At 33.2% G+C, this 143,275-nt stretch overlaps 14 protein-coding genes, 2 long non-coding RNA genes, 2 other non-coding genes and 1 pseudogene across 22 annotated transcripts; 12 read left to right on the top strand and 7 right to left on the bottom strand.

Annotated features, from left to right (window-relative positions):
- Positions 1-732: 732 nt before the first annotated feature.
- LOC126686488 (uncharacterized WD repeat-containing protein C3H5.08c-like) lies at positions 733-5,003 on the top strand. Of its 2 annotated transcripts, none has more exons than XM_050380547.2 (8): positions 733-1,099; positions 1,287-2,522; positions 2,607-2,697; positions 2,843-2,976; positions 3,087-3,138; positions 3,938-4,020; positions 4,135-4,228; positions 4,307-5,003. In XM_050380547.2, exons 2-8 carry the CDS (start codon positions 1,356-1,358, stop codon positions 4,813-4,815), a joined length of 2,130 nt encoding a protein of 709 aa, XP_050236504.1. In that variant the 5' UTR covers positions 733-1,099; positions 1,287-1,355; the 3' UTR covers positions 4,816-5,003. The 2 variants fall into 2 exon arrangements, with proteins under 2 accessions (XP_050236504.1, XP_050236503.1); XM_050380546.2 differs by having other exon boundaries at positions 734-1,099; positions 2,843-3,000.
- An 847-nt stretch (positions 5,004-5,850) lies between these two features.
- Positions 5,851-7,942, top strand: LOC126686491 (pyridoxine/pyridoxamine 5'-phosphate oxidase 2). The gene is made up of 7 exons (XM_050380550.2): positions 5,851-6,017; positions 6,100-6,149; positions 6,245-6,302; positions 6,560-6,592; positions 6,703-6,798; positions 7,437-7,604; positions 7,676-7,942. The coding sequence occupies exons 1-7, from the start codon at positions 5,916-5,918 to the stop codon at positions 7,775-7,777; spliced, it is 609 nt and encodes a 202-aa protein (XP_050236507.1). The 5' UTR covers positions 5,851-5,915; the 3' UTR covers positions 7,778-7,942.
- A 2,391-nt stretch (positions 7,943-10,333) lies between these two features.
- On the bottom strand, positions 10,334-13,511 carry LOC126686490 (laccase-6). Its single transcript, XM_050380549.2, has 6 exons — positions 13,299-13,511; positions 13,031-13,182; positions 12,705-12,949; positions 12,033-12,161; positions 10,725-11,666; positions 10,334-10,640 (listed from the first exon to the last, which is right to left on the bottom strand). The coding sequence occupies exons 1-6, from the start codon at positions 13,416-13,418 to the stop codon at positions 10,510-10,512; spliced, it is 1,719 nt and encodes a 572-aa protein (XP_050236506.1). The 5' UTR covers positions 13,419-13,511; the 3' UTR covers positions 10,334-10,509.
- Positions 13,512-41,018: 27,507 nt separating this feature from the next.
- Positions 41,019-41,089, top strand: TRNAG-CCC (transfer RNA glycine (anticodon CCC)). Its single transcript has one exon. It is a non-coding gene; the product is annotated as a tRNA-Gly (tRNA).
- Positions 41,090-41,224: 135 nt separating this feature from the next.
- On the bottom strand, positions 41,225-45,459 carry LOC126685883 (probable alkaline/neutral invertase F). Its single transcript, XM_050379869.2, has 4 exons — positions 44,523-45,459; positions 42,910-43,347; positions 41,857-42,415; positions 41,225-41,765 (listed from the first exon to the last, which is right to left on the bottom strand). The coding sequence occupies exons 1-4, from the start codon at positions 45,372-45,374 to the stop codon at positions 41,473-41,475; spliced, it is 2,142 nt and encodes a 713-aa protein (XP_050235826.1). The 5' UTR covers positions 45,375-45,459; the 3' UTR covers positions 41,225-41,472.
- Positions 45,460-48,839: 3,380 nt separating this feature from the next.
- Positions 48,840-52,948, top strand: LOC126653671 (protein KINESIN LIGHT CHAIN-RELATED 1-like). The gene is made up of 3 exons (XM_050347610.2): positions 48,840-49,783; positions 51,130-52,038; positions 52,566-52,948. Exons 1-3 carry the CDS (start codon positions 49,203-49,205, stop codon positions 52,795-52,797), a joined length of 1,722 nt encoding a protein of 573 aa, XP_050203567.1. The 5' UTR covers positions 48,840-49,202; the 3' UTR covers positions 52,798-52,948.
- Positions 52,949-55,796: 2,848 nt separating this feature from the next.
- LOC126653780 (glutathione S-transferase T3-like) lies at positions 55,797-57,111 on the top strand. Its single transcript, XM_050347714.2, has 2 exons — positions 55,797-56,401; positions 56,500-57,111. Exons 1-2 carry the CDS (start codon positions 55,967-55,969, stop codon positions 57,049-57,051), a joined length of 987 nt encoding a protein of 328 aa, XP_050203671.1. The 5' UTR covers positions 55,797-55,966; the 3' UTR covers positions 57,052-57,111.
- Positions 57,112-58,236: 1,125 nt separating this feature from the next.
- Positions 58,237-60,829, bottom strand: LOC126688383 (uncharacterized; annotated as a pseudogene).
- Positions 60,830-61,929: 1,100 nt separating this feature from the next.
- Positions 61,930-64,509, top strand: LOC126688111 (uncharacterized). 4 transcript variants are annotated; one of them, XM_050382691.2, is made up of 3 exons: positions 61,930-62,173; positions 62,575-63,550; positions 63,792-64,509. In XM_050382691.2, exons 2-3 carry the CDS (start codon positions 62,592-62,594, stop codon positions 64,270-64,272), a joined length of 1,440 nt encoding a protein of 479 aa, XP_050238648.1. In that variant the 5' UTR covers positions 61,930-62,173; positions 62,575-62,591; the 3' UTR covers positions 64,273-64,509. The 4 variants fall into 4 exon arrangements, with proteins under 4 accessions (XP_050238648.1, XP_050238647.1, XP_050238649.1 ...); XM_050382690.2 differs by having other exon boundaries at positions 61,931-62,173; positions 62,572-63,550; XM_050382692.2 differs by lacking the exon at positions 61,930-62,173 and adding an exon at positions 62,180-62,324 and having other exon boundaries at positions 62,572-63,550.
- Positions 64,510-64,998: 489 nt separating this feature from the next.
- Positions 64,999-66,748, top strand: LOC126686188 (uncharacterized). The gene is made up of 3 exons (XM_050380235.2): positions 64,999-65,135; positions 65,583-65,665; positions 66,544-66,748. Exons 1-3 carry the CDS (start codon positions 65,057-65,059, stop codon positions 66,571-66,573), a joined length of 192 nt encoding a protein of 63 aa, XP_050236192.1. The 5' UTR covers positions 64,999-65,056; the 3' UTR covers positions 66,574-66,748.
- Positions 66,749-67,605: 857 nt separating this feature from the next.
- LOC126685724 (uncharacterized protein At4g00950) lies at positions 67,606-69,124 on the bottom strand. Its single transcript, XM_050379655.2, has 2 exons — positions 68,346-69,124; positions 67,606-68,006 (listed from the first exon to the last, which is right to left on the bottom strand). The coding sequence occupies exons 1-2, from the start codon at positions 68,985-68,987 to the stop codon at positions 67,929-67,931; spliced, it is 720 nt and encodes a 239-aa protein (XP_050235612.1). The 5' UTR covers positions 68,988-69,124; the 3' UTR covers positions 67,606-67,928.
- Positions 69,125-73,749: 4,625 nt separating this feature from the next.
- On the top strand, positions 73,750-77,864 carry LOC126688364 (uncharacterized). The gene is made up of 2 exons (XM_050383029.2): positions 73,750-74,056; positions 76,731-77,864. The coding sequence occupies exon 2, from the start codon at positions 76,756-76,758 to the stop codon at positions 77,470-77,472; it is 717 nt and encodes a 238-aa protein (XP_050238986.1). The 5' UTR covers positions 73,750-74,056; positions 76,731-76,755; the 3' UTR covers positions 77,473-77,864.
- Positions 77,865-77,877: 13 nt separating this feature from the next.
- On the top strand, positions 77,878-79,107 carry LOC126688363 (uncharacterized). Its single transcript, XM_050383028.2, has 2 exons — positions 77,878-78,329; positions 78,408-79,107. The coding sequence occupies exons 1-2, from the start codon at positions 77,932-77,934 to the stop codon at positions 78,916-78,918; spliced, it is 909 nt and encodes a 302-aa protein (XP_050238985.1). The 5' UTR covers positions 77,878-77,931; the 3' UTR covers positions 78,919-79,107.
- On the top strand, positions 78,958-83,553 carry LOC126687801 (protein MAIN-LIKE 2-like). The gene is made up of 6 exons (XM_050382355.2): positions 78,958-79,014; positions 79,420-79,472; positions 81,511-81,617; positions 81,705-82,118; positions 82,489-83,033; positions 83,119-83,553. Exons 1-6 carry the CDS (start codon positions 78,958-78,960, stop codon positions 83,551-83,553), a joined length of 1,611 nt encoding a protein of 536 aa, XP_050238312.2.
- Positions 83,554-89,280: 5,727 nt separating this feature from the next.
- On the bottom strand, positions 89,281-92,208 carry LOC126688237 (uncharacterized). The gene is made up of 3 exons (XR_008791003.1): positions 91,966-92,208; positions 91,795-91,875; positions 89,281-89,581 (listed from the first exon to the last, which is right to left on the bottom strand). It is a non-coding gene; the product is annotated as an uncharacterized LOC126688237 (long non-coding RNA).
- Positions 92,209-95,023: 2,815 nt separating this feature from the next.
- Positions 95,024-99,289, bottom strand: LOC126686939 (auxin response factor 18-like). The gene is made up of 14 exons (XM_050381244.2): positions 98,687-99,289; positions 98,500-98,609; positions 98,301-98,396; positions 98,143-98,199; positions 97,818-97,970; positions 97,652-97,736; positions 97,443-97,533; positions 97,178-97,342; positions 96,960-97,073; positions 96,802-96,874; positions 96,562-96,709; positions 95,831-96,471; positions 95,554-95,741; positions 95,024-95,464 (listed from the first exon to the last, which is right to left on the bottom strand). The coding sequence occupies exons 1-14, from the start codon at positions 98,706-98,708 to the stop codon at positions 95,317-95,319; spliced, it is 2,091 nt and encodes a 696-aa protein (XP_050237201.1). The 5' UTR covers positions 98,709-99,289; the 3' UTR covers positions 95,024-95,316.
- Positions 99,290-106,041: 6,752 nt separating this feature from the next.
- On the top strand, positions 106,042-106,155 carry LOC126654216 (small nucleolar RNA snoR103). The gene has a single exon (XR_007632472.1). It is a non-coding gene; the product is annotated as a small nucleolar RNA snoR103 (small nucleolar RNA).
- A 14,724-nt stretch (positions 106,156-120,879) lies between these two features.
- Positions 120,880-123,499, top strand: LOC126686341 (uncharacterized). Its single transcript, XR_008791042.1, has 3 exons — positions 120,880-121,144; positions 122,686-122,761; positions 123,258-123,499. It is a non-coding gene; the product is annotated as an uncharacterized LOC126686341 (long non-coding RNA).
- Positions 123,500-133,634: 10,135 nt separating this feature from the next.
- On the bottom strand, positions 133,635-138,006 carry LOC126686855 (exportin-2). Its single transcript, XM_050381123.2, has 2 exons — positions 134,960-138,006; positions 133,635-134,095 (listed from the first exon to the last, which is right to left on the bottom strand). The coding sequence occupies exon 1, from the start codon at positions 137,867-137,869 to the stop codon at positions 134,960-134,962; it is 2,910 nt and encodes a 969-aa protein (XP_050237080.1). The 5' UTR covers positions 137,870-138,006; the 3' UTR covers positions 133,635-134,095.
- Between the last annotated feature and the right edge of the window lie 5,269 nt (positions 138,007-143,275).

Below are 143,275 nucleotides of genomic sequence, written 5' to 3'. Positions count from 1 at the left end.
TTATGTATAATAAATAAATTTTCTAATAGAATATAAATAATTAAATATATAAATAAAATATTTATGTATTTTTTTTTAAAAAATTAATAAAAATAGTGAGTAAAAGAATAATAAAAAAAAGGTAATGAGAATGAAAGAATGACCCGCATCACGCCGCGCGGGTCATTAAAGCAAGTGCACCAGCAAAAGCTGGTGCACATGTAGATAGATATATGCTGACGTCATCAAGAAGGTAAAAATTGTAAACTTTTATCTAATTTATGTATTGCATGAAAAGTGATAAAAAAAAAATGTACCGCATGAAAACCTTTACCTGTTTTAGTATTTTTTTGTAATTATTTCTTTTTTCAATCCTCAATAAAGTAATCGATATTGATCCAATAACCCATCTCGACGAAATTTGTTTAGCTAAATTCAGTCTATCACGTCATCTGTGAATTAAGCCAATTATTTTATAACATATCATTAAAATAGTGGTGTTATCGTAATATCACTATTAAAAAGTATAGAAAATAACAACCAAAATTACGATAGTACTACTATTTGGTAAACTAACGCTACCTGAGAATATCTTCATTTTGACACTCTCCTTACAAATGGAGAAAGTAAAAATGGAGAGAGTAAATCGCCACTTTGACACCCCATTTACAAATGGAGAAAGTAAATCGCCACTTAAGTTCATAAATATCTAAGAAACTACTTATAGTAAATCGCCACTTAAGTTCATAAATATCTAAGAAACTACTTATAGTAGCAACAATCCAGTATCTTCATTTTCCTTATTTCTTAAAAAGAAATAAAAAAATCCTTTATCTTCTTCAAAAGGCACAGAATTTGAGTAAGGTTATCGAATTCTCGTTTTTTGAACTTAACCTAGTATATTTTTATTTTTATTCACTCTCTGTGACTCAGTCAATAGATTTTGTTTTGTTCTTTTTTTATTCCAATTTATTGACTTTCTTTTAAAGTCAGCATTCTTTGGACACAAAATTGAGCTCATAGAGCTAAATATGAGATACATTAAAATGGAAAATGAAGAACCGGGGATTTGTTAAATGAATTTAACGGACTTTTCCATCAAGAAAGCAAACCGCTTCAGGTATATAGTTTCTTTAGTTTTTTTCTTGATATTCTCCTATATAGTTGTTCTTTTTAGTGATTTATAGTGCAGCATGTGGTAGATTGTGTTATTAGTGACTGGGTATTTATTAGATTTGGGATCTGTGGATTTGTTTGTCTTAATTTTATAGTGATATACTGTTTGAATAATGGGTTGGTTATTTTAGGGTTTTCGAGAGATGATTGGATGCATATGATTTGATGGGTTGAATTGAGTTGCTTGGTCAAGAACAACTATGGGGAGTTTGAGTGGAGAAGAGGATGAATTCTTTGAAGCACGTGAGGGAATTGCCTCCATGTCCCGTTCGAGCTCTGACTGCCCTGAAAATTTGGATTCTGATGATTCTGGTTTTGATGTTGTTGATTCGGTCTCGGTTAGTTTTAATCATGAGGTTTGGATTAAGGACTTGGGAAGCATTCATAAAAGGCGGAATAATTTTTTCAAATGGATGGGTTTGAATGCGGCAAATGTGAGTGATGATCGTGGTAATTTATTTTCACGGGATACGGAAATTGAGACGAATAGAATGACGAAAGTCACGAAACATAGTGGTGCTGTTTTAAGATCGTCAAGTTTTGCTGATAGATTTTCATCCAGTCATTCTTCTATGTCTTGTTGGTCTAATGATACTTTAGAGTTGTTACATAGAGCGATGGAAGATAATTTTGGTTGTAGAATTAGGAATTTGGATGATGGAACAGAGTTCATTGTTGATGAACTTGGAGAGGATGGAATTTTGCAGAGAATTCGTGAAGTGGGTTCGAACCGGTTACTTACTGTTGCGGAGTTTGAGAGATGTCTTGGACTATCCCCTCTGGTTCAGCAAGTAATGCGTAGGGATGATGTAAATAAATCCAATATGAAAGCAGCAAGTAAGAGGGAAAAGTTGGGATGGTTGAGAAGATTAGGTGCTGTTGCTTGCCTAATTGATAGGGAAGTGGAAGCTGGAGGTAGCAAATGCAATAGAGCTAAAATGGTTAGGGCTCGGTCATATAAGAAGCGGTCCAAGGACTTTTCAGCTCTCTATGTGGGACAAGATATTCCAGCTCATAAAGGTTCAATTTTGACAATGAAGTTCAGTCCTGATGGTCAATACCTTGCAAGTGCTGGTGAAGATGGAATCGTGCGTGTATGGCAGGTGTTGGAGTTAGAACGATCAGATGAGCTTGGTGAACTTGATATTGATCCTTCACTTGTATATTTGGCTACTAATAATTTTTCTGAATTAGTTCCTCTTCATGTTGATAGTGACAAAAAACGTAAATTCTTGAATCTGAGGACAATATCAAACTCGGCTTGTGTTGTAATCCCTCCAAAAGTATTTGGACTATCAAAGAAGCCATTACATGAATTTTGTGGGCACAGTGGAGAGGTATTAGATCTCTCATGGTCAATGAAAAAGGTAAGTGATTGCTCAAAAGCTGTTTAGTTGTTTTGTGGTGCTGGCATTGGATTTTAATTCTGATAAATGTTTTATCATGTGCAGCGTCTTTTGTCATCTTCTACTGATAAGACTGTCCGCTTGTGGCAAGTGGGGTATGATCAATGCCTTCACATCTTCTCCCACAATAATTATGGTGCGTTTTTTTGCTTATTGGTTGATCCATTATGTTTATATATAGTATTGACCGGTCGTATGGCTATGAACATGCCAGTGTTGGTGGATCTGTTTTGAAGATTTTTCTGTGTCCTCTTAACGGATGTCTTGGTACTATGATACAGTTACATGCGTCCAGTTTAACCCCATGGATGATGATTACTTTGTCAGTGGTTCCATAGATGGGAAAGTACGCATCTGGGAAATCACTTGCTGTCAAGTTATTGGCTGGACTGATATAATTGAAATTGTTACAGCTGTATGTTATCGTCCTGATGGAAAGGTTTGGGTTGACTCTTCTGTTAGTTTTGTAATTTAATTGCTTGCCAGAAATTTTAAGAGATTCAAGTGAACCTCTTTCTCATGCAGGGTCTGGTTGTTGGCTCCATGACTGGAAATTGTCTTTTTTATGATGCTTTGGGTATGTTTCATGACTTATATTATTATTACACCAGCAAATAGAATATGTAGATTGGCATGTTCTTTGCGTATTCTGTTTGATACACTTATTGCAGTATTGTGGTCCCTTGCTGCTGTTGTGTGCTACTGCTAGTAACAAAATAGAGTGTTGTAGTATAATGTTTTTGCCTTTTTTTTAACAATCTACGAAACTGTAAAGCTTCTGCCAGCCCCTCATTGCTTCAGCTTGCTGGTTGACCTTTTCCTACCTAAAAAGAGATGCTAAAATGTGTACAATCAATTTAGACAACATGTTTTCTGATTTTCATTTGATGTATGCCAAAGATTTCAGTAGTAATAGAGGAGTAAATTATGTGTGAAATTGCAGGCAGCTGAACTCAATATTATTAGGTTATTTGTATATAATATACCAACCTTTCGCCTTGTAGCGATTTAAGCACAATGTTTAAAACTTGGCATAAAATAGCCCAACCTTTCACTTTTTGGCATTTTACAGGCCGAAGTCATTATCAGATGTCGTTTCGGTCATTAAAAACTGCCAAACGACATTGTCTGGTAATGAAAAAATGCCTTGGTGCTATAAAATGCCTAAGAAGGAAAGATTAGACAATTTTCTGCCAAGTTTAAAAATTGTGCGTAAATCGCTACAAACGTGAAAGGTTGAGATTTTATATGCAAATAATTCTTATTATTATTTCTAAAATGAATAAGTGCACAGTTCAAAGTTAATTTGAATGTTATATGATGATGCAGGAGGTTTGAATTCGCGAACACTAACTGGTATCTTTTGCATGGATCAGAGAATCATCGTCTACATCTGTATGCTGAAATATGCTTACAGGGCAAGAAGAAGTCACCATTCAAGAGGATAACCGGCTTCCAGGTGATACTCTCTCTCACCTGTTTATCATCCTTTTTATTTTTCTTGTCCAAGTTCATCAGCTCCATTTTCTCCCACATAGATGTCATAAATGTTCCCTTTCTGCTTGTTGTGTAGTTTTCACCTAGTGATCCAACCAAATTAATGGTTTCTTCTGCTGATTCACAAGTTCGTATCCTTAATGGAGTGGATGTAGTACGCAAATATCGAGGTGCATACTCTTGATCTTACCTTTATGCCTTTCTTCTCTCTTATTACATTCTTACTTTCCTCTTTTGTTTGTGATCAGGCCTTCGTAATGCCGGAACTCAGAAATCTGCATCATTTACATCTGATGGGACACACATTATTTCAGCCAGTGAGGACTCTAATGTCTATGTCTGGAACTATATAAAGCAGGATGGGACCGTGCCTCAGGTAAAGAACAATCGGGCTTGTGAACATTTTTTCTCAAACAATGCATCAGTTGCTATTCCCTGGCGTAGTGATGAAAGGGTGTTGCTACATTCTGAATCGGGCGAGAATTTGCAATGCAAACTGTCATTTCCTTCACCTGATCATTCCTCGATGAGGTTTTTCTCCGAGGCATTGCCCAAGGGATCTGCAACTTGGCCTGAAGAAAAGCTTGCTTCAAGCTCAGCCAGCTTACCAATTCGTAAATCTCGATACAAGTTTTTGAAGACATCCATCCAGAGAATGTCTGAATCTCCTCATGCATTAGGTTTAGTGATTGTAACAGGCGGATGGGATGGACGGATCCGATGGTTCCAGAACTTTGGATTACCAGTTCGTGTTTAGGTATCCCAACTCTGAAAATTAAGCATTCAGAAGCTTGGCCAGATTGGTCTTTCCTCTCCCCTATGTAAACAGAGAAGAAGATCACACTTATACTAGATTTTGTATATCACTGTATTTGTAATTATACATTTTTTTGAACTCAATTGTAATATATATTCTGGAAAGAAATCTCTCATTTTTTTCTTAAATCATCTGATTTTATTCTCTTAATACTGGATATGAATGATACATGATGCCGATGTTCAACTTACTGTAAAACGATTAAGAAAACACTTAAATGAAATGGTTTAATTATCAATTTTTTTTTTAATATTTTCATGTATGATCTAAGTTTTAAAGTTATCAGTTATCAGTTTTCAATTTCAATTTTAGTTATTTGTTTAAATTAGAGTGGAAAAGTTTCAAATATATTTTTAGTGTTTGGAATTCTCGATAGTAAAAAAATGAATTGAAACCATATGAATGACATATTTGACTTTTTTTTGACACTAATTTAAATAAATATTTATAATTGAAACTTCAAATGAAAAAAATAGAATAAAATTGACGATTCTGAAAGTTTACACTACAAAACAAAAAAGGTCGAAAAAATGAACTATTTTTAAAGGTTTAATCACCAAAAAAACCCTCACCTTTTAGCCCCTTTTCAGTTGCACCCTGACGTTGCAATTTTGTCAGTTGCACCCTAATTCGCACCTTTGGATTTCAATTCCACCCTCAAAATCAAATTGGACTTGTTTCACTTGGAAAAAATTCATAAAAACTCTTATAAAGTACTCGTTTGAACTCTTTTCTACATAAAAAGTTAAAAATGGATGACTTATTTTAACTTTTTTCAAATGAAAAAGAGATCAATTTAGTACTTGAGGGTGGAAATGAAAACCAAAGGTGCGAATTAGGGTGCAACTGACAAAATTGCAACGTCAGGGTGCATTTGAAAAGGGGCTAAAAGGTGGAGGTTTTTTTTGGTGATTAAGCCATTTTTAAATGATTAAGCCTTAGCGAAAACAACCCCAAACTTATCGACTTCTACAAATATGGCCCAAGAACAGAAAGGATTAAATTGAAAAGAAAACTTGAAGCAGCAGAATGAAAAAAATATGGCAGCATCAGTAACAGTAACAGCAGCTCCATGGAAGCAGCTTCTAATAAACGCATTGGCGTCAAATTCACACCTCAAGCACTCTTCCTACTTCCAATTGGTTCGTCTCTTCTCTCAGCATTTTCATTCATAAACACACCGCTCCAACACTCGTTTGCCGGAATTGTTTTCCATTTTTTCAGGCTACAATTGGATCTGACGGTAGACCTTCGAATCGCACCGTCGTTTTCAGGTTCTATTCCCTCTATAATTGTATATATCACGGTTTAGGTTTGAAATTCGTCTCGAAAAATGAAACATATTTGATTGTGGCATTGTTGCCTGCAGAGGATTTGTAGAGAACAGCGATAAAATCCAGATCAACACTGATTCAAGAACTCGCAAGGTTTAACTTGTTTTATTTTATCAATTAATGTTCTTAATCTGTTTTTGTGAACTACAAGTCGTTCTATAACCACTGCATCTCCAATGAGAAGTGCTGCAAAATAAAATTTTCTATTTACCGAAATTAGACTTGTTTGATAGATTTATAATTGCAAATGCATGAAGAATTGTACAAGTATTATAATAGATTTGTAAATAGATAATAATCAAATGCCGCATTCGCTTTTTTTAGTTTCTTTGTTTGGCTTTACGGTGCAGATTGAAGAACTTAAGCAATGTTCGTTTTCTGAGGTAGTAGACCTGCGCCTTTTCTGTTTTACTTTTTCATTCCTTATCTAGTATATCACATTCATTTTTTCACTCAAAGATTGGTTCGTTTTATTTTCACTGTCTTTTTCTAGATATGTTGGTATTTTACCGACTCATGGGAGCAGTTTCGAATCAATGGAAGAGTTGATGTTATTGATGGATCACATTTTGATCCAGTGAAGCTTCAGGTATTCTTGATTCTATTTTTGGCACAATGATCCAAATCATGTTTAATTGATACAATTTCTGCGAGTAGCTTAATTTTTCCAATTTAATCCTTTCAGTTAATAATAAAGATGGTAATTTTGTCATCTATGAGTGAGATTTTAAAGCCATAGTTTTAATAGATCTTATTTGCAAGTAAACTTTAGTTTTATAATACTTGTGGTTAGATGAGCAACTGAAATTATGTACAAGAAAACCATGTCTGTGTAAGAGAATGAGAGAATTGAAATAGTTTATGAAAAGATGACATTCTTGAGATGATAGATTTGTCAAACTTCATGGCTAATGGGGATCATTACCTTGGTTTGGTTATTGCTTTTGAACATAGCATAAATAAATAATAACGGTAAAAGGATCTTCATATTCCTGCTAAATGGGTACTTCATAATGAGCTAATGTCAAGACTAACATCTGGAAGATACTTTAAGTTAGAGACTTTGAAACACATTATTGTATAAGATATTTCTTGTCTATAATACTATGGAAACGTACCTTCACTTATGAGCCTAATACTTCCCGCCAATTCCTTCATTATTCAGCAATTACATATCTTGAACTACCTTGGCTCTAAAGAATTTGAATTCTGTGGACATTGATGCAGCTTAGAGAGAAATCTTGGTTTGCCAGTTCTGTAAGATCAAGACTTCAGTACCTGGGTCCTAATCCAGGTCTTCCTTGCTTAAGTGAGCAAACTTCCGATGAACTTTTTCTGGATCCTTCTGCAGGTCCAGTTGCTGCTTTTTGCCTCCTAGTCTTAGATCCGCAGCAGGTTTGATGGCTTCTTTGATCTTGAAATTGCGGTGTTGCTTCTGGTTTCTCTATTAACTCCTCAATTCACAGGTTGATTACTTGAATTTGAAGAGTAGTCAGAGAACAATGTATACCTTTGGGCAAAATGTCAATGGAGAAAATTGTTGGAATTCAGAGAGGATCAATCCATAAACTCTGCATGCAGATACGAGTTGTTGTTTCGAAACTATCAATTGTTATATACAGATACGAGTTGTTGTTTTGAAACTATTAATTGTTATATGCAGTTGATTATAAATTAATTCTCATTGGTCCCTCTGAATAAGTTGTAAATTCATAGTTTCTAACTTTCTAAAATAGGACGCCAGAAATAGCTTAATCATTTAAACTTTTCCTTATAATTTAATGTTGTTCAGAAACTCTGAAATCAACTTTGTTGATAAAAACATGATTTTGGTCTTATACGTAGTTAAAATGTCTGATTACTAGAGGTATTTCAAATTTTTGTGTGCACTCTCCAATGCTTACTGTTTTATTGGACTTCTGCTGCAATATGGAGTTTATCTGTTGCACTCAGAAATTTGGTCAAAATTGTTGTATATATGGTAAAATACTATTTTCTTATCTATATTGTGCCGTTGTACTTTACAATATGTATCCTCCAGACAATATTGTACTTTTCGAAGTTTATTGTACTACATTAGAGTACTGGATTCTGTGGTACATAGGTTGTCATTCTTTTCATGTAATTTTAATGAGAATGATAGTACTAACTTCATTTTCATTAAAAATTATTCTTGTACGAAAGTACAAGTGTATTAGGACATATTGTTTTTATTTCAATATTTCAAGTGTATTACTTTAGGCAGTTGAAGATTGCTTCTGTTTATTAAAGAAAGTGCTAGAACGGTACAAATTTGCCAGATTTGTTCTGTGGAATCTGACAATCCGGAGTTCAATTCAAAAGGACGCATCTAGTGGAAAGGAATTTCATTTAAGGTACTTCTCAATCCCCATGACGTTCTCCATTAATGCTTAATTTTCTCCCGGAATGCTTTTATGTTTTTGCAATATGCTATTTATTATATTTCTCTGTTATTATCAACTTAGGAGATGGCCTTTGATTGTTAGAATTATGGGAAATTGATCTGTTTCATTTGAAAAAAATGGTCTATCTTGAGAGTTTTCAGTCAGACGGTTTGACTAGGACAATGTGTGCATCACACAAGTTATGTATGCAAGCAACTCCAACTCATCCATGTTTTCAACTTGTGAGACATTCTTGATCTTTATTACTACGTAGAAACTCGGTTATTAGGCTATTAGTTTAATTGCAATAAGTTCATAACCAGTAACTAAAGTTCTACCAACACTTATGTACAGACTTTAAAGGCCTAGGGTTTCTTAAAATTGTACAGAACACAAAGTTTTCCGAATTACAGAAGATTAATATAACCTGCTTTTCTGGCCAATAATAAGTCAGAAGTGGACATGTTAATCACAAAAGAATCTATTAGATTGTGATACTCTGCTTGGAGAGACGCAATTTTGGACTTAGGGCGGATGCTTTTCTATCTACTTTAGAGACGGTCTTAAAATATTTCTTTGGCTTGTTATCAAGATAAGATTCTACAACATGATTAATAAAATAATCAAGGAAGGTATTAAGTTTTTTTTTGTCCAAGTCAATGTACTTTAAACAACTAATTAGCTTAATGTATTGAAATTTATTTTTCTTTACGTTTGATGAGACTATGTAGGGCTTACCTGGTATATCTAACTAACATTTAAGAAAGGGAAAAATATGGACTGTTCATAGTTCGATATATGACTATATCCATGATCATGATTCATGATGATGGTGGTGACTGGCAATGATCATACTGGTGGCTGGTTGGGATTGGTTTAGTCTGGGGTACATAGTCTGTTATCAATTGGTGGATGAACTAAACTTTAAATAATAAGGTTGAATTAGCTATTCGTAGTAGGCTCATATCTTATCTCAATATTTTATGGGTTAGTTTATCTTATCAATATAATACCATTTTAAGTAACTTGTCTCGTTATAAATGATTAAGAGTCAAAAGTCAAAAACTGTTGTTTCTTAGATATTTATATAATTAGTGGTTTGAATGCTGTATTAATACAATATTATAGCTTGCATTCACATCTCTGATGCAAAAACATTTGAGACATTTTATAAGCATGGCATCTAGTCACAACCTAGTTAATTTGTTTGAGAAGAAATACTTATATAGACTACATCCACCGCGTCATCTGTATATAATTGAATTAATATTTTTTTTATATTTTTTTAGTGATGATGTGTTATATTATCAGTATGTGATCAATGATGTGTTGGACAAAGTCTATATAAGAATTTTTCAGTTGGATATAGTTTTTTTTTTCTTTCTTGAAATTAGCATATTTGAAATATTTGCTTTTAGTATGTTACCCGCATTCCTTTTTGGATGCGGAAAGAGAATTGCTAAGATAATTATTCCGCATACGCTCTTCTGCCTTTCTAGACAAAATCTTCTTTAAAAAGTACGTATTTTGAGCCTGCTTTTAGGTTTGGATGGTCTGAAGTCTGCCAGTTATTAGGTTTGCATAAGCTGCTTTTGTTACATGCTTGTCGACAATATGATTATTAGTTCAGACATTGTTACATTTATGTCTTAGGCAGGAAGGTACAACACCCATTCTAATGCATATGAAAACTGTTTTGATGTGCTAAAAGACATGGTATATGAGACTTTTTTTTAGTTTTATTAATCCAATTTTTTTCTTTTCTACACCCACAATTTGCTGATTTAAAAGAAAATGATCACAATACACACTTTTGCCAAAAGAATTCTTGACTCAAAAGTTCTTTTTTGAACACTTCTTGACCCAAACTTCACAACCATTTTATTGGAAAGTCTCTAGCACCTTGGCAGATCTGCAGGAGGATGGGGCAAGGTCTCTAGATGTCCTTTTCCATTTTTCACTATAAGCACTGTACCTAATCCCCATGATTGATGCACATCGAAGTGACAGTGCATGAACCAAACACCTACAGTGATATATATATTCATACAGTTAGTATTATAAACTTAATATCATGTTTCTAATTTATGATTAAATTGTTTAAACTTACCTGGATTGTCAGCTACAAAGCGAATTGCTGCCCATCCCCCAACTGGAACTCCAATTGTGTTCATATATGGTGGATCCACAAGATTGAAATTTGCTGTTTGTGGATTATAGTTACCGGTGCCATAACCGACGACATAGAAACTATAGCCATGGAGATGAATCGGGTGATTCTCAGTTGTCACTGTTCCGGTGTCCTGCAGGATGATCTGCACCCTGGTTCCAAACTCAAGGACCTTAGACCTAGTTCCATTCATCGAGTTTGTATCATTTGGCGCATTATTAGGTGCCCCATTTACAAAGTCATAGAATCTAAGGGGTGCGGCAGGAAAATCATCAGTGAAGTATCCCTCAATTCCTTTGTAATAGGCTTCCAAAACTGAAACTGTTGGCTTAATGAAACTCACATTGTTCATAGAAGCTGCCATGGTACCATTGTTTTGACCTTGACAATTCTGTTGTGGCTTCTTAGACCTACACTTATTTACGTTTAGTCCAATGGCGATAAAGAGATTACTGTCTATCTCCTTCGGAACATTAGATGTATTTAAGCCTTTTAGTCCATCCATAATCGTCTTAACGGCTAAATTATCGTTAAAGATGGGTAATTTAGCGGGTAATGATATGCTATTAGGGATAGCACCTAAGTATTGAAAGTAGGCTATGGACGATATGTTTTGGAATGAAACACCTTGAGCTGACATATAAGGTCCCATAGCCATGGAATATTTTCCTATTGGCTGATCAGCCGTGACGAGGACGTTCATGGTCTGTCCAGGTCCAAGCATTACACGGGTCGTGGTGAATGGTTTTACGTACTCAGCGTCGGCTTCTACTACTGTTAATTTGTGATTAGCAATTGCAAAGAAGTTTTCCATGTTTAACCCTGCGTTTATCAGCCTTAACATGTAGGTCTTTCCAGGGACCACGTCAATCTTATATGCATCTGAAACAACAATATTCATAAATATTTGATCCATTATAATAAATTAAAGTACAAAACCTAATATAAGAAAGTTAGTGCATATTCAATAAGTGTCGACTGAATTATAAAGACTGTTTAACAGAACTTGATTAGTTTATATTCTTAGTTTAGGGATTAGCAAGTCAGAGAGAAAAATGACAAAAAAATTGGTAAAAATGAATGATACTATATTATTAGATTGAACCCACTATTTTTTTTCCCTTTGTAAAGACTTTTTGCTAGCTGTTGAATATAAAATTGTTTTTCTTTTGAATGACATAATCATATATCTGCATGCAAATATGTAATAATTATAGAAAATCAAAATGAAAAGTAAGACATTGGTACCATTAGCAGAGCAGTTGTAGTTAGGGCCAGGATGACCATTTATAGTATAGGCATCTGAAGGTGGAGGAGCTCCTCCACTTGCGGTCACTTGCCTCTCAAGTTGAACTATATCTTGGAGCCAATATTCCCCTAATCATGCCCGAAAATTGCAGTCAATATGCAAATATTTGTGTAAATTTAATATTAGCTATCAAAACATTAATTGAATGACGGCTTAATGGTTCCAAAAATCAATTTTTTTGTAAATTAATTTAATTTTTTTTTGCAATCGATATAATTATCTAAATTTTCAGTTGAATTTAGTTGGCAATATTTATTTGTCATAACTGTAAAATGTAACTCATAATCTAAAAACCGTAAAATTAAATTTTAAATCTTTCAGTAGTTGAAGTTAAGAAAAAACAAGTTAAAGCTCAAAATGAACATAAAACGAAAAAGTGTATTTTATTAAGGTGAAAAAATTAGATTGATTGAAAAACATTGGATGAACTTTCAACGAAATTATCAATTGGATAGATTTACAAACTTTGAAATCTTTAGATAGATTTATAAAATATCGAAAAGATTTAGCTTTTTGACACCATTAGACCTTCAATGATTAGGTATCTGGCCTCATATCATCGATATTACGAATTTTAAATATAAAAAGAGCCACATATATTAATAACTCACCTAAAACTACAATATGCTCTTGGTAAGGGTAAGGAAATGGATAGGGTACGCCATATTTAGGGTAAACAACAAGAGCACCATAAACAGTGCCTCTAAGCCAAGAAACATGAGCATGCCAAAAGAATGTGCCTTTTTGCTTCACTAATGTGAACTCGTAAGTGAAGGTTTGGCCTGGTTGAATCGGACATTGAGTTATATACGACGGTCCATCGAACCAACATGATAGTATCTGCCGAACACCGTGCCTTAAAAAAAATAAACAACATTAAAAACTCGTAAAAATACAAAAGAAAGTCACAAAAATATATTAATATTAGTTCTTGTACCAGTGAATGGTGGCATTATAAGGCGACTCGTTCGTGACTTTGACGATTATCCGATCGCCTTCTTGAGCATAAACGACGGGTCCAGGGTACATATTATTCACCGCCACAATTTCTCTGGTGTTGCACAGTTTTTTAACCGCCATTGTGTGTATCTAATTGTAATCAAATCGTAAACTTATTTTCAAACAACATTATGCAAATATAGTATGATAATAGAGTGTAAATAAACATGCATGCATGTGAAAAAATTGATAAGATATTTAGAGACCTTGAAGTCGTAGAATCTGGTGGATCTGCCTGCAGGCCAAGGTGGTCTAGCGTGAGCAATGTAAGCATAGGACATTAAGCTTAAGCATATGATAAATGAAGTGGCTATAGGGTTACTCATGTTTGTCTTTGAGAAAACAGAGTTTGATGAGCTGCTCAAGTTGAAAGGCTATTGAAAGATTAGTGTATATATATATATATATATATAAATAATGGGGTTGGTTTTCCAATTAATAGCAAGAGAGTGAAGTGAAGGTATATATACATATATATTACTACTACGTCTTTTTCATTTTGAAAGTCTCGTTTTCATTTTTATGTCTTTTTTAAAAAGTTTTTTAGCATTTTTAGTACCCTTTTAGTTTTTATTTTATTTTTATGTTCTATTTATTTTAATGGTTAAATATAAATTTGCAGGACTATTGATAACTAAATAAAATTTCAGATCAGCCTCTTCGGATCATATAAATGCACGGCGGGCTCATACAAAGAATTTAGTTGAAATGTGCTAAATTTCATCTAATATATGAATGTTATTAATAGATGTGCATGATTATTAAAAAAATTGTTCTTTACTATTGGAGTAGTGAAAATTTTATTCTACATAATTTCTGTAGTGAAAATTATCATCAGCTCAGATGGTATAAGCACTGAATAGTAAACTGTCAAGGTCGTAGGTTCAAATCTTCCCATAACCGCTCCTCCCTCAACAATCATATTAAAAAAATGAGGATAAATATGAACAAAATGTATGAATTATATCTTTTTAAACTGTGTGTAAATTAACACTAAAACGTTTAAAATAAAACGAAAAAATATTAATCAAACGGTGTAATCCATTTATAAATTATTTTTATATAGAATTCATTTATAAATGAATTTCAATTGTGAATTGAAATTGTTCCAAAAGGGGCTTCAGTGACATAGTATGTTTAGAGATAATTCTTGATCCTCACCTAATAACTTCATTTTGTATATAAAATAGATATGTTTGACAGGTGGTTTGATGATTGTGTAACATGGAGTGGTGATAATAAGATGTTGGGGGCGTGATTATTAAATTGTAAGATTTATGTTGATTTTGATTGGCAGTAAGGTAGTCTTTCAAACTACAAATTTCCAGTGAAATAATGTCACTTGGCTGCGAAAATAGGTACACTAGCCCTGCTTACTTCTGAACATTGCTACAAATTAACTGAGATTTTGATGATTGTACTTGAATTTGAATTATATAATATGATATTTTTCTAATGAACATATAGTATATAGTCCAAAAGAAGTAAAGAAGCTAGATTTTTTGTCAATCACTTTATAGTTAATCACAAATAATTAAAGAAGAATTACACAGTAAAAGGTAGGGTAAGATATTGATAAGCAATGTTGGTGCACGCCTCCTATTAACCCCACACCTTCATTTCTACTTACATGCTATTCCCACATTTTCTTCAACATTAATTTTATGTGACTAAAGTTATCTTTAAATATATGATTAAAGTCATATTTTAGTCATATTTTCACTTTGTGGAAACTTTATAAATGAACTCTTGGAAGAAAGATCAAACTCGTTTTAACTATTTACTTTACCGTCCAACTTAAAAGAAATTGAATCTTAAACTCCCACGGTGAATTATAACATTTTTATATCAGTAGCCAACGTACTTTGGTATACAAATAATAGTTCAAAAACAGAAAATGTATTAAATGCAACACTCTTTCAGGAGAGGCGGTATCACATAAAGCCTGGGATAGACTCCGGTCTGGGCTTTTATTGGAGTTTTCCGAAAAATTCCAAAAAAGGTAAATTTATAGTGAAATTAAGATTAGAGAGAAGCTGAAATTGGACTGTCGGGAGATCAGAGATGAACTATAGTCAAATGGGATTTAGCCCTGAATGAAAAAAAGTTCTAGTTCCGCCACTGCCCTCAGTATCATATATGATTGGATAATTAACGTTAATTGTGAAAATAATACAAAATGATATAACATCAAATGGTATTAACTAACGAGATCTATTCATCAAAAAAAAAAACTAACGAGATCGGATCCAAGATTATAATTAAGAACATTAATTTAAACAGGTCAAAATTGGTTTACTAATCAAGAAACATTATTTTAATGACCCTACTTATTGATTCTAGGAAACTATATGATTGTGTCGAATGTCAATGTAACTTCAAATTCAAGTTTCCAGCCTGCAATCTGCATGCAGAGTAAGTGTGATTTACAGTGTTACCCGACTTAATTTTCTCTTCTCAAACTTCAACTTTTTTTTTGATGTTTATAATTTTTGTCTCAGATTCTTGGTTGCTACATTTTCTTTATGCATAACTTTATATATATGCATACATATATTGTTCCAAAATTCATAATAATTATGAGTTTATGTAGTGTGGCCTAATATAAGTACACACATAAAATAATTTAATTCTCAAACTGAAAATGAATGATATTATTCATCAAAAAAATATATATTGATATATGAAGAGTAATAATATTTAATACAAATCAATTAATTTTAAGTAAAATGGTTTGAATCTCATTATCAGTCACTTGATCAAATACTTCCAAAATCTATAAATTTTTGGCCTAATGGCTAGAAAAATTCAGACCTTTTCAACTTTCTGTAAATATTACAAATTTTTTTTAACTTGATAATTTTTCATCTGATTTTAAAAATTGACAGCAATTTTTATATAAATTTTCTTAGTCACCATTTAAAAGATTAAAAATATACATGTTAAATTGAACAACTATTAAAATTGGTTTAAGTTACAGTCAATTCTATTAAATCGGGCTAAAAGTACTGAATTTAAAAGCAGCTTATTTTGCATAACTGCGAAAGGGTTTGAGTTTTCTGAAACATCAGGACTAATTCTCTTTTATATAAAATTATAACGTGATGATTATTTTGATTTTGTGGAGAATATGAAAAATCTAAAGTTAGAGTAGTAAATAAAATTAAGATCGTCGCGTTTATCTCATTTTAAAAAAAGATCATCGCATCTGAAGAAAGTATTGAAAATATGAATAAATCACACGTTAAAAAGTTAGAGAAACTCGAATAATTTACAAATAAATATTATTGATAATATCTAAAGTAAGTTTTTTAATTTTTAAACAATAAATTTTAATCTAATTAACCCAAAAGTAGGCTTATAGAGTTTCATCACTTGATCAATAATTCATTTTGTAAAGATCCATTACTCTAAATATATAATTAACAAACATATAACTCTATATTAGTTTGCTTCCTTTACTTGTTTTCTTTCTATTTAAATGTTTTTTTATTGAGGTTCATCTATCAGTGTCCAAGTCTCATTCATAATCTATGTTATTTTCCTAATTATTATAATGTACACATAAGAAAGCTGTTCACCTTTTCTCATTTATAATGTATAATAGATGATGATCAAGATTTGACCTTAATTTATTTAAACTAAAAGTAGCTAAACTAATCCTTCAGAAACTTCAAGCACTTGTCTCTAAATTTTCTATTATTCATGTAGAGGCCGGCCACAATTTCTATATCTACATGACAATATAATCTGTAGATTAAAAAACCTTATATCAAATGATCTTATGATAATTTATATATTGAATAATGTATGGTTTGCATCATTTGTTATATGGAATTATCCTTATGAGGTAGCGGAATGTAAGAATAAATCTATAAATCAGTTGATTAGTAAAAATAATGTCAGATTAAAACTTTTAAAATTGATTGATTCAACGATATACTTACGCATCCAATAATCATTGATTCACAAAAAAATACCAAATTCAGATATAAAAGAAAAAATGCTCTTTATTAAAATTTATTAATAAAAAATTGTCTGTCTAAAGTTTAAAACTTACATATATACAAGAAAATAGTGATACTGTAAAACGATGTATATCATAAGCGAAGCTTATTAGTTATTAGCAATATTATTTTTAATTAATTGGTAGGAGTAATTGATTATAAATTGGTGATAATGTAACAACCCACATTTACTTTTTTACCACCCTTTCTAAATCTTTACATTTTATACCAGCTTTCTTTTCTTATATACTACTTTTTAAAAAAACTTTATTTTTTATATTAATTCACATTTTCCATCATTTTCTTTCATCATTTTTAATTTTTTTTCACCATTATATTCATGCATTTAATATGTATCACATATTTCAATTTCAATTTTTTTTTTGATTTTTTTGATTTTTTTTAATTTTTTTGGATTTTGACTTTTTTTTACTGCTGATATTTTTCGTCAGTTTTAATATCAACATGAAATCAACACGAAATCAACATATGTAATAAATTAACTAATTTAAATTTTTCAATCTTTTTTGCACTAATTCTTATTTTTTTAACATTTTTTCAATTTGATTTCAATTTTTTTATTTTATTTCACATATAATGTGTTCTTTTTCATTAATGTTAAATCAAATTAATATCAACATAATATCAACACAATATCAACATAAGATCAACATTGTAACATTACAATAATTTAACATCATTATTGTCTTCTTCGCCGATGATAAAATCAACAAAATATCAACCGAAAATCAACACAATATCAACACTGTAACATTACAATAATTTAACATCACTATATGTCTTCTCCTTGATGCTACCATATCATTTTCTAGTCTCAATTTAATTTTTTTTAGTTGATTTCACAGACAATATTATCTTATTTTTTCAATGTTAAAATATAAAAAAATTAGTTGATATCGACATAATATCAACATAAAGTCAACATAAAATCAACAATACTGTAACATTATAGTAATTCAACAATCAATCATCATCAAGAAATCGTTCTACAGAATAAAAAAACGCAGAAACACAAAAAAATGCAGAAATAACAGAATTTTATTCCATAAAATCACAAAATTATTCTACATAACATGAAATGAGTATTAGATTCTTTAAAGATACTCTTTATACATGTTTAATGGTGAAAAAACAGTAATAAATAAACAAATTACAGATATGAAAATAAAAAAAGAATAAAAAATTTCAGATCTGAAATCAAAACAATAAAAGAAAGCTAACGGCGAGACGAAGGCCGAACGGCGGAGGCGGCGGAGGCGGAGTGATGCAAAGAACAAAAGGTGTGTTGAGAGAGAAAAGAGAGAGAAATCTGAGGAGAGAGAAAATAATTTTGTTTATGAAGGTTTGTACTATTAGGGTTCTATTTATATGAATGGTATAAAAGTAATAAATTCTTCTTTGTATGGTAGTTTTAAAATATCAAATATGAATTAGTATAAAAGTAAATTCAATTTGAATGTTTGTTATTTGAATAAAAATCCCTTTGAAAAATGTGTTTAAGTTTAACCATGACCTAATAACTAAAACTAGTTAAATAGATGGTTAAAATTTTATACTTATAAACTTATTTATATATATTCTCTTAAATAATGTGAGATTATCTTTAACATAAGTCATGACCTCTAGCCCATTTTTATCATATTATGCCCACAAAATGTATATAATTCGCACACTTTTAATTTAAAAAGATTATAAAAATATCACTATTCAAATTTTCAATTTCATTTTTTTATAAATTTGAAATCCATATCCAGCCAGCATCATTCTCTTCAAGATAGAGAAAATGTAGCCTTAAATTTACGGCTGCTTCATCATTAAATTTTGGTTAAGGACTTTTTTTTTGTTCAAAGATAGATCTCTAATCTATGTCAATTATCTAATCTATGTCAATTTTAGATATATATTATGTTAAATGAGTTTTAAGTTAACTGCGCGGAACTCGAAATTGAGATCTCAGAAATGCACTTAGAGGATTCAGCCACTTGGGCTACACCTCCCTGGCAGTTAAAGATTAGGAGAAGGGTAATATTTTTTTTTTTTGACAATTGGAGAAGGGTAATATAAAATGGCCTAATCACTTGAAAAGATCACACTTTAAATTTTTTTCCGTTTATACTCTGATCATGAGAAAAAATCATTTGTATCCAGTTTTGTGTTTTTATGTTTCGTCCCTACCCAAAAGTATTAAAATAATTTCTTTTCATTAGAAAAAAAAGTTTAAGATAATCCTTCAATTTATATTTATATACTAATTAGACGTTGATGTTATTAACTGTACAAAAATACCTTCAAATATAGCTTAATAATTAATTATTTTTTTAAAAAAAAATTAAAAAAATTAAAAAAATCTTTCCGGAACCAACTAAAAACCGCCGTTGCTCCTTCTCCGATGAGAAGGAGCGGCGGCCGCTCCATCTCCGTTTGGAGAAGGAGCAACTGCTTCTTCTCCACAGATGGAGCGGCCGCCGATCCTTCTCCTATGAGAAGGAGTGGCGGCTCCGAATAGAATTTTTTTGAAATTAATAAAAAATTATTAAAATTTATTATTATCTTTAATTTTTTTTAAAAGATGGTATTTTTATATTATTAATAACATCAACGTCTAATTAGTATATAAATATAAATTGAAGAATTATTTAAAAAAAAATTCAATTGAAAATAGGTAACTTTAGTATTTTTGGATAGGGACGAAACATAAAAATTCAAATTTGGGTACAAATGGCTTTTATAAGATCAGGATATAAACAGCAAAAAAAATTAAGGTGGGTTTTTTTTAGAGAAAATTAGGAAAAATACTCTCTTTTTAAAAATAATATGATTTCCTATCTCAACAAGGAAAAAATAGAGAAAATACCTCACTATTTTAATATATTTACTATTTTACTCTAACACCTATTTATATTATAATTATACCTATTTATTATTATTATTTTACTCTAATTATATTATTAGAAATTTATAAGTGACAGCTGTCATTTCTTTTCTTTTTTCTCTCTCTTTTTCTCTTTCCTCTCAATTAGCTTTCTTCTTCTCTGTTCTTTATTTTTCGCCATTTTTTTCTTCATTTTCTTCTTCTTCTTCTTTATCTTTATTTCTTCTTCATTTTTATTCTCTTCTTCTTCATCGTTAATTCATCGCTCCGTCGTCGTTCCGCCATCATCCCGCCGTCGCTCCGCCGTTTTTCATATTTGATTTTAGCGATTTTCCTCAACTCGTGATGATTAATACGATTTCTTTTAACTTTCAGATCTAAATAAATTACTTTTGAATTTTTCCAATTCTAAATCTAAAAATCTGTATTAAAAACGATTTTCTGCACAAAAAAACGATTTTTGCAAAAAAACAGCTTCTGATTATCATATGAGTATCATCACTGCATTATCATGTAAGTATCATAACACTGCAGAGAAAATTGATTTTTTACTAAAAAAACAGTGTCTGATTATCATATGAATAACATTGTATTAACATACCGTTATCATAACATTATATGATTATGATAAGTTTATGATAATACAAATGTACGATAATGATAATAGTACAATAATGTTTTTATGATAATATAATGATAAGCTTATATAGTATGATGATATGATACTTACATGGAAAAAAATTTACAGAAATAGTGTCATATGATAATGTTTTATCATATGATAACGAGATGATAATATTTATGGTACATATATGATAATATCTATGATAATGTATGATAAAATAGTTTCTGATTATCACGTCGTTATCATAACACTGGAGTATGATAATTAGATGATAATGAATTATGATAAGTTTATGATAACTGGATGATAACGTACGTGAAAATAGAATTACAAAAAGATTCATGACACCAGTATGATAACCAGATGATAATAAAATAATAAAGTTATGATAATAGTATGATAATATGATACCTATATGTAAACAAATCACATAAAAATTATGATAATGTAAAGATAATAGTATGATAATATGATACCTGTATGAAAAAATAATTACAAAAACATTATGATAACGAGATGATAATGTGAAGATAATAGTATGATAATATGATACATGTATAAAAAAAACAATTACAAAAAAATTATGATAATAAGATGATAAGGTGACGATAATAGTATGATAACATGACCTTATTATACTTCATTATAATACTATTTTCTTCACATTATCATCTCGTTATCATATTTTTTATGTAATATTTTTCATATAGGTATCATATTATCATAATTTTATTATTATGTCGTTGTCATAACATTATCATTTAGGTACAATAATACATTATCATCTCGGTATCATATGATTATATTATGATTACGAGATGATAATACAGTGATAACAACATGATAATCAATTTTTTTGTAGAATATCTTTCTTTATGCAGTGTTATGATAACATTATGATAATACAGTGATACTCATATGATAATCAGAGACTTTTTTTTATAAAAAATCATTTTTTTCTGCAGTGTTATGATAATCATATGATAATCAGATGCTGTTTTTTTGCAGAAAATCGTTTTTTGTGCAGAAAATTGTTTTTTTCATCATAATATTGTTTCTTCATGCAGATTTTTAGATCTAAAATTAAAAAAAAATCAAGAGTAGTTTATTTATATCTGAATGTTAAAAAATCGCAGTAATCACCATGAATTAAAGAAAAGTTCGCTAAAATAAAAAATGAAAGAACAGTGGAGCGACGGTGGAGCGACGGTGGAGCGACGAAGAAAGGGCGGCGGGGCGATGAAGGAACGATGGAGAAGAAAGAAAAAAAATGAAGAAAAGAAGAAATAAAAAAGAAGAAAAAAATTGACGAAGAACAGAGGAGGAGGAGGAGGAGGAGGAGGAGGAGGAGGAGGAGGAGGAGGAGGAGGAGGAGGAGCAGAAGAAGAAGAAGAAGAAGAAGAAGAAGAAGAAGAAGGAGAGAGAAAAAAAAAGAAAAAAATATGAAAATATGACAGCTGTCATATGATAAGAGTAAAAATATATACTTAGAGTAAAAAATCAATAAAAAGTAGGTATAATCATAATATAAACATGCTTTAGAGTAAAAAAATAAAAGCATTAGAATGATGAGGTATTTTCTCTATCTTTTCCTTATTGAGGTAGAAAATCAAATTATTTTAGAAAATAGAGTATTATCCTAATCTTCTCTTTTTTTTAAGTAATAAAGCCTTTAAAATAAAGCTCAAGTTTGTGTTTATGTAGGTATCAGCTCAGACAGGCATCATCACTACATACTTATTAATTAGTCAGTTATTCTTATATCCCCTAATTAGACACCCGGGTTTGTAGATAGTATTTTTTTTGGTGACGAGGACTCACTCTACCGAGCCGAAACTCAATATCATTGTCAAATCCCGGGATGTGGACCGCCCGCAAGCCCACATATAGATGGATGTGGACCGCCAGTAGCCCAACTTCAACCAATCCATATTAAGAAAGGGCGTAGCAGGGGATCGAATCCACGATCTTTGGCGTCCAGATGGCTGAGACTTAGACCATTAGACCAAACCCGTGCGGGCTAGTTTGTAGATAGTATTGCTTGAGATAATTGGCAGAATCATTTTTTAAAAAAAGATTGTTAAGGTATTTAGTCGCTCAATATTCAGATCATCTTCGAATAATTTATCTATCGTGTTTATCTTCGACCTATAAGCTCAATGTAATCCATTTATTATATTTTTCACAAGTATACGAAATATATAGGATTTATATGTACACACATTTTTTCATGAAAAAGTTATAATGGACTATGCAATGTACTTTATATGTTGGATTACGGGCGAACATTTTACCATCAAAACATACACGACCGAAAACCAAAGATATCTGAAAAATCGGTCGGTTCAGTTAAAACCGACAATGACAAGAATACATAAAAAAAATCAAATGTTCAATTATGTAAAGTAAAAACCAAAACCAAATTTTAAAAAAATACAAACCAAAACTAAACAGACCTAAATTTTACCCAAATTAAACCGACCAAAAGTCATTGGTTTGGTTGGTTAAACTGATCAGCCAGACATTTTGATCACCCCTACTACAATCAGACAAAGGAACACAAACACTTTTAATTTTGTCAGTTTCAAATAATTGTAGTCTGTTTAGGAGACACGTAATTAGATCTCCCCTCATGGACTTCCGAGTGAAGAAAAATGCCCCGAGAATGCGAACACACAAAAGAAATCAGAGTTAATTTACCAGAAATCCAGCTTCATAATCCTGTGCGGAGCTTTCAAGGAGGCCACTGGTTTCAAAATTACAAAAAATATTAGTAACCGTAAAAATTGCAATTTGCTTAGCACAAAGACAACTTTTGTAACAAACTTTAGTAACCTAAATCTTTGTCAGAAAGATGCCACTCTATTTATGTTACTATCACTTATCAGCACCAAAGCAATAGTTTAATGCCTTAATTCTACCTTAGCTTTTCAAAAAACCTCATCTCACCCGTCACCATGGGATGCTTTACCTTCAGACTAAGAAAACGAGCAAAAGCTGAGGTTCCGAATAGGATTCTCAAGGAGAAGCGAGCAAGGCTTTACATTATCAAACGATGTGTGCTCATGCTCATCTGCTGGAAGGACCATAGAGATGAGTGAATCATTATTTCTAATCTTTGATTCCTTTATATGAAATCTCGCTTTTCACCTGAAACTGCCAAGTAACTTTACATGTATATGTAGCCGTTTATATTGTTTAAATGAACTTCTTTACCTTTTCCATTCTGGTTGCTTCTCATATCTCATCGAGGACGTGCTTTGAGTATTTACTGTCCGGATTTCACACAATCGACACTGCAGCATTTCCAGCGATTCTTACATTAGGCGACTATTGTGCAAGGTGAAGCATTCCACGGGACTAGAAAACCTGGTCTCCAGAGAAAAAAGCCGACTAGCACATATGCCCTACGGCATCATGAATACGCATCTATATATCAAGAGAGCAGTGGAGATCTTAGTCTACCATGTTAGTAGCAATCTCCATAGCACAAAACCCTAAACTAGACGAACAATAAAATCAAACACACATTAACAAATATCATCATTTTCTCCTGTCTATGCAGCTTGAAGTACATTGAGCTGCAGAATAACAGAGAACAACTTCAATGATCAAATTAGTAAATCTGAAACAAGAAGAAAGCTCCCTGCTAATGAAACGAGAAGCCGTCACGCCAGTGTTAGTATTGTTCAGGAAGAATACAAACTATTACAATGTTCTCCAAACTTCAGTTCAAACTACATATTTTAAGAGTTAGAAGTACGGTTCTGCTGGAGATGGAAGAAATAAGTTCGCTTCTTAAACGAAATGATCCCACAATTAAACCTACCCTTAACCTCTACTCACCTGCACGAAATTGCTGTCAGCTTGCCGGACAGACATAGCTAAAAATTCAAGACATACACAAAACATCGACACCTTCCAGTTTGAGAAAGGAAGCACTGTAAAGATTAAGGCACCTCATTGCCCAGTAATGAGTTCTTTGATGATAATAATGATATGCTAAGGAAATACGCACTTTCTTGTTCACTTCACAAGTATGTAATAACAAGGCTAAATGATAACATGTAGCTGGAGTTGAGGCTTTGAAAACAGTTATAACAGTTAAATATCCAATACTAGCTATGTAGCACGGAAAACCGAGACACTTGGACACAGATACAACGTAACGATGTAATTTAAACATTTTCTATGTAAAAAATAAAGTTTTGTGTTCAAAACGCCAAAGGGCACTACTAAACAGTTAAACAGTTTATCTTCTATATTTGCACATCCAACAATCACTCTGATATATTGAAGAAACAATAAATAACCAGTTAATTTTAACACAAAATTCTGAGTATTTTTTTTTACAATGGAAAGTAGCTGCACAGCCAATGAGCAAATTAACATCAAATAACTCCAAAAACAAATTCACCCCAAATTTCTTAAAAACAAAATATAAAACCATTACAGCGGCGGACTAATGGGCAACGGTGGCGGAGGAGGCTGCTGTGGTGGTGTGGAAGGGGGCGGAATTGTCGCGGACGGTGGGATTGGTGAGCATAAGAGGACGATCCTTAGCCTCTTCATCGTCATCTTCAGGATCGGCGGTGTTAAGGTTGATGCAGGAGCAGCGTTCCAAGGAGGCGAAAAAAGCGGAGGCGACGCTGCTGCCGACCCAATTGGCCGCCCGATCTAGCTTATCGCATGACATGAAGCTGCAGTTACTGTTGTTATTGTTTGCCATCTCCGATTATGAGTAGTAATTTTGTTTCTTTTGGTTTTGAATTTGATGCAGATATTTTTTTTGTTTTTAGGAAATGATCGTGCAACTGTAAGCAGTAGCCTTTAATATTTTTCGTAAAATTATAAAGTTTAACATGTACTAACATTTTTCTTAATAATATAATAAAATTTCTTCTAAAAAAAGAAAAATATATAAAATTGAAGTTTATTTAATTTAATTCTTTTTTAAAATTTAAAGGAGCAGACAAAGGATCAATACTAAACTTGTGCAGAGCTAGCTAATTCAAGTTTAGCTATTTTTATTAATTAAAAATTAATTTGTAGTTAATTTGTTAACTTATCCTATAAATAATTTTTAAATCCCTGTTTGTTTGTTCGTTTTTAACTAAAGATAGATTTTGTTTTTTAAGAATTCAGCAAACTTCATTAATCGAATACGAAACAATTATATTTGTAAGAAATTTAAGAAAATTTAAAAACTAAACCCGATAAACTGACATGATACAGATAACATGCTGCCTAGTTCGCAGATCTACTTACGAAAATAAAAAATAAATTATCTAAATATTTCGCCAATAAAGTGTCGTCTTCGCTCAAACTTCACCATCACCCACAAACTGATTTATGAAATCAGAAAGTACAGATGTGACATCGGATACAATTAACACATGAAAATCCTTCATAAAAAAAGACAATATCCTTTCACATAAAAAGGACAACAAACCTTTCATATACTCCCTCCGTCCCATTCTAATTGAACACTATTTCCTTTTTGAGTGTCCCATTCTGATTGACACTTTCTATTTATAAAGTATTTTTCACACTAATTTTTTCTTTATACCCTCTTCAATTAATGCATTTAGAAAGCATATTTTTGAAAAGTTGTGATGCATTTAATGTAATATAAGGATATTGTTGGAATATGCCTAGAATTCTAATTCCTATTTGTATTATGACTCTATTAATGAAGTGTTTGGGAGAAGGATAACTTTATTATCATTGGCTAACTAAGAAGTATAAATCCAATTAGGATTAATATTCCTAATGCCATATAGACTATTTATTCACTATATATACACTACCTTATTCACCTTTTAGAAGACACCAAAAACCGAACACACAATGTAGCCATTGATGTGAATAAGGGGAAAAGAGGGTGTGTGTGATGTGAGGAATATAAGTTAATTCTTACCCTTTTGGGTACTTCTTGTAGAGAGAGAAACACTTTGTGGGTTTTTCTTCTAAGGGCATATTTACTAGAGATGTTCTCTATTTGCTGATTCTCCACCAATTTTGTACTCCTTTTGATAGTTAGTGGATGGCTCGAATCTTTCGCCCGTGGATGTACGCTTTAAAGCAGAACCACGTAAATCTCTTGTGTTATTTATTATTTTGCTATATTGTTATTTGTTGATCAAATCCATTATTAAATACCTACCAATGATTTCGATTCCGCTGCGCATACCAATCCGGTCACGAACCGGTCACGACAATTGGTACCAAAGATTCAACAATCGGTATCAATGTTACAACAATTGGTATCAGAGCCAATTTGGTTTTCAGATTTAATTTTGGATTATGATTATTATGGCAAAGTATTATTTGGAGGATTTCGCAAGACGAAATTACTTGACACAAGAAGATTATTTGGAGATAGAGAAGTCACCAAATTTGGAAGTGCCGAAAGTCGTCAATTGAAGACAGACTTGAGTATTAAAATTCTTAAGGAGATTTTTGTGATGTAGATCAATATGCTACTTTAAACTACAAAGAAAAAAGTATGACTTTTCTAAACACACAACTATTTGAGGATTTTATAGAGCCTTTGTAAGATGAATGATTGGGGTAATCTCTTTATACTCTCATAAAATTCTATTAGTAATATAAAAATTGGTTTTAAGAGTTTGTTGAATGAAGAGTTCGTTTGGGCATAATCAGATTTTGATAAAATCATGATATCGCAAAAGAGATTTTGTTTTGAATAAGTAGCAATCTTAGACACAAGATGGATTACAACGTTTGTAATTTGGAATGGTGTTACTATTGGATCACTCATAAGTCAATTTGTTTGGAGATAATTAGATGAGGACTGAATGCTAGCGGTTACAGGCGAATCAGGTTAGAGAACCGGTCTACGCTTAAAATTGCAGCATAAATGTTTTTTTTATCCGAAATTTATGCAGATTCAGGTTGTTCATATCACATTTGTGCCAATTTTGATTGGTTTTCCGACTACAACTAGTTGATAGTGGAGTGTAGTTATGGGTAACGGTCAATACATGCAGAATTTTGGGATATTGGTTCAGTTAAGGGCAAGATGCATAATGAGACGGTTAGAGCAATAATGAATGTTCAACATGATTTCTATATGCACATGTCTGGTATCTCAATATATAAAACTACGAGTTTTATGGGTTATTTGGCGATGAAGTGAGATTGGATGCTGCACTTGTGATGTATGCTCATTGGGTTGGTCGACTTATGAAGATTAAGGGATATGCTACGACCTCAACATTTGTTTTTTGATTTAATCATTATATGCTACTAATGACTTTTGTTTCTGGTATCAGTTTTAAGACCAACAAAATTCGAAGCTTCGTGAAATTTTGATTGATACACCCGAAGATAGTAAATCTTCAAGTCATTTTGGTTTCAGCAAGTTCAAGACGTTCTTGAAGCTTGTATGGTCCTCCTCAAAGAACCTCTTTTGGAATAAGTTCAGTTTTGACTTAAATGGAGAAGGTGGAGCACAACAGTAATCACAGTTTATTGGAGAATTCAAGTCAAGGTTGTAATACCCCAAAATATTTAATTATCTAATTGGACCACGTGTCCAGTTTTGAGTCGCCAGAGTGGCGATATCGGAAAGCCTTCCGATAAAAGTAAGATAAATAAGTTTTAGTAGATCGGTATTAAAAGAGATTATAGCAAAGAATTTAACATTATATTTCAATTCTAGAGTGGAATTGGAATTAGAAAGGAAGTATGATAAGAAAGTTGCAAAATAAAGTACAGGGACTGAAGTGGTAATTTAGCTACTATGACTTAAAATGGAAATTATTTCGCCAAGGTCCGCGAAACGTTTTATAGTATATGTGGTAAAAGTTTCGGGTCAATCGGAGACCTTTTAAAATTTGGACGCGGATACGTTTTGGGCTAAATTGTAACTTTTGAAAAGTTCTAGGGCCAAAACGTAAATTAGCCAAGTAAGTCTCGAGAATAGCAATTCAAAGAGTAATGACGGAAAATAATAATTTCGGGCCAAGTATTATTTGATTGGATATAAATAATACGTATAAAAGAATAATTTAACCGTTTAGTTAAATTAGAAAGTTTAAAAGGGAATTGGTTTATGTTAAAGAAATGGAGGATCAAAATGGTACATTAGCCAAGATATATATATGTTTCTTAAGAAGGAAAGAAAGAAGGATCAGATGATCCAGAGAAAGAGAGAAGGAAGATGACGATGGATTCGATCCGTCGCGATTTCGCCGTTTCTCGTCCAAATCGAGTGATTCTCGCGCCGATGGATTAAGAATTCAATTCTCTATCATCTTTAAGCTTCAAATTGAGGTAAGCTTGACGTTTTGATTTGGGGTTTTGAGCGGTTTTACCGTTTTAATGATTTTGAGTTTGAATTCGACGTTTTAAGTTTAAATCTTGAGTTTTGATGTTATCAAACGTTGCGGGATCGAGTTAGGACGTTTAAGCACGTCGAAAATGGCCCGGGGAATGAACCCCGGAGCTGCACATCGGCAGCCGTTTGCTGCACGAACGTGCAGTACACGTTCGTGTAGCAGACTGCACGAACGTGCAGTACACGTTCGTGTAGCAGACTGCACGAACGTGTAGCACACGTTCGTGTAGGACACTACACGAACGTGGAGTACACGATCGTGCAGCGTACTGCACGAACGTGCAGTACACTGCTGCACGAACGTGCAGTCCTTCGCCAAAGGGGGATTTTCGAATCGGGCCTTCTGGACCCTGACGCGACGCGGAAACTTGATTTCAGACAGTTTCAAGTCGCATAAACAATCACGATTCGATTGAATATCAAAACATAAATTAGGACGTTTAAAAGAGAGGTGTGATTAAGAGAAAGTTGAGAGTCGTATTTGAGATACGATCGTGATAACCTAAGTTTATAACTTAGGGTTTTGATACTAAACCTGCGTTTACGGATTTAACGTATAGGTCACCCGAATAAGTAACTGGCGTATCGGTGAAATACCGGATCGACGGGCCAGAATAGCTAAGGGATAGAACGACGCATGGAGCTTACGCTTGCGGGATTATAATAGCGCAATTTTGGATAGCGGTCACTGTGAGTGGCAACTTACTTTCGCGTATTATCATTATTAAAGTTATTTTCATATATCATGAATATGATTATCAATACGTCGCATTTATATGATTAGCTTATATAAAATGGTATGTTTGATGAATGTGATTATATGAATGCCATTATATTCATTGTTTGAATATGAGTATCTAGCATGCGATCCGAAGAAATCAACTACCTATTGGGTGTCAATAGGCTGTGTGATCACCAGTATTTGAGTCAGTCTAGCGCGTCTAGATTGTCTATGAGAATATGAGATGCGCACATGATATGAATGCGATACGCGTGAGAACTCGGTTACGGTGTAACCTGAGCCCCGTATCTAGTGGGTTGGACCCACCAGTGAGTTGGACTCACACTTGGAGATTAAGAGATTGGTCGCGGCTGACGTGGTTGAGTGTGAACACTCCCGGGTCGGACCATTTGGATCAGTTTGATTTGAATATTCCGAGTAAGATAAATTAAGAGTTTAAGATTAGGATTTCGGTCGGATCTGCTATTTATGAATATTATGTTATTTTCATAATATTGGAATAATTATGCATATGTTTGAGTATGCGATGTGTATTTTTATAATACCGATAATAAGTTGCATACTCACTCAGTATTTTCCCAAATACTGACCCCTCACTCTGATGTTTGCAGGTAGACAGAGTCGGATCAGACAAACCATCTCTATTGTGCCAGAAGTCATTGGACTTGCACAGGCATGAGTTCCTAGAGCTGCAGTAGTCAGTAGATGTCAGTATTAGATAGACATCTGGATTACAAATAGTTAGTTTTGAATGTAAACTGTAATATGATATTTTAATATCTACAATTATATTATGTAAAAGAGTTTTCTAAAAAGATTTATATATGATATTATAATTTTAAGTGCGAAAAATTAATAGTGGTTTTAGGCTTGCTACGGGTTTCGGAGCTACCACTCCCATTCCCTAGCGCCGGTCTCGGCTCAATAATTTGGGTCGTGACAATTGTGGTATCAGAGCAGTTGGTCCAGTTACCTCTGCTAAAATGTGTTTGTCGGTTGAGTAACCTAGGAACTACTGCAGCTATAGAGTTGGGGTTTGTCTGATCCAAGTCGTTAGTGTGATTTGATTTGAGATAAGTATGATAAGTTGATTTGTGAAATACTTACTTGTTTCTTGTGACACGTATATACGAGATATATACGTATATATTGTTTTGATGAGACGTGCATATATGATATGCATTTGAAATGAAGATTCTGGGAGATGTATTGCCTCCTCTGAATAGAAAATAATTATTATGATTGCGATTTGATGTTATACATACATGCGTGCTTAGCACCAGATAGCATGAGCGATGTTATTGGATTCGATCGATCGAAATTTCAGAAAGAGTGAGAAGAAGGAATGCAAAGTTGTAGAAGTTGAGGAACTTTCCAGAAGCAGAGTTTAAAGGTCTAGAGAACTTACAAAACTCGAAGTTTATAACTTTTAAAAGTTATTTGTTTCAACGATTCTAAAAGCATAATTGTGCCTAGACCCGTAATAGTCATTGATAATTGCCACGACATTGATAGAAATGCATCACTACATACATCAATACATGCATTAATAAGACATGCATCATATGCATTATGTTCAGACGAAGAGGTGAGATGTGGCAACTCTTTGGGGATGAGAGACGTCATCACCCTAGTGCACAATTTTGCTAAGATTTAAATGAAATTTTTAAATGAGTCGTTTTATTTGAAAGAGTTTTGTTTTTAATGTGAGTATACCTAGACCAGAACTCTGAGACGGAAGTGAGATGCTCGCGAGCAAGCTGTTATCTAGGCTATGAGGCGAATGAATACGTATAGTTATGAGAACATATGATTTATGCCTCTAGTTAATGAACTTAGCCTTGATTAGACAGACTAGTATATGACTAGGATAATAGATATGTGTTCGGATAGTAAAACATATATGATTAACAATGTGTGACATGTATGCTATGTTTTAATACTCTTGATGTTTGATTAAATCTGTGTGAGCGGAATGCTCGCAAGACTTAAATTACAATGTGTAGTCAAGAAAATCTAGGGGACGCTGATTTTCTTGAATCCTGACCACGTAAATGCTTATAGCTATGATGATATATGTGTGTAACATATACAACGCGAGTATATGTTTTAGTAAATTGCTAAGTCTACAATGAGTTAGAATACTCAGAAGACTAGCAATAAACAACGTAATCATAAAAGGTAAAAAGGAAGGAGATATTCCTAAAGTCCAACGTACGTGGACAGCGATTAGACGTGATGATTAGTAGAGATTATATTTTAAGGAATTTATCAGTATTCCTTTATATAATCGCTATACAAGGAACGAAGAGTTGCACGAACGCGTGCTGTTGTACAGCAAGTATATGAGGCGCAAGAAGAAGATCGAGGTGACAAAGGTGAATGCAACCTAGTCCAATTGGCCTGCAAAGGCCAGAAATGTGATGAAGGTCAACGGGAACCCAACACGATAAAGTGGGAATGTACAGGCATCGGGAGTGCCGCAGTACCCAACGTCATTATAAATCAGTTAGCCGTAAAAACAACCGATATAAGGAATTGTGTGCCAATGATAGGACGATGGATATAAAGATAGTATCGACGTGAAGAAATGGACACCTATAGAGATTTAATGTTAGTCTACTTAAGATAAGACTAAAAGAGTTTATCGGATCAAGTGGTATGCTAGATTCTCTAAGAAAAGTAAAGTAAGATGCTCATATATATCAAGCAGATAAAGGACAAACTGTATTGTCGAATTAGGGTCTTGATGAAAGATTCCACCCATGATTAATTTTGACAAGTGATTAAGAGCAGTGATAGACCAGATAATATGAATTAAGTTTATAACCCGATTAGGAAAATTCTTTGGACTATTAGTTCTGGTAAGGATAATCGGGAAAGATCAAGGTACTTAAATCAAGAGACAAATAACAAGAACTGTAATCGGTGGATTGAGAATTGAAACTTCCACCTTAAGATTTCGGTTATGAAGTGGAATAGTAAGTTGTGAAAAGTACAAATGTAATGGATGTATGTGAAGTGTTAGCCTTAAACTTCAAGCTAAATCAATTAAAGAGTGGTGTGATCAGTATAGAAGATTGATTATGATCCTTAAAGAATTGAGATGTGTAGATACGATCAAACTTGTTTGATATATTTCCAGAAGAAGATCCTAGGGAAGAGGACTTCAGGGAAAAAGAATTATTAGGCAAGTCCGATGTCGAGGAGTATCGGCGTGACCATTGCTAGTTCAGTATACGGGAATATCGCAGTTTGAGGAAAAATGCAGAGATAGCCAATGATCAGGCATAGATGACCTTGAATCAGGTTAGGAAGCCAATACGCTCCGCATCATAAAGAATGCTACCAGTGGGACAGTATTCCACGGAATTCCTGTGTACGGTCTAGGGATTATCAAAGGTACATGACGTATATGATAAAGTATAAAGACGCAAAAGTAGATTATGAATAATAAGAAATTAATTAAAGTAAGCAGAGTTAAGGAAAGTACGGATAACCTGCGAATGTCGCAAGGAACTTGATAAGAGTTATTGAGAAATGAAAAAGAGAAAGTTACGTGGAAAGATGACGAGAGGATCAGATGGATTGAATTCTATGTAGTCGTCAACGCATAGAAACAAAAAGGGATAAAGATGATAGAGTCATAAGAATGGATCCACTGACAGTTAAGACGTCAGTAAAGGTACAACAGTACAATATATAAGTAATTAAGAACGCACTACGTCGATAATTCAGGCAAAAGATTTGCGACCCATTATTTAGTTGGTGATCGACGTTTAGGGTGCTGAAATGAGAAATATCAGGAATACGAGATGCGATAGAGGTGATACCCGCATATGATTGGCTTTACAGACGACCACGATGATAGTACAAATACGATAAAATGATATATATACGATTGAAACGCACTACATCGAAAAGTTTAGACGAGGAAAGCCACAACTCTCTATTAGTGATCGATGTTGTGGATATTAAAAGTAAGTGATAAGCGATATATAAGATACGATGAAGAGGAAAGCAAGGAATACAATAGAAGATGATTAAGAAACACGATTAGAGCGTGAATAAGGAACACAAAAAGGAATACCATAGGATCATAGCATTTAGACTATTTATCCTATTGGTTAACTAAGAACAAGGAATCAAAGAAAGATTACAAAGGAGTACATCTACGATATGGACAAAAATGGAAATAACAAGCGGAATACCAAGATAGTGGATAGTAATGAGAAGTAAGCTTAACGCTACATGATAGTATAAAGGAAAAGATTTGGAAGGTGTTGCGAAGACTGAATGTAAGAATTGACATAGATTTCGCATTAAGGATTAAGAAGTGTTAAAAGAGTATGTTAATTGGGCCTGATATTAGTTGTGCTGACAGAATAAATGTCAGTGTGGGAATACATTCCATAAGGAATTCCATAAGTATTAGTGAACGTTAGTACATTGGATACTGAAGTAATCCAATGTAAACAACGCTTAAGATTATCGACGATAATTAGAGATGTGACGATTGGAGATGCGGCAATAAAGAATGATATGTAAGACGACGACAAGAATAAGTCGTGAATAAGAGTACTCATAAGGAGTGTGATGACAAGGAACTAGGAGGAAAGGAATAAAAAGTTATTATAGAAATCTAAAGACATTACCTCAATAACTCCAAGTATAAGTTATCTACGGGTTTATAGACCAACGTAGAACGAGTTGTTAAGGATATGAAAGAATAACGATACATCAAAAGACGTATCGAAGTAGTATAGATAACACTTGTAGCTATTGATAAGGATATACTACGAAAGTGACTTACAACTTGAAAGTAAGGCAATTACTTAGAACAAGTAATTCAAGTAATGTAAATTTAAGAAACTCTGCTAACAATAAGTGAGTAAAGAAAACCGTCAAGGGATGACGATAACAAGTGACTTCTAGAGACACTATGGATTAGAAATACGATATCAAGAAAGGTCTGACATTTATAGTTAATGTCATTGCACCAGAGGTACAAGGATTGGAATAACGATTCCACATACCAACAAATACCGTAAGACAAGTATGGTGTAACCATTAAGGAGAATGGACTAGATATTATTAAGATAAGCTATCATTGAACATCAGTAAAGAACTGAAAGTTCAATTACGACTATAAGAGTTTATAATAACAAATGTCAAACACATGAATTGTGTTGTAAAATAAAGAGAAGAGATCGAAGATAGATTGTCAATAATAATTGACATCAAAGTGCAAGAAGTACAGAAAATAGAATAACGATTCCTTGCGCTAACTGGTGTCGTAAGACGAACACGATATTCCTACTATGAATAAGAATTCTAGATATAAATGAGATTAAGGTAAGAAGAGTATATGAAAATTCGAGGACGAATTTTTATAAGGGGGGAAGAATGTAATACCCCAAAATATTTAATTATCTAATTGGACCACGTGTCCAGTTTTGAGTCGCCAGAGTGGCGATATCGGAAAGCCTTCCGATAAAAGTAAGATAAATAAGTTTTAGTAGATCGGTATTAAAAGAGATTATAGCAAAGAATTTAACATTATATTTCAATTCTAGAGTGGAATTGGAATTAGAAAGGAAGTATGATAAGAAAGTTGCAAAATAAAGTACAGGGACTGAAGTGGTAATTTAGCCACTATGACTTAAAATGGAAATTATTTCGCCAAGGTCCGCGAAACGTTTTATAGTATATGTGGTAAAAGTTTCGGGTCAATCGGAGACCTTTTAAAATTTGGACGCGGATACGTTTTGGGCTAAATTGTAACTTTTGAAAAGTTCTAGGGCCAAAACGTAAATTAGCCAAGTAAGTCTCGAGAATAGCAATTCAAAGAGTAATGACGGAAAATAATAATTTCGGGCCAAGTATTATTTAATTGGATATAAATAATACGTATAAAAGAATAATTTAACCGTTTAGTTAAATTAGAAAGTTTAAAAGGGAATTGGTTTATGTTAAAGAAATGGAGGATCAAAATGGTACATTAGCCAAGATATATATATGTTTCTTAAGAAGGAAAGAAAGAAGGATCAGATGATCCAGAGAAAGAGAGAAGGAAGATGACGATGGATTCGATCCGTCGCGATTTCGCCGTTTCTCGTCCAAATCGAGTGATTCTCGCGCCGATGGATTAAGAATTCAATTCTCTATCATCTTTAAGCTTCAAATTGAGGTAAGCTTGACGTTTTGATTTGGGGTTTTGAGCGGTTTTACCGTTTTAATGATTTTGAGTTTGAATTCGACGTTTTAAGTTTAAATCTTGAGTTTTGATGTTATCAAACGTTGCGGGATCGAGTTAGGACGTTTAAGCACGTCGAAAATGGCCCGGGGAATGAACCCCGGAGCTGCACATCGGCAGCCGTTTGCTGCACGAACGTGCAGTACACGTTCGTGTAGCAGACTGCACGAACGTGCAGTACACGTTCGTGTAGCAGACTGCACGAACGTGTAGCACACGTTCGTGTAGGACACTACACGAACGTGGAGTACACGATCGTGCAGCGTACTGCACGAACGTGCAGTACACTGCTGCACGAACGTGCAGTCCTTCGCCAAAGGGGGATTTTCGAATCGGGCCTTCTGGACCCTGACGCGACGCGGAAACTTGATTTCAGACAGTTTCAAGTCGCATAAACAATCACGATTCGATTGAATATCAAAACATAAATTAGGACGTTTAAAAGAGAGGTGTGATTAAGAGAAAGTTGAGAGTCGTATTTGAGATACGATCGTGATAACCTAAGTTTATAACTTAGGGTTTTGATACTAAACCTGCGTTTACGGATTTAACGTATAGGTCACCCGAATAAGTAACTGGCGTATCGGTGAAATACCGGATCGACGGGCCAGAATAGCTAAGGGATAGAACGACGCATGGAGCTTACGCTTGCGGGATTATAATAGCGCAATTTTGGATAGCGGTCACTGTGAGTGGCAACTTACTTTCGCGTATTATCATTATTAAAGTTATTTTCATATATCATGAATATGATTATCAATACGTCGCATTTATATGATTAGCTTATATAAAATGGTATGTTTGATGAATGTGATTATATGAATGCCATTATATTCATTGTTTGAATATGAGTATCTAGCATGCGATCCGAAGAAATCAACTACCTATTGGGTGTCAATAGGCTGTGTGATCACCAGTATTTGAGTCAGTCTAGCGCGTCTAGATTGTCTATGAGAATATGAGATGCGCACATGATATGAATGCGATACGCGTGAGAACTCGGTTACGGTGTAACCTGAGCCCCGTATCTAGTGGGTTGGACCCACCAGTGAGTTGGACTCACACTTGGAGATTAAGAGATTGGTCGCGGCTGACGTGGTTGAGTGTGAACACTCCCGGGTCGGACCATTTGGATCAGTTTGATTTGAATATTCCGAGTAAGATAAATTAAGAGTTTAAGATTAGGATTTCGGTCGGATCTGCTATTTATGAATATTATGTTATTTTCATAATATTGGAATAATTATGCATATGTTTGAGTATGCGATGTGTATTTTTATAATACCGATAATAAGTTGCATACTCACTCAGTATTTTCCCAAATACTGACCCCTCACTCTGATGTTTGCAGGTAGACAGAGTCGGATCAGACAAACCATCTCTATTGTGCCAGAAGTCATTGGACTTGCACAGGCATGAGTTCCTAGAGCTGCAGTAGTCAGTAGATGTCAGTATTAGATAGACATCTGGATTACAAATAGTTAGTTTTGAATGTAAACTGTAATATGATATTTTAATATCTACAATTATATTATGTAAAAGAGTTTTCTAAAAAGATTTATATATGATATTATAATTTTAAGTGCGAAAAATTAATAGTGGTTTTAGGCTTGCTACGGGTTTCGGAGCTACCACTCCCATTCCCTAGCGCCGGTCTCGGCTCAATAATTTGGGTCGTGACAAAGGTGGAGATTGTTGGAATATGCCTAGAATTCTAATTCCTATTTGTATTATGACTCTATTAATGAAGTGTTTGGGAGAAGGATAATTTTATTATCATTGGCTAACTAAGAAGTATAAATCCAATTAGGATTAATATTCCTAATGCCATATAGACTATTTATTCACTATATATACACTACCTTATTCACCTTTTAGAAGACACCAAAAACCGAACATACAATGTAGCCATTGATGTGAATAAGGGGAAAAGAGGGTGTGTGTGATGTGAGGAATATAAGTTAATTCTTACCCTTTTGGGTACTTCTTGTAGAGAGAGAAACACTTTGTGGGTTTTTCTTCTAAGGGCATATTTACTAGAGATGTTCTCTATTTGGTGATTCTCCACCAATTTTGTACTCCTTTTGATGATTAGTGGATGGCTCGAATCTTTCGCCCGTGGATGTACGCTTTAAAGCAGAACCACGTAAATCTCTTGTGTTATTTATTATTTTGCTATATTATTATTTGTTGATCAAATCCATTATTAAATACCTACCAATGGTTTCGATTCCGCTGCGCATACCAATCCGGTCACGAACCGGTCACGACAATTGGTACCAAAAATTCAACAATCGGTATCAATGTTACAACAGATATAAAAGTAATGTTACTAAAATTTCTTAAATAATGTGCAATTGAAATTTTCTCAATTAGAATGGGACAGAAGGAGTAGAAAGGATAAAACAAAATTCTTAAAACAAACAAACAAAATACAATATTAAAAAAACAAAAAAAAACTATTATAGCCCATAAACGATTTGATCTTTGTTGTTAAAAAAATCTACAATCTATCTTCGATTCTTGATTTATGAAAATTTGAATTGGATTTACGCTTAATCGATAAATGTTAATCCATAAAAATTAAAAAAAATTGGCTACTTATTATATTATATGAAATTAAAATAATATAAAAGAAAAGATAGCTACCGTCAACGATAATAACGGTAGCCGAAGAAGAATTGAGAATAGAGCTATGGACGACTAGAATTTTTTTAGAGAAAAAAAAGAGAAAAGAGGCTAGGATTTATTTATCACCACTAAAGATAAATATTCGACCAAGCGAAAGAGAAAATTAGCTTTAACCAGTTGAGCTAGTCTATGTACCTCTCTTGGTAATCAATAAATATTCATTAAGATGAAATTTAAAACAAATACAGGAATAGAATATTCATAAAAGTCCAAATACTAGTTCTGATGACCAGACAAAAATAAGCATTACGCGTTAATAAGTGTGCAGACTAGTTTGTAAATCGCCTTACAAACATAAAAAAAATATTATAGTACTTTTTCGCTAAACAACATAGTTTTCCGCTAACACATCACCATTATATCGCTCTTTCTGGGATCCTAATATCCAACATATCGTCCACAACATCCGATTCGAGAATCAAATTATCCCACCCCTTAAGCCGGTTGAGAGCCTCCCTAATTCCCATCAATTCCGTTCTCCTCGGTTCTACCACACCGGCAAAATTAACTTTTCTCGCCTGCACGATAATGCTTTGCCTGAAAGTTAATGTCTTTGTCGCTCTAACTCCTTTATACTAAGCCACAGATCTTTCTAAATGTCAATATTACGATCATTGCCTACACTAATACGGGCTTCCCGTCTTTAAACTTCTCGGGCAATATACTTTTCCATATGAAACTCATATTCGAACTTAGATTGGTACCCAAGAAATTACTATTTGGCCTTGAAACCGCGACTTATGAGAGATACCATTAATAGTAAGTCTCCAAACTTGACGAGCGAATATCAAAATATTAAAATCATGGATTTTCTTAAAATCCATCCCGTCAAACTTCTTGGGTTTACAAAGACGGTCCCAACTAGCCCAACAAATACCTTACTTCTCTTCTCGATTCCTACCCCACCAAAAGGAATTCATCATTCTTTCTAACTTAGCACACAAATCTAAAGGGATAAGAAACACATTCATTATATATTTTGGAATAGCTTGTGCCACTGTTTTTAAAAGGATCTCCTTGCCACTCCGAGAAAGAGATTTCGAGTTCCACCCCTTTATTTTATGCCACACTCTTTCTTTAATGAAGCTGAAAATTTGTCTGTTATTCCAACAAACAAGGGCCGGCAGCCTCAAGTACTTTTCGTTATCATCCGCTTTATTCACTTTAAGTAACTCACAAATAGAGGTTCTCAAATCAGTCCTGACATTCTTGGTAAACATTATACTTGGTTTTTGAAAATTCTGTTTTTGACCTGACATACCTTCATACCTCCCGAGTGTCTCCTTCATCACTTCCGCCTCCATACACAATGCTTTAAAAAACAAATAACAATCGCTTGCAAAGAATAGGTGATTAACCGATGGAGCGCCTCGACAAATAGAGATCCCATGTAACCTATCCGCCTTTTCCTTCTCAACCAACAAACTATTCAAATCCTCCGCGCATATTATTAACAAATAAGGTGATAGAGGATCACCTTGTCTTAGCCCCCGAGTCGAAACTAAAGGGTTGTCACCAACAGAACCTCCAATGCAAGAATAGCACATTGAAGTAAGATATTCTATAACCAAATTCGTCCTTAAATCCCAATTTCAACATCATACACCAAATAAACGTCCACTCAATCCTATCGTAAGCTTTGCTCATACATAATGTATTGATGTTATGGTGTAATATGAATGTTGATTAATCTTTCTTTAAACTATTTCTAAATTATGGAAGGCTAATGTTATAAATATATATTTATAATATATTTTTTTTTTAAAAATATACATATTAAATTTTATCTATAAAAAATACAATTTTATGCAAATAAATTATTATGTATTAATAAAAATAAATAAAATAAATAAAATAAATAAATTGAATCTAATTAAAGTTAAGTTCATATAAATAATGCTCTCTTCGTTTCAAATTGATAGACAGTTTAAGACAAATACAAGTATTAAAAAAATTAGTTTTTCTTTTAATAAATATTAAGAAAATCAATTTATCTAGGTAAATGAGTTAATTTATACAAAAATAACACACTTACTCTCATTTAATATACTAGTAATTTTTATTTTCTAATATCTTTTTTTTTGTATTTTTAATGAATTCCACTATAATAAATATAATAAATAAAGGTGTGTATTACAATTCATCATTCAAGTAATAAATGATTGCTTTTAATTTAAGACAAAAAAATAAAATTAGTGTCTATGAATTTGAGATGGATAGAATAATAAACAATTAGTAAAAACATTACCTAAAATATGAAAATTACCTCAGTTTCCATTTATCATTATAAAATTGGTTGCATGTTATGATATTTAGAGTTTATAATTTATACCTATGGTAACATCAAGCGCATCTGGTGTAGTGGTATCATAGTACCCTCCCACGGTACTGACCAGGGTTCGATTCCCTGGATGCGCATGTGTTTTTGATATCCAATAGCTTTCTCTTTTCTTCAAAGTACAAAAATAGCAATTGGCAGGCAGAAGCTCATTTTTGAGTTAAAATCAGTCTTTATAGTTATCAACCAGCTGCACCTACATACTGCCTCATATATGAAAGTTCCGTACAATCAAGAGTTACTATATTTTTACCGGCCACAAACATATTGAAAATATAACAAGTTTCAATCAATCACCAACGCTAAAGCTAATTTTCTCCATAAGTTTCTAAATCAAGGGTATAGTATAGTATAGTATAGCCACTAAGATACTAGTTACCGTAGTCATATCTGCATTGCTTTATTTTTTTACAGCTGCAAATGATTAACATCTCTTTCTCCAAAATCCTTGCTGAGTTTCCTCTCAGAATGAGGCAGAGCGGGTAAGTTTTGGCTGAGTTATCTTCTTGTCTTCTTCAAGAGAGATCATCAGAAGATTGGATGGATTCTCTATCATCATTTTAGCAACCAGATATCCTGAAACGCTCCATGTCTGGTATTTTCTTGCCTGCTTCCCCACATACCTCCCAGTCTTTCCATCATAGTACTCGGGCCATCCGTCTTTCGATAAACGCTGCTCCGCTAGCTCTACTGCTCGTTTCGCAATTTGTGGCCTTCCAACCTTGATACTTGCTGCTGCAAGTATCCACAAAAGAACTGCATATACCCCAATTCATCAACACAGGAGAATATTAATTGTCAAAAGGTGCATTTTTGAATAAAAAATGGCACTATGAATGAGACGCACCTGGCCAAGTTCCACCATTATGGTAACTCCATCTTGTGTTCTTAGGATCAAAACCAGTGACTATCCTCCATTCATGTCCTTCCAGTGCTGGGTATGTGATCTTTAAAGGCATCTCTCCAATCAAGTCACCCCACCTTTCCTCGATTAGATCCATGATTGCAGTTGCTTGCGCAGGTGTCACCAAGGAACTCAAAATAGCAATGCAGTTGCCAATTAAGAACCACCTGAAGTCCATGCGAGCTGGGCTGACATTGCCGATCAGATACCCTCCTCGTAAAGGCATGAAATCAAACACCCAATCTGGGATAGACTCTGGGATGACATTAAATTTGTTCACAGCAGTGTGGGAGTATTCCTCAGTTTTGTATCTGTATATGTTATTTAGCTGTGTGAAATCTAGCCAATAGTATTTCTGGATGTGAAAGCTGAGAGCTGTAATCCGCTTATCAATTCGCTCAAGTAACTCCTTGCCATCACGCTCTGGTTTCAGCATCTGCTGCGCACACCTCAGCGCAAAAAAGAACAGTGCTTGGATTTCAATTGGATATCCATATATCCCCTGTTCCAAGTCATATATAAGTTAAATGCACAAATCATAATCGATCACAAGCTACTACATGACTTCCTAAACTAAGTAAGATCAAGGAGAGCCCACTTTAACTCCAATTTCAAGAGAATTTTGACCTCTACATTTGTAACTAAATGTAATTCAGCTGATCACGTTACAATTACAGGAACTTGATCTCATAAAAATGCAAAGTAAAATAAAGGATAAACACTCAGAAATAAAACTATGTTTGGAAGTCCAAGTAAGGATTGTACTTTTGATGTCCTATAGTCATGATCATGAAGATATAATTTACATTCAACTAAAGAGAAAATTTTGAATCCCATAAAGTCACCAATCCATCCAAACTTTTTTCCTAGGAAGGCTGAAAGGAAAGTGGACCCAGCCCTAAGCTACACTAGCTTAAAGGCAAAGATTATGCTGTAATCTAATATCTTAATTGGTGCCAATCAAGAAAAGGCAAGCTAAAGGGAATGAATACTCACCATCCTTCGATCAATCATGCTGCATCCATCCGCACACAGAAGTGTTGGGAAAGTGTCAAAGCCATCTGAGAGGCAAAGGTTGAGTATCAACTTCATTCCTCTCTGCACCTCAGGGAGTTCTGCCAGAGCATAATCATGCGTGCTCTTGGTATAGGACCTAAGCAGTATAATCCACCAGAAACCTGAGTCAACAGGTGCCACTCGTCCAATTGCACTGCCGCCAAAGTCTGCAACTAGGATGTCCTTTTTGCGATGCGTGTCATAAAGAACTTTATAACTTGCAGGCATGACACCTTCTCCAAGAGTGAAGTTGTCAATCCTCTTCTCCCGACCTTGGAAATGGAGAGTCTTTAGGAGAAAGTTCCTCACAACCTCGGGTTCTGGAGGAGTCTTCATCAGGCATGCTAAACCACTAGGAACGAAGTCTCTCACAAAAACCTGCATATCGATAAGAAGATGAAAGAAATTATAAGTTATAAAACAAAGGGAGGGACATGGATGAGGCTAATATTATAGTGCTATTATTAGGTAACGGTGACCTATTTTTAAGTGCAAAAGTAATCTAATGAATGTAACGTATTGCATAAGGAATAGCCAGATAGACTCTACATCGCATCTGCAAATTTATATTGAACACAATCCAGCTATTCCTGTGATTTGTAGAGTATTTAGATAGGCAAAAATAGCATAAGTTGAGGGTTAAAATATTGGAAGACAATTTGAAATATGTTTCACTATAACATATGTCATCCTAATCAAACGTACGAAAATGAATAGAGAAACACCAATAAGAAAACATCTGAAATTACACCAAATGGACAGAAAACTATCACTTTATATCCAAATTCTTATACTTCTACAGCCAGACATTTAGAAGTTCAAATTAGATTTAAGGAGCACGGTTAATGTATAAGGAAATCATGGGAGCATAAGAATCATGATTTAGTTAGCACAACCAATATATGAAAATAGAAACATGCACCTAAAATGTAAAATTCTGACAATATTATCAAACAAAAGTTACCTATTTTCAAGTGCAAAAGTCATCTAATGAAGTAAAACAGCAGTGTATAATGTCGCGTAAAAAAAGATTAAACTCTGCATCTCCTATGCAAATCAATTTGAACACAATCCGGCATGTTGCTATGATTCTAGAGTGTTCAGGCATAGACAAATATGAGCATAAATCAAGGATTAAAATATTGGAAGACAACTTGAAATCTGTTTCACTGTAACATACAAAGTCCTAATTAAACATTGAATGGACATTTTTTATCGAATGAATTGAGTAACATCAATACGAACAAAATCTGAAATTAAACCAGAGGACACATCAAGTTAATACATAAAGAAATCGTGTGAGCATAAGAATCGTGATATAGTTAGTACAATCATAATGGAAGATTAAAAAATGAACCTACAAATGAAAATTCTGACAATGCTATTTCAACTAATATATTATTTTCAAATCATTGTATGCTAATAATACTCTATAATGCACTAAACTAGCTTCAATATTTTCTTAAATAACACCAAAATTATTCAGATCTAAAAGATACATAAAAATAAAAAATAAAAATAAATAAAACAAAAATAAGAATAATAATAATAACCTGATTGTAGTTCAAAGCCTCGACGCTAGGATCCATAGCAGCAAGAGTCCCAACAGGCTTTCCCTTGAAGTAAACGTAAGATTTTTTTAGTATCTCCCAAGCCTCATCCACCATGGCGCCACTCTCACCGCTCACCTGGTGGCCACCGCCGTTGCCTCTAGAGCCAGGAGATATATGAGTATAATCAAGCACGTCCAAACTCGTAATGCTTGGACAATGCTTCAATATTCCTGTGCTCTTCGCAGCTTGCAAGTTATCAGGCATAATATTCTCGTTTTTTACAAGTCTAACCGTCTTTTTAGCCTTTTCCGGTTGCCTACATTTTCCGTTCGGCTCAGGCGAAGATTTATCCTCATCATTATCATCAGATGATTCTGATCCTATGCTTGACGAGTCTGGACTTTTCTCTTCTGTTACTTTTTTAGTAAAATCTGAAGAAATCTCGCCTGATAGATGAAACTCTGCCGTTTCGAAACTCTCATCAACATCTGGTGAACACTTCGTAATTTCTTCAGAAACTGTACGTTTTTCAACGATTTTACTACCTTCCATCACTATATAACCAGCAGGCGATATCTCATTTGATTCTGAATCCTGTAGCTTCTCCGCATTAATCTGGAGATCAACTTTAGCGGTCGTCGAGATGCATCCGGTGATGGAGGAGAAGTTCTCAGATGTAGCAGTTGAATGTAGCGTAATTTTCTCCGGCGAGAGTTGCGTCTTCTCCTCTGGAGCTTGCTCCATAGTTCCGGCAGACAAGGAAACAGACTCAACCGTCGTAGCTGGAGGCGGAGCAGCCTCTAGTGGCTTCACATTATCGCTTACGAAGAGATCTTTTAGCGTGGTAGACATTTTCAGAGAGAGCAAAATCTTCTTCGAGAAGAGAGAAAGCAAAACGGTTTTAAGTGATGGTTGGTGTGTTCTGTTTTCGCAGTTAGAGAGAGAATTCAACAAGTTTTCGTGTCTTTAATAATCTGTTAAGACCTACATTTTGAATTATTTTCAAGGTTGCCACTGGGAGAAATGGACTGCGTGCTTGGCGGACTGATTTTTTTTTTTTTTTTTTTTGCCAAAGATAACAATATATAAATTAGAAAAAAGGCCATCTCACGAAGATGATGAGCCTTCTTGAAATAAAAGAGCTAACAGTGGATTGGGTATTGCGATATGACATGGGGGTATGTTGGGGATAAAAATGTTAAATTGTTGAGGCGGGAACGATGAGTTTATGCGGGTTTTTGTCCAGCTGGCGCAGGGGCAAATCTGGCAAAAGTAGAAAATCAAACTCGGCTTTGTTCCCTTACGGTTTCACTGTACGAAATGGACTGAAATAACAAACTTTCAGTTGAAGCACAAACTAGAACACTACAACTTTTTTTGTCTTTTTCAGTGACTACTAATTTTTTCTTTTAAGGAAAAGGACCGTGAAAACAATCCCACAATTAGGGTGGTGTAAAAACTAAAACAGACCGAAAAATCGAACCAAACTAGATTAAAGTTTGTTATTTGTTTTGGTTCTTTGGTAAAAAAGGTTTCATGTGATGGATAGTTTGAAGAATTTTGAAATTAGGTTAACAGTTAGATTAGGAGGTTGTAAAATCGAAATAAACGAAAGATCGAAGAAAACAAACATCTTAACATTTATGAAGATATTTGTTTGATTTTGTATCCACTAAATTTTTAAGGTTTTTGTTTGATATTGATCAAAAGTTTTAAACTTATCAATAACCCAAATCAAATAAAAAACCAAAACCGAGCCGAACCAACCAAAAAATTCGGTCAATGAGATTCAGTGTTCGATAAAAATTTCATCCATTAATATAACTTCAGCACCGTCGGTTCCAGAACTGAACCTAACCGATGCTCAGCCTTACTCACAATTAAGAAAATCTAGACTTGCAATATGCATGAATAATAACTTCATCCATTAATCGCTTATATCAAAAGAAAGAGCTTTTACTATCAAATGGGCAAAATTTAGTGACCATGCACGAAATTTTAAATTCCAGGACTCTGAGAACCCTTATAATGATAGTGTAGCTTGTAATTCTATTTATGATCACACATGTAACATCTTAATATTCATAAATCATACAGCAAAAGATATATGATTAAGTAAACATAAGCTCAAATTTTAGAACCAATCAGAAATTTAAAGTTACAGGTTAAGGAAACTGGATTCTTATGTGCATGAGAAATACAAAATTGTAAGGAACTTCAACTTCCCCCAGTAGGTAGAAGGATAAAACCGCGAGCAATCATTTCAAGCTGTGCACTAACCTATATACTACTCTGTAACCTTACTAATAGTGAAAGTGAAACAGAGAAATGAGCTTGGTTACACTGAATAATAAGGTATTCAAACCCGTAGAAAACTCGGTTGCACCGACCGGCTTGTAAGTTGAAGCACCACCAACATAGGATTAAATAAAGCAATCCAAACTGACATTTCTGTAAATTCATCTGGGATTTACTCGTCAAGCTCCCATATGATGCCCCCGTTCTCTGAAATACCAGAAGAAACATAGTGATAGTGAGGGGTAAGCTAAGAATCCAAATTACTCAGCACAATCAAAACTATATCTCTAAGACGTAACCATTTTTAACCTATGAAGCACCGACACTCCTCCGGAGTGCCGTATTTAGGGCAGGGGCGGAACTAGGGAGGGTCGAGGAGGGTCGGCCGACCCTCCTCGCCGGAAAAAAATAAAAAAAAATAGATTTTTGGAATATTTTTTTGTGTAGGGGCGGTTATAACCGCCCCTAGAAACCGCCCCTACAATTGTTAGGGGCGGTTTTTTCTCTGTAGGGGCGGTTAAAACCGCCCCTACTTCTGTCAATTTACAATTTAGAACTGTTTTACAGCCGTTTAATTTTTTTTAAATAGCCAAACGTGAAAATTTCGACCCTCTCAAATTGGAGTTCTGGTTCCGCCACTGATTTAGGGGGACACTTCGGGGACACGGGGACACGGCGGGGATACGTACCCGACACGCCACGTGGCGTGTCCCCGTACCTTTGACTGGTCAAAGAGGGGGACACGCCGGGGACACTTCGGGGACACTTCGGGGGGACACTTCTAGTGATATTTAGTTAATTTTAAGTCTTTTTTTTAGTATGGGTTTTTTATTAAGAAATTTAATTAAATAGGCCCAAACCCAAATACAATTAGATAGTAAGTGAAACTAAACCCTATTTTTAATTTAAAAAAAAAACACAGCAGCCCTATAGAAAACCCCTGATGTAAAAAAAAAGAAAACAGCAGTAACCTCCTTTTAATTTTCAACTAATTTACTTATTAATTATGCATCTTATAACATAAGATTCATTGTTTTTGCATCTTGAAAGCTTATATATGACTAAATATATATTTTAAAAAAAATAAAAAATTGTCGTGTTCCCGCCGTACCCGTATCCTATTTTTTTCTAAAATGCCGTTCCCGTACCCGTATCGGTGCTTCATAGTTTTTAACATAACCATTTCTGCCTCATACAGTCATAATTCGCAAGAATTGTACGCAAAAGAGCATTACGACGATACCTTTAACTTTCTTGTTTATCCAAATATGAAGCAGCATGCCAGCACCAATTCCACCAGCAATACATGTTCCATAAGAAGAAATTGCAGAGGCAAGAGACCTTTGTGGAAGAAAATAGTAGTCCGGAATTCGCCTAATTCTTTTCGGAATCCGCTTCTTTATAATTGATTTAGCTCCACCACTACAGTCTTTCTGCAATTCACTGTCTAAAGCTTTCCAGTCAGCCACCTTGAATGGATCGTTGGGCTCTTCTGTCCCCATGACTAAGCAACACTCCCAAAACTGCACATTTTAAAGCACCAAATAATATGCAACATGATACAAGAAACTAATGTGATACAATTTGACGCTGGTGAAGACAATTGATTATCATGGTTTGTCAATGATCAGACAGGCTTCCTGTATTTCTCTAAACAAAACATTAACCGATTCTCAACCCTAATTTATTAATTTCAAAATTACGACAACACTCAATGTGTAATAACAGTTATCTTAAAGAATTCACAAGTTCATACCTAACTTATCCACACAAAAACCATAAATCACAAAACGAAACCGAAAAATTAACTCTGAAATCACCAGAGCTAGCAGCAGACAATGGAGAAACAAGAGACGCAGATTTATATATTTGGCGAAACGCTGTCGTTTTACTGTAATGGCAAAACAGAAATTTGAAAGGAAATAGTGGGTCAATTGCATCGAATTTGCCTAGTGTAAGGACGTGGCTAAAACTAAACGCAGCAACTACACTAAAGCGGGACGTTGCTGAAGAACGAAGCAAAATAGAGTATATAGAGGAGTTTTTTTTTTTGGCTCTTTGAAAAAACTTGTCTTAACTTGTTGACTATTATTACTCTTAATTATTTTTCTAATTTCTTAATTTGAAGAATTGTTGTTGGTGGTTAATGGATTTCATATCTCTGTTCCTTCCCTTTTTCGTACTGAAATTGGTCATGAAATTAAAGTACCCAAACTCCATGATTATTAGAAGTCTCTTCCACGATACCATCATTCGCCACTACTACCACCGCCATCATCACCGTCGCCACCACCCTTAATAAATTCCTCTCTCATTTCATATTTTTCCTTCATCAATTTTACAGTTCACCCTTTTTAATTTTATCTCTGGGTTTTTTCAACAATGCCAGGTCTGTTCTCAGTTAGAACTCCTTCCACTTCAACACCGTTACACATTTCACTTCCTCAAAATGACAATCAAGTCCACAAAAACGACATGAAAACACCGTCTCCACTTCTAAACCAAACCCCATCGCCCTACCCCTCTAAAAGGATCCCTGACAAGCTTCCCGTCGACGACAACCCGAATCCGGGTTCTTTTTTGTTAAAGCTGGCCCGCGATAGCATCGGTTCTAACCCGAATAAGGCATTGGATTATGCGTCACGTGCGTCCGCTTCATTTGAAAGGTCTTCTTCCCGTTCGGGTCTGGAGCTTACCATGAGTTTGCACGTGCTAGCGGCTACTTATTGTAGTTTGGGTCGGTTTGGGGAAGCGGTTTCGGTTCTTGAGCGTTCTATAGAAGTTCCGGATCTCAGTAACAGGTTAGATGATGCGTTGATGAAATTTTCCGGGCATATGCAACTAGGGGACACGTATTCTATGTTGGGCCAGCTGGATAGATCCATTTCGTGTTACGAGTCGGGTTTGAAGATCCAGATTGAAGCTCTCGGGGATTTGGATCCGAGAGTTGCAGAGACATACAGGTATGTCATACGTGTGTTTAACAAAAGTATTTTTCTATTGTTCTTGTCGTTTTCAGCAAGTTTTTCTTTTAATTCTTTTTTTCCCCCTATCTTATCCGGATGCTACATTACGTTGTTGGGCATGTTTGGAGGCTTCTATTTTAGTTGGCAAAATGCATATTTAGATCCATGCATTATTATATTGTTTGAATTAGGTCCCTCTACTTTTATTTATTAAGTTTGAGAACCTATATCTTTAAAATGGCTGTCCCTTCGCCGTATGTGCAGCTCACTAAAATGAAAAATTTGTTCATTTTTTATATTAATTTTTATTTTTGTTAAAATAAGTTCCTCAATTAGTTTTTGGTCGGTTTGATTTGGCGCCGTTAATACTTTTTGGGACATAGGAATAGGATCTAATACCTACAAAATTACAAAATTATAAGCGTAAGGACTCGATATATATAAATTGTAGTGAACGGATTCAATTCAAAATATAGTAATAATGAAGGTATCCAAATATATGTTTTGCAATTTTTATTTTAAAAAGAAAAATTTATGTATTTGAACCTTTGTAGATCTGGACTTGAGAGCAATTTGGATGTGTGAATTTTTATTTTTAAAAATATTTCAAACGTTGCTTTCAGTAATTTTTATTACCGGATTACTAAATAAATCAAAATTAATCTGAATTTATCAAAATAAATTATATATGTTATTTATAAACATTTTTTATTTATATAAATGGAGCTTACTTATATTTCTTTTTAATACATTGATAACTAAAAAATAATTAAAATACTTAATTAGTGCATTTTTAAAAATTGAAAATACTTTTTTTGAATAAAAAATTCAAGTGCTAAATATCAAAAAAAATTGACACATCAAATAGAATTTTTCCAAAAAAGAAAAGCAAGACTACTAAAAGTTGTGGCTCTCTATCAGATGGACCCGCATGTGCTCTTGAATGATTGAATGATTTTGGAACTTGCATTTGCAATTCTCTTTACTATCCTGATTTTGACCTTAATATACAGGATAGGTATTTGATTAATTCAATGACTTGATGTTACTTGACATCACATTTCATATGACCAACTGATTGGATTATTCCATTAATAATATCAATCTTATAATAATGTATTTAGATTTTGTGTTCTTTTGTAACATAAACCGCCATCGAAAGCACAATTACACATAAAAGTATTGTATAATCAATTCATGGAATCGTTATTTAAATTTATTTTCGCACGGGAAACCAGCCAACCCGAGTTCTATACAAAAAAAAATTGGTATTACCCTCTCATGGAAAACTTGTTAGCATTTAGAGATGGTGTTGATTGGGTGTAGATTTTTGAAAATGACAGGTATTTAGCTGAGGCTTATGTACAAGCAATGCAGTTTGATGAGGCAGAAAAGCTCTGCAAGAAGATCCTTGAAATTCATAGGATGCACAGTCCTTCAGCTTGTCCAATTGAAGCAGCTGATCGTCGGCTTATGGCTCTTGTTTGCGAAGCAAAGGGAGACTATGACTCCGCCCTTGAGCACCTTGTACTCGCTAGCATGGCTATGATTGCTGGTGGTATGGACAATGAGGTTGCTGCTATTGATGTATGCATTGGTAACAATTATGTGTCTGTTTGTCGCTTTGAGGAAGCCATTTTTTCCTACCAAAAGGCTTTGACGGTTTTCAAGTCTACTAAGGGTGACGATCATCCTAGAGTCGCGTCAGTATTTATTCGCCTAGCGGATCTTTATCATAAGACAGGCAAGCTAAGGGAGTCCAAATCGTATTGTGAGAATGCTCTGAGAGTATATGTGAAACCAGCTCCTGGAACTGCGACTGAGGAGATTGCGGTGGGTTTGACGGAAATCTCAGCCATCTATGAAGCTCTGAATGAGCATGAGGGGGCGCTAAAGCTTTTGCACAAGGCAATGAAGTTACTAGAAGATAGACCTGGACAACGAAGCACAATTGCAGGAATAGAAGCACAAATCGGGGTGATGTTTTATTCGGTTGGAAGGTATGGAGAGGCTCGAGACTCTTTTGAGAATGCGATTGCAAAGCTTAGGGCTTGTGGGGAAAATAAATCAGCCTTGTTTGGAATTGTGTTAAACCAACTAGGGTTGGCTTGTGTGCAACTCTACAGAATTGATTCAGCAGCTAAATTGTTTGAAGAAGCAAGGGAGATTTTAGAACAAGAGTGCGGCACGTGTCACTTGGATACCCTTGGAGTGTATAGCAATCTTGCAGCAACTTATGATGCATTAGGAAGGTGAGAATTCTTCTATGATTCAGTTTTAATTACTCTTATTTTATCTGCTTAACATGCACAGCCAGTTTTCATAGCTCGAGTTTATGAAATGATTGCATTGATGTGATTTTATTCAAGCACTTGTATACTTCACATTTCATACTTCATATAAAGTATAATCTGCGCAATGTCAATTCAAGCAGTTGTGTGATTCATAGTTCATATCAACTAGGGAATGTCACTCAAACTATTTGGAACTTCTATTCATGGTGTTACCGAGCTCTTAATGAAACCCTGTGCTCTATCGGAAACCATCAAAATTGACAATTATGAAACCTATATTATGCTGCAGTATATGTTTTAGATTCAAACTCTTTACTCCTTTATCTTATTCATGTTGGTGACTTTGAAGTTTTTGATCAGTGTGTTTGATATTACATTATAGAAAAACTGCCAGATGGATCGAAACTAAAAACCGTCTATTATTTTTATTGAGAATTTTAAGTGTTTTATCACTGTTGAATCGAGAACTGGGATGGTTTTTGCAGGGTAGGAGATGCAATTGAGATATTGGAGTACATACTGAAGGTAAGAGAAGAAAAGCTTGGGACAGCAAATCCAGACGTTGACGATGAGAAGAAAAGGCTAGCTGAGCTGTTGAAAGAAGCTGGAAGGGCTAGGATTAAGAAAGGAAATTCTCTGGAGAGTCTCCTTGATTCCAAATTTGAAAGGGTTCAAAAGGTCTCCAAGAGGAGGTCTAGATTTAGTTTTAGAACTTGATTAAGTTCCTCTTATCATATATTGGAGTGATAACAGGTCACACAGAGTACATAGAATATAATGTAAAGAACTAAAGTACAATCATAACCTGTTGCTTCAGTTTTTGCTCTATAATTGATTTTGGTTACCAATAAACTTCTCTTATAATTAATTTAGTATAAACATAATTGAATTTAACAAAATAATTTTTTTAAGTCTATAATATATAGTTATATTCATTTGTAAATACATTTTTTTAAAAAGTTCAGATGAATCAAAGCAGTAAAAAAAATTTGAGACCCAATTTGCTTTTTCATTTGTTTTCCTTGATAATTAGACGTAATTGTTTTATTTAATTTTTTTGAAATATATACTGAGTTCACATAGAACGAGATCTTGACTAAGAACATGAGCATTGTTTGCAAATCGGTTTACAAATTTAAAAATTAAATTATAAAACTGTTTAATGAGAATAATACAATGAAGTTTTCTTAACTTGCAAACACAAAATAAACTTTTATAAAAAAAAACATATAAATATTTTTGAAGGAAGACAAAAAAAACTTTCATCGAGGGAGGGGGTGCTCGCTCCATTTCTGTGTTCGATAATGACATTAGAAGTGGTTCTGTATCGCCCGTTATTGTAACTGTGCCACATGATTTCAAGGATGACAAAATAGAAGTTTTTATTTGAATTTATACTTATTTATAGAAGAATCTTTCGACTCAACTAGATCAAGCATTATCGACACTCTTGCATGACAATCAACAGAGTGTAAATTGATGAGTGAAATCCACAGGCAGCAAATTAAACTCTCTCCTCTGTTTCACCTAATACAGAATTGGTATCAAATTCATTGCCATGTCAAGTTTAGTTTCTGATGAGGATGAAATGAGTCAGGTTGAACTACACTACCAAGTCTTTGATATTCCGTCCTCATATATTTTCCATTACACCTTCATTTTCGGCTTGCATACCTTTGAGCTTGGAAAGTATCAGAACTGAGATATCTAAACACCTTCGACACAGTAATCATAATCATATAAAATTCCGATATATAGCTATAATTTTGTGTTTATCCAAAGAAATTGTTCTTTCTTTGGTCATTTTTGTACAGTTTTGTTTTTGGTAAAATTCAATGTTCATTACAATGGAAGTATGACCATGTTTGGTTCATGAAATAGAATAGCATGCAGGTCATGTTTGGTTTATGGAATAGGTGCAGAATGAAATACATATTCCGTATATTGGTTTATAGAATAGGTATTCCAAAGAATTGCTATTCCATGATTTTGTGGAATAAACACTCCTCTCAAAAACTAAAGAATGGTTATTTCATTCCTTATGGAATAACTATTCTATTGCATGCTATTCTATTCCACGAACCAAATAAGGCCGCAATAGAATAGTTATTCCATAAGTAATGGAATAGCCATTTTTTAGTTTTTGAGAGAAGTGTTTATTCCACAAAATCATGGAATAGCAATTCTTTGGAATACCTATTCTATGAATCAAAGCAAAGAATTGTCATTCTATACGGAATATCTATTCCATTCCGCACCTATTCCATGAACCAAACATGGCCTATGAATAGTACATAGTTAAATTCATTTTTGCAAAATATTAAATTGATTCTGAAACTTTTTTTGGCAATTAAGTATTTATATTTTTGTTCAGCTATATATAAAGATCACTGGAATGCAATTTGACTCGAATTACCCAAGCTCGAGCTTGAATGTCTCTAAAAATTCGAACTCGAATGAAATGAAATTTTCAAGCTTGAGCTTGGCTAGGAAAAACTCAAGTTTAATAAAAAAATTATAGAAAAGATTGAATGCATATAAAATTATTTTACAATAATATATAAAATTTAACGAACTGAGGTATACACACCTAAATTTTAGAGGTATAAAAGATTACAAATATAGTAAAAAAATTATTATTACTCGTTTAGATATACAAGCTTTACGAGTCTCTTTTATATAATACTCGAGATTAAACTCAAATAGTTTAAATTCGAATTCAATTCAAAATTTTCCTGTCAATCTGAATTTTTTTTGAGTCATATTGAATAACTCATAATAGTCTCAATTCATTTATACTCTAGTCATGAACCTTTAGGGGTTCAGAAGGGCCAATTTGGAACTTTTGCTCTTTGCTACTACACTCCATAACTCCCTAGCTTAACATAAAAGAATCTGTCACTGCCAACTGGTGTCCTATTGGGATCATACGTCTATTTTTTATATTCATAATCTAATTTTTAACCCAAATTTAGGGTTTTCTTTTTTTAACATAAAGAAGTAGACACTGAATAGGATTATAAGAAGTCAGTCTAAAACTATAAACAATATGCGTAGATTATGGTTTTTTAGTTGATAAATTTCTGTCTCACTCAAAGAATGCACCAAAATTAATGGAACGTAATAGATTTTTAATTTTTTAATTTTTATTTTAAAGTATGGAGAAGTGATTAGAGCAACCACAATGGCCTCTTTAAAAGTCCAAACTTTTTATTTTTGGCTTAATAGCAAAAAAAACCCAAACCTTTACGATTTGTTGCAATTATACCCAAACCTTTTAATTTTTGCAATAATATCCAAATTGCATTATTTTGTTGCAATAATATCCAAATTGTATTTTTTATGTGATTTTTTTTTAGTTTTTTGCCATTTTTTTTGGAGTTTTACTATATTATCATACATCAAAATATAATAATAGCCTAATATTTTAATTGAAAACAACAATTTTAGCCATCAATTTGACTATTATTGCTACAAAAAATGCAATTTGGATATTATTGCAACAAAAAAATGCAATTTGGATATTATTACAAAAATTAAAAGGTTTGGATATAATTGCAACAAGTCGTAAAGGTTTGGGTTTTTTTTACCATTAGGCCTTTATTTTTAAAGAGTCAAACTACAATTTGTTACTTCAATGGACTCTTTATTTTTAAAAATAAAAATAAAGAGTCTGTTTGGCTCTCCACATCTAGAGAGACAAACCAACTCTTTATTTTAAAAGAAAAAACAACGTGCTTTTATCACTCACCACTTTCCTCCTTTTTTTCCTTAATTTTAGAATTAAAAATCATCTCCTTCAATCACTCCGGACGTGCTTAACAAAAAGCAAACTTCATGTTCATCAATTTTTCTCTTACTGTTCATCTTTTTTCCATTTATTAAAATGAATTGGCAAGCTTTTGATGGAATTATAGATATTAATTCCAATCCAATTCCTGATTATTCAACCCAACATTCAAACTCAGAGGATATTTCTATTTTTACTAAAAATTCAGAATTTGGATTTTCTATTCCATCTGATACCACCAATTCTAAAAGAGCGCGTAGTGGTAATTTTACTGTACAAGAGGATCTTCACATTGTTTCATCATGGCTTAATATTAGTATTGATGCTTTGCAAGGAAATGAACAAAAGCATAGAACGTATTGGACGAGATTATGGGAGCATTTTCATAAATATAAAAGTTTTGAATCCGAGCGTACACATCTTTCTTTGATGAATCGTTGGTCAACAATTCAATTAGCTACAAACAAATTTTGTGGATGTTATGCTCAAATCGAATCAAGAAACCAAAGTGGAATCAACGAGCAAGATAAGGTACATAACGTGTTTTATTTTAAAATATGGTTATGATTATATACTGTTCTTTGGCAAAAAAAATTGTATATACTGTTGATTTCTTTTTCTTTTACCAGATTGCTAATGCAAAGCTTTTGTATCAAGAGTTAAACAAGAACAAATTTCAATATGAACATTGCTGGAATATATTAAGATTTCAGCCAAAATGGTTAGAAGATTGTGAAAAGAAGAAACCAGCGAAAAAAAAGGATAAGATTCATGTCAATACTTCGGCTACAGAGACTGAAGTGAACTTAGGAGATGACCATATCACAGGTACAAATTTTGTCGATCTAGAGCGACCTCCGGGAAGAAAAGATGAAAAGGAAAAAAGAAAAAGAAAACAGCGAGAGATGGAAAATAATTCGTCAGATTCATATATCAATATATTACAGGAAAAAAGAGAGGAAAAGAAACAATTCAATGAAAAAAAGTTAGATTTATTTGAAAAAGTATATGTTCAAGGACAAGAGAGATTTGCTTATGAGCAAGAAAAGCTTCGATTAGAACAACTAAAAGAGGACGAAAGAATAATGGCAATAGATACAACTGGGATGTCGGAAGTGCTTGCAAGTTTTTATGTTCGATGTCAAAGCGAGATCATCGAAAGGAAATCTAGAAATCAGTAAAATTTTAGTGTTAGTATTGAATTCTGATACTTTGTTAGTTGTTTTTCTAGTAATTTTGGAGTGATAATTTTTAAATTTGTGATTATTGTTTAAGAGATTTCTAATACAATGTTATTTTTCTTTATTGCAGTTTGTGTTTTCATTGAATTCGTGAATCATAATCTTTTATGATTGGTGATCTTGTGTTGTAATATTTTTGTATGTATATATAATATGTTATGAGTATGGTTTTTCTTAGGTTTTTAGAATGAATTTTTGAGTTGCACAGTGATAATATTTGTTCAGCAGGTTACTTGAACTTGAAAATTATTAATTAAGATATGTGTAATAGCAATGATGAGATCAAGAGTGTTGCAGGGACTTAAATGCTTCTTTTTAGTTATTCTTTTTAAGTTTTTCATAATAATATTAAGTTTTTGAACTGCTTTGTTGCTTTTATAATTTCATTTGCTTGGGACTAGATCATTAATACAACTGACTTTTATTCTAGGATATTTTTTGGATTTGGCCTGTAGAATTTTAGAAGTAATATTATGTCTACAAATTTTGCTAATCTTTCAATCTTAACTAATATAGGTGTAAGACTAGCAGGTGAGTGTAGAATATGGTTGTTCTGTTGATTCGCTTGAGCTTACGAGTTTCTTATAAGAGAAGCTGTATTAGAATTTGATCATGATTGTCAATGTGATACTGAAGTTATATTAGCAAGTGCTTGTGCTTCCCATGTCGGAGTTAGATGATGGGCTCTTACGGCTTTGACAAAATCAGTCTCTATTTGCTCATGAGCTGCATTCTAGCAATTTTCAACTTTTCTAAATATTGATTCCGCGATTCCATTTTTATGATAGAGGCAGTTTGCTTTTGATTTTAGGAAATTAAATAAATGATAGTTAACAAAATTCACAGCCTCCCAATTGATTATCAACTCTGTACTATATAGCATAAAAACGAAGAACGTAAATGACCAAACAATAGGATTCTAGTGCAAAAGTAAGAAATAATAAAGACATCTGCAATTCTATAGCTTTACTTCATGTGCCCTGTATCTAATAAAAATTTTAAAAAATGCTTTGATTTGGCATAGTTTTGAAAATCATCTGATATAAAAGAGATGCATAAACAAACGTGGAAAAACCAGTTAATGCACTAGCTGTAATAAAACTATATAGTAAGACTTTAAGGATATAAATGAAAGCTCAATGAGATCAAAGGAGATTAACATTAGTAACAAGCATATTGAGCTAAAAGTCATGAGGATGATATTCTAGCTTAGCAACAACAATGTCAAAAAGAAAAATTAATAAAGTTTTCAATTACTGAAATAACAACCCATTTTTAACATTTTAGAATTAAATTTCACTATTGATTCTCGGTCCTTTCAGAAATGACCAGTTCTCCGTAGTCGAATTACACCATCGCTATAACGCTGAATAAGGCGTTTCCATCTACATTCCAGCTCAAACATGAAATATTCTGCAAAATCACGGGAAAAAAAGATATCAATACATTTCTTAAAGACAACAAGCTGTCAAATGGTTAAACTAAGAACAGATGAAACTAACTCAATTATTCATTAAAAACATATTTATAATTAATACTTATGAATTCAATTTACACGATCTGTATGCTACTTTCCCCAATCATGCCATGCTTAAACATATAAGTTCTATTTTTGTTTTGTGAACTGATTTGTGGCCTTGTCCAAAGTCTTAAACAACCACAATCTAACAAAGTGGTCATCTGATGTGCACTCACATGCACATATGACGTGCTTCATTTGGTTTTGCCAATTGAATAATAGGAAAATAATTCTTTGGTTCTGTTGACATATTTTACTAAATCTTGTAGTATCAAACACTTCCTTTAATGAATTATGATAATCATTATCGTGTGAGAGAAAACTCTATGAAAACAACATAATTGGGTCAAAATTAACATGTACTACTTAAAATAATAAAATTAATAACTTATCAGATTACTACTTATTTATAAAATATAAAAACAAGTTTTAAACATACTTACTTGCAAGTTCCACGTCCAACGAATTATCCAAAAATACTGCTCTTTAGTTATGACATCCATGTTTGTTCCAAATGTGCTCTATTAAATCTTGTTGTAGTTGAAAGTGGGTATCTTTATCCCTAATCCGACGATGACATTGAACAAAATCCAAAAGCTCTGCTGAACGCTCTTGCGAGACTGATATATTAGGAATGGCATCAAAAGCATCATAATTATAATCTGGATTTTTCATATGCCTTTCATCTTCAACAATCATATTATGTAATATAATGCAAGCTTTCATAATGTTTTTGAGAGTTTCACGGTGCCAAAAACGAGCTGGTCCACGAACGATGGAAAATCGTGCCTGTAACACTCCAAATGCTCGTTCAACGTCTTTTCTTGCCGACTCTTGGGCTGCAGCAAATTGTTTGTGCTTATTAGTTTGTGGCGATGGAATAGTCTTCACAAATGTAGACCATGAAGGGTATATACCATCAGCGAGATAATACCCCATTTTATATTCATGACCATTGATCGAATAGTTAGCCGGGGGGGCTCGGCCTTCGGCAAGTTCTGTGAATAAGAAATATCGCTCCAAAACATTAATATCATTATGTGATCCAGGGAGTCCAAAAAACGCATGCCATATCCAAAGATCATATGAAGCGATAGCTTCGAGAACTAGCGTTGGTTCACGGACATGACCAACATACATCCCTTTCCAAGCAACTGGACAGTTTTTCCATTTCCAATGCATACAATCAATACTTCCTAACATTCCAGGAAATCCACGACTATCGCCTTCTTTTAACAATCTATCTGTATCAATTTTGGTAGGTGATCTCATGTACTGTTCTGAAAAAAATTAAAACTATTGCCTCCACAAATTTTTTAAGACTTTCAATTGCTGTGCTTTCACCAATTCTAACATATTCGTCAACATAATCAGCTGCAACTCCATAAGCAAGCATTCTTACTGCAGCAGTAATTTTTTGGAGAGAAGACAAACCCAAAAATCCAGCAGCATCTCTTTTTTGAACAAAATATGGGTCATAAGACTCTACAGCAGATTGTATACGAAGAAAAAGAGATTGACTCATTCGAAATCTCCTCCGAAATAAACTAGGAGAATAAACAGGATTTTCCCCAAAATAATCATGATAAAGCTTGTAATGGCCCTGCAATCTGTTACGCCATATATAGGTACGACCAAAAACTGACGTGCGGCATATTGACGTTTTTTTATATCTGTTGACTGACTCTCCTATACTAGATATTATCATTTCTAAATCATCGTCGGAATCAGAATCATCAAAAATAATATTAATTAAATTTGAAGAGAGCATGTTTTATCAATTGAAATGAATTCTTAAGGCCTCAAATATCACACGAATTTCTCTCTACCTTTTTGTTGCCATGTCCTCCTTGATTCTTCTATTTATTGCAATTGATATTTAATTAAATTGTAGGAATAGGATTACCTTTAAAAAACATCAAAGTGGAAGAGCATCAGCTACTGCTCTATATCACGTCTTATCTTGAGAGGCCTGTGATGGTGATAATCACTTAGTTGTTGTTTATTTTTATCAGTTCTGTAATAAAAAAATTCAATTTATTTTCAATGTTTGAATGGTGAAAATATTTGATATGGCTGTGTGTTCAGTTTTAATGATAGGAAGCAATGGAGGAAAGTCAAAAATGATAACGTAGAGTAAAAAGAAGAGGGAAATTGAAAATAAAAAAAGAGGGAAAATCAAATAAATGTAAAAGTGAATAAATTTAGAGAGTCCAGTAAATGGAGTTTAAATTTTTGTTCTCTATATTTAAAGATGCTCTTTATTTATTTAAAGATGCTCTCTAAAATAGAGAGCATTGTTGGAGTTGCTCTTATAATTGAGCAACTGATACCACTGTCTGACAGGTAGAATGACACCAACTCGACACGTGTCTTGCGTATGATGTGAAGAATCCTCTTGGAAATGCATCTTGAATTTCACCTTTAATTTCCTTTCCTAAACCTACTTTAATCTTCACTTTCTTTGGCTTTTTAGCATAAAACATGCCTCTAAATACAATTGGCGCGCCTGGGAATCTTTTACTGCTTGCCTTACATTGTGTGCTCCACTTAATTATTTTACATTATCATACAATCTTTCACCAACCTGATTTTATTACATAAATAGTCCTGATGATTTAATTAGAGAGACTAATTGTATAAAAAAAATCCTTTTTCATGCCAATTAGGACGGAATTTAGAATTGAATTTTTGTTTAACCAACTTTGATCAGGACGGGGGTACAAACTCTTCCGTGAGTGGCTTTTTCATTGTGTGTAACAAACTAATAAGACGTTTGTAATACTGAAATTTGGTAATAAATAATAATTTAATAGTCCGTCACTAAATTTATTGAGTTGTTGTAAAGTCGACATGGAACAATGGATGCATGGAATAATCACTTTTTGATTTTGTAGATTTAATTTTTCTAAATAGGTATTTCTAAAAATACACCTTAGTTTAGATAAAAGAAGTGATCAAAAATAAAGTTTAGATAAAAGATTTTCATTTCATTAGAAAAGGCCGCAGGAGTAGGTGCTTTGGATTTTCCTACGTGGCGCAATCATGGTCCTTCCTCCCTTATTTTCGACTCCAATTAAATCTTCATTTCATTTCAAGTCTAGTCTTATCCACCTAAGATATAACTTAGACCCACACCTGTTTTTCCTCCAATGAACACGTGACACGTAAGAAGTTGTTCAAGGCAAAAACTGGAATTATTGTCCTCCGGTTTTATTACATTAAGCAAACCAACGTGGACCACACCGATGAAAGGTACATTACATTTGCCGGCGTCCAAACTGCGTCGTTTTATACAATTTCAAATCCTCAGTTCCATCTCTCGATTACAATTTCACAAATGAAACTGAGCAAAACGACAGTTAACCAGAAACATTTAAGCATCCATTCATTTGGCTTTGAACTCAAAACGACGCAGTTTTAAAGCATCAAATAGCTTTCAACCAAATTCAACAAGATCTGTCCCATTACACGAATACAAACAACTTATTGCTACAATTCAGTCCTATTTTACACGGATTCAATCCATTTATCCTCTTTTTGGTTTGTATAATCTTCATCTCTTCCCAATCTTTGTTAGATTGTATTTAGATATTTTTATCTGTCTAATTCTTGTATTTAATGCTTTAATGATTCTGTTTAATTATGCTGCCATGTTGAATATTCAAGAATTTTTTGTTTCTCATATTATAAGGTATGCTTTTAGGGATCTGATGATTTATGTTTTCATTTCTGATCCCATAAATTTAATTTTTTTTGTTTAAATGAAGTTAAAACAATAACGAGTCATAGCTCAAATGGTATAAGCGCAGTCTAAATGTTTCTGTTATCAAGAATAGTTTAGATTTATCTGTTTAACATATAATGAGAAGTTTATTAGTTTGGTTTTCTGATTTTCAAGGTCTGTTGATGCTAACTGAAACTTCTTATGCTTTTCGCAGCAGATGTGTCGGATAAAAAGATGGCAGTAGCTGAAGCAAGGGCCGCTTGGCAAAGAACCGCTAATCGCTGTTTTGTTCAGGAAGATGCGAAAAGAGCTCCGAAGTTAGCTTGCTGCCAACCGTCTTCATCGGTTAAACAGATTGATAGTGGACCGACAAATGCAGCAGACATGCCGGAAAATGCTGGTCTTGGTTTTATGCCTCTCCACAGGAACTCTTCGTTTTCCAACTTACCCCCTGATACTAGATGGTGGCTTCAGCTACAGCCTAGTTATGGTTACCAAAAGGGGTTTACATGTGATCAGTTGAATGTCTTAGAGGCTGAGATGGAAATTCTTAGAACTGAGATTGTAAACTTGCCGTCTAAGACTGGTGAGGTCCGGCATAATGATGACAAGAGAAGCGATAGTTTTGATGGTAGTGAGAAGCATGAGTCTTCCTTTGGTCTGCGTTGTAGGATCTCGGCTGACTGTAGAAATAAAAATCCCGATGTTAAAAACAATGAGGCAAGGGCTCTAAACGATAAGAATGCACAAGAATGTGAGCCTAAAGACACAAAAGGAATTTCCAAATTGATGGATATGGATCCGTTTGAATGTTTTAGACTGCAAAAGAGTGATGATTATTGTTTTGATTCAGAGTCGCCTTTTATTGGAGGTGAAGAGGATGTACCATGGTGGCAAATTACAGATAAAGATGACTTGGCCTCCTTGGTTGCACAGAAATCTCTGGATTATATTGCAAATTGTGACCTTCCTCCACCTCAGAAGATGCATATTAGGAGATACCCTAATGGCTATGCTGGATCTTCTGATCATGACAACGTCCTTTCTTCATCTTCGGACAGGAAGGCACAAAGTGGTTGTGTCTCTAGCCCAATAGTTCATGCCCATGGCTGTCCTAGTTCTGAGAGCTTGGACAAAAGACACAGTGCTTCGTTGGAAGGGCAGTCACCGAGTGGTTTTAATAGGCCACATAGGTATCTGTTCATTTACCTTCTGCTTGTATTTCTTCTTGCATGATTTCTTTTGGAATCTCATAGATTACTTAGTCTGTTGTTGTGCTTGTGTTTGTATAATTACTGATTTTACATGATTCAGTCTGATATGAAGTCGATGACATTATTAGTCATGCAGCCATGTATTTATCTGTATTTTATGAAGATATGGTGTCTGAATCCCTAATTTGATTCCTATCTTGACATGAAACCTTGAATGTAGTAATACCGCATCTCATAAAGCGATGACGGAAATTGGACAACTTCCTGAGGGTGATCCTTGCAAGGCTCAGCTACTGGAAGCTCTTCGTCATTCTCAAACACGAGCCAGAGAAGCTGAGAAGGTAGCAAAGCAAGCCTGTGATGACAAGGAACACATTGTTAAGCTGTTTTTCAGACAAGCCTCGCAGCTTTTTGCATATAAGCAGTGGTTCCAACTTCTACAGCTTGAAAATCTGTACTACCAAGTGAAGAATAGCGAGCAGCCAATATCGACCCTGTTCCCAGTGGCCCTTCCTTGGATGCCACAGAAAGGTAGGAAGCTGCGGAAGAACTGGCAAAAGTCATCAAGAAGTAAACGTGGGAAGCGCGGACGAGTGGGTCCTGACATTAGCAAGTATGCTCTTGCACTTGCACTTGGTTTGGGTCTTGTTGGCGCCGGCTTGCTTCTGGGATGGACAGTGGGGTGGATGCTGCCTATATGAGTTAACACTGAAATTTCTTGTATATTTAAATGTACTTATTTAGTTTCCTATGTATATATTTAAATGTATTTATATAGCTTCCTATGTATATCCTTAGCTTCTTAGTCTTGCTTTTTGTAAATTCTGCTGGGTTTGCAGCTTTTATGCAAATGATGCGAGGGGACTGTTCATGTGGTGAATATGTTACGAGTTAGATGTATAATCAATGGAAAATATCATCATATTTCTATTTGCAAATATAGGATTTGATCTGTTCCATAAATTCATTAAGTTTGCAATTATCACCCAGTCACGCTCCATTATTAAGGATATTACTAGTGGTTTACTTAAACCCCTATGATACAAATTCTAATTAAGATAAATTGCTCCAAATAGATTACTTACAATTTAATTTTTTTTATTATTCTCTATAAATAAAATAAACTATTCCTAATTAACTATCATTTTTATTATTATTTGATATTTTATGCTAAAATATATTTTATAATTATAAAAATAATTATTAATAATATAAATATAATTATTCTAACTTATAATTATTATAATTATTATTATTTGACGAGTGACATAAGTCACGTGTAAAACACATAAAAGGACATTAGTTTCTCAACAAAAGCCAAAAAAAAAATGTGGTCGGGTTATGTAGAATTAAGAGCCCATAATTGGCCTCTATCGGCCCAGTAGAGGCCTGCCTCCTTCAAAATTAATTACTGATTAAAAATAATTTTATTTTTGTTGTTCTTCATTCAAGCATTTTTAGAGAAGAATAAAATTAGAAAGAAAAATGACAGTGATGGGAAGGTTGAAAATATTTGTAGTACAGGAGCCAGTTGTCGCTGCTTCTTGCCTTATCGCCGGTGTTGGTCAGTCTTTAGCTTTCTCCTCCTCCTTTATCTTTTTATCACCTTATACGATCTTAATTTTTACAAAAATTTTCGGGAATTTTTTAAAGATCACTTAAGTTGTTTATGCAATTCTCGGCGGATTTTGTAATTACCAATTTTTTTGTGTGTTTTATGAATTTAAATTGTTGAATTGACTCAATTAAGCAGCGTTATAGTAGTTCTAAAGTTTTGATGATCCTCTAGAAATTATTTGTTAGGGTTTGTAATGCCTTAGTGATTCATTTAGCTTCACCAATTGTATTCTTGAGAAATTACAGGTCTGCTTTTGTAAATTTAGAGTTATTATATCCGAATGATGCAACTTATTATCTTATTTATGTATGGCTCATCGTAGATTATCAATCTTAATTTTATATGTTTGTTGGGAATGCGTATTAATGTAAGCTTTATTCTGGAAATTGCTAGGTTTATTTCTTCCGGCAGTGGTTAGACCGATTTTGGATTCTTTCGAAACGAGCAAGGAAGTCCCTCAGCCTGCCTTAAGTGATGTGAGTATCCTTTAATTTCTATGTAATCTGATGTATAGTTTTATGTTGATTGTTTTCAAGTTAATGGAGTACATCGGAGCCTTTGGCCTGTCCTTGCCAATGATTGTTCCTCTTCTAATTTGAATTTTAGGGTTAAATTGTAGTTGTACTACCAGCATTTAGTGGCAATTGTTTTCTTTATTTCCTGTTCGTGAACAAGGCACATTATGCATGCAGCAGCTATCCATGTTTCAAATGGATGAACTTTTCTAATACATCTTCATTGAAGAAGTCGTAGGCTTTTCCAGCGATAAGTGTTTGAAATGTGGTAATTAGCTAATTACGAAAGTGAATTACACTAAGAATAGAAGGAAAAATGGTTACTGGTGGTGTTGGTTACAAATTATAACTGATAAAGCAAAGATCATTGGCATATTAAACATAAACGAGCCTGGTTGGCTGGTGCTGACTTATGAAGTTATCATCATCTGATTTGTTTTGTTGACATCCTCTTTTAAAGAAGATATAATCTTGATTCTTGAAGTGAGAAACTGTGTGTTGAAGCTCAGAATTTCTAGTTAGTTTTAAGAACATTATTTATGAGTTAGAATGTCCTCAATTGATTTCAAATGTAGTATTTATAGACTTCACAGTGAGCCTAATGGCATGACTAATCATGGATATTGTGTCCACTAGAAATACTAATATATATTCAGGCCCTTAGTGTTAGATGTTGGCCAAATCAAGTCCATGATAGTGGAAATGCTGAGAAGTGATGCCAGCTACCATGAAATGTCTTTAGTTCTATCTAGAGTTGTCAAGCTGTCGACTCCAGTTTTCTGCTCTCATTCAATTTTTTTTGTTTGTTTTATGAAACTGATGCCTTGCATTTTCTGCAGGTTGTTGCAGGTGTGCGTAAAAAGCAATGATGAATGAAATATGCTGACATCAAACATTCTCCCGTGCTAAGTAGCATGAAATAAGCTTTCTTTTTTCTGTTATGTTCAACTTTGAGAAGTATTGGCATTGAAATTCATTTTCTGTACAATTTTTTAAAATTCTTTTGCCTGGTTGAATTAAAACATTGAAACTATTAAGGGTTAATCTAGAATTCCTTGCTTCCAGCATTAATTATGAGAGAACTATTTGCTATATTGATTTGAACATCAACTCATCAAGGCCTCACTTAGGTTCAAAAATATACAATTCCCGGAAAGTATACTTTTCGGGAAGTTAATTATTGAGGAAGTTAATATGGAGGAAATTAATATTTTCATTACTTGGTTCATTTAATAACTTCCCGAGAAGTTACATTTTATTTTTAATTAATTAAAATTTAAAGACAATATTACATTCAATAACTAAATTGGCTAATTAAATGTCGGAATACAGTAGTATTTTGATTAATTTAACTAGGAAAAATGAACTTACATGGGTTTTTCTAGGGAAGTCATTTTCCTAGTCAAAGGGAAGTTGACCCCTTAACTTCCCGCGAAATAGATTAGCAAAAGTGAACCAAATGAGAAAAAAATGCTATTTTCCGGGAAGTTAAACTTCCTTAGTGAACTTACCCTCAACCAAGTGAGACCCTAGTTTTGTTGCTTTCTCTCTACCTAGAATTTCTACTTGCTGATCTATCTTGATTAGAGGTGTGTATTTAGTTCAAACCGATTCGAACTTTTCTTTACCGAAATTTTAAGGAATTGAATTTTATCACATTCAACAGAACTGAACTAGTCGGTTCGGTTGGTTTATACGATTCGATTTGCGCTAAAACTTATTTAACATTTTTTCATGTTCAACACGGATTTTTGTTTTTATGATATTGAATTGAATTTATCTTTCCGGTTCGATTTTAGTTTGGTTTTTGTACACCCCTAATCATGACGTGTGAAAAGCTCTAAACTCGATCTTGCTTGATATATATGGAACAGCTGAAAACTGGAAACTTGGGATAACACTTGAGAAAAGAGACGTTATAGGTTTGACATGAATGCATACCAACCCAACAATATATTCAACAAACCATCAGAGTTGTGATCCTAACTTTCTATTGAACAATGTCATTTTAGTCTTTATAAATGACAGTAACTTGATGATACATTTAATACTGCAATACTAACCACATGGCTACAAAAGTCCGCAATAATTTGTTCCATAAATGGCACCCACAATTGAGGGTGCAGCAAGCAAAGGCTTACGGGCCCTCCATAGCAACCTCTTTGAAAGAGAGTGATCACAGGGCTAGACCATGACCAATTTAATGAATTTCTTCTAAGAAAAGTCAAATAAGTAACCCTTCTTTCTTTACTTTTCTGCTTCTCCATGGAACTACCTGTTTCAACCCTTCATAAATAGTTGCCTGCAAAATTTACAACATAGGTTGCTTCTTCAGTGATGATCAACAAATGGGAATGGAAAACGTTTAAACGATATTTTTGCTCGGGATAGCTTATAAACGTAAAGTTTTGGAGTTTCAAAAACGGAAATGTAATGAAGAAACATAAAACTGTAGAAATTTTTCATGCTATGAACAATTCCGTTCGTTTTGTAATGAACGGTGTAGATCGTGAACATGATCTCTTCAAGTTCAAAATGAATTTGAGGGAATCTCAATCCATACCAACATGTATGAACATATATAAAACCATCAAACACATGAAGAAATAAGGTATCCGATGAGAAGAACTTATTAACTTACCCAGAAATGAGACCTGGTATGACTTGAAAGAGTGTTGCTGGTTAATACTTCTTCTTCTTCATTGCTATATTCTAATTCTCTATCCTCCATTGACAGTGATGGAAACACATAGCTAGCTCCACCAACATCTCTTTTTCCTTTAATACCCCTCCTTCCCCACCTCCAAGAACCCCATAAACTTCTATCTTTAACAATACCTTGCTTGCTAAGCACTAAATCACCAAGCTGATCACCTCTCTCAGGACCAAAACTTACTCCACGAAACGATCCGTAACGCTCTCTTCTTATCATTCGGAACGAAGATGACTGAAATCTTGACGACTTACTGATATAAGGACCGTCCAACACTGTGGTTGGTGAAGGTGTAAGCTTACTAGAATTGTTTTCCAAGAACATTCTTGGAGGCAATTCTAGACTTTTAGGGCTAAGTTCAACTGGGGAAGTCGAACCAGCAGTGGTAAGGCGTTCTCTTGGCTTACCAGGCTCCTCCTCCCACCGGAACGGTACGGCGGCTGAGGAGTAGAGCGGCGGAGTTACCATCCCTGACCTCTGGGGTGATTGCATATATACAACAGGCTTTGATAGTAGTGGTAATCTTGGTGTACAACTGTCTGCTGCTTCTGCTTCTGCTACAGATCCCATTAAAGCTCTATATTTTCTGGGTATGTGGTACTGTATGGGGTTATGTAAGTTGGGAGCAGAGGAGATAATAAGGAAGATGGGAAGAGAAATGTCTTTGTATGAACAATAAGTCACCCTTTATTTCTAGTTATCAATAGTCATCCACTTTGTTTTTTCATCTCAATCAAGTGCAATTTTACATAATTACTATAGCCACTAATTAGTATGCACTAATTGGAATAGTAATGAAGTGATAATATGTCATGATGGATCCCATGTTAACCGAATCGAATCAACCCGACTCGTAAGTTACTCGAGTTTGGCTTAACTTGAAAAGTACTCGAAATCAAATTTATATTAATTAAATTGAAATTGAATTAAAACTATCTGGATAAATTGCATGCTTAGTCAATTTCAAATGTCAAAATATTGGACTCGATAAACACATAAACTTAATTGAATTTTAATTATTATTTTTTTAATTTTTTCATAATTATATATTTATAATTACATTCTTATTTTTATATAAATAATTGAATTTAAGTCGAATCAAGTTTAATTCTTAACTATTCTACTAAATTTGGAATCGAATTTCTAAAATGAAATAAAATAAAATTAAAATTGAGTTTCGAACTTTAAATTTTAGTCGAATTTACTCGAATTTCGTAGTTTTTTACTCAACTCTTTTGATTACGACCCTAATTCATCACATTTTGTAATCATAAAACAAGTGACAACTAATAAAAACAATACTACTACCAAAACTATTGTATAGTTATAAAACTGTTCTATTAAAGTACCACATTTTGTGATCATAATAGAAGTGACAAGTGACAACTAATAAAAATTAATATTACTACCAAAAACCTTTAATAGTTATAAAATTGTCCTATTAAAGTTGGCTCGTTATATATCTCCCCAAAAAATAAGCAATAATGTGAAATCATACCTCAGTGGCATTTACATTATCTAATTCCGATTTCAAAACTACCCTCTTATTTAAATTGAAATTAAAATGGAAAAGGAACAAAACAGCGAAAGTACTAAAGCAGCATATTTCTTTTTTCTTTGTTATTGTTAAATGGGAAAAGTCTGATTTGAGTGTGACCTTAGCTTTACTAAATTATGCCATACATTCAAATTAAAGAAAAATGAGAATGGAGGCTTACAGATTTAAAATATTTGACCCCGACATTATTTTTGGTATTTAATTTGTCCCTAAGATTCTTTGATATCATTTTATAATTAAAAAGATTGATATTCAAACTGATATATCAAAAAATAAAGAACTTCAGAAACTGTAGTCGAATTATTATGAAAAGGCAAAAATACAATAAACACGTATTTTTAAAAATAAAAAATTATTAACGTGAATCGGTCTATTATAAACTCTCTTACTTTCTGAATCGCATAAGTTGATAATCATAATAATTATGCTATTAGAATAGAACATATGTCAAAATGACAAGTGTTCAACCTCTACCTCAGAGAAATCTCGAGGGAGTCGATCTAGTCAGTTGTAATTTTAATTCGACCCATTAAGTTCTTCAATTTGTTCAAAAACTAAATGTTACGCATTATTTCAAGGTTACGGTTTTCCTGATAAAAAAAATAAAAGGACTTCAATAATACATAGATGAAATAAATGTCATCTCCTAAATATCACAATCTTAAAATAAATCTATACTATATGTAAAAATACGGACGGAGAGAAACATATACTTTTACGTTAATATTTTTAATATTATTTTAACTATTAAATCATTTATAAAAAAATAAATAATATTAATCCAATTCATAAGATATTTCCTCATCCAATAAAAACTCTAATTAATCTATGACTAATTTAATATTGATTATAAATAAAATATAATTATATAATTATAATAAATTTCATTAATATAATAAATTTAATCCAACTCATAAGATATTTTTTAATCCTATAAAAAGTCTATTAGTATTAATTATAAATAAAATACAATGATGTAATTATAATAAATTTAATCAAACTCATAAGATATTTCTTAATCCACTAAAAATTCTTACTAATTCAACATTAATTATAATTTTTAAATATATAAGTATAATTATAACGAATTTAATTAAAATAATATTAGACTTACTACTACTTTACTTATTAGGATAATTAATCAATATAATTAATAGACTGAATCCAACTCGTAATTTTTTTAATCCAATAAAAACTTGAACCAACTTAATATTAATTATATATAAAATAAACTGGTATAACTATAAAAAATCTAATAGTATAATTACGTTATAAATAATTGTTATTCATGTCAATTTTTTTTAAGTTCATAAATTAAAATATTATATTTATTTCTAACAATAAATCTAACTAATTTAATATTAATTATTAAAAATTGGTATAATCATAATGAATTTAATTAATATATAAATTGACGAGTCATGTTATGAGTCACATGCATAGTACGCAATACAAAACTAGGCTACAAAAAATGATAGTTTTGCACTACTATCATTAATACACTGTTTTATTAAATATCTTAATAATTTATACCCGAACTTGATCTATTTTATATATATTCATCTAAAAACTAACTTTGCAAATTTTTGTTCATAATAAAATAATGAATTTTTTAAAAATTATATTTTACTATATAACAATACAAAGTAATTAAATTCTATTAATCAAATGAAATATAAATATTAAATGTACTTTATAATAGATAAAATAAAAATTACATTTAAAATTCTAAAATAAATAAAATTTTAGAACTTGGGCTGATGTGTATTTATTTTATTTAATGGGATCAATTATGGATGAAATTAGCTCATTTTTTGGTGGCCATTTTTTCAGTCTTGAACATCACAGACACAGTGATCAAAGATGGAGCATTGGATGCCAACATATGATGGAGATTTTGTCCTTTGCCTAGCTCTGCACTTCTTAGACTCTACTTTGATTCCTGAAATGCCCTTCAAGACAAGTCATTCCTCAATCTTTTTTTTTTGTCAAAGGTAATCCTTTCATTAATAAGGTGATCAACTATAAAGTCTCGAAACTAGCCATTTCATTTGGACTAGAGTATTACAACCAAAAGAAACATCTCTAAAGGCTTTTCCGGCTATCGAATGAGCTGTCTACTTACAAGTTCTCCGAACCCAATTAAACGAATGAGTTGACAGAAAATAAGACTGAACAATGTTTTTACAGTCTTGAAGAACCACATCACAGTCAATACCAACACTCGGACCTTCCCCCATAGCTTCAATAATCCCTTTGGCATCTCCTTCAAAGATTGGAGTTGACAGTTTAAGCCTGATACCACGCCGATTGCCTCCCTAAGCGCTAGCGCTTCAACCATTGCCGGAGTGGAGATATTGTTAAACCGACGGGCAAAAGAACTTACAACTCTTCCCCAATGATCCCTGACTACACAAGCTCCTACCCCTGTGTGAGAATCTGATTTGATGGCTCCATCAAAATTGACTTTAAAGGATTCTAAAGGAGGGGGTATCCACTGCTCAATTTCTGGTGGGTTGTTTATTGAACTTGAAACTCTAAGTTGTTGATGACGAGTACAAGCTGATGAGTATTCACTCTGCAGGTCTGTAGCTTTAGACAAGACAAGTAAAGAGTTACTGTCCTCCTCTCTGAAAATTAGCGCGTTCCTCGCCTGCCATATAGCCCAAAGAATCCAAACCACTCTCGATAGTTGATTAACCTTTATGGATTTCAGAGTATACGAAGAATCAATGAGAGCCCACACCTCCCTAATTGAATCACATTCAATCATTCTGTCGGCATTGTGAGTTGATGAACCCAGCCAAATCGCTTCTGCAAATGGGCAGTGGAGCAGAATATGATCGCCAGTTTCTACACCATTACACCGAGGGCAGGTTGCTGGTTTCTCTGGGAGCCTGAAGTTGATGTTTGCGTTGGAAGCCAGGCCATTTTGTAGCACTCTCCACATGAAATTTTTCACGTTCGGGGGAATTTGCAAGGACCAGATCAATTTCCAGTTGGTAGAAGAAGTAACGCCGGTTTGGTTCGTGGTAGAGGCTTGGGTTATGGAGGAGCTGTGATAAGCTGAGCTAACCAAAAAACGCCCCGATTTTCTCTGATGCCATATTAGTCTATCATTCAGACCTGTCGAGCTTATGGGCATGTGTAAAATGGAATTTGCCTCTGTTGTATTAAAGACTTCCTGAACTAGTGTGGTGTTCCAGGTACGTGGGTTTCTTCCATGAGATCAGCAACTGTGTGAATGTGGGGAGGGATGTTGACAGTAGAGGTCACAGCAAAAGTATCGTTACGAGGAAGCCAGGGGTCGTCGCGGATTGAGACATCGTTGCCGGATCTAACTTGCCATCTAGCACCAAGATTGAGAACTTCTCTACCCTTCAGAATACTTTTCCATGCCCATGATTCATTTGAATGGTGATTGGCATTAAAGAAGGAGTCGAAAGGATAGTATTTACCCTTTAGAACCCTTGATATTAGCGAATTAGGCTGCGAGATTAGTCGCCAACCTTGTTTTTCCAAGAGCGCTAGATTAAACCTATCCAAATCTCTGAAACCTAACCCACCTTCCTGTTTAGATAAACACATCCGTCTCCAAGATATCCAGTGTAATTTCCGTTCCCCATTCTTCTGGCCCCACCAAAAATTAGAGATAATTTTGTTTATCTCCTTATGAATACTCTTCGGTAACATGAAACAAGACATTGAAAAAACTGGTACAGTCGTCGCAATACTTTTTATTAGTACTTCCCGTCCATTATAGGAGAGCTATGATGCACGAAAACGTTGATCAACTCACGTTTCTGCGTTTCCATCCGTTTCAGAAACGGAAACTTAGGGGACACCGGCACAAAACGTGTCCCATACGTATTGGGGCCGTTTCTGCAATTATGGAAAAATAGAGTTTGTTTCCTTTAGAAACTCTGATTTCTGTACAACAAATTCCTATATATACACTACTTGATTCAGCAATAACTTCATAATTCCTTCTCATAAACCTTTAAATCTTCTTCTATTGCTGCTCTGCACGTCTGAATTGCACGGTTGAACATAATTCGGCGCGCTCCGGCGACTCGTAAAGGTAAGAAATTTGAGATTTATATGCGTTTTTTCTGAAATTAATTGAAGATTGAATTGTGTAGTTAACGGATTGAAAGAAAATTGATGGTTTTCATAGAAACTATAAAGATTGGATTTTAGAATTTATTTTCTCTAGTTTGTCTCTGTAAGTTGCGAAACATGCTGCATGTAGAAGAAGAACTAAGGGATAAATATGGGTTAATAACATGGGTTGGGCTTTACTTTATTTTATTTAGGGCTTTTTATATGTTTTACGAGATTTCTTAGCCCAATAACTTTTATACGGGCCAAAATTTTTCTTTACTTTTCATACAGCCTTTTATTACTTTATTGACCTAAATTTTTAAATTCTTATCTTTTTTACGAGCTTCTTTTTAAACTCTGATATTGGCGGTTTCTTTCTCGTTTTTCTCTGAAAGTAGCGATTTCTTTTCTTCTTCTCCCCACGATTTCTTTTTCTGATAGTCGTCGCTCTTCATCAAGTCTCAGTGCCGCTCCACTGCCGCCTTCGTTGTGCCGCCGCCGTTCTCTTATTTTTGTGTTTTCTTTTTCAGATCTGAATCGGAGTTTATTGTCGGAAGGAAGAATAGATATCATAAGTTTTTAACGATTTTAAAAAGTTTTTTAAAGGCATATGATCAGATTTTAAGACAAAAAGATTCACCGTTCTTCTACTTCTTCTTTTTCAGTTACAGATCTAGAAATTGTTTTATTAACTGTTTTTAAGTCACAATAATATTTTTACCATTAAATATGTGTAAAGATTATCTTTAAGGAATGTAATACTAATTTTCATGTACATAAAATAATTTTATGATTTTATGGAATGAAAATATGTTATTTCTGCAATTTTACTATGTTTGGTTATATTTCTCCATTTTTTCAATTCTGCAGCACGATTTGTTGATGATGGTAGATTGATAAAACTATTGTAATGTTTCAGTGTTGTTGATTTTATGTTAATTTTATGTTGATAATCAGTTGATATTTATTGATTTTAACATTGATAAATAAGATAATGATGTCCGTAAAATAAACTAAAAAAAATAAAAATTTAACTGAGTCTAGATAATGATGTGTTAGCATTGGGAAAGAAGACAAATAAAGATGTTGAATTATTGTAATGTTACAACGTTGAAATTGTGTTGATTTTCGGTTAATATTTTGTTGATTTTAACATTGGTGAAAAGGACAATAATGATATTGAATTATTATAATGTTACAATGTTGATCTTGTGTTGATATTGTGTTGATGTTATGTTGATATTAACATTAACAAAAATATCAACATTACAATAATTTAGTAATCAATCAAAAATTAACGTATCATTTTTTCTGTTTTAATTTAATTTTCATTATTTTAGTGTATTTCATCGACAATATCGTTTTCTTCGACAATGTTAAAATCAACATAATACCAACATAAAATCAACACTGTACTATTATAATAATTTAACATCGTTATTTATATTTTTCAGCAATGCTAAAATCAACACTGTAATATTATAATAACTATATATATTTTTCAATTTAATTTTTGTTTTTTTAGTTTATTTTACGGACAATATTATTCTATTTGCCAATGTTAAAATCAAGAAAAAATTCAATTGATTATAAACATAATATTAACATATAATCAACATAAAATCAACAATACTGAAACATAACAATAATTCAGCAATCAACCATCATCAACAAATCGTATTGCAGAATATAAAAAATACAGAAATACAACCAAAAACATAAAAAATACAGAAATAACCGAATTTTATTCGATAAACTCACAAAATTGTTTTACATAATATGAAAAGATAATCTTTATACATTAATCATGAATATATAAAAACAGTAAAAAAAAAGAAAAGAAAATGTAGATCTAAAGAAAAGAAGAAGAAGAATAATGAATTAGATCTGAAATCAAAATAGAAAAACGATAACAAGAAATAACGTAAGAACAACAACAAAAAGTCATTTTATAATATCAAAAACAATGCTTTTCCTCGCCGGAATCTTATGCGGATCTTCAGCTCCAACAATGGTGAAAAGAATAACAATACGGACAAAGCTTGTAGCTATGTTGGACGGCGACGTTGAGAAAAATGAATGAGGACAGCAGATCTGAGAGAGTTTGAGAGGAGTTTGTGAGATCTGAGAGAGATTAGAGAAATGAGTTGAGAGAGATGAGAGAAACTGATAATGATGAGAGAGAAAATAATTTTGTTTTTGAGGGTTGGTTTGAGAAGAGGGGTATATATATGTCCGTATAAAAGTTATAATTTACAGAATGTATGGTAGTTTTGATAATGAAAATGTGTGTCCGTATAAAAGTAATAATATGATAAATGTTGGTTGTTTATGAAAAAAGCCCTTTTATTTATTGAACATTAATAGTAGGCTTTATTATATTAAAACACTTGTGACATGCAGGATTTAATTTTAATGGAATATATAAATTATTAGTTTAATGATTTTTAAAATCTATTAATTCTATTAGTTAAAAATTTAAAGTAAATAAAAAATTAAACATACATGCATGATTTGATTTTAATGCAAAACATATATTATTAATTTATGATTTTTAAAATCTGTTAAATTAAATCTACTAGTTAATAATTTAAAGTAAATAAAAAATTAAATATATCAATTAATATATCCTAACAATCTTTTTGTTGCAGGTTTGTGTTGAATTATTATTTTTGCATGGATTCTTCGCAAAATCAAACGTCTAGCTCTAGTCAAGGCGTGTCATCCACACAAACTAGTCACGATGAGGATAATACGCCATTGTGGAGATATGTGACAAAAATTGAAAAAACAGGTGAAGGAGGGGGAAATTGGAAGTGGATATGTAATTTTTGTGGTGAACAAAAACAAGGGACTTATACTAGAGTAAAAGGTCATTTATTAAAACTTAGCGGAAAAGGAATTGGTACTTGTAAAAAAGTGAAAATTGATGATCTTTCTGAAATGAGAAAAGCAGATGAAGAAGCCACAACAAGAAGTTTAAATTCTCAACCTAAACGAGTTCCTTTACCGGTTATTAGTACAATAATGGGTCCTTCTTCCACGAACCAATCTAGTAGTTTGGAAGCTTTAAAAAGAAGAAGAATCCAAGAATCTGACCTTGTTAAATCTTTTGATATGCAACATAGAGATCAATTAGATGCTGAAATAGCAAGAATGTTTTATACCGGGGGTCTGCCTTTCAATTTTGCTAAAAACCCTTATTTTGTTAGCTCTTATGCATTTGCTGCTAATCATTCATTGGGAGGATATGTGCCACCTGGATATAACAAATTGAGGACTACTTTATTACTACAAGAGAAAATACACGTGGAAAGGTTATTGGAACCCATTAAAAGCACTTGGGGAGAAAAGGGGGTTAGTATTGTGAGTGATGGATGGAGTGATCCATAAAGAAGGCCTTTGATTACAGTGATAGTGGTTAGTGACTCTGGTCCTATGTTTATCAAAGCTGTGGATTGCTCTAGTGAAGTGAAGGATAAACATTTTATTGCTGATTTGCTTAAGGAAGTTATTAATGAGATTGGCCATCAATCTGTGGTTCAAATTATTACTGACAATGCGAGAAATTGCAAAGCTGCTGGAGAAATCATTGAAGGTGTGTATCCACATATATACTGGACTCCATGTGTAGTCCATACTCTCAATCTTGCTTTGAAAAATATATGTGCAGCCAAGAATGTTGAAAATAATATAGACGTCTATGACGAATGTCATTGGATAACTATAATTCATGGAGATGCTTTACAAATCAAGAACTTCATCATGACTCATTCAATGAGGCTAGCTATGCGATTTAGTTCTTTGAAGTTGCTTTCAGTTGCTGATACCTGATTTGCTTCTATTGTTGTGATGCTTAAAAGAATCAAACTTATAAGGCATGCTCTTGAATTAATGGTTTTGAGTGAGCAATGGATGCAATATCGGGCTGATGATCAAGGTAAAGCGAGATTTGTTCGAGATCTAATTTTAGATGAAAATTGGTGGGTGAAGCTTAATTATATTATTTCTTTTACTGGACCAATTTATAAGATGATTCGAGTATGTGACACCAATAAACCATGTCTTCATTTGGTTTATGAAATGTGGGATTCGATGATCCAAAAGGTGAAAATGTTGATTCATGAGCATGAAAATATTCAACCGACGGATTCTTCTTCTTTCTATTTAGTCGTTCATAGCATTCTTGTTGATCGTTGGGCAAAGAGTAACACTCCGCTTCATTGTTTAGCTCATTCTTTGAATCCAAAGTTAGTATTCTAATTCTTTTATTTTATTTTAATTTTGAATTATTATTTTAATTCTTTACTAAATTTATTTTTTAAAAGATATTATTGCGACAAATGGCTTAAAGAAGGACAAAATAGGACGCCCCCTCATATGGATGCAGAAGTCTCTGTTGAAAGGGTCAAAGGCTTTAAGAGACTATTCTCAAGTGAAGAAGATCGTACCATTGCAATTGATGAATTTGCTAATTTTTCTCTTAAGAGTGGGCCTTTTGGAGATCCGGATTCTATTGGTAGTAGATCTAATATGGAACCTATAAAATTGTGGGCAAGTTATGGTTCACATGCTCCACTTCTTCAAAGGTTAGCTTTTAAAGTTCTCGGGCAACCTACATCTTCCTCTTGTAGTGAAAGGAATTGGAGTACTTATTCTTTTATCCATCCAGTTATAAGAAATAAGTTAAATCCAAAACGTGCTGAAGATCTAGTTTTTATTCACAACAATCTTCGTCTTTTATCAAGAAATTCTTCAGTGTATAACGATGAGATAACAAAAATATGGGATGTTGGTGGAGATGAATTTGGAAGTATGGAAGATGTGGGTGTCCTTTAATTCGCAAATCTATCCTTAGATGAACCGGAGTTAGAAGCAATGGTGATTCATGATGATGCAAATTTCAATAATATGGAGAAGGAGAAGAACAACAACGTTGAAGAATTGTGATTTTTTTTAATTTAGTATCAAATTTATTTATTATTCTAGAATAATTTTTTTATCTTTTTATATTTTTCGTGTTATATTGGTTGAGTTAGATTGAATTATTTATATAATTTTTTCTTTTTAATATATAGTAGTTTTTATATAATTTTATTAAAAATGCCTTATATAAAATTTATTTTTATGTATATATGAAAACTTAAAATTTATAAAAATACCCCTATATTTTTAATATTTACACGTTTCCCCCACGTTTCGTGTCCTTTATTTTTGGAAAATATCGTTTCCCCGTTTCCGTTTCGTATCGTTTCCGTTTCCCGTTTCCGTTTCCGTGCATCATAGTAGGAGAGTAAGCTCCCTTTCCAGTTGGCCACCCTCTGTCTAACTTTATGGCAGATTTCTTTGAACGTCGCTGTCTTCGATTTACTGATTAGTGTCGGTAAACCCAGGTACTTATTTTGACCCCCATTATTCTGTACGTTTAACTCTCTCGCCATCAAAATCCTTGCCTCCGATGTAGTATTTCGACCGAATAAGATAGATGATTTTGTTAGGTTGATCTCTTGACCGGATGCACGACAATGTAACCTCAAGATTTCTGAAACCCGTCTTGCTTCTTCAATCTTTGCTTCTTCAATCTTCCTCAATCTCACAAAACAAAATTATAACTTCCTTAAAATCCATTTTGACTTGACGATAGCTAGTTGTATAGTCGGAAAAAATTAAATTGATAATTTTTATATCAATTAAGTAGGAAATTAGGATTAGGATTTAAAAAAAATTATGTTTTCGACCGACGCCAATTAGAACAATCAGATGCACGGTTTTATTTGTGAGTGATTCCGCTAAGGTTCAGTATGTAAGGAGGAAATAGAATCAAAATTTTCTACTCATGGAATTGGAATGACTATGTTTATTTGTAACTTACAAGGGAAGCTTCATATCCAATGTCTGCATTAGGAGAAATTCTTAGGTAGACTCAGTCTACCACGTCATCCGTGAACTAACCTATCATATTATGACATGTCATTAAAATAATGGCACTATTGTAATTTTTTTTATTACTTATTTACACTTTTGAATAGTAATTTACGATAGTGCCATTATTTTAATGACGTGTCATAATGTGATAGGTTTAGTCTACGGATGATGTGGTGTACTGAGTCTACCTAAGAATTTTTCCCGCATTAGATTTTTTAATTCTGTTATTGTCTTGTCTGATTTTCTTGTCTTAACCAATAATTAGCATGGATTTAGCTTAAGCAAATGGGTAGAGCATGTTTAATGCAACATAAAGATGGAATTATGGAAATGATTTGTCAATAGAAACGTACACAAAACTAATTCAACCACCACACAGCCACCCCATCCCTTAAATCTTTTAAATGGAAAAGAAAGTCAAAAGTGAAGAAAGAAGGTATTTTTGTCATTTTCTATGTAAAAGAACTGGATTGCTAAACACCGCCCCTTTTTACTTAGTACCGCACAGCCACATTACATATTTGCCCTTTTCACTTTTTCAATAGAAAACCAATTCATAAAAAAAACCTAAATCCTCTCAACTCATTCAACTTTTCACAAATTCATATTTTACGAAAATGTCGGATTCGGAACGAGATAGAAATCGACAACCTCCGGTAAATTTTTTTTTTATTAATTTCGATTTTTTTTTTAAAAAAAACAATTAAAAAAAGAGACGTTGGGATTTCACGTCCCCTCCGGACCCCTCCGGAAGAGGGGACGGAGGGGACAGCGGACGGCCCACGTCCCCTCCGGAAGGGGGGACGCCGTTTTCGGCGTCCCCCTTCCGGAGGGGACGCTGTTCGTCCCTTCCGGAAGAGGGGACGCCGGAAACGGCGTCCCCCTTCCGGAGGGGACGTGGGCGTCCGGCGTCCCCTCTTCCGGAGGGGACGCCGGACGCCCGTTCCGGGATTTAAAAAAATTGGAAATTTTTTTAAAAAAAAAATAAAAATTTAAATCTAATTATTGTTTTTTTAAAATAAAAAACAATAAAATAAATAATTATTTGAAATAAATTAAATAATTCTAGAAATTTATTTAATTTAATATATATTATTTCTATAATTTAAATTATTATAATTGCAGGGCGGAAAGCGTAGGAGGAAGACGTTTTTGGCCCCAGAATTAGGGGGATCAGGAGCCCGTCACGTTACGACGCGTAAAGTCTCTGCCTCGGCTCGACGGAAGAAACAAGCGCATACTTCTCCCGACAGTGGCGGAGCCACATGTACCATAAGAGGGGCATTTGCCCCTCTTATTTTTCCAAAAAATAAAATTTCCTATGTAAAGTTAATTTTTATTTATATTAGTTACCTAACAAATATAATATATTGACCCCCTTAATTTTAATAAATTTTAAATTTTACATATTACTTATAAAAATATTACATTTTGCCCCTCTTAGATTTAATTTCTGGCTACGCCACTGTCTCCCGATGACGTCCGCATTTCTGTTGAGGATCTTAGAGAGTCTGATGATTTTGAGAGCTCAGAGGACGAGGCAAGTGAAAAAATTTACATTTCTAAACGGAAAAAGGGTGCAGGTGGTCGGTTCGTTGGCGACTCGTCATCAGGTAAATATAATTAAATGATTATAATTAATTTAATAATATTGTTAAAAAAATTAAATGTAATTTAATTATGTTTAATGTTACTTTCAGGGTCGAACAGACGACCTGAAGAGGTTGACGTGTGGACCGTTACTGGTCCAGTACCTGGTGGACCCGAGGATGACACTGTTATTCCTAGTTTTCTCGGGCATGTCGCTTCTCGGCTATGGGATGGGGCGGACAGAGGCGTGCTGAAGTGTCAGACTAGACATGGAGCTCTGAAGAAGCTGAGACAGTGGTATGAGACGGCCTCAGAGGAGGTTAAGGTGCTGATAGACGGGACTGAGATATCACATCTCCCGTTTATCATGTTTGATCATCTGGATATCCCGCTCCTTTCTGCATTTGTGGAGCGATGGCAGCCAGATACAAACTCTTTTCACATGCCATTCGGGGAGATGACCATCACATTACATGACGTGTGGCATATTCTTCGGATTCCAGTTGCTGGGGCTATGGTTTCAGGTGCGATATTCTGTTATATTTTTTACATTTAAATTTTGCGTTAAAATTAAAATTTATTATTAAAATATTTAATTTGAGATTTTGTAATTTATTAGGTTTAATAATTCTTTAATTACGTCTCATTATTATGTTAGGTAAATTTAATGTTATTTAGGATAAGTTAATCGTTTTAGGTTATTTAATAAAATATTTAGACAAATTAGTTGTTTAATGTGGATTGTGTTTTGGTTTGCCAATTGTAATTTCTTTGCAGGACTTCCCTGAAAAATGGGTGATGCTCATTTTTAGGGGAAGTGCTGCCCAATTTTTTCTAGAAATTTACTGTACCTATTGCTTGATATTAATTTAAATTGCGAAATTATGTTTTTAGGTCAGCCGAATAAGGCTCAGCTGATGGCTTACTGCGTACAGATTTTAGGTATTTCACCAGAGGATCTGGTGAGTAAGACGAGCAAGCATTTTGCCCAGGGAGGTGTGCTGATTGAGTCGATCATCAGCTTATGTAGGCATGGCCGTACTGCAGAGGTGGAGGCAATAGCCTGGATCTGGTTGACGTTAGGTTGCACTCTATTCACTGACAAGAGTGGCCATCGGATTAGACCTGCAACCATATGGGAGGTGCGGGAAGGAGTCACAGATACGAGTACAGTTTCCTGGGGATCAGCTACACTAGCTTATCTCTATCGGCAGCTTGGAATCTCATCGAGAGGAGACTGCTCCGGTTTGACTGGGTGTCTGACACTGCTGCAGACATGGATTTATGAGTACTTTCCATGCTTCCGGCCCCAGCGAGAGCGGCTGTTGATCGAGTCTCATCTTCCTCGAGCTTCTAGCTGGAGTGCTACTGCGTCAGATTGCTCAGCCACCCGACTTCGGTCCTTGCGAGCTCGTTTGGACACGCTGACTGCTGAGGAGGTATGTAAATTTGTTAATTTATTAGTTAAATTTTATTTTATTACGATCGCTATATTTTAATTTTTGTTTTGTAATTTTTTAACAGATCACATGGCTCCCTTTTGGCGGCGAGCCTGCTGCCAGCGTAGAGCACACTGCATATTATGGCTGGATAGCGTACCGGGACATTGTCGAGCCGTACATGCCGTCTAGGGTGCTGCGACAGCTGGGTTATGTGCAGACTGTACCTGTGCCAATTTGTCGGCCAATAGGGGCTGTTAGGTCCTGGAAGTCACTCAAGTACTCTGTGGACATGAGTGTGACGATTGCGGTTGACATGTGGAACGCTTTTCCGGTCATGTACAAGCTGCCGTTAATGGGATTTGAGGAAGCCCACGTTATTGCTGGAGGATGCCATCCAGTGTACCTGGACTGGTTCGAGCGCCATTCGCACCCCCGTATCCTTCCTGGCAGAGATCTTCCACGACGACATCCTCCCCGCAGCAACAACGATTATGTAAGTTTTCATTTTATAATTTAGTGAATATTACATATATTTAACATATTGAATTTACTTGTCTATTTATGGTATTACAGTGGATGACGCTGGTGACCACCGAGTTCGAGCATTTCATCCAAAAAGTCAGCACGATTACCGCCCAACATAGACAGCACTGCGAATTTGACGGCATTCCGGAGTTGGAGACTGAGACGGAGGAGGCCAGCACTACTTTGGAGAGAGTCATTGCCGCTTGGCGCAGTGCTGACTGAGTGCTGTTAGTATATGTTGTAAGTTTTCCCGGCTCGGCGTCCACTCTATTTTGGGCGTCCCCTCTAGAGGAGAGGACGTTGCATTTCACGTCCTCTCCTCTGGAGAGGACGGCAAACTCTGGCGTCCCCTCCTCTGGAGAGGACGTGAAATGCAATCGTCCCCCTTCACAAATTTTAAATAAAAATTTAAAAAAACTATTTTTTACCTCGGAAAAGCCGGGAAAACTTGTTTCCGACTGTCGGTACTCGTTTCCCGACGAATTATACTCGTTATCCGTCATTTTACTCGACTTTTTACGTAGTTGTTCGAGTGTGTTCGAATGAGTTGAGAGAACTTTTTTTTTTGAAATTTTGCTAAAGGGGTAAAAATGTCTTTCGCCTGTGCGGTGCTAAGTAAAAAGGGCGGCGAATAGCAAAACCCTAAAAGAAGGCATGCTTAAACCAAAATAGTACTACATGAAAAAAAAATTAAATAGCAATTTACTCTTTCAATTTATAAAAAATAAACTATTAATATATAAATTAATTTTATAAACAAATTTGCACAAATTCAATAATTATAAATAATTCATTCTATTTTGAAAAACTAGCTCATCAATTGAGGGGTAAATTGCCAATTTAGAGAATAATTATCTGACAAATTCTGGAGACAAATTATTAAAATAAAATATAATTAATAAATTCATGATTAATTTACTCATAAAATTAATTTATATGTTAATGATCATTGCTTACAAGTTGATGGCAAATTATCACTTAATTAATAAGAAAACAGTTCATAACTTCTTATCTCTCATTCGACTTAATCTAAGGCCATCCCATCCTTTTTTTTTCTTTTCCTTTTTTAATTATACGAATTGCCCCTAAACTTTGGCTAATAATCACCCATGGCACCTCAACTTTAGGGGTACGGGCGCTAAACCCCCTGATGTTTAAAAACGGGCGCTAAACCCCCTAAGCTTTGTGTCGGCGCTCACTAAACCCCTTTTGGACGAAATATGACCAAAATACCCCTGGCGCCGTTTTTTCAGTCAACTGACATTTTAAAAAAAAAATTCTGACATTGTCATATCATCTGACACGTCAGAAATATACCTTAAAAATTTCAAACACCTAAAATACCCTCAATTTAATTTAGAAAAAGACAAAATAAATAAATCAACCCAATCTAAATTAAAAGATGAACCCAACACCCGACCGGACCATCCCCATCCGACCGGACCACACCCACCCGACCACCCGACCACCACCGGAAAATTTTCCGGTCATCTTCTCTATTGAAGATGACCGGAAAATTTTTCCGGCCATCTTCCGAATCTGTTCCTCAAGAACAGATCCGTCGCGGATCTGTTCTTGAGGAACAGATCCGCCGATCCGTTTATTTTGGTGACCGGAAAATTTTCCGGTCATCATTCACTCGGAGAAGATGACCGGAAAATTTTCCGGTGGTGGTCGGGTGGCGGCGATGGTTAGATCAGTGATGGGTTGGTTTTGAATGGGTGGTTGGGTTTTGAATGAGTGGTTGGGTTTTTTTATTTTATCAGATATTATATTTAGGGGTGTTTTGGGTATTTTTATTTTTTTTTGTCTTTTGATGACGTGTCAACTGACACTTGGTGCTGTCAATTTTTTTTTTCTGTTTTAAAAGACAGCCGCCAAACAAAAGACGGCGCCGGGGGTATTTTCGTCCAAAAGGGGTTTAGTGAGCGCCGACACAAAGTTTAGGGGGTTTAGCGCCCGTTTTTAAACATCAGGGGGTTTAGCGCCCGTACCCCTAAAGTTGAGGTGCCATGGGTGATTATTAGCCCTAAACTTTTATAAAGATAGTACTTTCTATTCCATTTTAAATTTTATGTTTAAACAAAATACATAATATTAAAAATTATTTAAATTATAAAAATAATCTTTACTATAAATTTACTGAAGTCCACTAATTGAAAGTTAAAAATATAAAATAGAATTCAGATGACGAAATTATAACGTCGTGGGCTATTGAAAAAAATAAGGCTTAATTACTTAAAAACCACCCACCTTGAACTTTTTTTTCGTTTATACCCTGACCTAGGAAAAAATTCATTTATACCCTGACGTATGTGTTTATGTTTCACCTCTACCCCGAGGCACTAAATTAACCTCTTTTCATTTAAAAAAAAGTTTATAATAGTCCTTCATTTAGAGAAAAAATAATTTTTAATTAAACTATAATTAGCTTAGGTTAAAAATGAAGAACTATTTTAAACTTTTTTTAATGAAAAGAGATTAATTTAGTGCCTCGGGGTAGAGGTGAAACATAAATACATACGTCAGGGTATAAATGAATTTTTTCCTAGGTCAGGGTATAAACGAAAAAAAATTCAAGGTGGGTGGTTTTTAAGTAATTAAGTCAAAAAATAATAAAGGTGAATAGTTTTTGAGCCAATTAGTCTTAAAATTATATAAATTTCGTATGTCATTGTTAAAATGAAAAAATATACTTACATCTAAAAAATTGGGACCCTTGTTAGATTATCTTATTAACTTTTAAAAAAAATTATTTTTTATTTATTTTTACTATTTTTCTTTTTAGTTTCTACTACCATCAATAATTTACAGAAAATATCATTTTATCAGAGCTTCAATTAAAATTTGAAGCAAATAATTTTAATTTATTTTTAAATTTTGTTTCAACATGTATAAATTCATTTTGTGTGCTTTGAATTTGATCTGAGATTTCTTATTAGATTGCACATTCGGATACAATATGGTTCAAATTAAATAATTGTAGTGTTTAAAGGTTAAATTAATGATAAATAAAAGGTTAGATATTGTCAAAAAAAAAAAGGTTAGATGTGCAATAGAAAACTAAATTAGTAAAAGAGTGCAATAAATTAAGGCCTAATCACTCAAAAACCCCTCATCTTTAATTTTTTTTTCAATTCCACCCTGACGTTGAAAATTTGTCAATTTTACCCACTTTTAAATTTTCCGTTTTCAATTGTACCCCAATATTTTAATTTTTGTTAATTTTTTTACTTAAATGATGAAATCATTCAATTAATTAAGTCTAAACATGAAATTAAATTCTTTTTTATTCAAAAAAGTACAAATAAGTCCTTTATTTTTAAAAACTAACTAAAAACCATAATCAAATTAACACTAATTTAAATTCTTAATTAATTTAACTAAATTTAAATAAATTTTAAAAATATACAGTTAATATATGCGAGACATGGAGAATGTTTTAAACAAATTTTCAAACGCAAAAGACGTTAATTTAATTTTTCAGGGTATAATTGAAATACAAAAATGCAAAATAGGGTAAAATTGACAAATTTTCAACGTCAGGGTATGATTGAAAAAGGGCTAAAAGGTCGGGTTTTTTTTAAGACATTAGGCCATAAATTAAAGTGATATACTTTAGGAGTTGAATTCTATATTTTTAAAATTTCATATTATAATGTAAAAAAAAAATTGTGCTTTAAAGCGTTTAAATACACGTGTTTAGCCACACCAGAAAAAATAAAATTGAAAGTTAAACAAATATAATACGTTTTTTATACATATTTGATACATTATCAATACATTTCTCATACATCTCTATACGGTACGTAAAAACTGAAAATCTATTATGTATTTTTAAAAAAAAATTAAATATTAAATTTAAACTTTTTTATAAGTACATAATTTTATAAAGTTTTTTCCTATTTTTGGATTGTTTTGTAATTCCCCCTAATGTAGAACGATCTTCAATATCATTACTGCACAAGTAGAAGTAGAAAGCACAGCACAACAACTACAAAGTCTACAAAGCCCATCAGTTATTGCCAGACTATTTTGGGCTCTTCTCTTCTCTTTTAACTGTCCTACAACTTTAGGCTTCAATCGTGAATAATGGGCTAATTTTCTCAATAATAAATGGGCCTACACATCGTAAGAACGATATCTTCCTCTAAACCAAAAATCTCCATCAAACAAAGGATCTTTGTACTCCTTATCTTGTGTCGAAGTATTAAAAAAGTTCAAATTAATAAAATATATCATTTTTTTATTCTGAACTAGTCAAAACCAGATCAAAAGGCCCTCAGACAGAGGATTTTTTAATTTACTCTAATTAAGAAATAATTAACCTCTAATTAAACCAAATTGAATTAGGAATTTTATGTACTTTTTATCAATAATTAAATTAAATTAAATTAGGAACCTTTTTAAATTTTTAATTAATCATAACTTAACTCCAACTAAATTCAATTAAAATATTAATTTAATTCAATTAAACACTAATTAACAAAACACCAGAAAACTCTGCCACCGGTAGAATTCAACGTCGAAAAACTCCGCCAACGGTGGAATTCAACGCCGGAAAACTCAACCACGAACAAAATCCATCGACAAAAAATACATCCACAACATAAAAGATCGTTGGGTATGAATTTGGACGAGTTTCTTCGTCTGAGTTCATACCAGACCAGATTCTTCATCTGGGTTCATACGTAGACGAAGAAACTCGTCTACGTATGAACCTGGACCCGCGTCTGGGTATAAACTTGGACCCGCGTCTGGGTATAAACCTAGATGCATATTTTCGTCTGGGTTCATACCCAGAGAAAGAAACTCGTCAAGGTACGAACCCACATAGAATCGAGTCCTTGTGAATGGTCAGAGCCAGGTGCTCTTATTTTACGACGGTAGGGACGATTGCTTCCATTACTAACCAGAAAGACACCAAATTCTCCTTTAGGTGCTTCAACTGCGGTATAGGTAGAAGAAGCTGGTACGGAAAAACCTTCTGTATAAAGTTCGAAATGGTGAATTGAGGTAGATCTACGTCACGAATTTCTTTGTTTGGGACGGGATAGGAAATTGGAAATGAAGATGGAGGAGAAAGGAGATTGGAAATGAAGAAGAAAAAGATGTGCGAAGAAAAGGTGTTTAATGGAAATAATATAATAAAGCTTTTAATGTTTTTAAAATAATTCATATGACATTGAAAGTTTTAATATTATAGAAAAATAATTATATATTGTGATTGTTTAAATGTCAATTTGAAAAATAAAATAAATTAAAGGGTCTTTTTAGTTTTTTTCTATGTAAAACCGGAGAGTGTGTTTCATTCTCTGAGTGAGAGTGGGAAAAATATCAGAGGGGGATATTTGATCCGATTTTGGCAAGTTCTGGGTAAAAATGATACAAATTTGCTAATTTGGACTTTTTTGATACTTAGACATAAAATGAGGGGATAAAATGATCCTTTGTTCAATCTCCATCCCTCTCCTACTTTTAATTTTATAATAATCATAATTAAATAATTAATTTAATTTTATTAATAATATCTTTAAAAATAATAAGATAGAAATTTAAATAATATTATATTGACCAATTTTAATTTTGTAGTTCAATCAAATTAAAAGATCGGTATTCCTACTAATTTGAAGATAATTTAGTTATTTTTTAAATACTAAAAACTAAATTGGAGATAATTTAACTGCCTATTCTAATTAGAACTTTAATTACATGGCACGACCCAAATTTATGAGTCGCGACCGGCGCTAGGGAATGGGAGTGGTAGCTCTGAAACCCGTAGCAAGCCTAAAATCCTGTGTAAATTTTTCGCAAACCAAATCATGTTTCATATATCAAAATACATGTGACCCCATTTTACAAAAGCATTAGAGTTAAAATGCGCAATATAAATACCTAGACAAAAACATCTGGACTACTGCGGACCGCTAGAATGAAAACCTTCTTTCACTTCTTGTGCAAATAACTTCCGAGAATTAAAACTTCGGAAACTTGACTTTCCAAATCATATCATACTATCCCTGAAAAATGGGAGGAGCAACGGGGTCAGTATAAAACTGAGTGAGTTCACCAAATTACACGCAATATCACATAAAGGGTTAAAATCCGTTGAAAACTCATTTTATATATCAAAAATAATCTTTTGACATCATATTGCGTATCTTCTTTACTTTCCTTCATAACTCTTTGTTTATTTCATAAACTTGTAGTTTATAAGTATTTGTCGTCATTGATTTCTTATTATGATATTGATATTTTTCTTTCTCGTCTTGTTGCATTAGTTTTCGACCGAATCTTAAATCTAAGTTTATATTATCATGATTCTAAGTCGAACTAAATCATTGGCAAGTCTCTTGTGACTTGATCCTTATGGTTGGGTCCCGAGATAGTTCAACCGAGTTACCCATAACCATATGGTACAGTCCCGAGATAATTCAACCGAGTTACTTGTACCATTTCTCAATCCCAAACGATCGATAGGAGTCCCGAGATAATTCAACCGAGTTACTCCTTAGACACGGGTCCCGAGATAGTTCAACCGAGTTACCTTCGTGTCTGCATTCGGACTCTGCATCCTGCAGGTCTTTTGAACTTAACTGTCGATTCATATGATTCCTATTGACATTTAATAGGAGTATTTGTTCACATTGTGTCTCGATCTTGTTTCGTATTGATTCTCGATGTATCACACTTACTTTTTATTTCGTATGAGTTCCGAGAATTATCATCGAGAATGGATGACATACAGGTCCCGGGATAATTCTACCAAGTTCAACCTTGTATCTCAGTTCTTATTATTGGGTGTACCATAGTACAATTCTCATTTTACATTTACTAGTTGATTTTGTATTTTTCGTTCTGTTATATTGATCCTTTATGGACCATGGCATGCACATTACAATCTACAAGCATACATCTATAACACACGCACGTATGGGTATTTATTATGTTTGATAGTACATATCGGAATGTACTATATTTCCTTATTCATATTTGATTCGATACTTGTAATTTATTCGATGTTCGATTTCATATTATATAGCTTTACCCTTCCCCGATGTTTAAATAAGTATATTCTCTTTATTTATTTATGTTATTATGAAAAACTCATAATACGATAAACAACTATTTCAAACATATATACGTAGTACATTTGCAAACATACATTTCAAATATATAAATATTCATATAGCCTTTCGTATGAAAATACGCGGCTTTATGAATATTGACGAGTAATTTAAAGTGTACTCACCACTTGTTATCCAAATTCTTCAAATAAACACGAAAACATCTCGATCCGTTCCCCTCGAGCCTTGTCGATAGTCGCTTCGTCGAGTCTACGCAAATTCGATAACGCTACGAATTAATAACAAATCTAATTACGATTACGCATCTAAAACTAGTTCGATCAACCTACTTCGGTCATTAAAAACGCTTATCTAAAATAGGTTGACCCCTGAACGAAATCGACATTCTTAAAGTTTAGAACGCCGCCTACAACTTTCATTTAGGTCTCAGACCATGAATTGCACCCGAAGGTGTCGAAAACTAGCTCGGAAGTTAAGACCTTGAGCTGTCCCGAAACAGCAGTTCAGACTGCACAATAAAAATGTACTGCCTCAAATGACCAACTTAGAGTCTGATTCAACAGAAACTCAAACTTAGACAATTATAGTTAACATCCTAAAGTTTCCGTATCAACAAACGGAACTTGATTCCGAGTTATAAAACTCGATATATTGCTCACGCAACCTCGCTGTTCTGCAGAGACAGTTTCTGCAAAAACGTCTAACTAGTTTCCGTCGAACTAACGCCTATTATAACTAACTAAAAAAAATTCGATTCGGGGATGACTTAACATCAAAAACACAAACTCCCCGAGGTCCGAGAGCATCCAGAACAGACCTCAAAGGGCTGTTTAGCTCGGCTCATTACGAGCAACTCCAAAACAGAATTTTGCCTACGGCAGAATTCCGTTTGGCCGAGCCCGAGCAGAATTCTGCTCTTACGGAGAAAAATTCATGGCTCACCGGGGAAAGGGAGGGGCTGGACAGAGACTAACCGGGGCCCAAGACAATAACGCTCAACAAATTCACAATCACAACTCTCAACCTCACCAACAATCACATATACTCAACAATAGTCATCAAAACTTCATACCAAAACCGAGCCCTAAGCTCACCAATTTCATTCAATTTTACCAATTCAAGACTTAATCAAATCAGAATATTACCTTATCTTGGGAACACTTCATGGCTAAAGGCTCAAGTCCTCAAAGTCACCATCAAACTACTCCATTCAAGCTTATAATAACCTATGAACATCAAACACCATAAAACCTCAATTTCTCAACCAAAACTGAAATGAAAACTCTGAAACCCTAATTATACACTGAGCTTATTACCTTAAATTTCTGGTCTCAATCAGTAGAGGTCGTCTTCCTCTTTCCGTGGCCGCAAGAATCGCATCAATCGGACCAAAATTGAGTGAGTTATGGCCATTTGAAATACTTAACATGGTGAAACTTAAGGAAGAAGATGACTTCGTTTTTGCTAGCTGAAAATGATATCTTGCTGAGTTTAAATCAAAGGATAAGGGTTTATATATTATTGGCAAAGTGTCTTCTTCAATCCTTGAAGTTGCCACCTCCATAACTTTTAATTTCTAACTTTTATTTCGTCCAATTTAGTCCACTAATCCTTTAATCATTCGATTCTCGATAAATTCCGTATTATTTATTTCCCAAATAAATAAAATCAGTCTCATACCTTATAATATCACTTCCAATAATGTATTTTGGCAATTTTGGCCAAAAACGCTCAAGTTTCCATTTTGAGCTAACTTGCACTTTTTCTCACTTTTTCGTCAAATTTTTATTTTAGTGACTATCGATAACAACTTTATCGATATTATTTTCGTATCTTGAAAAAAATAGAGTAAAACACAACTTCCTCCGGAAGTTTATGGTTAAAAGTCCACTTTAGTCCTTAAAGTGGTTAATTTACACTTTAGCCCTTATTCTTAACTAATCGTCAAACTTTCTTCTACAACGATTTCGTATACTTACGAGACTTTGACGATCATTTATTAATAATATTTCGCAAACCTTGGCGTGAATATTATTAGTTCTGACCTTCCAACTTATTTTATTTTATTCTCTTTTTATCTTGATTAAATCCAATTGCTCGCATAATAATTTTCAATTAAAATTATTATTTTGCAATAATTCCAATAGACCCGCATCGGTCTAAGTCCTTATTATCCAATCTTAATCCGATATTCTTGTTCTTAATCTTCACGACTATGTCTCGTGGCACTTCACGTAATACCTCAAAAATTTAGGTTATTACATTACAATAGTGATTAATTAAATAACTAATTAGTTAATGACTATAAAATCTTTATTTAGTAGTAAAGTGAAGGATTATTCAGTAAATTTTTAGGATTATTCAGTAAATTTTTATGTCCCCATAATAACCATAATTAAATAATTAATTTAATTTTATTAATAATATCTTTAAAAATAATAAGACAGAAATTTACATAAATAATATATTGACCAAATACACTATTTTAATTTTGTAGTTCAATCAAATTAAAAGATAGGTATTTCTACTAATTTGGAGACAATTTAGTTAATTTTTACATACTAAAAACTAAATTGAAAATAATTTAGCTACCTATTCTAATTAGTACTTTAATTACAATAGTGATTAATTAAATAACTAAATAGTTAATGACTATAAAACTTTTATTTAGTAGTAAACTGAAAAAGATTATTCAGTAAATTTGCATGTTCCTAGTATAGATGGATACAAATGAAACTAAAAGTTAGGAAATTGAAGATTTAAAAAATTTGAATATAAACGGAAAATTTGGAAAGGTGAAATTAGGGATGACAATGAGCGGGGTTGGGGTGGGGAAGCTATTCCCATTCCCGTATCCGCTTCTATGGGGAATCCCCATCTCCGTCCCAATTTACTTGATAGGGATTAATCCATCTCCATCCCCATGCCCATGAGGATCCCCACATCCCCGTATAATTTTAATATAAATATTTAAATATTTTTATTATTTTTATGAAACATTTGAGAAAACAAATATGAACTATTCAATATCAATAATATAAAATATTATAAAATTAAATTATCTCAAAAATTAATTAATCATCTAAAATATTCAGCAGTTTCAAATATTAAAATAAAATAATCAAAGCAAAATAAAGAGTTCTTTAAAAAAAATTATCTCGTTTCGTAAGTAATTAAAAGTTTCTTTCAAATAAAAAAATAATTATTTTCTTTTAAGTAATTAAATTAAATTATTAAAATTATGAAAAATATATTAAAAATTATAATATATAAAAATAAATCGGGTCTCCACTAATTAAAAGTTTCTTTTAAATAAAAAAATAATTTTTTAAGTAATTAAATTAAATAAAAATTATAAAAGAATATATTAAAAATTATAATATATAAAAATAAACCATGTTCTCTAGGGGGCGGAAATCCCATGGGGTGGGGACTACATTCACAGTTCTCTCTCCATCTCTGTGGATGAAATCCTCCATCCCTGTCTATGGGGACAATTGGTGAGAATTGCTCGCCCTATTAGAGGCGGATCCCTATGGAAATCGGGATTCTCCTTCTCCATTGTCATCCTTAGGTGAAATGTTTTTTTTTATGATTAGGTCCTTAGATAAAAAAAACTTATTATATACGTTGTTGATAAAATAAATTTATAATTACAATAAAATGTGAAATGAATCACCTCTATTTAATCATCCGCTTTCCAGTTATAAAAATAAAATAATAGTGTGTTTATTATTGACCAAGAGCTATATAATCCTAAACAAAAATAGTAAAAAAGAGTTGAAAGTGGAGATAATATCTTGTACGTCATTATCAAATGGATTTTATGCTCAATCTCCACACCTTATTTTGTAGAACAAGTAATCTCCATGAAAACAACCTCTGCCTCCACATTTCAGTACAACTTCAAAAAAGGCAAGAACTCACCAACCTTATTCTCTCATACACCTCACCATCCTCCTTCAAAACCAAACCCAACTCCTAACCAGAATTAAACCGAGATGGTTTGAATCGGTTACGGCAGCTGACAGATTTCAACCTGTCTTAGCTTATGGCAGCAAATGCAGACGAAACAGAATGGTCCCAAAATGTTCAGTCAAGCTAAAGAAAGTAGGTTCATCCTCCTCTGCATGCATGTAAGATGATAATGGTGAAAGCTACATTTCACTACTTCTGTTAGCAAGGAACCAACAACTAGCTGCCACCAAAACGTAGGCAGGACGGACACGAACATGGAAAAACAGGACACGGATACGATGAAACAGTGTTATATTAATGTTTCTTATGTTAAAAATGAAGTTTCATGTCAAAAACACTAAGTTTCCGAAACATATTCGAAACGGGATCGTTGGTAGAATGAAATGTCCTGTTACCTAGACCAAAACACAAAGCTTATATATATATTTTAATTTTTTACAGAGTGATTAAATATTTAATTTCATACCAAGTTACCAACCCATAGACAAGGTATTCACATTCATTTCTAACCCTCAACCTCTCTAAGTTCCCTTGTTTTCACTACAATCCTTAGTCAAACAACCCATCATACTTGTCCTACTGCAAGCTCAACAAAAATTGAGCAAACTGAAATCCTAAAGAGAACTAAAAAAGAAAAAAACTAAATTAAAATAAAATGACCATATTGAACCACAAGTGTTTTTGAACTGTCATGTATCAGACCTATGCTCGGAGTCCAAGCTTGCGATCGTTCCTGAACCCTCTAACGATGACGTGAGAAGCTTGCATTTTGTTCTCATATTCTTCACTTCCTCGCTTGAATATATTATGATTTTCCTAACCATCTTACAGAACTCCCTGCAATTAATTTACATTTTCAGTTTTTTAAGTCAATATATGGAAAACGCATAGAATGAAGTGGTGGACTAATTGCATAAGCTACTTACTGCCATGGATCATCGCCCACGAGCATCACATCCCCCTCGTCGTCAGTAAAGACAACAGCCCATTTATCACGAGTTGAAAGCTCTCCTTTGATTTCAAACATTTCCTCTAGCTCTTTGATAAGATCCGCATACCCTTTCAATGCTGATAGATCAACAGCACGGCCAACAGCTACTCCTTGCATTTGCACCTACTCAAATTAAAAATTATATTTAATCAGCCAGTGATGCTAAGAGGATAAGCTACCCAATTGAACCTTTTCAGGACTACAATGATCACCTTGGTACGAGTTCTTGTAGAATAAGTGGAACCGAGCTTGCTATGCGTCTCCTTTGGCATCACTTCTGATGCAACTTCCTTCTGCTCCTTTGAAGCCACCTTTGAGGCATCCATTTTTTGAACCTCATCAGAACCGCCTACAGCTAGAGGAGACCCTCTGGTGCCATTAGAGTCTATGTTTAGAAGCAATGCGTCCCTGTCCTGAGGAGGACCAGCATCACTTGAATTGCCTGTTAAATTAATTCCAAACAAACGGCAGCCTGCTGAATTTTCACATTTTTTCCCATTCTCGATCTGGTCATGCAATAGGCCATTGCTTTGCCTAGAAGGGATAGGAGAGGCATAACCAGAAATAAAAGACTTTGATGTTATAGTTCTTCTGTCATCAGCGGAATCAGAGAAGAGGCCGAGAGATATGTTCATGCGAGGAGAAGAAGTCCAAATGTCCTCTGGTCGGACCTTTGAGCCACAGAAGCTGTTGCCACTTATAAGATTGCTATCTATTTCCTTCTGCCTCATAGACCACACAACTTGGCTATCAGAACTTTGAACTTCAGCAGCACCACCTAGTTGATTTAACTCATGGGATTGGGTCGATCCAGGGTACCAGAAAGGTGATGCAGCTGAGTTGGTCGTGATTTCTACATCATAATTCATGCATGAAGTTTGGAAGTATTACCAATGAGAATCGGCCGAAAAACAGGATTTTCAAAAACTCCATATAGTCGTACCTGAAGTAGAAGTATCCACAGGTCTCGGCCTTTTAATCTTTCCCACTGTTTGAGGAAGAATTACAGCAGCTGAAGCTGCAAAAGGCTCTATCTCCCACGGAGAAACTCTTTCTGGCCTTTGAATGGTTGCCGGTTCATCCCATTGTACCTGTCAGGGAATTAAAAAGGGGAAACAATCATAAAAAAAAGAAGGGATTGAATAAATCAGAATTCAGAGCTGAATTAAAAACCATATGAAACCTTTAATGAACGCCATGTAGAGCCTGACCACTCTGGAGAAATATCTCCCGCTCCAACTATAGTTCCTGTGAATCTAATCAAACAGATTATGCAGAAAATAAGGACCAATTCAGAAGAATAAACAGCAAGGCAATCAGAAAACAGAATATCGATGGTACCTCCTCTCAGGAGAATCTTCCCCTTCGAATTTCATCTTGAAGCGCATGCCAAGAGAAAATCCATATTTAACAGCCTCCAGATATTTGTTCAATCCGATAATAAACTGGCTTGTCCTGAAGACGTGAATGAAAATACACAGTTAAGAAACACACTACACTGGACGATAAATAAACATATGTGTATTGGTATTTACAGCAAATAAAAGTATGAACCAAACCTTGGCTTGTAGTATACAACAAATAGGGTCTGTGTTGTAACAGCATGAGAGGCGGTTGCAAGAACTCCTAAATGCATACTTTGACTAGATATGACAGATGAAGGCATGGGGCTCTGCTGCCGAGCAAGACGTCGAATCCCAACTCGTAACTCTCCATTATCACTCCTGTGCATCATGTAGACAATGAATGATAAAGAAAATGAAAAAATATAACTGTTGGAGGCCTGAATTTGAATAAGCAACAAGTAAATAACAGTGTACCTACCTCAGAAACACAAACGCATCTCCGGCAACCAATCTCTTTGAAGTGACAAATGTGCTCCACCCTGTTGTAAGCAAATGTCTTCGCGGTTGTCCTGATTGAGATAAAGCACAAACATAAAACATGTATACCTCCAGTTTCAATTCCAGCATTTTCAGCTCAGAGAACTTTAAGCAATGCAGAGCAAAATAGAAGTTGATCAAATTTTTTACCTCTAAAAATGTGCTTAAATCGCCACTCATACCCATGAAGATCCTTGGCAACCAGTTCTTGAGTGGGAGTTGATTGGTTCATGTCCTACAGCAAACGAAACAGTACACAAGCTCTCAATCAGTCGTTAATCTCCATGTAATTGTGCAGTAAGGGTAAGGGTATTACCAACGGAGGCAAGCATTCTGTCGCGTGCTTTCTGAGAACAGAGAAACCTCCATGAGTACTAGTATCCGAAGCTGTTAGAATTTTGCAAAAGGAATGAACCGTGGTCTTTTGCTGTTTGGGCGTACATAGGTCAGGACTTGTAGGCTCCGTTTGCTGCAATCATCATACAAACACATTTTAGTTCGCACTCATCATCCCTAATTCGGTAGTAATTACATAAACTCTTTTGATTCCCAGAAAGATAAGTTTGACCAGATCCCATTTTTGCAAAACTATTAACATAAAACGACACAAACAAAATTGAAAATCCGAAAATATTACTCACATCCGATTCTGGCTGCAAGGTGATCTGAGCATAAACCTCGTCCGTCTCTTGTTCCGCCTATAGATTGAACAAAACCAAAATTAAAAACATAAAAAACACCTAACCCGAAACAGAATTAGACAAAAAAAAGGGTACTAACATAACATAACATAGCATACCAAAGGTTGAATGTGAACAACATGGCAAAGGATCTTAGAAGGAAGATTAAACCTAGGGATTTCTTGAGTCAGTTCTTGATTAGTTGAAGCTTCCAGCTGAAACACAATCAGTAAACTATAAGAGCAAGCAAATTTCTGATCCACACAAGAACTAAAAACATTCAAGAAATTTCAAAAAACAAAGCAATAAACCAAGAACCTGTTCCATATGACCTTGAGGAAAGTAAAAAACTTTCTCTCCAGCTCTTGGTATCTCCACCAAAGGGCCAGCACAAGCCTTCCATAACTCTCTATACAGATCATCTCTTCCTATACCATCACACCATAAAATCATCACATAATGTGCAAACTAAAACATGGTAGCTGAGAAAACACAAAAATCTCACCTCTTTCACCATGAGAAGCCATCCACACAAAACCAAAAGTTGGCAGCAGAGGAAAAACAAAGAGAAAAATTACAGAAACAGAAGGCAAGTGAGAGTAAATATAAGAAAAAAAGCTAACCCATGAATGGTTAAAGAAGCAGAAGAAAAGTAGAGGAAGGTGACGGTTATGTTATGTGAGCATTGAATTGAGAATCAGCAGAAGAAGCAGTAGTGAAGTGGGTGGGGCTGGGCTTTTTATTTATTTTATCAGCTTGTTTCAGTTACAAAACTGCTTGCTTTTCTTACCAAAGAGTCACACAAAAACCGCTGTTTTTCTTGGCAACACTTTTCAGACACAAACACTTGTTGAAAATAAGGTGAATTTTTGCAACTTTTCAGACAAAAATCAAACGTAAGACCCAGAAAATTACAGTAACCAAAATCTCTCAAGATGCTGTCTTTATTATTTCTCTGTCTCAGTTTCTCTTTCTACTCTCTGGTCATTTTCTATGGGTCTCTCTGGTCCCTGTAATTTGTTAATTCTCTTCTCCAAAATTACTCTCCTCCACCTTAAAGCCATTCGACTACACTTTGTTTTCCACTACTGCTATTGGTCTATCAGTACCCATCGCTATCCAAATAACTCACCCTCTTCATTTCCTAACAGAAAAGGAATAGTAACGGGTCGGTTTTTTATTTTCTTGAAAAAACCACCCGTTCAAGAAAACCCACCCGTTATTGTTTTTTTCTGTTAGGAAATGAAGAGCCTAAGAATTGATTTTTTTTAAATTACTAATTTTTTATGTAGATACACTTTATTGCTATAATTAGGGGTATGCATCGGGCAGTTTGGTTCAGTTTCAAATTCGCCGAAATCGAATGTATCAGAATTGGTGAGATCCTCAACCAAACCGCTATATTTTTGCATAATATCGGACTGATATTGATTCGATTTGAGTCTTATAAACAGACACATAAGTCTAAGAAGAAATACATATAAAAGTCTCTAAATTTAAGCTAAACAAATACAAATGAATAAAAAGTCTTATAACTAATGAGTTATAGTTCAAATGGTATAAGCGTTAGCAGCAAACTATTAATTTGTGGGTTCAATTCCTCCCACAAACACTACCCCTTTTCAATTATAAAAAAAAATCAAGTCTTATATAAAAGTTTATATTATATCACATAACATTAATTGATTAATTTTTTTTTTTATAATTAGAAATTTCATTGTAGGTGAAATAGTTACAGACGTAAGATATTTAGGAAAGTTTGAAAACCAATCCCGATAGTCTAACAAAAAACAAGCGTTACACGCTAACAAATATAACACAGGTACCTTGCTTTACAAGATTCACTTCACAAAGTTTCAGCTTGGATTCTTTTCTCAGCCTGTGATTGGTTGATCTTTGCACTCTTTTGATTGAATGATGTATATGTCACATGGATTCAATCAGCTTCAGATTCCTCTCTTCAGTTCCTGATTGGTTGCTGCTTTTGTCACGTGAACATTGTGTTGCCAGCTGGTGTAATTCTTTGTAAAAACACACTTTAGGTGTGTGTTAATCCAGCTCAGCATGAGCTTTGTTTTGTTCTAGTATAAATAGCCTTGAGCTATGTTCTTTGATTGTAATCAAGATATTTTCAATCAATATAAAGTTTTCTTTCTCTATAAGATTATGTTATGGTATCAGAGCTTTGAGGCTCTTGTTTTTCAGATTATTTCTTCTTTTTTTATTAAAACATTTCAATGGCAAATCGTTATCAACAATCAGAAAACATTTTTTTATTAAAACATTTCAGTCCATTTTTTATTCATCCAGGTGAGAATCCATCTCTAATATTAGGTACAAGTCTTTTAAATGGAAGCAATTACCATTTATGGTGTAAGTCAATGCGTATGGCTTTAATTAGAACAAGTATAAGTTTATTGATGGTTCTATTCAGTGTCTTAGTAAAGATGATGATTCTTTTCCAGTTTGGGAGACATGTAATATTTTGGTTATGTCATGGTTGCATAGAACAGTTTCTCCTGCAATAGCTAATAGTGTTTCATTTATTGAAACTGCTTTGGATATATGGACTGATCTCAGAGATAGGTTTTTTCAAGGAGATTCATACAAAATTGGATATTTATACTTTTAAACAGAATTACATGTCAATCATTGAGTATTTCACACATTTAAAGGGTCTTTGGGATGAGTTAGTAAGCTTGAGAGGTTTCCCAGTTTGTTCTTGTGAACCTAAATGCAATTGTGGTGCTTTGAATACTGTGAAAACAAATTTTTCTAATGATCATGTGATAAGATTCATGAAAGAATTGAATGATATATTTGGAGTAGTGAGAACACAAATTCTGATGATGGAGCCCCTTCCACCTATCAACATAGCTTTTTCAATGGTTATTCAATACAAGAGACAGATTGTTGGAGGATCTTGTGTGAAACAAGTTCCTGATTCTAATGTTTTTCTGGCAAAAGGTTCTTTTGATGATGATTGTGATTCGAACTATGAATCGAACCTTTGCTATATCTGAATCCATGTCCTTAAATTCAGTCCTTGTTGTTCCTGCCCTTGAGTACAATATTATGTCTATTAGTAGAATTACTACTGCACTTTCATGTACAGTGACGTTCTGGCCTCATTTTTATATTTTTCAGGACATAATGACTCGACAGGTTCTTGGTTGTGGTGTTAGGAAAGGAAACCTCTACTATTTGGACTTGACTAATAGTGGAGAGCAGAGAATTCATCAAGTATATAAAGTTGTAGAAATTGAAGAAGCCAAAGATAATGTATGGATGTGGCATAGGCGACTAGGTCATCTTTCTTTTGGGTTAGCTGAACGAATGAATAGACAATCGTTAGAAGTCGTTCGAGCATCTTTGTTTGGACTGAATGTTCCACTGAATTATTGGGGGGGGGAAGCATTAAAATCTGCTGCTTACTTGATAAATCACACCCCATCTAGAGTCATTGAATTTCAAACCCCTTCCAAAAACTTCATAACCTTATCACTATTCTTGCAATGCCAAATCTTGAACCACATGTTTTTGGATGTGTTGTCTTTATGCATATACCTAAACATCAACGAGGAAAATTAGACCATTGTGCTCGAAAGTGTATATTTTTGGGATATGCTGATTTTAAAAAGGGATATCGGTGTTATGATCCTATAGAAGGAAAGGTGTATATCTCGTTAGATGTTTCATTTTGAGAATTAGAGGAGTATTTTGTGGAATCTTCCCTTCAGGGGGAGAAACATAATATTGGTGAAGGAAAAACTTCAACTATTGGAGATTTGTTTCCAGAACTAGAAGATGTAACAAATAATCTGAATAGACGGAGTAGTCTACCTGATAATGAAAAAGAAAGTGATGAAATACAAATGGAAGGGGGAGACCATGATATTGACGATGGATATCATATGGATATAGAAAACGAGGATAAAGAGGATCAAACAATAAGGGCGGATCAAGACAAAGCTATTGATTTTGATAAAGATTCCAACTTCCTAACACCATTGATCGCTTAATTCTGCAAGTGCACAGAATCAATTGTAGCAAGCAATACTCGGAGTATTCCGAGGTCGAATCCACAAAGGACGAACTCTTTAAAATGTTATTTAATTTAACTTTTGTAAAGTAATCGTTCTGTTAATTTGATTTGATGTTGAAAACAATTAATTAAGTAATATGAAATGAAAGAATATTTTGGATAAAATATCAAGATTTAAAACAACTAGGATTTCGGGTTTCACCGTAGTCGAGGGGAATTTCTATCATATGCAATAATACATCTCAAAAACGTTTCCATGACAATTGTTTCTACGATATATTTATTCTCTCTCGAGACATAAACTTGTGTTTAATTAATTCTGGATATTTCTCAATTACCATGTTAATTAATTAAACCCATTAAGCAAAACAATTAATGTCATCACAATTCCTTAGACATATCTCTATTCTTAAGTAAATTGTGTTTAAATCTCTAGATCCAAATTCATGCTTCACCGATAGGTACTTCACATTCATTCTAGGATAAAAACATTAAGGTAGCTAATCTTAATATTCATGATCACCATAAGAGATTTAAAGAAAACTCTTGTTTAATAACATTAATGAGATGCACTAATACATAATCAAGACTTCCCCTTCAACTAGGTTACATTCCTAATCCTAGTTTAAAGGTTTATCAATCCATTGTCATATTAAAAATAACAATGTAATTGTTGTACCTTGAGAACATATGAGAAGAGAAATGAAAAGAGAAATAATGATTAATAAGAACTATCTTAAAGTAAATGTTTATACAATTGCAAGTGTAAGTGAATGTCCTTTTCTCTATACAAATGTGTTCTATTTATAGGCATAAAAGGAGTGGTAGCCAAGTCAAGAATCTCTCTTCTCCTCATGGAATTTGAGTGATGATCAAATTTTGTATCTCTTCTTTCCATATAGAGTGGAGTAGGGAGCAAGTTCTTCCATAACCATCTTGAGTGAATCATGATTCACTTATTTCATTTCCAAAGATAACTTGATTCAATATCATCTTGATATATTCTTGGAGTGATAATCAAGTTCTTCCATAATGAGCTTGAGAGGATCAAGGTTCACTTATCTTGTTTCCAAAAGAAGCTTAAGTGTATCAAAGTTGACTTATCTTGTTTCGAAAAGAAGATTGATCTAAATCAACAATGATTTCTTCTTCCTTAATGATCATTTTGTCAACATTCTTTCTTTGAGTGCAAGTCAAGGAAGATCTCTATGAGTGTGAACCCAATATATGTTGTTTATGGAAGGTGTATGAGTGTTTTCGCCAAGAATCCCCAATCGATTCTCCCAAAATCAGAAAATGTCTCCAAGACCAGAAGTCAGCCGGCCCTTGGCCGGCTCAAAGTCGTGGGCCGGCTGAAGGCCGGCTGAGCTGCTGTTTGTGGCTCAATTTCTGGTTCAATTCGGTTTGACTCGGTTCAACCCGGAACTTGGAGGCCGATTTCGAGCCGGTTCAAGTCCGAATTTGGGCTTGGTTTCTTCATGAAAGTTGTAGATCTATCTCTTATCTTTCCGTGACATGTTTAACCATATGATTTGGATATTTCTAACTCCACATATGATCCGAATACGGACATATGTCCGAATTTTCAGCTTTTCGATCTAAACTTTCAGCAACTGATTCAGCGGCTATGTTGCTTGCATTTAGACTTGATTCTCCATTATTCTTCTTCTTGGACTTGATAGAATCAATCCGGCTTGACTTTCACTTTATTTTTGCTTTTTTTATTCAATTATACTCTAGAAATGCTAAGTATTTACATTTTATATTAAAAACTACAAAAAGGTAAAAGTGAGTATAAAGCTCTCTATTTTACGCAATAAGAGACTAAAATATGTAATACAAATGATCTTAAATTGACGTAAAATATATACTTATCAACCATCTACTGAGCACCTGTCGTCAAATGTCGAACCCTAGGTATTACCTAATCCTAACATTGATATTCAGCTTAGGCGTTCAGAAAGACCCACTAGAGGTATTCCAAAATGCACTTATGAGCCAGATATCAATTCAAAAGCCAAATACCCAATTGCTGATTTTGTGTCTACTAATAAGTTGTCTAAGTCATTTGCATGCACTGTGAATCAATTATCCTCTATTTCTATTCCTAGTAATTTGCAGGAAGCACTATCAGATCCACAATGGAAAAAAGCCATGAATGAAGAAATGAATGCATTACAGAAGAATTCCACTTGGGAACTTGTTGATAAACCCCATGGATATCGTATTGTGGGATGTCGGTGGATCTTTACTATAAAGGTCAACTCTGATGGAAGCATTGATAAATATAAAGCAAGACTGGTTGCCAAAGGATATACACAAACATATGGTGTAGATTATGAGGAGACTTTTGCCCCAGTGGCAAAGATAAATACTATTCGGATACAAATTTCTCTTGTAGCTAATCAAGATTGGCCATTACACCAGTTTGATGTGAAGAATGTTTTTCTCAATGGAGACTTAGAAGAAAAAGTTTATATGGAGCTACCACCTGGAATTACAAACTCTGGGAAAGGAAAGGTATGCAAATTAAAAATGGCCTTATATGGTTTGAAACAATCGCCACGAGCTTGGTTTGGACGGCTGACGAAGAGCATGAAGATTTTTGGATATAAACAAATTAACTCTGATCATACTTTATTTATAAAGAGAAAATCAGGAAAGCTTACTACTCTTATTGTTTATGTTGATGATATGGCTGTTACTGGAAATGACTCAGTAGAAATAGAGGCACTGAAAAACTATTTATCTCAAAAATTTGAGATGAAGGATTTGGGCCAATTAAAATACTTTCTAGGCATTGAAGTTGCAAGATCGACTCAAGGTATTTTCATGTCTCAACGAAAGTACATATTAGATCTTCTTGTAGAAATTGGAATGCTTGACTGCAAGCCGATAGACACTCCGATTGAAGCAAACCATCACTTGGGAATTTTTCCTGAACAAGTTTTTTATGACAAAGCAAGGTATCAACGGCTAGTGGGAAGGCTGATTTATCTCTCTCATACTCGACCAGATATTGCATATGCCATTCGCGTTGTTAGTCAGTTCATGCATAATCCTAGTGAAGATCACATGAAGACAGTCTTTCGAATTCTTAAGTATTTAAAGAAATCTCCAGGAAAGGGTCTCTTATTCAGAAAAGGTGGTGATATGGAAGTAATAAGATACACTGATGCAGATTGGACAGGACATATAATGAACAGAAGGTCAACCTCTGGTTATTTTACGTTTGTATGTGGAAATTTGGTGACATTTAGAGCCAAGATGCAAAAGGTTGATGCTAGATCAAGTGCAGAATCTGAGTTTTGTGGTATGGCTCATGCAGTATGCGAACTTCTTTGGATACGAAATATTTTGAAAGATCTTAGTTTTAATCTTGTGAAAAAAATGGATCTATATTGTGACAACAAAGCAGCAATTATGATTGCTCGTAATCCTATCCAATATGATCGCATGAAACATGTTGAAATAGATCGGTTCTTTATTAGAGAAAATATTGACAAAGGGTTCATAAATTTTCCATTTGTAAAGTCAGAAGATCAACTTACAGATATGCTTACAAAAGGAGTTTGTGGACGAGCTTTTAATGAAGCAGTTGACAAGTTGGGCATGGCTGATATCTATGCTCCATCTGGAGGGGGAGTGCTGAATATACGGAAAGTATAATACTTGGAATAGCGGCCCTCAGACTTGGAGTAGTGGCCAAGTATACTTCCTCATTAAGTTAGTTACCCTATATATAGATGTATCTTGTACCTTGTAAAGATAAGAAAAGAAAAACTTCTCTTCTTCTTATTCTCTATACTATTTTCTACAAGTATGTGTACCTGCAATAAATATAGACCAATAGTAAATTGTATGTAGTAGGCTTTAGATGGACATCTTATGAGTAACAGCTTGCCCATAAAAGAACCTACTTTATATGTCTAATGTTTTACTGATGGTTATTACATTGTGGTTGAATAATAGTAATAGATATATTTTTGGAGGAATTTTTGGTACGGTGTTCAGCATGTATGATTCAATTACGGGCTGTGAAGATGGGGTCCATTGACAAGATGAAGTCATTATAAATCCATCTCATATATTTTATTAATTCATGATCTACCTTTACTCTACTATTATTGAAGAACAATAATTTTTCTTTGTTTTTTTGCTCTGAATAAATGAACTTTCTCTTATAGTTAAAATAGTTTGTGTCCTTCATTTAGAGTGATCTTTTGTACTTGACTAATTATTTTTTTCTTTTATGAATTTGTAGACATTGCTAGAGAAGTTAATGTCATTATACTCAAATTTGAAGGCCTCATTCCAACTGTTGGACTCAATATTAATATTCATTCTCCAAAAATATTATCAATTAAAGAAATTATTGACATAATTCACAAGATATACATCTTGTGGGTTAACTCCAATTATAGTCTGAAGATTTTCAAGTATAGGTAAATGTACCACATATGTATAACTAGGCAGTGAAGTTAATTTTTCTTAATTTCAAATGTATCAGACATGTATATTTTATATTTTTTTAACTATTTGAAATTGTATCATATATGTCTCATATATGTATTTCTATATTTTAAAATTTTAATATCTTTCATATTAATTTTTTATGCTTTGATTACGAAGTTGTGCGTGATTTACATTGGCTTGTTATCTCTCTTATGTTTTGTAGTTTGATGGTTTTATTAAAAAAAAATTTGCAAGATATTTACACTACTTTCTTTATTTCGAAAAATATAGGAGTTTTGAGACGTATCTATTCTATATCTGAGACGTATATGTTCTATTTTTGGGATGTATCTGAAATATTTTTAATTTGTACATGACTTGTTTCTGAGATGTATCTGAATTATTTCTTAAATTTAAATTGTTATGTAAACTATAAAGTTGTAAATATTTACAATTTTAATATAAACTCGTATGTGTAAGATTAACTTCAACTGATGATAAATTTAATAAAGGCATTATATATTTATTGGTTAAGTTTATTATGTATATACATATGAGATACATTGATACATAGTATATACACCACTGATATATTATAGATAAATCACTTATACATCATAGATACACGACTGATATATTGTAGATACATATTTTTATTTTTTTTATCGTTTTAACGAAATAAATTTTATTATAATTTTTAGAATCCGTCTCCAACTCCTAATGATTATTTTCAACAAAATAAATTTTAAAATAGCTGATACATTGTAGATACATTGCCGATACATCGTAATACATTGCTGATATATCGTAAATATATATTTTTCTTTTTTGACATGGCTGATTAAATATGTCTATTGCATCATTATAACATTGTATATACACTAAAACAAGGCAATTTGCAACAAAGAGAATCAATATTTGAGACGTAACATCTGTCAGAGCTTCACTTTAGTTGACAAACAAAAATAAATCAGATATCTTTATTTAAATAACTCATTATGCTACTTAGTGAAATTGGTTGATTAATTAACCAAATAAAATCTTAAAACTGAAATTGAGTTGTAAATATGTCTTGATATATTAATGATACATAAAAGACACATAAATAATACATGTTTAAATAATTTTAACATGCGCTGACGTGTAATGGGCGCGCTTTTTTGACATGCGTGTTTGACGCGTCACTGGCGCGTTTTTACAGCTGTTTAACATGTTTTCTTGATTTTTTTTAATTTAAATGTGTCATGTATCTATTATTTAGTTGGTTGTAAACTTTCTCCTTTATTTAGTCATTAATGTAAAAAATTTGAGTTTTAGCTATTTGAGTAATATTTGATTTATTTTGAAATATTTTTTTTCTCTATTATAAATTGTTTGTATTGAAAATTGACGAACAATTTTTTTTTGTAAGTTGACAAAAATAAATCAATATACACTAAAAGGAAATATGTATTATTATAATAACTAAAGTGGTTAATTATCCAATATTAAACTAGTTAATTAACCACTTAATATGGGCATAAACGAAAGAAATAACCTATTTTCAGGATCTTAAACTATATTTGTTTTGTCCATCTGGTCTTTAAACTATTTTTTGTCCTTATCAGATCCTTTAACTTAGCGAAAAATCATTTTCAAGTCCCTGAACGATAAAAACGACGTTTTGTTATTTTTAAAAATGCAATTTGTTACCTTAAACGGCGTTGTTTTTGTCAGTCAATGACTTAAAAATGATTTTTTGCTAAGTTGAAGGATCGGATAAAGACAAAAAATAGTTTTAAAGACCGGATAAACAAAACATGCATAATTTAAGGACCTGATAATGAATTATTTCTAAAGAAAATATGTTAGCATGTTGTAGGAACTCCTGCTGCATGAGGCAGCAAGAAAATATTGTTTATTCTTTAAAAAATAAGGATGTAAGCATTTAATAATTAAAATTTAGGAATTAAGCTGATTATTTTTGTTTGAGTTAGTGATGTTTTCACTTTCTGTGTTAAAAAGACTCGAATTGATCATAATTACAATTGCAGAAATTCAATCATAATTATTAAAAATATAGGAACTCATTGACAGAAAAGAAGAAGTACATGAATCCCTTTGCGATTTTTGCCTTAGTTAAACTAACTACGTTTGCATAGTAATAAAAGATCACGGGATGCACCGTTACACCGTGAGGAAAGCGGCTAACAGCCGTTTGATAAAGACTACTAGGGAAACAATTACATGACTACACATCACATCAGACAGCATTTCTCCATAGAGTTCTGTTCAATCCCGTTATAGTTGATGCCGTTACGATTTTTTTTTGCAAACTTTTTCCATCTTTTTCTTTGTCCGCATCGTGGCAGGCAAACGTGTTGACTCGTGTAAACACAACAGAGAATTATTTTGTTTTCTTTTCTCTATTGTTTACTATTTAAATTATCGTGGAGGTCTTTTTCGGTAGTATACTTTATATTTTGTTCATAAAATTTAATGAATTTAAATTTACACATTTTTCCACTGCATCGTTGGGACCCACATGAGCGCATGGGAATTGTGTTGGCCTTTCGATATGTCGCATTCCATGAATTGCAGCCAATCAATCCCTCCAACCCGTTTATACCCTACGCCCCAAATATTTTTTAGTTGCCTTGTATGAATAATTATATAACGCAACGGATACTTCACGTCATTCATACAACAAACCAATGAGACTTTAAACATGTGTAAATGTTTAATAAAAATAAGGGTTAATTACATACAAAATCACCACCTTTACACGAAATCTCAAAAATAACACGACCTTTAAAACGTGTCAATTCAGAGCATCACCTTTCATTTCTTTTCAAAAACAACATGAACACATTTTTAGATAAATTTTTGCTGACTTGGACACCCAATTGGAGTGCCACGTGTCATGCCACGTCAGCAAAAACGCCACTAAAAATGTGCCTATGTTGTTTTTGAATAAAAATAAAAGGTGGTGCCCTGAATTGCCACGTTTTAAAGGTCGTGTTATTTTTGCAATTTCGTGTAAAGGTGGTGATTTTATATGTAATTAACCCTAAAAATAATAATAATTCCTATCGCAAATGCTTATTGGCTTGTTGCAAAAATAACAAAACGTATATCTATTGTGTGGGATAAATAAAAGTACAAAAATCTCAAATTATTGAAGGAAAAAAAGCCATACAAATCCTTTTATATTTTTTATCATTCAATCTCTTAACATTTTTAAAATAGAGCAACAAAACTCCTTATTTTTTTGTAAAGAGCAGTTACGCCCTTGTAATAGTATTTTAGACACTTAGTCCTTTATATTTTTAATTATTTTTGTGATTTTTTCAAGTACGAAGGTTTATTTGCATCATTTAAAAATATTAAAGATTTAATTAGTTAAAAAAATTAAAACAGATTTTGTAGTCTTTTTGGTTAATTTTTAAAAAAATATACCTTCTGTCTTTTCTGTTTGTTTTAATTAATATTAATACATTTAAAACATTCCGAACACTAAAATAAAGTGCAATCTTGTAGTATAATTAAGTATTTTAAGTTACTTTTTTATGATAAATGAATTAATATTTAAAAGAATGTTTTTTATAACAATAAAATATTTTAGTACTTATATATAATAAAATTAAATAAATATTTTTTTATAAGTTTTATGACTTTTTTAATTATGAATTACTTTAAAATAAAATAAATGGGGTAGAAAATTATTTTATTTTTATTAGTTGATTTTTTATTTTTCTTCTATTTACTATTCAGATATAAGCAAAATGAATATATAAAAAAAAACCTCGACTTTTCCTAAAAAATACAAATCAACCCTTTTACATTTTTTGGGCATAATTAAGCTCTTGTGCTTTAAAATTGAACAATTAAACCTCGTTGTTTTAAAATCGAACAAATAAACTTTTTAAACTTACTTTTTAGACACTTATCCCCTAAAAAATTTAAACTTTTTGTACATTAAAATTGAACAAATAAAGCTTTTTAACAATAAAGTTAATTTTGAACTTTTTCTTATATGATTATGAGAGACATGTCAACTATTAACGAGTGTTTCTAATGGTGTTAGGCGAAAAGGGTTATTTGTTCTATTTGAAAATAAAGAGGGCTTAATTATATCAAAAAAAAATAAAAAGACTAATATGTACTGTTGTAAACACTGTGAGGGTTTTTTTATACTTTTTTTCTTAAATATACTTGATAATTTTACAAAAATTGACAATTTTTTTTTCCAAAGATAGATCTATTGATGAATATAATAATACAAGAGTGAAAGTCATATGACAATAATTTTTTATATGATCTTTCAAGATTAAGCAACCAATAAAAGGCAACAAACGTGATACAAGCAAAATTAAAAAGAAGTCTAATCATGGATCCCGCAAACTTAACACAACGATAAACCGTCGGACGGGGAGTTCGACCTTCTTCTTCCGATGAGACGGAAAATCCGCTTGAACCGTTGAAGCGTAGTATTTTTGCCAACCAACTATCTTCATCATCTAGATCTATAAAGTTAAAAGTCACAAACCTCCCAATTTTTAGATCTACAAAAATTTGACTTTGAAGAACGATCAAACACTAAAAATTCTTTGTAGATCTAAAAAATCAAAGTAAAAGAGGTGGTAAAGACCTTAAAATTTATTACAACATGATAAAATCAAAAAAACCCCACTCAAAATTAAAGTTTTTAACAAAGATTTATTGAAATAAAGAGTAGATCTATACTATTTAGTAATATGGGCGGAGAGAAGATGATTTTCCGGCTAGCCGGAAAGATCATCTTCTCCCACCCTCAAAAAGATGGAGAAAATTGAAGTTCTTTCTAGAGAGAAGTGAGAGCACAAAAATATTAGAGAGAGAAGTGAACCTATAGTTAAGTGGTTATAATCCAAAATTGACAAATTAACCTGTTGAAAGTATTTTTTAAAAATATTTCTATCAATATCATAGTTATAGGACAAATAAAAATATTTTATTTTAATTGTAGCCAATTGAACAAAATAAATTCAAAATACATACCTGATAAATACATACCTGATAAAACGACATAACCAAAATACATACCTGATAAATTAAAATTTATTTGGTTATCAATCTTTAAAAATATAAGGTTATTTCATATATTGATTTTTTAAAGTGAAGTTTGGCTTCTAGTAACTTAATAATAATACAACATAATAAAAGTTTTAATATTTTACTAATAATTGTATTGTGTTTTATTTTCTGTTGTATTGAATTTCTTTAAGTAAAAGTACATGATAAAATGTTAATAAAAAAGATGTAATATATTTAATGCTAGTTGAAGATCAAAATATAGGTGATTATTGCGAAAAACAAAAAACGAAAAAGCAGGATAATTTTCACTAAATGTCTCTGAACTTTCGTCTCTCTTCTTCAACCGTCCCTGAATTTTAATTCGTACACCAGTCGTCCCTTAACTTTAATTTCATATTCCAAAAATTCCTAACGTCACTTTTATAATAACTCCGTCCAATTTGCTGATATGAAAACATGATTAGGCGCTTAGGTGGTGCAATTTAAAAATGGTGAGATGATATTTATGTGGAAAAATTTAAAAATAAATTGAACGCAGTAACTATAAAAGTGATATTAGAGATTTTTGGGATATGAAATTAAAATTCAAGGACGACTGGAATACGAATTACAGTTCAGGACGGTTGGGGGAGAGAGACGAAAGTATAAGGACGGTTGGTGAAAATTTTCCTAAACATAAAATATATTCTAGTTTATTAACTTATTTTCATCACAATTTAGTCCATAACTGAAGGAAAACTTAAAAATTTAAGAAATTTTCTTATAATTTTATAGAAATTTATATGTTGTTATTAAATATTTTTATTATTAGACTATTTATTAGGCTTTTAGATATAATTGATTAAATATGTAAAAAAATTTAGATGGTTAAAATGTTAAAATAGTCCTTAATATTTATTTCATTCAGAAAATTGACATTTAATATACTTTTATAACCATGACATTTTGATACTTTAAAAATCAAATTAATTTTAAAATAAAAACTGAAGGATTTTTTTATGCTTTTTTCAACTATTATCATTTAATTAGCATTAGAAATCCTAAACTCCATAACTTATTCCTCTCCAACCAGCCACCTATCTGCCACCGCCGCTACTCTGCCGTCGTCGCTACTCTTTGCCATCCCTATTCTTCAACAACGAAGAACATATCCCATATGGGGTCTATTCTTCGTTGAAGAACATATCCACCTGAGATCTGTTCTACAACTATAGGATCTGTTTTTTTTTTCGTGAAGGACAGATCCCACCTGGGATTTGTTTATTTTATTATTATTATTGTTGTTGTTAAATTTTAAGTTTGCAGTTATGCAACTTCAATAATAATTGATGCTTAATTACCACATTAAAATATATATTTTCAATTTTTATTAGGTTAATGTCAAAAAAATCATGAACTTCGTTTTTTCATTTTAATTACGCAATTAAAATTTTCTCATTTTCATACACGAACTATCACTTTTTCTCAAATTCATGCACGGTGCTGAGGTGGCACTCAATGGAGTCGTGACACCTCACAACCGTGCATGAATTTGAAAAAAAGTGTTAGTTCGTGTATGAAAATGAAAAAAATTAAACTACGTGATTAAAATGAGAAAACGTGCAAAGTTGGTGAATTTTTATGAATTAACCTATTTTTATTTATTTTTCTGATGAAAATGGCTCAGTCCGAAGTGAAGTGAGAGTTTCTGTAATACCTCGTATTTTTCTCGTTATGTTTTTACTTGATTTCGGATTGGTTCTTGCATTGAGACACCTTGATTGAGCCTTGTTTTGTATCTTGTATGTTACACATATATCGTGTGGGTATTAGATATTGATTCGATTCATTTTCGGGTATTTATTGAAGTTGTTTTCCCATGTTTTCCAAAACTGGCATGTGTTAGTAAAACGTTGATATCTCACAATTGAACGGTCGGATCGGGCTCATCTTTGGATATATTGTTCCTAAGAGGATTTACTAAAATCTGGTCGGTTGGATTGTTATTTGGAGGTTTCTAACTCTAAAACTACCCTTTAAACCGTGGGCTTTAATTGCAGCCCAAGTAAAGCCCACAGGAGTCTATAAATAGACCCCTTAAGTTGTAAACCCTAGCCCCCATTAATCTCCAAACCCTAAAAACGAATTTCTTCACCCAAAGAACTTGATTTCTTCTTTCTAACAAGTCCGGATGCGATTCATTCCGCTAAGAATATGATTTTACATCCTACTCGCAAGATCTACGCGATTTCTACGTTGTGTTCTTCGTTGGAGGCTTGTGGATTAAATTAAATTCGGTCCAGCCCCTTGAACCTTGGGTTAATACATTATTTATCTTATTGATCATCATCCTTAGGTATTGTTTTCATATCCATTTGATTCATGAATTCATTGCTATGTTATTTTGCCTAGAAATGCATAATATAGGATTTTAATGAAGTGAATTGTTGCTATTGTCATGCCATGCTTATGCTACTGAGTTTGTATGGATAAAATGATGGTTTGTACATATATAAACTAATGTTATATGTTTTGAAAAGCGTTTGGCATGATTCATCAATGTTAGGATTTTTCTAGCAATTGTTGTATTTTAATCGATTTACTGGTTTGAATCTATGAAATTGAGATTCTATGCTTAGGTTACTGATATGTATGATATGTTTGATGGATTTGATGTTTATGAACTGATCTTGTTGGTTGTATCAACACTTTGGCATGCTCTCGATTGTTTTAGCTGAAATTGCGTAAAATGCTGAATTTGGGTTCTTTAAGAGCTGTAATTGCATAAATGTTTTGCGATGATGTACCTACTGTTCTAAGATGATATATATGATGTTTATATGATTTAGGATCAGTGGCTATATGATTTGGGTTGTCGAATGCATGGTTTGGTTTGTTTAGCATGTTTAGGCAAATTCTAGCGAAAATGCGTTATCGATTGTTTAAGGGATGTTGGCATGAGTTTAGATCTGAGTTGGTTTGGTATTTTGAAATTATGTATGATATACTACTGATCTAAATGAGTTTGGGAGTTTGAATTATAAATGTTTTGGTACGTGTTGGCTTAGTTTGCAAACTAGCTAGTTTTACACTAAAATGCTTTGATTTCAGATTCGATGCTTTGTAATGACTTAAGATCTGAATTACTTTCATATTATTGATTATGGAATGTATATGAACTGATCTAAAGTGTTTTGTTTTGGCGATTCATGTTTGGTCTAGTTTTGGGCTAAGTGCCATGAATTCTTAATTGGCTTGATGTCGTGAATAATATATTAATTGATTGCAAATGTTTTGCTATGACATGTGTTATATAAAATGTGATTATTAAGCATGATAGGGCTGTTGTATATTGGTGTTTTTCTTATTTGGTTGTGTTTGTCCTTTGCGAACTTTTATCGAATTATAATCATGATGCTATACTTGGGTTTTAATGTTTAATTTGAATTCCCTTATTTCTCTAAATTGAAACTTTGGTATATTTAAATGATTCCGGACTTTAAACGAATTGTTTTACTTTGGTTGAATGTTTGGTTCGGGTTAGACTTGGGTCGCCCAATTCGTGAGTATAGGCTTGGCAGTTGTGATAACTCGGCTAGCTCACCACTTTGGTTTAAACTTGGTTTTGTGATTTTAACTAAGTTATTGAAATGGTTTTCCGGATTATGTTTTAAAAGTGGGAACTCAATTGGACTTGACTATCGTATGACTTTGGTTATGTTGAATATGTATGATTACTCTACTTCGGTTAATGCTTTGACATTTTGGCTAAATATGTGTAGTTACATATTGATGGTGTGTACTTTGGATTGGTTGATATCTGTGCTAGTCTTACGTGTTGTCTAGTATTCTCTAGAGTTAGGGGATGATATTAATTATGTTTTATGCCTTCTTTTAGACACGTCGATTGCTCGTGCTTCGGAGTCGAAACAAGTTTAGTTGCTTGCCAGGTTTTTCACGTGGATTTGCAAGCAGTGAGTTTATATCTCTATTTACCTCTTTATTAAGCAAATGTATTATTTTGTATATATATATATATATGTATAAGCAGCTTTTGAAGTGTTTTCGGCATTGTGGATTTGATTTGGAACGTGCTACTCGATGGGCATCATCGGGACTGCGTGCGCACCGGTAATGATTATGGTATTGAGGTAGGTTTGAGATACGTCTCACCTTAGTGAGGGCACCGGTGGAAGATACGTCTCCTGGGCTCACTATTTATTAAGTGATAGTCGGGGATCGGTTATTGAGATACGTCTCACCGACACGACAATGGATTTAGAATTGTGGTTTAGGGTTTCATTGATAATCCATAATGAAAATGTTTTATTAAACGTTTTAAAGGTTTTTAACTTAATAAATGTAAATGGTTATATAAACTCTACTCAGTAAATCTGACCCCGTTGTTTTCCCAAATTTTTCAGGTTTATGATTTGAAAGCTGGTCCACTCCGATTCTTTTGATTCCTCGGAGGTTTTTATGTTATTTAAACTAGTTTCTGTTTTCAAACTCTTAGACCGCAGTGAACTAGTTATTTATTTCATTTGATACTACACTTTGGGATTGTCGATATATTCGATTATTATATTTGGCATGATTACTCTGGATTACGATATTGTTATATATAAGGTATGATGTTGAACATTTAAGATATTGAAGTTATTTATATTAGAACTGTAGTATAAATTGCTAGACTTAGGTTGGAGTCTCGGTTGCCCCCGAGCAGTTTTCTGCAGGTTTAAATGATTATTTGATTTCCGCGAGGCTTGCTACGGGTTTTGGTACAACCATACCCATACCCTAGCGCCGGTCACGATTCATGACATTGGGTCGTGACAAACTTGGTATCAGAGCTTTGGTTTCAAACCAAGGCCTTATGCATGTTATGTGTTTATTAGTTTGGTATGTTAAGTTGATGCCGTGTCATAGGAACTACTGCGGAATTAGGATTCGTGTCTTGTCTTTTGAAACGTCATCTTTTGTTTTAAACCTTCTACCTACACCTATAGGAATGTTGTGTGTCGGTCATGTTTAACTTGATATATGTTGTTATGATGTTGTTTTCAATTGAGTGATTACTTGTTGGCTTTCGTGCCTTTGATGATTTTAATCATATTGGATTTCTTTTGCCTTGTTGGTAAGTATTGTTGGATTTGGCCTCAATCATTAATTGTTTAAATAATAATATGTTCGGCGTTGGCTTGTTTTTGCTTCCAAAGGATTTATGTGTTAAATCTTTATGCATGTTTTGTGGCTACACGTTTGGTCATGCATTGGTTTCAAAGTTTTATTGAAAAAATTATTTTGATTTTATTTGTGTTTTGACACGAGAATTGGAAGACAAGTCTGGTTTTAAAAAATAAATGTGTCATTTTAGTTATTTTTTCAGTAAAATGAATTTCGCGTATTTCAGAATGTTACGTTTGGTTTGGTGTTGACAAACGATTGATTTCAAAATAATATTTTTATTGATATGTATCACCGTATTAAGGATTTAATGTTATTTTTTTTTCACCATGTTGTGGTATGTTGACCTTTGAGGTGTCGTTGGTCATATATTTTATGTATGTTATGTTTGGCTGGAGTACGTGTCTACAGAAAGTTTGTTGAATATTTGAGTTGATGTTTTTGTTTTGGGTATTTTGAGTTAGGTTATTCTGAGCTCCTATTTTGAAGGATACTTAACTGCATTTTTTCCGGATTTATAAATGTTTTGAATACATTTTATAAATGGTTATTTTGTGTTTGACTTGGGTCATCCAAATTTGGGAGTTAAGCTTGGTAGTTAAACTAACTTGGCTAACTTTATGATTTTATGGATTATGATGTTTTTGGAAATATAACCATTGTTTTATATAAAGAAAGTTTTCTGAAAAAGTGATTTTAAAACCGAGGAGCTCAGCCAGAACTTGAAAACTATTGCGAATTGATTTATGTTTCAAAAGAGTTTTTGATACGCACCTTTTAATCTATGTTATAGTGTAGGTTATTTTGTTATGACGATTCTGAGTGTGCTGTAGCATATTTTGTTTTGATATTTGAGATATCTTTCAATTATATGAGTTGTGTGCCATGCCTATAGAAAATTGAAGATCAAATAGGATGTTGCATGCTCGTTTCTTTTGATAGCATATTAGTTGCCTACCATGTTTATGAATTGTTATATGGCAAGATGTTTGTGTTAAATGAGGGTTTAGGCATGCTTTGGTGATTTATGGTTAAATGGAAACCATAACTTGTTGGTGTTGTTCCGTGTTAGTATGCCTCGTATACTTGTTAAGTTTTGGTGTGATAGTTGTTCTATCTTGTTTGTCTCGTTGTGCGGATAACACATGAGGTCGTTCCTAGCAGGCGTTGCTTTGGCTTAACCTTAATGATTAATATTGATATTTGAGTCGAACCTTTACTTAGCCCCTGTGTTTTATATTATTGTTTTGTTTGGTTAATGTCTGGTTTAATGTATCGATTTGTGGATCGAGGTCATTTGGGAAGTGATATCGAAGAAGATGTGACTATCGGGATTGGTTGGTGATTTCTGATTATCCTAGATAAGGACATTGAAAATTCTGACCCGAGAAGATAGATCGGTGTACTAATACACTGGTTCTTACGTCATGTTGGACGGCGTGATGCCGGAACTTAAGGTGAGATTTGTAGATACAAATATTATGTGTCGTTTCTCTTTAAGTTAAGTTTGAATTTGGTTGAAGTTTGATTGAATATTACTTTTGCATAAGAGAATTTAGTGGAGTTATCGGGTTGAACTGTTATGATAGTATTGTATGATTTAGTGGATTGCAAGTATGGAATTTGAGAAATATTTTGAGGCTACCGAGCGCACATCTCACAGAGGGTAATGTCTAGCAAATGTTTTATTGAGGAATTGATTTCAAATGAAAATTTGTTAAAATATTTGAAATATTTTTATTACGTAATTGTGCCCAGACATATCACGAACATGCATTTTTGTATGTCACGAATAGGGAATTGCATCGAGCATTAAGTATGTTCACTAAATAAAAAGAAAATAAATAATTGGTACATGCATTATAGTACACGCATCATGTGCATTGAAAAGATTAGAGTTGGATGCAACTCTTTGGGGATGAGAGATGTCATCACCCTGGCGCACAATTATGTAAAAATGAATTTTACCGATAAAGTGGTTTTGAGGAAAAAAAAATGTTTTGGAACAAACTCGCGAGTCACATAATGATAAATGTATCTATAAAGTTGATGGATTTCAAATGGTTTTGAAATTATTATTTTTACCGAAAGATAGCTAGACAAATACTCTGTGTGATTGAGGTAAATTAAGGACGATTGCGTTGCAATGATCAGTTCTATGTTATTTGAATAATTGTGTTTCGTAGGAATTAGTATTGGATATAAGGTTGCACTCGAGTTATTGTTGTAATAAGTGTGATAGGATTTTGAGGTCGGATGAAAGGCTTACGTGTTAGCTTCCAATTTATGATTTGAGGGTTGTGGGATTAAGCGATTTGGTTATGCTCTACGTGTGTGTATACGCCGTAATTTTAAAAGAAGTTTGTTTTTTAAATATTTGAGTTTGTTCAAATGTTTTGGTTTACTCATATAGAGTTGTGTGAATGAGGTGATTTTCATTACAAATGTTTTTTTTCCATTTTGAGAAAAGCATAAAAAAATTTAGCAAGTTTGATTTAAAGAGAATAAATTTTTTGTCAATTGAACGGTTTCACAGATTTGCAGATTTTATTTCAATGTAAGGTGTAACTGCGAAATTCAAAATACAAATATTTTTAAAATTTTGATGTGTTTACAAACTAGAGGATTTTTTTTCTCGCAACGGTAAAAACATTTTAGTTTTGAATATAAAAGAGGGTATTAGTTGTTAGAGTCTTTTAAAAGAGAAGTGGAAAATATAAATAAAATGTTTTGTGCTTTGGAAATTTTGTTTCCTGTAAGTTTGACTTGAGCATAACCAATGACCCGGTTAATGGTGAATTTGATCTAGATGATCTTTCGTTTGCGAGGTTACAGTTATATTTGGTGGATTAATTTTGAGAATTTCAGTTTGGTGTGATTATATAAGTTAGCTGATTCGAGGTTCGAGAATCGTGGTAAATAGGTTTCGCCAACTAGGGTTGGTTGGTCGATTTTTTTTTATTGATGATATGATTATGAAATGTTTAGATATTGTTTTATCGGCTGTTAAACCTTTTGTGTGTGCCACGTGATATTAAATTTGTGTAATATATGTGGGATGTGGTCAATGTTTAGTTACCGTAGGTAGTTGTAGGCTTTATACTTTCGAAAGATTGGAAAAGTCTTTCTGGATGGTTTGTTGTTTAACAATTTGGAACTCTGGTTATCATGAGTTAAATTGGTGTACTCTTGGAGTGTTTGTGATATCGTGAGTCTGATTCATTAAGGTTGTTCGTCTTGTGGAGAGTCATATCTAGTCGATATATTAGACTTGGTCATTCATTTGCTATAACGGGTTATTTAAATGTTTTTGATATGGGACACTTGGTGTCGAGTTGTTATATATGCATGATCTTTATCAGTTGGGATTTCAAGATATTCCTTTAGTTTCAATTGAGTTGGTCATTCAGTTGAGGAGTGCACTTAGGAGTCAGAGCTCGTTATGCAGAATTGCTATATTTTTTATCCTTATGATACATTGCAATTATTCCTTGTTTGTTTATTTCGGTTGTTATGTGCGCTCTATTTCGTTGTTTTGTGCATTTATGTTTTGTGTTAAAAATCGAGGACGATTTTGTTTTTAAGTTGGGGAGAATGTAATACCTCGTATTTTTCTCGTTATGTTTTTACTTGATTTCGGATTGGTTCTTGCATTGAGACACCTTGATTGAGCCTTGTTTTGTATCTTGTATGTTACACATATATCGTGTGGGTATTAGATATTGATTCGATTCATTTTCGGGTATTTATTGAAGTTGTTTTCCCATGTTTTCCAAAACTGGCATGTGTTAGTAAAACGTTGATATCTCACAATTGAACGGTCGGATCGGGCTCATCTTTGGATATATTGTTCCTAAGAGGATTTACTAAAATCTGGTCGGTTGGATTGTTATTTGGAGGTTTCTAACTCTAAAACTACCCTTTAAACCGTGGGCTTTAATTGCAGCCCAAGTAAAGCCCACAGGAGTCTATAAATAGACCCCTTAAGTTGTAAACCCTAGCCCCCATTAATCTCCAAACCCTAAAAACGAATTTCTTCACTCAAAGAACTTGATTTCTTCTTTCTAACAAGTCCGGATGCGATTCATTCCGCTAAGAATATGATTTTACATCCTACTCGCAAGATCTACGCGATTTCTACGTTGTGTTCTTCGTTGGAGGCTTGTGGATTAAATTAAATTCGGTCCAGCCCCTTGAACCTTGGGTTAATACATTATTTATCTTATTGATCATCATCCTTAGGTATTGTTTTCATATCCATTTGATTCATGAATTCATTGCTATGTTATTTTGCCTAGAAATGCATAATATAGGATTTTAATGAAGTGAATTGTTGCTATTGTCATGCCATGCTTATGCTACTGAGTTTGTATGGATAAAATGATGGTTTGTACATATATAAACTAATGTTACATGTTTTGAAAAGCGTTTGGCATGATTCATCAATGTTAGGATTTTTCTAGCAATTGTTGTATTTTAATCGATTTACTGGTTTGAATCTATGAAATTGAGATTCTATGCTTAGGTTACTGATATGTATGATATGTTTGATGGATTTGATGTTTATGAACTGATCTTGTTGGTTGTATCAACACTTTGGCATGCTCTCGATTGTTTTAGCTGAAATTGCGTAAAATGCTGAATTTGGGTTCTTTAAGAGCTGTAATTGCATAAATGTTTTGCGATGATGTACCTACTGTTCTAGATGATATATATGATGCTTATATGATTTAGGATCAGTGGCTATATGATTTGGGTTGTCGAATGCATGGTTTGGTTTGTTTAGCATGTTTAGGCAAATTCTAGCGAAAATGCGTTATCGATTGTTTAAGGGATGTTGGCATGAGTTTAGATCTGAGTTGGTTTGGTATTTTGAAATTATGTATGATATACTACTGATCTAAATGAGTTTGGGAGTTTGAATTATAAATGTTTTGGTACGTGTTGGCTTAGTTTGCAAACTAGCTAGTTTTACACTAAAATGCTTTGATTTCAGATTCGATGCTTTGTAATGACTTAAGATCTGAATTACTTTCATATTATTGATTATGGAATGTATATGAACTGATCTAAGGTGTTTTGTTTTGGCGATTCATGTTTGGTCTAGTTTTGGGCTAAGTGCCATGAATTCTTAATTGGCTTGATGTCGTGAATAATATATTAATTGATTGCAAATGTTTTGCTATGACATGTGTTATATAAAATGTGATTATTAAGCATGATAGGGCTGTTGTATATTGGTGTTTTTCTTATTTGGTTGTGTTTGTCCTTTGCGAACTTTTATCGAATTATAATCATGATGCTATACTTGGGTTTTAATGTTTAATTTGAATTCCCTTATTTCTCTAAATTGAAACTTTGGTATATTTAAATGATTCCGGACTTTAAACGAATTGTTTTACTTTGGTTGAATGTTTGGTTCGGGTTAGACTTGGGTCGCCCAATTCGTGAGTATAGGCTTGGCAGTTGTGATAACTCGGCTAGCTCACCACTTTGGTTTAAACTTGGTTTTGTGATTTTAACTAAGTTATTGAAATGGTTTTCCGGATTATGTTTTAAAAGTGGGAACTCAATTGGACTTGACTATCGTATGACTTTGGTTATGTTGAATATGTATGATTACTCTACTTCGGTTAATGCTTTGACATTTTGGCTAAATATGTGTAGTTATATATTGATGGTGTGTACTTTGGATTGGTTGATATATGTGCTAGTCATACGTGTTGTCTAGTACTCTCTAGAGTTAGGGGATGATATTAATTATGTTTTATGCCTTCTTTTAGACACGTCGACTGCTCGTGCTTCGGAGTCGAAACAAGTTTAGTTGCTTGCCAGGTTTTTCACGTGGATTTGCAAGCAGTGAGTTTATATCTCTATTTACCTCTTTATTAAGCAAATGTATTATTTTGTATATATATATATATATATATATATATATATATATATATATATATATATATATATATATATATGTATAAGCAGCTTTTGAACTGTTTTCGGCATTGTGGATTTGATTTGGAACGTGCTACTCGATGGGCATCATCGGGACTGCGTGCGCACCGGTAATGATTATGGTATTGAGGTAGGTTTGAGATACGTCTCACCTTAGTGAGGGCACCGGTTGAAGATACGTCTCCTGGGCTCACTATTTATTAAGTGATAGTCGGGGATCGGTTATTGAGATACGTCTCACCGACACGACAATGGATTTAGAATTGTGGTTTAAGGTTTCATTGATAATCCATAATGAAAATGTTTTATTAAACGTTTTAAAGGTTTTTAACTTAATAAATGTAAATGGTTATATAAACTCTACTCAGTAAATCTGACCCCGTTGTTTTCCCAAATTTTCCAGGTTTATGATTTGAAAGCTGGTCCACTCCGATCTTTTGATTCCTCGGAGGTTTTTATGTTATTTAAACTAGTTTCTGTTTTCAAACTCTTAGACCGCAGTAGAACTAGTTATTTATTTCATTTGATACTACACTTTGGGATTGTCGATATATTCGATTATTATATTTGGCATGATTACTCTGGATTACGATATTGTTATATATAAGGCATGATGTTGAACATTTAAGATATTGAAGTTATTTATATTAGAACCGTAGTATAAATTGCTAGACTTAGGTTGGAGTCTCGGTTGCCCCCGAGCAGTTTTCTGCAGGTTTAAATGATTATTTGATTTCCGCGAGGCTTGCTACGGGTTTTGGTACAACCATACCCATACCCTAGCGCCGGTCACGATTCATGAAATTGGGTCGTGACAGTTTCGTCCTATTTTAATATGTAACTAGTCTAGTATTTTAACTATTTGTAGTTATTATAAAATAAAACAAATATGTGGAATCATATATCAATTGAAGTTAGATTAATTTTTTTTCTGTATTTCTTTATTTTATGTGTTATTATTTTGTTTTATTTTTTTCTAATAATTTTTAATGGCTTTATTTTATCTACTTAGATTTTTAGTAGTTAGTGATTTTACAGGTAATATTATCTTGGTTGGGGCTCTATATTGACGTAGTGATACCAATTATGATACTCATTAACACTTCGTATATAATAGAGAAAGTGTTACTCAAAAGATATGATGACCTAATTCTGAATGCTAGTGATGCTGCTAATTCTTTCTCTACCAATGACAAAGATGTCGAAGTAGTTATACAATCTAGTTTTTCATTTCTCAAAAATTAGATTTCAGTTTATAATTAGTAAATGTAATTAAGTAGTCCATTTGATTGTTAGAAAAGTCCTTATTGATGATTGTCGTTGCAGTACTCATCATTCTTCTATGAAATAGCTCACTCAAAATTATTGAGGAGTCGTTCATCTCTGTATTTTTTACGTTTCATTCAATGAAATTTTAGCCTTGACAAAAAGAACACCATTTTTAGTTTTTTATTTAATCTACGACAACTATTTGTAGTTAACCAACATCTTCTTTTTAAATACAATACATTCATGATAGAGGTTATTCGCCTTCCATTGTTCTTGTAAAAGTTGTTGATAATGCATGTTTATTTCCTCCTGCCAAGACTTTCTTATTCTCAAGGGTGTCTTTCAAAGTTCCATTGTAATATTTTATCTTCAATTTATTTTTTATTGAATTAATCTAATAATAATGGACTAAAAGAAAATATTTGTGTTCTAATCTTATTCATCAAATCATTGATTCCTTCAAGATTAAAGATTAGATCCCTCAGAAATATCACAATTCAATATGTTTTTTAATCTTTCTACTTTTAAAAGAAAATATTCTCCTCAAATTAATTCTCAACTATTTTGATCAAATAAGGATATACTTTTTATTTTTAAATCAATTAAATATAATATTTTTTATTTTTAGGATAAGTAATTATAGATAAAGTTGGACCATCCCCCTTAAACTTGTTCATATCGTGTAATTTTAAAATTGACTTAAAAATATATAATATTTTTTTAATTGATCAAAATAATTAAAATTGAATTATTTAATTTTGAGTTACATTTTAAAATTCATTTGAGTGTTTATTCGGATATATTATGATTGATGATATAAAAAGTTTAAGGTGACCAAGAGAGAAAAATAGTTGACCTTTCTCTAGGAAATGTGTTTCTCCTCTATTAAAATATTAAAAAACTACTCCCTCCGTTTTTTTAATTGTCCATTTAATAAAATATATTTGTCTCTAATTAGTTCTCCATTTAAAATTTTAATGTGACTTTAGCTATTATCTTCCAAATTTACCAATCCCTAATAAATGTCTATATGTTTTAATTTAAAAGATATTTATTAATTAAGCTTAAATGTATCAAAAATCACAAACTTTCGCGTGTTTTTGGTATTTAACATTAACTTTTAATTTTGGCATATTTAATATAAACTTTTCAATTTTACAATTATGTATCACGTTTATGTTTTTTTATTCAAAAAGGTGTCGTTTTATATTTAAAATGGTGCCATTTTACAATCAAAATGGCGCCGTTTTACATCAAAACGGTGTCGGTGTCATTATTGTAAAATTTTGAAAGTTCATATATTTATATGCCAAAATTAGAAATTCATGTTAAATATCAAAAACACGTGAAAGTTGGTGATTTTTTGTGTATTTAAGCCTATCAAATAATAAAATTATATTAATATGACTCCTTATAAGTTAAGACAAAAAAAAAGCATTATTTTGATAAGTTCAATTTTGGTTAAATGTACAATTTAAAAAACAGAGGGAGTATAATATTATTTAAATACTTTTCTTAATTTTAAAAATTAAGAAAATAGAAGATTGGTGGGGCTAGTGATTTTGATGCACACCCCATGTGGAGACCAATTCAGTTCTTGTTCCTTACCTGTCTAGACACCCTTACCCACAACTCGGGAAGGCTTGTTGCCCGCGCCCCCGCGCCCCCCCAATTAGTCTCTTCCCTTTATGTTTTAGTAATACTTGATTTTAGGGTACCCTACAAAGAAAACATTAAACAATTTCATTAGCATTAATTAAGTTTATATGGGTAGACCGGAAATGATAAAGAAGTTGGTATTCATATTACAACATGTGGAAACAATCATGGGTTGATTAGATAATGTGATATTTTTTGGGGGCACGTTCGAAGTTTATAGCGTACTCTTTAAATTTGTCAATAACAACAATTCGTTTGAGTCAAATGAAATAGATATGTTTTTATTAGGATAGTAGCCTATAGGACTCTTAACACTGTAAAAATGGATCATATGATATGTCAATATCGAGCACGAAAAGAATAATGAGATATAATTAAAACTAAATGTGCTCGAATCGGAGATGGATCTACTATTTATGACAATAATAGCTTAAAGCACAGCGTCTCAGATTGACATGCAATCCATTCAATTTGGTATATTTTTTTGACATGTCATACCAATCCAATTCAACACGTTTGATTGAATATATTATACCATCAGCCCATTAAATAATTATGTCTATATGATTGATATTTAATATATTTTAAGAAATATGTTAAATATATCATATTGATACTATTCATAGTCAATCCATTAATAAAATAGTATCTTTTTACATATTTGGTACGTGACTCGTAATATAACCTGTTAATATAATATAATAATTAATAATATAAATTATCTATAGTAATTACTTAAACTCTCAAACATAGAAAAAAATTACTAAAAGATATATTTAAATTTATATAAACCTTTAAAATTTTATTATATTCAATTATATGGAGTAATAATTTATCCTTATTTAAAGAATAGAAATTTATTCTTATCTGGAAAAACATAAATTAAATAATTATATTATTAGTTTATCAAAAAAAAAATTATATTATTATAAACTTGAAAGCTAGAATTGAAAATTTAATAAGCTGGCATTGGATAAACAAATGATAGGAATTATATAAATATAAAATAAACTAAATTTTTAAAAAACCGTTTTGCTTAATTCCCATGATTTGCATGATTTAATTGTAAAATTATTTTATAAAATTTAAATAATAAAATAATTCACAAATGTTATAGCTTAAATAAATCAAGATTTAACAAGAAATATAAATATTGAATAGCTGCACTTAAACAAATTAAAAATAATTAATACTAGAAAAAAAAAAAGGCTGTGAATCTGTTTAGAATCTTGAGAGACATTGGTTACCGATTCCCTCAAAGTTTTACCAATTATTTTCATTATTATAATATAATATCCAAAGTGGAAGTCCAAACTATTTTAACTTTTATTAATGTGGGGCTATTGAGATATTGATAATGAGTTTTCTCTAGCTCTCATTTTTATTATCATCTATGTAACATTAAAACAGAAATAAAATCAGCATAGGCAGACGATGAAAATATGGCCAAGTCTCTTCTTGTGAAATTTCTTACTTTGGTATTTATTTAGATATACATATAATTCATGACAACCAACAACCAACAATATATTTGCCTAAATGTAGTTTGGTATTTTGGTAGAATAGGGATCCGCCGTTTAAAAGAAAAGTATATTTTCAATTTATATTCTTATTAATATGGTTAAATGAGAAATATTATTACAATAAATAATTAGACAATCGGAAATAATTAATAACCGCAAATTCTAAAGTGCAGGTAAGTTGATAAGATACTTTCCTAACTTAAGTGAGATCATGGGTTCAAATGTACTCAAATATACAGACGTTTAAAATTTAGGATCAGAGTTTAGCTCGTGCAATAGATTTACACGGCTCAAAAAGGAATTAGTCTCAATGTGGAAAATTTAAAGATACCATTTTATAATTGGAACCTGTTCAAAAAACCTGATAGACCCTATATATAAAAAAAAGAACATTAATAACCGTCCATGACACTATTAAGTTTCCCTTATATCCCTATTTAATTTCTTTGGTAGCATATATACATATAATAAATTTCTTAAAAGAACATTTAGTGAATAATGGTATTCATTATTTTAAATATATCTTGCATGAATATGCTTATTTTTTTAAGGCCTAACGGCACTAAAAATCAATTTTTTTAATTTAAAAAGTTTTATTAGTTTTTTTAAAAGTTGTAAATTCATTCTAATTTAGCCAACTCGCTGAAATCTATTCAATTTTTTCAAAATTGATTTTTTTTAAATGATTTATCTGAATCACGTGACTTTACAATCGACAATTCTTATTAAAAAAAATACACATTCAATTACAATTACATGCATAATTCAATCAATTTTAAAAAAATTGATAGATTGCTAGTGAACTTATCAAATTGGGATAAATTTATATCTTTTAAAAGGTCTAAATAGATTTTTTAAACAAAAAAGGTTGGAATTTTTGACACCATTATATCTTATTTCAATGATCAAACATACAATTTTTTTAAAAAAGTTTTTAAGAAGAGCACATAAACCTTTTTAGTTAATTTTTCTATTATTTGGGCCCTCAACATTTTTAAACTGAACAAAAAAAAAGAGGAAATTAGATGGTACATTGTCAAGCCCCTATTTATTTTGATTAATACTGTTTGTCTTCTCCGTGTTGAAATATACTTTGTCAGTTTGCACTCATATTTCCTCTAATGGCAAATTACGGTGGTTTTACAGCTCCAACGGGAACAAAAAAAGCATCACCGAAGGTGCAACTTTTAAAGTGAAAACCACATCTAAAATTTAAAAGAAATAGAAAATTACCGGTTAAATAACAATGATTTTGCCGCTATCTCTGCTAGTGCATCATCTTCCACTGCTGCCGCTGTAATTTCCGCTGCTGAGCCGGTTGAGTTAATCGCCGATGATAAAGAAGATAGATCTCTAACTTAAGTTTTTGTTATATTGACAAATTTCTCATTTGTATGTTGTCGATTGGTGGGTTTGTTGACAGCGGTATTGGCGGCAGCGATGGGTTGTCGATTGTTGGTTCTGATGGGATTGATTGTTGAATTATGTTATCCATTTAACTGCTAAATGTATGTTGGATTATGCACACCAATCGTTTGATGAAATGCTTATTAGATAAATATTTAATTTAGTTTTATGACGTTGTTAGTGAGTTTTTAGGGTTACAAATTTCATAGAATATAGTTACAGAACATTCAAAAGATGGGTATGGTATTGGAGCTGCTCCTTTGGCTGCCACAAAATCAATGTATAATCATGATTTTTAGGTTTGATGTCAATGATCCAATTGGTGTAACTTATTTATATTGTGTAATTATTGCTTTGTGAATTTATGGTCTACACATTCAATTCATATCTCATTTTTGTACTTTGTGAACTTACAGTTTGATTGAAAGAAAAATAGTAAAAGTATTAATCCTAATTATATTTTTAAAGTGATGAGTGTAAAATAAGAACAAAAATAATATAAACAATTTATTTACTTTAAATAACCAAACTGAATGAATCACAACTATAATTAAAAATAGGACAAATTATGTGTTTCCTCCGGGAAGCATCATGGAAATTACTATGATTTATCCATTAATCTGTCTAAACACTCTTTCCAATCTTAAATTTTTTATTATTTTCTATTTATAAATTTTAGAAGTCTGATTTACTGTTTAGTAAAATGATAGTAAATTGTCAGTAAATTGTTAGTAAATTAATTTATCTTTTAGTAATCGGATAGTAAACTGTTAGTAAACGGTTAATAAATTAACTGTACTTTCTATTTAATAAATTAACTTTTATTTTTAGTAAACTATAGTAAACCTGTTAGTAAACGGATAGTAAATTAACTTATCCTTTAGTAAACGGTTAATAAATCAACTATACGGTTAAGAAATAAATTAATAGTAAATTTGATTTTTAAGTAAACTATAAGTAAACAGTTAGTAAATTAATAGTAAACTTTTTATTAGTAAACCGATAGTAAACGGTTAATAAATTAACTATACGGTTAAAATAAACTAATAGTAAATTTGATTTTAAGTAAACTGAAACGGTTAGTAAATTGATAGTAAACTTTTTGTTAGTAAACTGATAGTAAATTTGTCGTATTTTTATAAATAAAAAATGGTTAGTAAACTATTAGTAAATTGTTAGTAAATTTTTTATTTGTAAACCGTTAGTAAACGATAGTAAACTTACCATATTTTTTAAAATAAAAACCATATTTTTTTAATCGAAAAGTCTAATTTCGCAACTTTTAAAAGTCAAACCGTAAAAATCAACCCAGACTGGTCAAACCGTATTTTTCAAATTATTTGTGTATTTTTGAAAAACTCTAAAAAAAATTCAAAAAGAACACATAAATTTATTTTATTTCTCCACTTAGGCCCTCAAAGTTGAGGTTTATTTACACTGTTTAAAAATATTGAGGGTCTAAATGATAAAAACAGACTTTATGTGTTGTTTCTAAAAGGCCTAATTACTTAAAAACAACCCACCTTGTAACTTTCTTTCATTTATACCATGATCTAGGAAAATTTTCAATTGTACCCTGTTTTTGATTTTTATGTTTCATCTCTACCCTAATGAGTTGAATTGACCTATTTTCTTTTGAAAAAGAGTTTAAATTAGTCCTTTATTTTTAACCTATATTCTAATAAAACGTTAATATTAATCATTTATATATCTTGTTTTTAATATTTTCATCTTTAAATTAATTAAATTATCAAAAAAATTACTTTTGGGGTACAAACGAAACATAAAAATCGAAAATAGGGTACAATTGAAAATTTTCCTAGGTCATGGTATAAATGAAAAAAAGTTATAAGGTGAGTGGTTTTTAAATAATGGCTTAATCACCAAAAAAACCCTCACCTTTTAGCCCCTTTTCAGTTGCACCCTGACGTTGAAATTTTGTCAGTTGCACCCTAATTTGCACCTTTGGATTGCAATTCCACCCTCAAAATCAAATTGGACTTTTTTCACTCGGGAAAAATTCTTAAAAACCCTTATAAAGTACTCGTTTGAACTCTTTTCCACATAAAAAGTTAAAAATGGATGACTTATTTTAACTTTTTCAAATGAAAAAGAGATCAATTTAGTACTTGAGGGTGGAATTGAAAACCAAAGGTGCGAATTAGGGTGCAACTGACAAAATTGCAACGTCATGGTGCATTTGAAAAGGGGCTAAAAGGTGGGGAGGTTTTTTGGCGATTAAACCTTAAATAATTAGGCCTTTCTAAAAAAAATGGGAGAGATTTTTTTACCTTTTATATTTTTCATTTTTTTGTCAAAAATGGTAATCGACTCTTTCGGGTCTCAATTTTTAGTTTGTTAATTACAGAGGCGTGTTTCGAACCCACAACCTCTTCGTGTACATAGAGTTATCTTAGCCATTCAAGTTAGACTCACATTGACAATTTAATGTACAGTCGACCCTCTGATAATTAATACACATGGTGGATCAAAAATTTATTAATTATTAGAATTATTAATTTATTGAATTTATATTAAAAAAATTATAAAAGATATTTTAGAGCATCTATATTAATAGACCTAATATAAATATATATTATAAAAAAAAACTAATTTAATACACTTTACAATCACTCAATTTAAAAGAAATAATTGTATATTCAATTTAAGAAATATCAATTGATATCAAACTAAAAAATAATTATTAAGAAGTTGTATTCATAAAATAAAATAATTTTTAATATTTTTTAAACTAGAGATACTTTACTTACTTTAATTTGTTTATCTAATAACTTCTTTTAAAATTTCTCAAAAGAATAAAAAAGTCATAATTTGATGGTATTTTAACTTCCACTTTATGAATTTAGGTTAGTATTGCCTCATATAAATCATTAATTGTTATATATTTCCTTAAAAAAATCTCTCTAATAATTAATATTCATGTAGAATATATTTTAAATTTTATTAATTATTAAATAATAGAATTATTAATTATCCGACGTGGAACGAAGTTGGTTCTCTCAATTTTTTATTAATTATTAGAATTATTAATTTATAGAATATTAACTATTAGAGGGTCGACTGTATTAATTTAGTTGCAAATTAATTGATGCAGTCTGAAATAAACTAAACCTTGTTGGTTCCTGGCTTTACATTTTTGAAACGTCTAATCTAAAACATGAAGCATGATCCTGCAGGATTCTTAGTACATGTTGATGTTTTAAGAATAAAGGGTCAATATGATCCCTTAACTTGTAATTCGGGATTAAAGAATTCAATTTCAGTTATTTTTATCAATTAAGGATAATAATCTCTATTTTTAAGTAAATTAAAAAAATTACACAATATCAATAAATTTAAAAACCGAAATGATGTAATTATCTTCTTAATTTACCTAAAAATAAAGAGTATTATCTCCACTTGACTTAAAATAGAGAATATCTTAATTGACTTAAAAATAAAGAATATTGTTCTTAATTAATCAAAATGGCTGAAAGTATATTATTAATCTTGAGTCAAAAATTTAAGGAATGAATTGATCCTTTGCTCGTTGTTTTAATGTGAAAGTATATGATCATTTTTGTAAGAAAGATAGAATTTCATTTATGAAATAAAACAAACTAAAAGAGTTTCAATTTTAGTCATGAGATATGGACTAGAAATTACAGCAAATCTTATAAAAAAGACAAGTTGTTTTGGCTACAAAACCACCCAATAAACAATCTAATATATTAAGATAGAAAAAAAAATATATAAGTAGATCAAGTCAAATGAATAAATAACTACAACAACAAATGCTACAAATCTATAACAAATTTAAAAACAGAAGGTTGTAAAATTTTAAATTTCTATGGTAATCCTTCAAATGAAAAATGTAAAAAAAAACATTTAAAATTTGATGAAACACATGTAGGTACGATTTTTAAATGAGAACAATCAAGTGATTTACAACTTTGAATCATAAAATTTGCATTGGAAAAAATAGTGTTTATCTCATGTATTGGTTGTGCCATATCATATTTACAGAAGAAGCTAATGAGCATTTGCGATAGTCAATCTTTTAATTATTATTTAATATTTTTATTATTAATTTTTTTATATAGTTAACACACTATTGATTAATTACACGAATAGCATAGCATAGCGGTTGCGTGTAATAATTTTTCTTAAAAAAAATAAACGCATATGATCGAAATTGGGTGATGCATAAGAGAGCAAGGATTGGGCAAATGAGAAAATAGCAAAGCCCATCCAAAAATGAACAGTCAAAACATTAGACTGGTGATTGGCCATTGCAAGGCTCATTGGAGAATCAATTTTGGTGGAAAGGGTAGGTAAGGTAATCACATTATTAAATATTATTTGTCTCTGCCCTAGCCGTTGGATCACCACACAATATAATCAATCATTATTTTGGTACCCAATATATTTTAGCCATTGGAAAGGATTGATTTTGATTTACAGAATCACACTTTTGAACAGCTGTGTTAATTTTTTAAAAAAATTATAAACCAAATCATTTAAATAGTCCACAAATTTATTAATTATAGATACTGATATAGTGGAAGTCAGTTGAGCAATGTAGCGGAATCAGCAGCATTGGATGGACATAATATTTCTCCACATTTTGTAAAAATTTCTCATGATTAAGCTAAATTAATGAAGAAAGAATATTAAACAAATCGATCCAAATCCACTCTAATAAGCAACCTTATGCTTATTTAGAGGAATATAAAGTTTATGGCCCAATCCTTATACAAATTCAGAAGCTACCTAACATAATATAGGTATTTATTATAATTAATACGGTGTCCTTTTCAGAGCAAAAGATTATTCGAGTCATGACATTTTCAAGGCGAATTCATATAAATCAAATCTAAATTCTGATCATGGAGCATTCGAAACTGTGAAGCCTAGGAGGGTTGAATAAACCTGTTATGAGACATTAATTAAACATGGACTCAAAACACTTGAAGAATTACATTTACCAGACCTGCAGAGGAAAAACTCCACTTTTTTTTCTTACATGAGCTCGACGACTCGATAATGCAAGTGATAGCAACTCAAAATGATGACAGTATATATGTAAATTTCACCAAGAAATGCAAGCTTCAACAAGACGCTTAATTTTTCACAGTATTCAGGGAACTTCAGTACATGTAGAAACACTTGAATCTATATGTGCAACCGCCATCCACTCTTTGACCAATGTAGAACTCAGCAAGACTGTAAACCCCATGTTACTGCTGCATGAGACTCCCGAATGTTGCAAAACTATTCGTGACTCGACTCAAAGACCTCAACGTAAAAGTAGCTGTCCCTTCATAATATCTTGTTGAACCCAACCACCACGTAAAAAAGACCTCAAATTTGATACAAAATTCTGAAAACAAGCAGAAAAATCATGGTAAGATGTCTAGCATTTGTCAGTGTTGAATAAAAAGGGAATAGAAGTTGAGAGGAATAAAGTTTAAAAGTCATCAGTGTATTTTATAAAAGCTGTTCAATTTATACAAGAAAGTAAGCAAAACACTATATATCACAATCCAATTTCCTTTTCACAATATTATTCAGATTCAGCATTCAGCTTGATACTCTTTACAAAGCCTTCAATAGAACAGAACCGTGGATCATATCAAACTACCAAACTAAGTTCTAACTTTTAGCACTTCAGCTTTGCAGTAATTTTTTATTTATTTTTTTCAACTTCTAAATTATCTCCTAGCACCCACATCTACTCAAATCTTTAAAATAAAACTATGAGTGGCAATTAAACACTACAAAAATATATGTAACTTAAGCATTCTGATGAAACCCCTCCCTCTTCTTGAACAAATTATAAGCTCTTATCAAACTCAGTACATTTCCCTTTCCCCAGGCATAAAAAGACATTCAATCATGTCTGTGTAGTGTGTACACAGCAGTATTCTATAACTAAACAAAAGCTTCTGCCAAAATTGTATCATCCAAAACCTGTAGAAGCTCCTCGGTGAAACTACTACACAGCAAACAATTGGTCCCAAAAAAAAGTTTTTGCAACTAATCGCACATAAAGTCATTGATTTTCAATATTGACAAACAATCAATTAAATTCAGAATATCTAAGGCAGGTATCAAAAAAAATACTGCTTCACCTGGAGCACGACTGTTTATGTCAAAAACACATTTCATATAAGTAATAATAGAAAAAACAACAAAACAACACATGGCAAACAAACTAGACTTGCAATTTAAAAAGGCTACTTACTCAAACAATATGGCAATTGTAACTACTGCCGAGCTGCTGCAGTGCTGTTTGATTTGCTGGGTCAAGATTTTCAAAAATGATCTGGCGATACCTCTCAGGGGATAAGGAAAAGAGCTGCGCCAACGAAGCAACAAGGAACTGTTTTGGGTCCTTTATATCCTTAATGGGATCCTCCTCCTTTTTACCAGCATTGTACAGATTAACAAAAGTAGCAGTATAGCCCACATTTTGTGCAATATCTGGCATTTCTGGTTCTTCTTCAACTCTATCCTCTTCCGGCTGCGAAAGAAGGGTAACAATGCTATCCAACATTTTCCCCCAATGTCTAACAGCTGAAGCATCCAGAAGGGCAGGAGCTTCACAGATAAGTTTGGTAGATGCCACTGCAGCTAATTTAACCTCAATGGATCCAGTGATTAGCTTAAGATTTGGAATCCACAACTGCTCCAAAATAACCATAATTAAGTTCTGTTGAACTTTATTCACCGACTCTACCAGCCTTACGGAACCATGTTTGACCAAAAAGAGTGACATGAAAATCAAAAGAGATTTAATAATTTTTACTTTCCTCTTATCTTGTACTAATTTAAATAGAGTACTCAAGATCTTAGGCATGTACCGATCCAAGGCATTGTAGTCGAGATTCTCAATCACAGTGTTAACCACATAAAAACCTTGCTCAGCAGTACTCGGGGATAACACAAGCCTTTCAAATATTCCAAGCACCTGGTCCAGTCTATTCTCTTGGTTGAGCTCATGTGGTGCTTTCTGAAGGAAAGCTTGAAGCAGACGCACAAGGGCTGGTACATTTGAATTTCTCCTCCATGATTCAGGAGACAAGAGAAGGGCAAAGATTTGCATGTAACTGGGCGAGAGTGGAGGTCTACTCAGCTCAATTAGTTGAGCCAAAAGCTGGAATGCATAGGGCAAGAACTCGGTCACATCATTTGCCAAAATTAACTGAAGACTGGGGAATAGGCTTGTTTCAAAAGCAGGTATGAGAGAGACATCCCTTTCACATGCTCGCCTAATAAGAACAGCTATCGACTCAAAGAGATAATGGTTGAAAATAGGATTTTTTGGGTTTGCACAAACTTCATTGAGTTTTGAAGTCAGTCCAGCAATGCAAGGCGCAGCAATATCAGTTGATATTTCTGCCACTCCTAGAACCCGCATTATACACTTCATTATGTATTGATTTTCATCGGACTCTGGAAACTTCAAAGCATTAAATAGGTTATTCATCAGCATTAGAATAAATGGAGCTATGTCCGCTGAAGTATACCGCGGCCGTCCACCCTCATCCCTAACCAGCAAAAGTTTCTCTATACAACCCGCAGCATAAGAATGCACCACATTGGACTCTGCACCTAGGTAGCGAACTAACTCCGCCAATAATTGCAGTGAAAGAGGCTTTGGTATTAGACTCCTAAATACAGTAAGGAACTTGATAGCACCAGCCTTAAGCATAGGGAATCCATTAACATCCTGACTTTGTAACTCAGGCAATATCACATGTGAAAAGAAGTTCTGAACATCAACAAGATCAGTTGAAACCGAAGCACCGCCAGCCTTCTTTGTTGCTAGTGAAACAACCAAATAAATAGCACAATCCTTATCTTTCCAATTAACGGCAGGATTTGCAGCGTATGAGCTCAATAAATTCTGTATCTGAACAGCAAGCAATTCCATTACTTGCACCCTATAATTCATTGCAATCCCTTTAAGCAACTCACAAGCAATCCTCCTCCGAGTATCAAGATCACTCCCTTCCATATCCCTTCTAATAAACTCAATGTAGTTCATCTCAAAAAGCTCCTCATCCTCATCCCTCAATCGCACATTAGGAATCACAATTCCTTGACAAATCTGTGGGATAACTCCATCACTTGCAAACAAAGTATGCTGCACGCTAGTACTCACTGTAGTCAAAAACTTGATTGCCGTAACAGCTAACCTATCACGTCCAGAAGACTGTGAAACATTCCCTAACAAAGTCCAAATAGCAAGTGCAAAACCCTCCACATATTCCTTAAACTCCTCCTCATTCTTCTCCATGTAAAGACTAATATTCTCACAAACAGCTGCCCTAAGATCATCCACAACCAACTGACCATCCGCACTGCTCTCAAGACCCGGATAGGGTGTGGTTAAATATTTTTTAAACTCAGTCATCCACTTCTCCATATTATCCTCAAAAAACTCAGGCAACTCTTGAAAATTCAGCGAATAAAATATCCGACAACATAATCTCTGCGACTCAAACAACGGTTTTAAAGTTGCAGGAGAATAACTTCCTGAACTAATTGCAGAGTCAATCAAGACTGAAGTTCTAAGGAAAATGTTCAACAATGGAGCACAGAAATTATCAAGACAATACTTTAAATCAAGCAAAAGATCATTAGTTTTGTATTGATAACGGAATTTTTTAAATATAGAGTTAGCAGTACCGAGAATTCCGTTAACGGAGTTATAATCATTATTACCGGAAGCAGCTTCAAGGTTGGATACCAGCTCAGGTAGCAAAGCCGGCCATGCTTTAGGGAAATCATGTTTGCCGATTAAAGAGAGCGATTCACTGAGCTGTGATTGGATGCGAGGGGCGGAGGACAGCATGAGAGTGACAATTAGGGTTTTGATTTGGTCTTTCTCGGCATCAGGAATCGGAGTGAGCGCAGACTCAGCAGATGGGACCCAGCGTGATCGGAGATGATTTTTAAAGTTGACGGCGGCAGCCACACGGATTTGTTCGTCGACGGTGGGAACTGCGACTAAGCGGAGAACAGCGAGGGCGTAATTAGGACGCTCGGCGAATTCGGAGAGTTGAGCTTCGGCGGCACGGCGGGGCTCAGGCTGAGGAGAGAGTGTGTGGAGAAAACATTGGGAGAGGAAATCCGGGTTCAAATCCATTGATTTTTGGTGACTAGGGTTTGAAAATGCTGTGAAATTAGGGGTTTTTGATGGACAAACCCTAATTGAAATTCAAAATAGAAATGAAAGAGAAATTGGCGAGAGGGAAAAGGAATTAGAGGGGGGAAATTAGGGAAAATGAAGTGAAGGGAAGACACGTGGGTGCTTTTGGTTGGGTTTAGGTTTAAACTACACTGTGTGCAGTGAATTCGTTATGGCCCAAATAGATAAAGGCCGTTACATATGTATATTTCCGGCCCATTGTGACACTAAGCTATGGCCTTGAAATATGATTTACTTGTTGAGTAAATTACATTAGGTAAAACCCAATTTAAATCTCATAAATATAGTGGCAGGTCTCCGTTTTGATATTTTTTTTAATCTTTTTCTTTTATAAAAATACATTCATCTCCATCTCCCTCATTTTCTTTCTTAAACTTTTCTTCTCCCGATGTTGGCTTCCTCCTTTCAACAAGTTCATCATTTCTCACCGATGTGTGTTTTCGTCGTTCGCCCTCCTCTCGCCAGAAGTCTTCCTCATTCGACTACATCAACTATTCACCGTTAGTCCTATCGCCGCCAGCCGTCCAGCCTGCTCTCAATGTTCAGCCTGTTCTTAACAATCATATGTGTCCTTAACTACAACTTGCATGTTTTCTAACAAAAATAAAAACTTGAGTTAATTGAGGTGATTTCCTTTTAATTTTGTGGTTTTGCATTTAAATTAGGCCTAATCACTCAAAAACCCCTCACCTTTAAACTTTTTTTCAATTCCACCCCGACGTTGAAAATTTGTCAATTTTACCCACTTTTGAATTTTCCGTTTTCAATTGTACCCCAATATTTTAATTTTTGTTAATTTTTTTACTTAAATGATGAAATCATTCAATTAATTAAGTCTAAACATGAAATTAAATTCTTTTTTATTCAAAAAAGTACAAATAAGTCCTTTATTTTTAAAAACTAACTAAAAACCATAATCAAATTAACACTAATTTAAATTCTTAATTAATTTAACTAAATTTAAATAAATTTTAAAAATATACAATCAATATATGCGAGACATGGAGAATGTTTTAAAAAAAATTCCAAACGCAAAAGACGTTAATTTAATTTTTCAGGGTACAATTGAAACACAAAAATGCAAAATAGGGTAAAATTGACAAATTTTCAACGTCAGGGTATGATTGAAAAGGGGCTAAAAGGTCGGGGTTTTTTAAGACATTAGGCCTTTAAATTATGGGTGTTGACTCGGTTTTGCGGACAAACTGTTTGTGTGATTGCCTAAATGAATGTGGCTACAGATGAATTATAAAATGGATCCGATCTCTGAAATGAACTCCGATGTAGGGTTGGCAATTTGTGTCACTGTGTCATAAACGTGTCGCGTACCCATTTTAAAATAAATAATTTCTCCAACGTGAATCCGACCTGTTTAACTAATCGTGTCGAAATGTCAAACCCAAACCCGACCCGTTTATTAAATGGGTTAACACGTGTTGAACTGTTTAACCCGTTTATCAAAACAGGTCATAACATATCATATGTTTAGCCTGTTTAACACGTTTATTAATTACCCATTTAACCCATTTAACAATATTTTTTAATTAAATGAATATAACTAAACAACAAAACTACCAAATAACAATAAATAGCAATACAAGAAACAACAATTAATAAATAATATGCATTATATGAGTATATTTTGTCACATGTAATAATTTAATTAATTATTCTAATTAATAAATAGATTTAAACGTGTCTTAACATGTTTTAGACGGGTTTACCTGTTTAACGCGCTATTTAACTGTGTCATAAACGGGTTGACCCGTTTATGACCCAAACTCATATAAAATTAACCCGAACCCGCTTAATTTTGTGTCGTGTTAACGGGTCGTATAGAAAATTTCCAGACCTACTCCGATGGGCTGTCATCACATATGTATATCTCCAGCCCATGGTGACTTTAAATTATGGCCTTAAAATCTGATTTACTTGTTGAGTAAATTACATTAAATATAGTAAAATCCAATTTAAATCTCATAAATACGGTGGTAGGTTTCCACTATGATATTGTTTTAACCTTTCTCTTTTACAAAAATACGTTCATCTCCATCTCCCTCGTTTTTTTTTTAAAAAAAATTCTTCCAGATGTCGGCTTCCTCCTTTCAACAAGTTCATCATTTCTCGCTGATGTGCGTCTTTGCCGTTCGTCCTCCTCTCGTAAATATGTGTCTTCGCCTTTCGCCCTCCTCTCGCTGATGTGTGTCTTCGTCGTTCGCGCTCCTCTCGCCGGAAGTCTTCCTCATTCGACTACATCAGCTATTCACCGTTATCCCTGTCGCAGCCGGTCGTCCAGTCTGTTCTCGCTGTTCAATTTGTTTTTAACAATCATATGTGTCCTTAATTACAACTTGCAGGTTTTCTAACAAAATTAAGGACTTGAGTTAATTGAGGTGGTTTCCTTCTAATTTGTGGTTTTGCATTTAAATTATGGGTGTTGACTCAGTTTTGCAAACAAAATGTTTGTGTTATTGCCTAAATGAATATGGCTACTGATGAATCACAAAATGGATCCGATCTCCGAGTACCTGCACACATCAACAAACAGAGATAAGAAGAAACTCTAATGGGGGTCACTAGATGTTCGCTCTAACGCTGAAGTAAGATTTTCAGGTGAGGGAAAGAAGAAGAGAAAAGAAGAAGAAAATGGTGAAAAAGTAATTATCTAGGATTTGCACGTAAGGTCCTTTATATAGTAGGAGTCGTGCAAACCTTGTTGCATTGTCCTCTTCTCCTTCTTGTAGTCCCTTTTTTCTAGGCTAATAATCACTCATGGCCCCTGACTTTTAGGGCTACGGGCGCTAAACCCCCTGATGTTTAAAAACGGGCGCTAAACCCCCTAAACTTTGTGTCAGCGCTCACTAAACCCCTAAGCCCCAAATATGACCAAAATATCCCTGGTGCCGTCTTTTCTGGTCAACTGACATTCTTAAAAAAAAATCTGACACTGTTACATCATCTGCCACGTCAGCAAAATATCTTAAAAATTTCAAACACCCAAAATACCCCTAATTTAATTTAGAAAAAGACGAAAAAAAATCAACCCAATCTAATCTAAATCGAAAGATTAACCCAACAACCGACCGGACCACCCCCACCCGACCACCGCCGCCACCCGACCACCGCCGACAAATTTTCCGGTCATCTTCTCCGATTTGAAGATGACCGGAAAATTTCCAGTCATCAATAAACATGTTCCTCTGAAAAATTTTCGGTCATCTTCAAATCGGAGAAGATGAACGGAAAATTTTCCGGCGGTGGTTGGGTAGTTGATGGGGTAGTGGTTCGGTCGGCTGTTGGGTTAGGATAGTGGTTTAGGTTAGATTTGGTTTTTTTTGTCTTTTTCTAAATTAAATTAGGGGTAGGGTGTTTTGAATTTGTAAGGTATTTTGCTGACGTGGCGCCGTCAATTTTTTTTTAATAAAAAATGTCAGTTGACCAGAAAAGAGGTCGCCAGGGGTTTTTTCGTCCAGAAGGGCCATGGTGAGCGCCGACACAAAGTTTAGGAGGTTTAGCTCCCGTTTTAAAACATCAGGGGGTTTAGCCCCCGTAGCCCTAAAAGTCGGGGGCCATGGGTTATTATTAGCCTTTTTTCTGTTATGCTTACGTGGAACGTTCTTTTTATACTTGTCAGAGGATCTCTTGTGGTCCCCAAAATCGGTTACACGTGAGTGTTGATCCAAGGTATGTCGGACGCTTATCTCATTCAAAGATACTTCGGAGTCCGACCTAGTGATATTGTCTAACCGAGCTATGATGTCGATCATCATAACTCAGAAGTATTTTCTGATGATCTTTGTCGGATGTTTGGCCGAGGTGAGACCTTGTCTCTTGTAGCTTGGTGATCCCCCTAGACACTATGTCAATAAATTGCTTGACTTAGCCATACTTACTTTTGGCGAGGTTACTTCGCCCCTACGAGATGTTATCACTGGTCCCCCTCCCGGTATATCAGATATTTATCTCTGAGTTGGTTCTGTTACGAACTTGTAGTGGTCCTTTGGATAAGGTTTAAAAACTATTTTTCATCATTCTGGCACGTAGCTGGTTGTCAAGTGGATCAGGTTGATTTTTTTTAGGTTGCATGTACGACCTTGATGGGACGTGTCTTTGGAGTTTCCTGTTGACAACTGTGGTCGAACTGTCCTGTCTGTAGTGCGTTTTAAAGGTTTTTTTCTTCATCATTATTTTTGCCACGTGCCGCTTTGTTCCTGACGTTTCTGTGACTGAGGCGACGACGCGACATTTCTGGTGATCGAGGTGAGGTAATTTTAAAGCGCAACTTTTCATTTTCCCTCCACTTTCAGTTATCATTTTTTTGTTTTAAAACAAAATAACAACCTTTGTCTTTTCATTTTTCAGATTTCTCAAAGTTTAATCGCTTTCATATTCCTCCAATTTCTCGTTTCTTATCAAATTTCTCAAACTCTTAGCCTCTTCTCAACTTTCTCTAGTTTCACTTAGATTTCTTTCTCTGAGTTTCGCAAGGATTTTCTCCGTGTTATCCAGATAATCTTCATCTTCATCTAACAAGTAAGTATAATCGTTTATTTGTTTGATTTGAATGTCTATGTATGTCTTTTTTGTTTTTGTTTACTATTTTGGATTTGTTGCTTAGAATCTTTGTTTCTCTGTTTTTTGATGCTTTTACTTGCTTGATGATAGATGAACACTTAGATTTAATCATAGGTTTCTGATTTTGTTGATCTGAATTGCTTCGAGTCTAAAATTTCTTTTTCGTTAGGAGGTAAATTTCTAGAAATTTGGAAATTTATCTCTAAGATTCTTTGTGTCCTTCGTGTTCACCCCCTAGATTCTCTCTTTATTACTTCTTTTAATCTTTAAATTCCATTTTGTTTGTAAATTTTCTTGTTTCTTCGAAACTCGTCTTATTCGAGCTCCTTTTTAATTCCACAATGTATATCGGGTGAACATTCTGAACACGAAGAGGGTCGGGGTTATGAAGATGGGGCAGACGGGGATGAGATCTCGGTAGAGACGGAGATAGTTCGACAGCGGCGAGTTGCTACTTCAGATGTTGAAGAAGTCGGGTCTTCTCGGTCTCAACCATCTCATAAAGGGAAAAAACAGGTTGCTGAAGAGCCCAAGAAACGCGACATGAAGGCCTTTCGATGTACTCAGGGTTCTTGGACGCGATGAAGATCGCCTTCATCATCCCGGATGATTACACGCTCTCCCTCGTTCATGAGGGAAAGAGTTTAATAGACGATCATGCTAACCTTGGAGCATCTGCAGTCTGGAATCAGATTTCCGATAGCAAAGGAATATAAGGAGTTGAGCTCGTTCTTCGAGGTGCCCTTGTGTCAGGTTCATCCCAATAGG

Source organism: Mercurialis annua, linkage group LG6 (assembly GCF_937616625.2).
Source record: "Mercurialis annua linkage group LG6, ddMerAnnu1.2, whole genome shotgun sequence".
Lineage (NCBI taxonomy): Eukaryota > Viridiplantae > Streptophyta > Magnoliopsida > Malpighiales > Euphorbiaceae > Mercurialis > Mercurialis annua.
Note: the sequence above shows the minus strand (reverse complement) of the source record. Positions and strands in the feature narration are given on the sequence as shown.

Excerpts from the sequence above, each read along its gene's own strand:
- LOC126686488 (XM_050380546.2), top strand. The coding sequence starts at position 1,356 with ATGGGGAGTTTGAGTGGAGAAGAGGATGAATTCTTTGAAGCACGTGAG. Across the intron at positions 2,698-2,842 it reads CTTCTCCCACAATAATTATG|TTACATGCGTCCAGTTTAAC; the intron begins GTGCGTTTTTTT and ends ACTATGATACAG. Across the intron at positions 3,001-3,086 it reads GTTATCGTCCTGATGGAAAG|GGTCTGGTTGTTGGCTCCAT; the intron begins GTTTGGGTTGAC and ends TTTCTCATGCAG.
- LOC126686491 (XM_050380550.2), top strand. The coding sequence starts at position 5,916 with ATGGCAGCATCAGTAACAGTAACAGCAGCTCCATGGAAGCAGCTTCTA. Across the intron at positions 6,150-6,244 it reads AATCGCACCGTCGTTTTCAG|AGGATTTGTAGAGAACAGCG; the intron begins GTTCTATTCCCT and ends TGTTGCCTGCAG. Across the intron at positions 6,303-6,559 it reads CTGATTCAAGAACTCGCAAG|ATTGAAGAACTTAAGCAATG; the intron begins GTTTAACTTGTT and ends TTTACGGTGCAG.
- LOC126686490 (XM_050380549.2), bottom strand. The coding sequence starts at position 13,418 with ATGAGTAACCCTATAGCCACTTCATTTATCATATGCTTAAGCTTAATG. Across the intron at positions 12,950-13,030 it reads TATAATGCCACCATTCACTG|GCACGGTGTTCGGCAGATAC; the intron begins GTACAAGAACTA and ends ATTTTTTTTAAG. Across the intron at positions 12,162-12,704 it reads AGAGCATATTGTAGTTTTAG|GGGAATATTGGCTCCAAGAT; the intron begins GTGAGTTATTAA and ends GGGCATGATTAG.
- LOC126685883 (XM_050379869.2), bottom strand. The coding sequence starts at position 45,374 with ATGTCTACCACGCTAAAAGATCTCTTCGTAAGCGATAATGTGAAGCCA. Across the intron at positions 43,348-44,522 it reads AGGCTTTGAACTACAATCAG|GTTTTTGTGAGAGACTTCGT; the intron begins GTTATTATTATT and ends ATCGATATGCAG. Across the intron at positions 41,766-41,856 it reads TAATGGTGGAACTTGGCCAG|TTCTTTTGTGGATACTTGCA; the intron begins GTGCGTCTCATT and ends GGGTATATGCAG.
- LOC126653671 (XM_050347610.2), top strand. The coding sequence starts at position 49,203 with ATGCCAGGTCTGTTCTCAGTTAGAACTCCTTCCACTTCAACACCGTTA. Across the intron at positions 49,784-51,129 it reads AGAGTTGCAGAGACATACAG|GTATTTAGCTGAGGCTTATG; the intron begins GTATGTCATACG and ends TGAAAATGACAG. Across the intron at positions 52,039-52,565 it reads ACTTATGATGCATTAGGAAG|GGTAGGAGATGCAATTGAGA; the intron begins GTGAGAATTCTT and ends TGGTTTTTGCAG.
- LOC126653780 (XM_050347714.2), top strand. The coding sequence starts at position 55,967 with ATGAATTGGCAAGCTTTTGATGGAATTATAGATATTAATTCCAATCCA. Across the intron at positions 56,402-56,499 it reads GAATCAACGAGCAAGATAAG|ATTGCTAATGCAAAGCTTTT; the intron begins GTACATAACGTG and ends TTCTTTTACCAG.
- LOC126688111 (XM_050382691.2), top strand. The coding sequence starts at position 62,592 with ATGGCAGTAGCTGAAGCAAGGGCCGCTTGGCAAAGAACCGCTAATCGC. Across the intron at positions 63,551-63,791 it reads GGTTTTAATAGGCCACATAG|TAATACCGCATCTCATAAAG; the intron begins GTATCTGTTCAT and ends CCTTGAATGTAG.
- LOC126686188 (XM_050380235.2), top strand. The coding sequence starts at position 65,057 with ATGACAGTGATGGGAAGGTTGAAAATATTTGTAGTACAGGAGCCAGTT. Across the intron at positions 65,136-65,582 it reads TTGCCTTATCGCCGGTGTTG|GTTTATTTCTTCCGGCAGTG; the intron begins GTCAGTCTTTAG and ends GGAAATTGCTAG. Across the intron at positions 65,666-66,543 it reads CTCAGCCTGCCTTAAGTGAT|GTTGTTGCAGGTGTGCGTAA; the intron begins GTGAGTATCCTT and ends CATTTTCTGCAG.
- LOC126685724 (XM_050379655.2), bottom strand. The coding sequence starts at position 68,987 with ATGGGATCTGTAGCAGAAGCAGAAGCAGCAGACAGTTGTACACCAAGA. Across the intron at positions 68,007-68,345 it reads ATACCAGGTCTCATTTCTGG|GCAACTATTTATGAAGGGTT; the intron begins GTAAGTTAATAA and ends TAAATTTTGCAG.
- LOC126688364 (XM_050383029.2), top strand. The coding sequence starts at position 76,756 with ATGGATTCTTCGCAAAATCAAACGTCTAGCTCTAGTCAAGGCGTGTCA.
- LOC126688363 (XM_050383028.2), top strand. The coding sequence starts at position 77,932 with ATGCTTAAAAGAATCAAACTTATAAGGCATGCTCTTGAATTAATGGTT. Across the intron at positions 78,330-78,407 it reads GCTCATTCTTTGAATCCAAA|ATATTATTGCGACAAATGGC; the intron begins GTTAGTATTCTA and ends ATTTTTTAAAAG.
- LOC126687801 (XM_050382355.2), top strand. The coding sequence starts at position 78,958 with ATGGTGATTCATGATGATGCAAATTTCAATAATATGGAGAAGGAGAAG. Across the intron at positions 82,119-82,488 it reads TGCTGGGGCTATGGTTTCAG|GTCAGCCGAATAAGGCTCAG; the intron begins GTGCGATATTCT and ends TTATGTTTTTAG. Across the intron at positions 83,034-83,118 it reads ACACGCTGACTGCTGAGGAG|ATCACATGGCTCCCTTTTGG; the intron begins GTATGTAAATTT and ends ATTTTTTAACAG.
- LOC126686939 (XM_050381244.2), bottom strand. The coding sequence starts at position 98,708 with ATGGCTTCTCATGGTGAAAGAG. Across the intron at positions 98,397-98,499 it reads CTCAAGGTCATATGGAACAG|CTGGAAGCTTCAACTAATCA; the intron begins GTTCTTGGTTTA and ends ATTGTGTTTCAG. Across the intron at positions 96,875-96,959 it reads GAAGATTCTCCTGAGAGGAG|ATTCACAGGAACTATAGTTG; the intron begins GTACCATCGATA and ends CTGTTTGATTAG.
- LOC126686855 (XM_050381123.2), bottom strand. The coding sequence starts at position 137,869 with ATGGATTTGAACCCGGATTTCCTCTCCCAATGTTTTCTCCACACACTC.